Source organism: Varanus komodoensis, unplaced genomic scaffold, assembly GCF_004798865.1.
Source record: "Varanus komodoensis strain SLA01 unplaced genomic scaffold, ASM479886v1 scaffold28, whole genome shotgun sequence".
In the NCBI taxonomy this organism is placed as follows: Eukaryota; Metazoa; Chordata; class Lepidosauria; order Squamata; family Varanidae; genus Varanus; species Varanus komodoensis.
The window spans coordinates 2,053,388-2,168,433 of NW_025335727.1; the positions used below are offsets into that span (position 1 = coordinate 2,053,388).

General features: G+C 43.5%; 2 protein-coding genes across 2 annotated transcripts; one reads left to right on the plus strand and one right to left on the minus strand.

The window, feature by feature from the left end:
• Positions 1 to 16,998: 16,998 nt before the first annotated feature.
• MCF2L2 (MCF.2 cell line derived transforming sequence-like 2) lies at positions 16,999 to 54,208 on the plus strand. Its single transcript, XM_044434468.1, has 11 exons — positions 16,999 to 17,184; positions 20,976 to 21,066; positions 23,992 to 24,111; positions 33,312 to 33,428; positions 35,806 to 35,955; positions 40,641 to 40,765; positions 43,567 to 43,681; positions 44,885 to 45,004; positions 47,219 to 47,410; positions 48,031 to 48,222; positions 48,841 to 54,208. The coding sequence occupies exons 1-11, from the start codon at positions 17,057 to 17,059 to the stop codon at positions 49,078 to 49,080; spliced, it is 1,590 nt and encodes a 529-aa protein (XP_044290403.1). The 5' UTR covers positions 16,999 to 17,056; the 3' UTR covers positions 49,081 to 54,208.
• Positions 54,209 to 58,330: 4,122 nt separating this feature from the next.
• On the minus strand, positions 58,331 to 81,851 carry B3GNT5 (UDP-GlcNAc:betaGal beta-1,3-N-acetylglucosaminyltransferase 5). Its single transcript, XM_044434467.1, has 2 exons — positions 81,633 to 81,851; positions 58,331 to 61,709 (listed from the first exon to the last, which is right to left on the minus strand). Exon 2 carries the CDS (start codon positions 61,420 to 61,422, stop codon positions 60,283 to 60,285), a length of 1,140 nt encoding a protein of 379 aa, XP_044290402.1. The 5' UTR covers positions 61,423 to 61,709; positions 81,633 to 81,851; the 3' UTR covers positions 58,331 to 60,282.
• Between the last annotated feature and the right edge of the window lie 33,195 nt (positions 81,852 to 115,046).

Sequence of the window (115,046 nt, forward strand, 5' to 3'; positions counted from 1 at the left end):
TGGCTTCAAGATCTTACTGCCACTACCTAAGATGCAGGAGATAGTGTCAGCCTTACGGAATGTGTGTTGAGTAATTCAACCCAACACGAGCGCCTCTCTGCTTTATCCCAGCTCTTGCCTACCTAGCAATTCGAAAGCATGCAAATGTGAGTAGATAAATAGGTACCACTTCGGTGGGAGAGGTAACAGCATTCTGTGCACCTCATTGTTCAGCCATGGTGGCAACGTGGCCGCGGAAGCATCTCTGGACAATGCTGGCCCTTCAGCTTACAAACAGAGATGAGCACTGGCCCTGAAGCTGGGGAACCTTTACCTTTTGCTGCACCATACAGTAGGAAGGAGGGGTGGAGCTTGGTGAAGGGGGCATGGTCTTATGTGGAACCCCACAGGGCTAGATTGGAACCACCAGCAACCTGATTAGTTCCCGGGTCTGAGATTCTGTATTTCTGCCCTAAGGGAATACTTGGACTTTACTAAAAATTATTTTGGGAATGTTCTGAACAGAAAAGAGAAGAGGGCAGATTCTTCCTTCCCTGGTAAGGATGAAGTTTCCAGGGGGTTGTGTGTGAAAAGGACAGGGGACTGTCATACTGGGTGGGGTGCAGTCCTATTTGTGAAGCAGCTCAACGCCATGACTTTATAAATAGAGGCTCATAGATTATACTTTAAGTATGTATTAACACAAAGCAAGTGCATTTAGGGCAACTATAGAAAGAAATTAATACCATGGTATTAGTTGACAAGGGTTACAATAGGAAAAGAAAAGATAATGAATGATCAATACAGATTTCTGCCAGCAGAGATTACCCTCAGCTGGGAGGAAACCCACTGTCATTTTCCTTTTATTTTTATAATTTTATGTGATGAAAAGTGGTGTGATTGCATACTGCCCTCTGATTGGTCACTGTACTCTTTTAATCCCACCTCTTCATATTTGCTCATATTGGTGACATTTTGTTTTGGTTTCTACAGTCCTGTGTAATTTTTTTTAACATGTCCTTTGTGGCTTTGACCTGTCCAAAACATGAATGTTATTGAACAAGAATGTTTCATTTTAAGGTCAAGCTTCCTGCCAGAGATCCGTCAAAATCACACTTTGGTTCAGACAGCCATTTTAGCTGTGCCTGAACTTGTCACTGCTTAAACAATGCCTGCAATTGGAGCCCCTTTGTGTATTTTAGGGACTTTCTTCAAATCAGAATGGCTGCAAGAGGTAAACATTTATTTTTCACAGAAAACATTGCCAAATCAAACAGTGTTGGGAAAAACATTCCCAACAGTGTTTTTAGGAAACAGCTCCTTTGTCCTCAGCACAGCAGTTTCTAGGAATCAATTTCAAACACACACAATTTAATTCAATAAACAGAAGGTGATTGAGGTCTTACCTAATGGTGTATAAAGACCAGTTTCAAATGGCCTAGAAGTGTGGAGAGGGGATTTTCAAAAGCACACTAGGATTATTTCCATTATTTCCAGTGCTAATCCCCAATCCTTGCCCAGGAATCTCCTTTTGCAAAAGGCCTGTATTTCTGGATGGCTGTAGGAATACATTGGAAAGAGCTTTCCTTAAGAGACTGTCTGTCTCCCACAGCATGCAAGATCCCTTAATCATTCATTTTAAAGGGATTCTGTTCCAGAGCATTTTACAGGGATAAACATGAAGCAGTGGCAAATAACATGAAAGCAGCGTAGATAGTGGCAGCCAGAGGAAATAAGGCCCGATTAAAACAGCCTAGAAAGTCAGCGTGGGCAAATAAATGGCTAGGCAGATACATAATCCATAGGTGTAATTTGATTTGTAATCTGTGGTTCGGGGCCCTTCCCCATTTCATCTGTTCCTAACAGGCTCGAAGTACACCTGCCATAGAGATATGTTCTTTTCTACTTTCCTATGATGACACAGCTGGTAGTCTGAGTCGGGTTGTGATCTGTTGTGAGACCATCCACTGTACTTCCTCAGAATCCCTTCACCTCTTTCTGCAGCCTATGCAGAGCAGGTCAAATGTTAAATGGTTCTACTTGTATGTTGTTGTTGTTAGTCACGAAGTCGTGTCCGACCCATCGCGACCCTATGGACAACACTCCTCCAGGCCTTCCTGTCCTCCACCATCCCCCAGAGTCCACCTAAGGTCAAACCAACTGCCCCAGTGACTCCATCCAGCCACCTCATTCTCTGCCGCCCCCTTCTTCTTTTGCCATCCATTGTTCCCAGCATTAGACTCTTCTCCAGGGAGTCCTTCCTTCTCATTAGGTGGCTTTGGCTAAACTAAAACTTGGAATGATTGAAGCAAAGCATCAGTCTCAAAAGCCATTCCAGTTGTTTTCCATAAATAGGCCACTTAGATACAGATGCAAATGTACACTGCACCTTATCTTTTTATCTTTATTCCACAACATTATTTTGGTCAGGAAAAAAAGCTTCCGTATGAATGAATAATTGCTTTTAGAAGCAACTTCATATCAAATAAATGTACATGGGGAGACAAAACACAGGGATGCCATTAGTTCCTCTGCACAGCTGAATAAGTGCTAGTGATGCAATTTCTTCTTAAACATTTCCAGTGGTCAGGTTTTTGCTGTGTGCTGTTTGCTTTTTAATGATCATGGAAGCCCTCAGGCGATAGGCATGGAATTAGAATGGCCTTTGAGACAGATGAGTTCTACTTCAGCCATTCCAAGTTTTAGTTAGTCAAAGGCCCATAAAAGCAGAACACTTTTAATTGCCATCAGGCCTGCTTTGCACAGGCAGGAGAAAGAGGATGGAATTTTTCAGGTGGCATGCTGGACTGTACCAGCTGAGGCAGCAGGTGAGGGGTGTCATCTTTAAAAGCTTGCTTCACTTTGTAGAAACAAGTATCCTTCCAGCAAGCAACACACTAGAACAAGATAGAGAAATTACCCCTCCAAGTAGTTTCCCTGCCATGCTAGATTTCTCCTTTTGGGGAGTGTTTTTAATTAATTTTGGGGAGTGATGGAGAACAGGCTGGGGGAGGCTGCCATAAGAGGTTACAAGACAGAGATGGATGGGACCATTTTTCTGTTTCTTTCCAATACCCCTTTTCTTTCTCTGAAGAAACTCACACATCTTTCCTCTTTGTACTGTTAACTTGGAAACATAGAAACAGAGTGAGTCAGAAGGGGTCTTCTGGGCCATCTAGTCTGACCTCCGGCACCAGCCGGCTCCACTCACGACATGCCCACCATGTGCATGTCCAGCCTATCCTTGAACACCTGCACCGATGGGGCCTCAACCACCTCCCGGGGAAGCCCATTCCATACCCTCGGGGTCCTAACTGTGAGGAAGTACTTCCTGGCATCCAAATGGAACCTTGGCTCCCTGAGCTTTGTCCAGCCTTGATTTTGCACACAACACATAAAGCATATTAAGTGTTTACCTTGCAAAGTCACTTTCTGCACCCTGTCCCTGCATCTCTGTTAATTCCTTCACTTATTTTATTTATTTATTTATTTATTTATTTATTTATTTATTTATTTATTTCAACATTTCTATGCCGCCCCTTGCCGAAGCCTCAGGGCGGCTTACAACATCTAATAAAATACACAATACACAATACAATACACTTACTCTCTCCCTTCTTCTTTCTCCCAGTTTAGCAGTTTTCTAGGAGAAGGACAGTTCACTGCTGGCAGAGGTCTGAATCAAGGGGTGCTCCCAGGGTGGGGGGTTTGAAATTGGGCTGAAGGCCATGTGTAATTTGCTTAAGGACCGAAAACAGCTCCAGGGCTGCAGGCTCAGTCTGACACACAACAGGCAAGATGCACGTGAGAAGTCACGGATGTGTGTACACCTGTGCCACTTGTGTGTAAACAGTGTGTTCAGTGAAGAAGCAGAAGGAGTGCAAACTTCTGTCGAGTCACGTGTATTTATGCTTCACGTGGCGCTAGTAATGAGGAATCTACTACTAAATCAGACATGGGCTTTTTTGAGAAGCCATACTGAGTTGGCCAGCTGGAATAGTTTCCTGTCACAGGGAGTTTCCCTCTCAATCTATTTTCTTCTTCGTAGAGTTGCTCCATTTGGTTTCTTCCCAAGTCAAGCATTTCTCATTAGGGGCAGCTCTACATTGTGATGCCACAGTACTCTTCACACACCGTGATGTGCTTGTGCGATACTTCATCTTTTTTATGGTTTTTATATACTGCTCTGGTGTCCAATAATTTAACAATATTTTAAATATAGAAATATTGATAATAGCTTTATGGACTCTTAATGCACGGGATTTGTAGATAACTTGTTTACTTCAGTGTTCCAGTCATTAATAAAAATCTGCAAGCATTTTCATATCTACAGAATGCTTGGTCTACTAATAACAGGTATATTTCAACCTAGTGAGCATTTTAGACTTTGGTGAATTTTGTGGTCTGGGGGAGATTCTCAAAATGTGAAGGCCTGCTGTTGGATAAATAAAAAACTAAATGTAAAAAAAAAGTAGCTTAATATTCCTCTTGGCTACTTTTTATACCTTGTAGGAATTGTTGCCGTTGCATCAGTGTCAAACAGTCCTTTTTAACCAAAGGGCATGTGGCTTTGTGGAATTCTGTGAGTAGGTCAGAAACAGAGATTTTCCTTCTGAGGAAAGAGCACATGTAACCTAAAACTGAGGTGGAGGATATCAGCTGTCCTCCCCACTTTCCATGTGAAATGCATACAAGGAACCAAGGTTCAATTTGGATGCCAGAAAGCACTTCCTGACAGTCAGGACCTCGAGGGTGTGGAATGGGCTTCCACAGGAGATGGTTGAGGCCCTCTCAGTGAGGGTGTTCAAGGATAGGCTAGACATGCACATGGTGGGCATGTCGTGAGCAGAGCCAACTGGAGCCGGGGGTCAGACTAGATGGCCTGGGAGACCCCTTCTGACTCGCTCTGTGTCTGTGTTTCCATGTTAAAAGGTCTGCGGTGCAGTCCTAAGCTTGTTCTACTCAGAAGTACACCAGCTGTGCAAGTAAGTGTGCACAGGATTGCAACCCTGACCACTTGGAGTTTACTCTGAGGTTGCACTGCATTCTTTCCTCACGAAGTTAGAGGAAGCCTGGGTTGTAGACTCGCACTATCCATAAAGCACTCTGTGTAACCTTGGGCCAGCCATGCTCTCTCAGCCTAACCTACCTCACAAGAATGTTGTGAGCATGAAATGGCATGCAGGGGAGGGAAAAAAGCCATGTTTGCTGCTTTGAACCCTTTGGAGGAAAGACGAAGTGTAATAAATGGAAATAACTAAGAAAAACAGTCACTTACCCAGAAATAAAACAAAACTGAGTTAATGGTGCCCAATTTACCTTGACCTCTGTAACGCGCTCTACGTGGGGCTACCCTTGAAGACGGTCTGGATACTTCAGTTGGTTCACAATAGAGCTGCCAGGCTGCTGATGGGGACTGGGCGTTATGTTCACATGACTCCAGTCCTCCGTCAGCTTCACTGGCTCCCCATTGAAGTCCGGGCCCAATTCAAGGTGTTGGTGATGACCTATAAAGCCCTAAACGGCTTGGGTCCTGGCTACCTGAAGGAGCGCTTACGTCCATATATGCCCGCTCGCCCCTTGAGATCAGCAGGAGAGGCCCTTCTCCAGGAACCCTCCGTGAAGGAAATTAGGAGGGTAGGTACTTGGAGTAGGACCTTCTCTGCGGTGGCACCCAATCTATGGAATGCGCTCCCCAGAGAGGTCCGCCTGGCACCGTCGTTATTTGTTTTTTGGCGCCAGGCGAAGACCTTTTTATTCAAACATTTTAACTATTAATAGTATTTATTTATTTTATTCTTTGGCCAGAGCAACTTATTTTATATTGTTAACTTGTTTTATATTGTTAAGGTATAGTATTTTAATTGATTTAGTTGTGAGCCGCCCCGAGGCTTTGGCGAATGGGGCGGCATAGAAATTTTCTAAATAAAAATTAATTAATTTAAGTTGAGCCGTCTCTTTGCTCTTGAACTATGCACCTGTATTATAATTTGAAGCAAAAGATTTATTTTCTCAGGAAAACTCTCCCAATGCAAACCCTCTCATGGATTACATGAAGACACTCTAGAACTTGGGTGTGGATATCGCCTCCTACCATCTTCCAATCCCACCTCGTGATGCAGAAGCACTTGCTAACTTTGCTGCACGTGGCAGTGGAAAGGAAGCAGTTCTTGTCTGCAGAGCACTGGAAGAAAATCTCTGATTCGTCAAATGTAGCTGGGCATTCAGCTCCCATCAATTCCAGCCAGCATGGCCAATGGTGTTGGAATTGTAGTCCAACAAAATGCAGAGGGGTGCATAGTTTCCCAGCCCTGCTGTCAGGCTCACTGGCAGGAATGTCAGTGTGCGTGCGTGAACGCAAGAGTGTTTACTTCTTCCACCATTCGTTATTCAAAGCATGAGCGGTGGCTGAAATACAAGTTTTAATGCTATGAATTAGTTCAATATAAACAGAAAAGCCACTGTGCCCTCAGAAAATAAATAAATGTACAGCATCAATAGCTGTTGCATTTTGTCACAAGAACAATGGAGGGCTTTTAATATACATGCATTCATATTATAGTAAATGTTGTCTTGCTGTGCACGCTTAATAAAATATTATGTTGCTACAGGGTTTTGTTTACTTCGGTGGAAATGAGGATCTTTTGTTGTTATTTAAGGGATGACATTGAATTATAAGTTGAATTAGTGTAATTGTAAGCATTAAATTAGCTGGACCATAGAAATGGAAAACAAAAGAATGATGAAGTCTCCTGACTGGATATTAAAATAAAGCTTGTTCAGGAAGGACATGAGACGTTACTTCCTGAAGTGCTACTGCTGTGGTCAGTTCTTTTTAGAAGTGTCTCTTGCCGAGGGCCAAAGCGGAAGTTACTCTAGAGATTTCTGATCAAATCTCTGAACTCTTTTTTTCTACCACATTCTTAGGAGTTAAGTGCTGGTGGTTTTCTGGGTTTGCCTACATCACAGACTTAATCTGGAAAACAGTCCTGTTTCTTAAAGAATATTGAAAATGGTTGCTTTGTTAGGAAAAACGCTGACCTGGTAATTTTCAGCACCATAAGAAGAACCTCACTGGACTGGACATTTGGTCTGTCTAATGCATTTCTGGTGATAGCAACCGGATGTCACAAACAGCTGGAAAATATATCCCTGTTGTTCCCCAGAGTCTTGTATTCAGAAATATGCTGTCCCTGATCTTGGAGGTAGCCTACAGCCATCATGAGCATCAGGCTTTTCTTTAAGTTCCTTTTAAAATCGAGCTGGTAGCTGTCATTGCATCTTGCTGCAGGGAATTCCAAAACTGACCGATGCACTATTTCTTGTGAATCCTCCACCCTTTGGCTTCATTGGGTAACCCTGAGTTCTAGTATATTTGTAATATAAACATATTCTCTCCTGAATTAATCAAGAAACACTCTGGAGAGCCTCAGGTGAAAGTGAACCTCTCAGCCCCTCACAGAAAATGCTTGCATCTCTCTGAGAGGACTGTACCAGTTTCTCAAACATATTGCTACTAGGAGAACGGCAAAGACGAGGGATTATAGTGACATTGCGTGTTCCATAGTGTGTGAAGAATGGGGAGTTTGCAACAAGGATGGGGTCAGGTCTACCCCTATTTCACTCAAAAATACAGAATGCTGCTTTAAAAGATTGAAAAGCTGCTTTATGTTGCAGTCCAGATAGGCATCCTTAGTGGAGACCAAGACATTGGACATGAGACGCTCACAGCAAAGCCCTGGTAAGGCTTGGTCTATGAAAAGCCCATTTCTGCAAAACACAAAGACAATACATAAAGTAACAGGACTGGAGATGAGGCTTTTCTGTAAACAATATTCAGTGAGCATCTCAACTGCCAGAAAAGTCATATGACAAAGTGAGAACCGATGTGAAGGCAAAAAGGGCTCGGGATGTATGAGAATTTTCTTTGTGTGGCTGCACGATGGCAGACATCTGCAGAAGAATCACTCGGTTAACTGACTGGAGGTTTTGCTAATCTTCCTCCCTCCCTTTTCTTTCTCTCTCCCTTCTTGCGCAGATGAAATCATGCAACAGGAGATCCGACCTCTTGTTGCTGTGGATATCATAGAACAGCTCCACCGGCAGTTTGCTATCTTGTCAGGTAAGGATTTGGCTTTGCCGCGTCACGTCTTGCAGATTCAAACCCTTCCGTGCCTGTTCAGAAAGCAGAGGAAGCCTTCCTGTGGCTACGAAGCCAAAATCAGAGACTAGCCTTACTGTCTTGGCTGTCAGAGGCTCAGCCCCTTAAGGTTTAGGAACAGAGCCGGGAGCTCTGGAATGGCACCTATCTGAAGAAGAACCAAAGCTTCTCCTTCTAATGGATCTCCAGAACAGGGTTTTGCCCTGTGCGTTCAACATATCAGATGGGATCTGGAGTGTTGTGGGTGGTGTTACTTACACACACCAGGGCTTCTGAGGGCCTTGTGGTCATCTCTAGTCCCAGGATCTATCTTGCCAAGGTGCCCCAGAATACTGCGTGTGTCTCCTTGCAGGAGCATGTGGAAGAATTCACCCATAAAGGGGAAATTAGCTCAGTTCCCTGGTGAGGATAGACCATCTTGAAGTGTATATACAGACTTCTTGGGACCCCGGACATTTTCCTTACGGCCAAGATAGTGATTAATAGCAGAATTTGTTACTCCTGCACTGGGTTGGCACCAAGTTTGAGGATCTTGATGTGCCTCTCCGTCCCATTTCCTTTCTATTAAAAAGACAAGAACAGCAGAAGCGCTGCAAATGAAAAGCCGGCCAGGCTGCGGTGCCCTCCATGTTCTTTTCCCCAAACTGCTTCTGGGGCCCCCCATGGCAGAGAGGAAGACATTAAACAAGAAGCCTTCTCTGCCGTCACATTTTCTCTGTTAAGGATGAAGTGATATCACCTGGAGGAACATTCCATCTGGTTGGTCCTCACTTGTAAGGCAGAGTGGTACAGCCCAGACAGGTTTTCAGATTCCATGAAAATGATGTTTTAGAAGGAAGGTAAAACTCTACATCGTCTGGTCAAGTAGTGAGACTAGCATGGGTAAAGGGAAGGATATTTGAAGCAGTTGTTTCAGGGTTATCCTATCCCAGAGAAGTGCTTCTTCCCTCAGAGGTCCAGTGAAGAGATAACATTAGAGCTGAAATGAATTAGTTGCCCAAAGCACCCCTTATGGATTATTCTCCAAGTATTTTTGTCTGCGTTTGACAAACAGTGATATTTTATTTTCAGTAGTATTTTCCATAGAGCCTCCAATGTAACATGACTCCATTGTGGGCAAGTAAAGTGATGATCCCACCAGTGGGTCAACTGGGGACTGTCGTTTCAGTTTTCCACAAGGCCTCAGGCTGAGGTGACATTATGGACATTCTAGAAAATTTAAATGGTGTCCCCCTGCACTAATTGTGTGGGTGGGTGGGGTGTTAGTGTGCTGTTGCCGAAGGATAAACTTTCTGGGGAGGTCTTCAGGGGACATTTTGCAGGTGTTCCTGCCCCCCCCCAACTGCATTTGAAAGACGTCTTGATAGTTAACAATACAAAAGGACATTTGGCCACCCCAACAAAGTCTCTCCAACTATTTATTTATTTATTAAAGTTTTTCTGTGCCATCCTATACTAAAGTCTCTGGATGGTTTACTATGTTTGTTGTTCAAAAACCTTACTCTGTTTATATTCTGTTAACTATGTTGACTTCCCCCAAGGAATCCTGGGAATTGCAGTTTGGTAAGGGTGACATCAAGCCCCCTCCCCTGGTTTCCAGGGGAGAAAGAAATGATATTATTACACCATGGCATTTCTGTTCTACCTTTTATCCTCCTGTGAGGAACCCAGGGTGACTTACATAGCTCCATTTTATCCTAACAGCAACAACAACCCTGTGAGGTAGTTTGGGCTGAGAGTCTGTGACTGACCCAAAGTCACAGAAGTGCCCCAGGGTGCAAACAAACCTGCATGAGGAAGTCACATGATTATTCATATATAAAGTGCGTGTCTTATTTTAACATAAACATTTTAACATCAAAATAACATCCTCTGCCACTCAGCTCTGTGCTGTACTGCTTCTGGCACTTCTCCCAGCCTGATTCTAATACAGGAAGATAGTTCACTTGAGAAGCAAAGATGCCTGAAGCAACAGAACTGGGGACATAAAGGGCTGGTTCACATCTGGGGTAGGAAAGGGTTGTTCTGTTCTCAACTAACTCTCTCCAGCCTGGTTCATATGACACAGCAATCCCTGTTTGGCTGGATGTATTCATAACGGTCAGGAACATGCTGCGGCCCCTCCAGAGGTACATGACCCAGTCATGGGCAAATGAGGTCCAAGTGGGAAAGGGGGAATGGTGCATTGAGTCTTATACATAAGAACATAAGAAAAGCCTTGCTGGATCAGGCCCAAGGTCCATCCAGTCCAGCACTCTACACACATGGCGGCCAACCAGCTGCCCACAGGATCCCTCCAGCAGGATGGGCGCAAGACCTCCTCCTGCCCAAGCTCCTCAGCCTCTGGTAAAGGAGGTGGTATGTAGCCAGCAAGGCTAGTAGCCACAGATAGCCTCCTCTTCCATCAATCTGCCCAGTCCCCTTTAAACCCATCCAGATTAGCAGCCATCACTGCTTCCCATGGCAGTGATTTCCATAGTTCATTTATACCTTGTATGAAAAATTCCTTCCTCTTGTCTGTCTTAAACCTTTCCCCAGTTTCAAGGGATGGCCCCAGGTTTGAGTATTGTGGGAGGGAAAGAAAAATGTCTCACTCCATTTTCTCTACCTCATGCATTATTTTAAGCATTTACATGGCCCTTTTTGTTTAAAAAAACTCATTTATTTATTTAACACATTTGTATGCTGTCCTTCACTATCGTGTCTCAGGATGGCTTACGTGAATAAAAGCAAAACCATAAAACAATTGATAAAACAGAACAATACAATACAATTATCAAAAACAGAACAAATAAATCCAATCAAAACAAAATAAAACAAAAGCGACTGTAAAACGGTAAAAATACTAATTTTTAAAATAGTGGTTAAATAAAAAGGTTTTAACCTGCCACCAAAAAGAGTATAGCTTCGGTGCCAGGCAAACCTCACTGGGGAGCATGTTCCATATCTGGGCGCCACAGCAGAGAAGGCCCTGTTCCGAGTAGATAACCTTTTTACCTCCTTTAGGAAGGGTTCTTGAATCAGGGGCTCTCCCATAGGTCTTAAGGGGTGTGATGGCATAGAAGGAAGGAGACGTTCCTTCAGGTATCCTGGTCCCAAGCTGTTTAGGGTTTTATAGGTCAAAACCAGCACCTTGAATTGGGCCCAGACTTCAGCTGGAAGCCAGTGAAGTTGGTAGAGGACTGGCATTATATGAGAATAACGCCCGGTCCCCATCAGCAACCTGGCTGCTCTATTTCGTACCAGCTGAAGTATCCGGACTGTTTTCAAGGGCACCCCACATAGAGCGAGTTACAATAATTCAACCAGGAGGTTACCTAAGCATGAATCACTGTTGCTAGGCAGTGCTTGTCCAGGTAGGGATGCAGCTGATGGACCAGCCGAAGTGGTAGGAAAGCACTCCTTGCCACCGCCACCATCTGGAACTCCAGTGACAGCTCTGGGTCGAGGACTACTCCCAAGCTGCAGACTCTGTCCTTTAGAGGGAGTGCTACCCCGTCCAGGACAAGGTCAAAGTCACTTACCTGAAACCGCAGTCTGCCCACTAACAGGACTTCCGTCTTCTCTGGATTGAGGCTTAGTAAATTGGCCCTCATCCAGCCCATTACCTTGGCCAGACTGGTTCACTACAGCCACTGCCTCACCTGGAGTAGATGTAAATGAGAGGTAGAGCTGGATGTCATCAGCATATTGGTGACTCTGCAGCCCAAACCTCCTGATGACCTCTCCCAGCGGTTTCATGTAGATGTTAAAGAGCATGGGGGACAAAACAGAGCCCTGTGGAATCCCATGGCAAAGCTGCCATGGCGCAGAGCTATAGTCCCCCAGCACCACCTTCTGGAATCAGCTGGCCAGGTAGGAGCAGAACCACCGCCAGGCAGTGCCTCCTACTCCTAACCCGGCCAGCCCATCCAGAAGGATATCATGGAAGATGGTATTGAAAGCCGCTGAGAGGTCCTGGAGAACCAACAGGAATGCATCCCCCCCACCCCTTTCCCTGCATAGGTCATTGTACAGGGCAACCAAGGCAGATTCAGTACCATAACCAGGTCTGAAGCCGATAATCCGTTTCATCCAAGAGTGCTTGGAGTTTTCCTGTCACCACCCACTCTAACACCATGCCCAAAAAGGGAATGTCGGCCACCAGTCTAAAGTTGGTGGCCACCTCTGGGTCCAGAGATGCCTTCTTCAGGATAGACTGGATCCCCACTTCCTTCAAGGGGGCAGGGACCCGGCCCTCCCTCAGTGAGGCATTGACAACCTCCTGGACCCAGGGACCAATCCCATGACTGGCTTCTTTAAGTAGCCAAGAGGGGCAAGGGTCAAGAAGACAGGTGGTAGGATGTACCATCCCAAGCACCTTGTCCATATCATCAGGCCGCATTAACTGAAACTCATCCAATAATAATGGACCAGAGGGCACTCTGGACACTTCCCGTACTGGAGCCATATCAACTGTGGAGTCCAGATCATGGTGAATCTGAGCGATTTTTTCCTTAAAGTGCTGGGCAAAGCCATCACAGCAGGCTGCCGAAAGTGCAACCATATCATTTTCCCAGCCACAGTGTGTCAGGCCTCACTCTACTCGGAAGCGCTCTACTCGGAAAAGCTGAAAAATCCCAGTTGTTGTAGGGAAGAGCTGCCTGCTCCAGCTGTCTGATTGTTTTAGTTGAAAATGATGTGTCCACAGTAAGTTCTTTCATTTTTGCTTCTAGAGAACATTCCGGCTTGATTTGATCTAACACCCACTTGATCATCTTTCTGTTGGTCCAGGGTATTCACAAAGCTCTCCTCCAGCACCATGTTTTGAAAACTTCAATTTTCTTCCAGTCATCTTTCTTCACTGTGCAGCTTCCACGCCCATACATAATCTTCAGGAATACAACCTTGTGAATGATTTTGGCCTTGATCTTTAGTGAAACATCCTTGCATTTTATGATCTTTTCTAGTTCCTTCATTGCTGCCCTTTCAAAAAATTAATGCCCTTCCTGTTTTATCACCCTTTTTTGGTGATGCATTTTTTTTCTTTATTGGAGATGTGTGAGTGGTCAACAAAGCGGTACCAAATATTTCTGTTCTTTCTCCTTTCCTTCCTCTAAACTATCAAGTTGGTTGTTCCAAGGACAGCTGTAAGGAGCCAACATGGTTGTGCAGAAAAATGACCGAGACTTGGGATGTCTTAGCAATATCTATGTGTTGCTAAGCAAATGCAAAAGAAGCTGGGATATAGGGAGACAATATTAGACCTAATGCATGATGACCAGCTCCCAAGACAAACATTCACCATTACAGCCCCTGTTCCTGGAATTATATCTTGCCAACCAGAATCCTCCTAGTGACCCTCAGAACTAGTTCTGCTTTGTCTGTCTCTTTCTGGTCCGATTCCAGAGTTGCAAAATTTGTTTCAAATGACATTTGGGCAGAAGTGGCATGACAAACATTCCAACATTTGTGCCGCTGCCAGAAAAGGTTGCCGGTTTATTTTTTGCCAGTACTTCTGTTGCTGCATGACCTTTCTTAATTACTTCATCAACAAACATTAGCACACAAATATATAAATAGATTATTTCCCTAGATATTCCCAATAGTTTTCCTTTCTTGAGTTTCAGACATAAATGTTATCTGCTTTTACAGAGACTTTTCTCCACAAAATGAAGACTACATTTTCAAAGATAGAATTGTTCTGGCAAGTCCTTTTTACTAAAAGCCATTGGAGTTGCTATTTTAAATAAGCTGCTGTCAATCTCTGATCAAATCAAACATTTTTCTTTCTAAAAATCTGCTGTGCTTTAGGAACCTATTAAACAAAAGATGTGGCTGACTGCAGCTTTCTGACCGGTGAGAAATCTGCAGGAATTTGCATAATCCGAACACAATAAACACTGCAGCAAGCTTTATTTTAATTCATTTTCCCCTAAGATTGGCAGAGAATGGGGGGGGGGGGAGTTGATAGCCGTGTGATTTATTTCCTTAATGGGCATCCTTTTCCATTGGTTAAGTGGTAATAAAGAGAATGTTCTGGGAACCTTCTTCCTTCCGTGCATTTATCAAGTGCTTTGCCTTAGTCCTGGGTACTAATGCCAAGTAAAACTAGGTGGGCAGCACTCTTTTGGCCAAGTTGCCACAGGTATGTCATGAAGTCTGAGCTGTGCTAATACCACTAATGTGTGTTGCTATACATGCATGCCGCTGCCTGTATTTTCAGAGGCTCGTCTTGCTTCTGGGTGACTGAGGTGGAGAGGGTCCGAGTGGATGTAGTCACGGCTTCAGGGTAAAACTAAGCCAGCTCATCCTCCTACTGCTGTCCATATGTCCACAAGCCACCATTGCCCATGCTATAGGCTAGTTATGCGTGGCTTACGGTGATAGCCAGAGGCAAAGGATGACTCTGTGTGTGTGGGGGGGGGGGGTGAGAGGGAGAGAGAGAATTTCATCGAATGCACAAATACAGAAACCCAGTGCTAAACAAAAATTGCAAAAAGAAAAAAAAGTGTTCTGAGGAACCCAAAAGCTCACCTTCCGGCATTTTGAAAATTATTTTGTTTAACTAAGAAAGAAGGAGACAGCTATGACAGGACTCCATCTCCTCCAGCTCTCCAAGTGTTCCTTCAGGTCATAGCGTTGCCTGTCTTGTCCACAGGGTGTCACCCATCCCTTTCTCTCTGAAGGTATCAGAGAGAAAGGTGTCCCTGCCATGCAGTGTACACAGAATTGAGAATTGCTGTGAGTCAGGCCTGAGTTGACTCCATGAGAAGCATTAATATGTAGGAAATGGTGTCAAGCCATTACATTTATTGCCAAACAATAAAAACAAGAAGGTTAACATGAGGACATTAAACTACATGTACATCAGTTGAAAAGATGCATTTTTACATCTCTTCTAAAGCCAAGAGAGAAGAAGTCATTCCATCAATTAGGAGAGATACAAGAAAAAGTGCTTTTCTTTATGCCAGTGTAGGTAAAGTTGCCCTCAAGACAACCTCCCCTGCAGGTCTGAAAACATGAGCATGCTCACAGTGATGCACGTAGTCCTTTAGCTATTCAGGTCCTGAGCTTTTCAGTGTGCTGGGAGTGTGGCTTTTTTCTGTCTAAACAGGTATAGGATCGTGTCCTTAGGGCTTTGAAGGTTGAACAATGTGCTCATTTTTTTCTCTCGTCCTTTCAACCATCTCCCTCCCACATTCACTGGAGGAAGCCGGATGCTGGGGTGCTGTTTTCTGTGCAAAGAAGGTGACAGATGGAAGGAGCAGGGGGGAAAGAGAGGTTGGAAAAGCCACCACTGCTGCTTCTTCAATCCAACAGGCAGTTTAAAGGGATTGAGGGAATTTCCATTGCAGCTTGGCAGTCGGAGGCATGAATTACGTGATATCACATTTTCTGAATTGTCTGGTTTAATCCAGCAAAGGAGAAACCTCAGTGGCCTGTAGTTTGTTTCAGGCAGGTCGGGCAGGTAGTCATACGTGACGCAAGCAGAAGACAGCAACCTATGCTGTTTTTATGCCAAATATCTTATCCCCTGGGCCCCAAATTGCTTGCCAGGCTGACCTGGCCACTGACAACCAGGCCTGCTTCTGCCAGGGTTGTATCTCTGTATCCAGGTAGTGTTGAAATGCTCTCTGTCCAAGGGGCAGATTCCATTTTGAGGGCATTCCCGTGTGCAAGAGGGTTTCCTTCCAGTGGTGGGAAGCACTAAAGGCAAAACAGGTGGGGCTAAAAAAAAAGGATATTTTAGTGAGAGCCAGTGTAGTAGAGCAGTGGTTGAGGTGCCAGACTGAGTATGTGGGAGGCTTAGGTTCTACTCCGCACTCAGCCCTAAAGCCTGTGGGGTGGACTTGTGCCAGTCTCAGCCTAACCTACCTCACAGGGTTGTTGTGTGGATAAAATGGAACTATGTAAGCTACCTTGGGTTCCTTGCAAGAGGAAAAAAGGTGGAATTTAAATGCAATGTAATAATAATAATAGTTTAAAGCTCTTATTGCTAGTAACTATGGGCTTTTCTACTACACAAGGCTGCTAATAAGCACAGTGACTTTCAGTTTTGTCACAGCATGAACTGAGAGCCAAGCCCTATGCCGGGGTGGCCAGACTTGCTCAATGGAAGAGCCACCTGTGGTGAATGTCAGATGTTTGAGAGTTGCAAGCGGGTGCCTGCAGGTGGCAACAGCAGGCAGCAAGCAGCAGGCCCCAAAATAAACTCAAAGAGCCACATGCGGCTCCCGAGCCTCAGTTTGGCCTCCCCTGCTCTGCACAAACAACTCTTCCTTTTCTGCTTTTCCACTGCATAACCTCTAGGTGGAGCTGTGCTTTAGTGCAACAGCTCAAATACACATACAACAGCATTTCCCCACTGCTAATATAACACTGCAGTTTCTCCCTTCTTAAAAAAAGAAGGCGGGGGAATGGGGGATGGGACCATGTTATGAAAATAACAGAAACAATACTGGAGGTTTACAATCTTGTGTAAAGAGCCTGCAGTTTTGTCTAAACAACTTCGATGAAGAAATTTGAGTTCACAATACATTCTTCATGTGGAAAAGCTTTAAGTCTTAGGAGACACGTATCAATTTTGCAGAATGGGAGGAAAACAGCACACAGGCTAGGAAACCACCCCGTGATCTGCAGCTGAGGGTAAGAGACCAGGGTCTTCTAGGGAGACCTGGAGGGCCAGACTAGGACTCCAAGCCTGGGGTTCTGCACCCATGCTATGAAGCATCCTGGCTGAAATGGAGCTTAAGGGCAGGCCTAGCCCTGCACTAAGTAATATGCGGACAATTCCCCAGAATCCTATGTGGCTTTTCTACCAAAGTTCTATATTACAGATTTCTAAGAGCATAATAGCAACCCGAGGAAATAACTTTGGTAAGGAACATCTGTCTGCGGTGGTCCATGGCTTGGCTTTTGTCTGCTTAGAGCCAAATGCTTTTTGCAGGAGGAAGAGGCAAAGATGGAGCCCCGATCATCACTTTTCCTGAATATGCAGGTTTCAGTGAAATCCCTAACGAAGATTTTCTGAATGTCGTGACGTATTTAACTAGCATTCCCAGGTAAGTCGCAAATCTGTTACAATCTTTTCCAGCACTTTTGGGAATCACTAATTCTTTCAGGATGCCTGCCGATGGCCCGTTTCGCATTCAGTCTCCTCTTTCACATGCCCAATGGTGCGTGCAGGAAACTGTAATCTGCAGAGATCCTGGTCCTTGTCAGACACCTCACTTGATAGGGCTTATAACTTGTTGGGAATTATGTTTCTTTTGGGAGCTGGGTCCAAAATGGGGTGTTTTTAAAAAAATCTATTATGGATAGATTCTGTTCATCCTTTTGTGAAGGCAAATTGGTATATCTGAACAAAATTCAAACTGAAAATGAAATTTGTTTGTGAATCTCAGTCTAAGTTTGTACTTGTTTAGACTAGTGAGAAAAACAAGCACACATGAATTGTATTTCAGAAATAAGTACTTACGGGTCTTGTCTACATATTTGTATATTCACATCACTTACTACCAAACCTTTCTGGGCTGAATTTGTTGCTGACTAATGTGGGAGTCACATCTGTAATATTTACATCTATATTTAAGGGGATGCCTTGGGGGTTATTTAAGTTGCTGCTCCTTTGCCTTCTTTGAGACTATGGTGTGATATGCGATCTATTCTGATCTATCAAAGGACCTCTACAGTGTGTGGAACAGAAAGCTATGACCAAAACCAGCGTACTTTTCTCAAGATCTCCCCTGAAAAATGTAGAATATTTTCACCCTGAGTTGTGATAGCATCAGCATGATAAGACATGTTTAGAGTATGTTTATCAGTTGCAGTGGCAGACTTTACACAAATATCCCTCTGCGTCATGAGGAATGAATAATTGTGGATTTGTGTTGCTAGTGACTGTTGTAGTGACATATGTGTTAGCTGCTGGATTTCTGACACGGCAGAAGCACGTAATGCAGCTTTATGTGGTGTTCTGTTAAGAATATCTGTAATGAACAGTATTCTGTTTGAGAGGTTTTAATGTGCTTGCTGGTCCCTTTTTGAGCTAACATTCCCTGCTCTTCCAGCGTGCTTGGCAGATGATTGAGACTTACCTTGTGTCCTTTGCTTCCTCTGTGCCAAAATGTTTCTCACTGAAACCAGGCTTGTGTTGCTGACAATGAGAGACCCAAAGATAAGGGATCAGAAATAGCTGTCACCATGGGTTATGGCATGGCTTGTTTAAACCTTGCATGTGATTGGTTGCAGTTATATTTGGCATGTATTTCCTGCTTGCAGTAGCTCCCACAGTAGCTTCTCATGCCACAAGATTCAAAACACATTCAACTTGGTTTTGAACCCTTTGATGGAAAAAGCTGCTAGGGTGTGTGTTTGCATGATTATGAGAGGAAAATTGTTTCTTTACTTTAATCCCTGATTCTCAAATCTAGTGCTCCTAAAAGTAAATAAGTTCCAAGATATTCAGGGTTTCTATATGAGGGTTGGGGATCAGCATTTCTGCAAGAGATAGTCTTCTCCCATATACGCTCACTACAGTCTTAGTGGGTGGAGAAGCTGCCTTTGCCTCAATCTGAAGGATTCCATCTGGTAGCAAGAAGGCAGCTGGCCTTCTCTACAGAGGGACCCTCACCCCACAACAACTTCCTCTCTGTGATACGTCAGGCACTGACAACCATATGCTGTCAATGATGGCTGAAAATTAAGTTGCTTCCCATGGTTTTCCTAGTCATTCACTTTCCTAAGGGATGGAGCTAACTGGGTCAGCCAGACCCATAGCCCAGCCTACCTCACAGGGTTGTTATTGTGAGGATAAGATTGAAAGGCGGAGGAGGATTGACTAAGTTGTCTTGAATTCCTTGAAAAGAAAAAAAAATGCAGGCTATAAATATAATAAATAAGGGGCAGTCCTATGCATGCTGAGATGGAATAAAGGCCTACAGCTCCCATCATGTTGGCAGCCAGCAATATAGGTATTTTTTCTGTCTGAACATGCATATAAATGTTGTGATGCTTTTAAGTATGGATTGTTCTGTGATGTGTTGTGAATCACTTCTGGATTTTTCAAAAAAGGAAATGGGATGTACGTGTTCCTAAATAAATGGACCACGTGACATTATTCCCTGCTGAAAGCTTCTATTTTAGAATGTTCAATTGAAACTGTATTATTTGCTTACCTTTGCTTTCTGCCTAAAACTATACTTTTTAGTAAGATCTCAAGTAACTAAAGTAAGAGCTGGGGGCTCCTGGATTACCCATTCCCTCCTGAAATTCCAAGCATCATCTACCTTGAACACCAAACGATATGAATCTCTCTCGTTTAGCCTCTTAAGTGCAACTCTGAGTTCCTGGTTTTCTTACAAGAGTTCCAGTGATAGGGTGGGCAGCTGCAGGGGTGAGAGGCAGGGGACATTATCATAGAATAGTAGAGCCAGTGGGCCACGGTGTCCAATCCGCTGCTCACTGCAGGACACCAAGTTAAACCCTCCCTCTCCAGTGGCTGTCCAGTTGCATCTTGAATGCCTCTAGTTATGGAAGAGCTCACAACCTCCCGGGGAGCTTGGCTTCATTGCCGTACAGCGTAAAGATGGGATTCCTACAATCCGCCTTGAAATGGAAGGAAGATGGTTCTTCCTGTGGGTGATCAGACCTGATTTGCATGCTATATTACATACATAGCATATCACCAATCCTAACTTTTCACTTTACGGTGAGCATGTAGTCCTACTCTGGAGCCACCACTCCTGGGTGCAGGGATTAAACCTTCCCACTCAGCCATTTCCCATCCATACCTGGTCACTCACTTCCCAGCACTGAGGATCAAGACAAGAAAAAATCGGATTCCCTCCTGCACTGGGTCAATGGGGAACCCTCTGCCTGGTCCAAGCCATGCCCAGTGGGTTAAATCAGAACCTTGGATGCTTCTGGGAAGCTTTAAAAGGGGATTAGCCACATGCTGTGCAATTAATGTAGCATGTAGTTGTTGGGAGAGAGAAGGATGGCGGTCTTAGGCAATTGCTCTCATGGACTGCTGGCTGCCTCCAGGTAGTTCAGAATCAGAATGTGAAAATGTCTTTATCGGATGTTTCCTGCAATCCCATCTTTAGTTCAAGGGAGGTACTTCCATGCATCACCAGGAAGCTGCCTCCTGTAGGAACCCTTTCTTAGAAGCGCTGAGAATGGGAATCCGTGGGAAGTTCAACTTCCACGCACTCTTATTTATGTATGCTGGAAACAAACAGTGATTTCGTGCTGTACCACTGCCTGCCCACAGAATGCCATCCACATGGCTGATCAGGTCCAGGAACTGGCATCGGATCTGTTCAGTTCCGCAGTTGCTTTATATATGCATATCATATTCAAATGTGATAACCAGAGCTGTGACAGGTGTGTTGGGTGGACTGAGAAGGGAGGCACCGTCTGGAGGAATGAGATTGTGCAGAGAGGCCCAGTTCTTTTAATGAGTCCGTGAAATCTCTGTTTACCAGCAGGAAGCACAGAGAGGATGCCAATCTGTTCACATTGCCATAGTTTGGAGAATCTGCAGCAAAGCTGCTGATGCAATCTTGTAGATAAAATATTCATGTTTTGTGGAAGATGCTATACCTGATCCTGGGACGGCAGTGTGGGGCGGGGGGTGGGGGGGAGGAAGAAACACAGCGCAAGAAAATATTGTTTTGCCTCTCCCTGTTCATGTAGTTGGAGGTTTAGTTGATGCTCTTGCCTCTCTCCTGCTTGTTAATAACGAGTCTGGAGCGCGCCATGAGAGCTGTGATGTTTTTGGTGCAGCACTGCTGCTTGTAACGGGGCTGCTCCTGTGTAACCCCACATACCTGCTTTGGACATTTTGCAGTCTGGAGGCTGCCAGCATCGGATTCATCATCATCATAGACAGACGGCGGGACAAATGGAGTGCGGTCAAGGCTTCCCTCACCCGTATAGCCGTAAGTCCCTGCACCGTATTTAATTATCGCGCTGCCCTTTGTCTTCTGAAAATTGCCATTTGGATACGATGTATTGTGGAATTTTACCGAGGCTGGTGCTCTTTTGGTTCCTCTTGCGGTTGCGTTTCCTTCCCTGCCCTACGGATGACTACAGCCGTTGCATGCCGAGAAGCAAATGTTTCCAAGGCAAAGAAATATGGATAGATACCTGCCTTGTTTCCCCCTGAATGCGAATGAAACTGCTCCGGCGAAGCACAGAAAAGGGCATGCTTATTTTCGCAGGGGCACTGTGCAGACGGCTTTACAGTTCCAATCTTATGAAGAGCTGGGTGGTGTACTGACTAACAGGGTCAGCTAAGGACAGCTGCCCCCTCCCCATTCCCCAGCTCAAGCAAGCTTCTGTATTTCCGCCTCGTTTCTCCCTGGAAAGGCAAAATAGGAATGGTAACACTGACAGATCTTAACAGGCTGGTAAAACTCACCGAGGTCCAAACTAGAGATGAGACAGGAGGCACAGGGAGCCATCTCTCCAGAATTTTTTTTTAAAGAAGCCACAGGGGCCGCAGCTGGTGGGGCACTTACCTCCTTCCCTGGAAACAGAGTTCCCAGTTATCCCCCACAGACCCACTGCTGCTTTTCCACCCAGAGAGATCAGGTACATTTAATTTTAGGGAGGAAAAATTATTTATTTATTTATTTATTTATTTATTAAAACATTTTTATGCCGCCCCATTCACCGAAGCCTCGGGGCGGCTTACAACAATAAGTTAAAATAATTATAATATAAATCAAAAATATAAACATTAAATTAAAAATACAGTATAAAATAAGCCGCCCTGGCCAGATAAAATCCAATAATATTAACAGTTAAAATGCCGCTTGAATAAAAAGGTCTTCGCCTGGCGCCGAAAAACAAATAACGACAGCGCCAGGCGGACCTCTCTGGGGAGCGCGTTCCATAACTTTGGCGCCACCGCAGAGAAAGCCCTCCTCCGAGTCCCCACCCTCCTGATTTCTTTCACGGAGGGTTCCCGGAGAAGGGTCTCCCCCGCCGATCTCAAGGGGCGGCTGGGCATATATGGATGCAAGCGCTCCTTCATAGCCCAACCTGGCTGTTTTTACTGTGGAAGTGGCTGTGGAGAAGGGGCACTCCCTTCCGTCCCATGCCACGGCTCTAATCCAATCCGGAACCTGTCAGAGTAGCATGAAAATAAAAAATGAAAAGCATTGGAAGACACATCACGTATCTTCCGTCCTGCATCCTTGCTTTGGGTGCAGAAGGGCCTCTTTCCAATGCTTGGCACCTCTGGTTAACAGGGTCCTAATCCTGCATATCAGGACTTGGACTTTGCTAAGCAGCTGCTTAAGAGATTAGACAACCCTTTACTTTCTTAGGGTGCAATCCTGTGCATGTTTTGACAGCAAAAAGTCCTACAACTCCTGCAGCAGCATCCCTGTGGTACCCACTGTTTGGCCCTTTATTCCTACTCTGTGCTTTCTGGCCTTTAACCAGTTACTGATCCATACAAGGGCCTCGTCCTCTTATTCTGTGTCTCAGTTTTTGGTGGGTAACCTTGTCAAAAGCCTTTTGGAAGTCCAAGTAAACAAAGTCTATTAGATCACCCCATCCACATGTTTATTGATGTTCTCAGAGGATTTCCAGAGACTAGAGAAATAGGACTTAACTTCTGAAGGCCATGTTGATTTTTCAGCAGGGCTTTTCCATCTATATACTTAGAATTTTAAGTTTAATCATGCTTTCCGCCAATGTTCCTGCAACCTAACCAGCCTATAATTGGATCCTTTTAAAAATCAGTATATTGACTATTCTACAGTCATTAGATACAGAGGCTGATCTTAGGGACATATTACATATTTTTGTTAGTAGATCAGCAAATTTTAAATATCTTATGTAAATTTATATATTTAAGAACACTAGGATGGATGGTATTTGGGCTTGGTGATTTGTACCTTCCAATATATCAAAGCTGAGAAGTCATTTTTTACCAGTCTTTTGCTCACTTCTGTGTCAGTTCCAGGACTAGGATGACTTGGTACCAGTTGGTTTCCAATATTCCTATGTAAAGCAGTTTCATATATTCAGAAAATACGAGCAAGACACATTGCTAAGAAACATTAGGCATGCCTCTTTCTGGGCCTTCCTTCAACTGAAGATCTGAAGAAATTAATAAAGTCACAATACTTTACTGAATCAGTCTATCAAAATGAGAGGATGTCTGTCTGTTACTGATTTGACTCCAAGATCATGAGCCTTTAACACTTGAAACTTGGTTAGTGTTACAGGGATCTTAGAGGTGTCTGCATTGAGTTTGTTTAGTTTTCAAGTAATTAATTTTGGTTTTGTAGTAATTAATTTAAATATACCGGTGTATTTGGAGTCTGCAGTACCATCTTCACTCACTAGGTAACAGACATCCCTAATCAGGGCACCAATTTGTTAAAAAAACATTTTGAAGTTGGGAATTTGTAGTCCCAAGGGACAGAGTTATATGGCTGCCTCTTTCCCACTATGCTCCCCCCTCCCCCAACCCAGGGAATGGAGTAGATAAACCCTTCCTTTGGGAACCTATAAGACACTGTACCAGTTGATTTGGCTTCCCATAGGCAGGGGAGAAACACTGTCCAACTTTGACATCTATAAAAGTTTGTTTGAAGGCTTTATCAAACTAAGGGCTATTCCTTCCTGTGTGAAGCCAGATCCATTTGCTAGTTAAAATAAAAGTTCTCTTCTTCCTGGAGTCATGTGGACTAGTGACTTGGTTTACCTGAGTTTCAGGATTTTTTTCCTGGCTATCTGGAGTGTTCACAGATGCTTCATAGCAGCATGGCTTCAGGAGCACCACAGCCCTATCCTTAACCTCAGTGGTGTTTGTTTCTTATGTCCTCTGTTGTCATCTCTTCTAGGGAGCATTTCCGGGAAACTTGCAGTTGGTTTTTGTCCTGCGACCATCCCGGTTCATCCAAAGGGCAATCGCTGACATTGGCATCAAACTGTATCGCGATGACTTTAAAATGAAGGTACCGGTAAGCACTTTTTTACTGTTGGAACCTGTGTCTGTGTGCGTGCGTGCGTGCATATTTTCATTTTTTCAAGTGCCAGTGAACTTCTCTCCTCTCCTTCTCATCCCCTTTGAAATTGCACCTGTCAGAGCTAAGTCATTAATCAAGCAAAAATAAGATGCAATTGTTTTTCATTCATATGGAACTCAGTTGCAGAATTAAATGAAATCCTATGCAAGTTTAGAGAGAAAAAAGCCCTACAAGTGTAGAAAAACATGGATTTTTTCTGTCTGAACATGCATAGGGTTGCATTCTATGGCAGTGGAATCCTGCGCTTTAATTATATGCAGGATATGTGTTTGTGTGTGTGCCATATTTTTGAATATTCCCCTGCATGTAAAAACAAAACCCTAGCCCATCATTGGAAAAGATTAAATGTAGCCAGCCCCCTATTGTGTTAATTTTCTACAAGACGGCATTTTGATGTTGTTGTTAGTTGTGAAGTCATGTCCGACCCATCGCAACCCCATGGGCATCACTCCTCCCGGCCTTCCTGTCCTCCACCATCCCCCAGAGTCCACCCAAGCTCAAACCAACTGCCCCAGTGACTCCATCCAGCCACCCCATCCTCTGCCGTCCCTTCTTCTATCTATCTATCTATCTATCTATCTATCTATCTATCTATCCATCCATCCATCCATCCATCCATCCATCCATCTATCTTTCTAAACCTATGACGCCCCATTTGCAAAAAGCCTTGGGGCAGCTTACAACATTAATAAATAGACATAAATAAACAGTTATATAATTAGACTTAAAAAAATGGAAACATCTCGGCACATACATAAAAATCCAATAAATACAGTTCATAAATTAACAATTTAAACAACTTTTAAATAAAAAGGTCTTGGCCTGGCGCCGAAAAATAACGACGGCGCCAGGCAGACCTCTCTGGGGAGCACATTCCATAGGTGGGGCGCCACCACAGAGAAGGCCCTCCTCCGGGTACTCACTCTCCTAATATCTTTCACGGAGGGTTCCCGGAGAAGGGCCTCTGCTGCCGAACTTAAGGGGCAGGAGGGCATATATGGACGCAAGCATTCCTTTAGATAACCAGATCCCAAGCCGTTTAGGGCTTTATAGGTGATAACCAACACCTTGAATTGGGCCTGGACTTCAATGGGGAGCCAGTGAAGCTGACGGAGAACTGGGGTTATAGGAGAACAATGCCCAGTCCCTGTCAGCAACCTGGCAGCTCTATTCTGCACCAACTGAAGTATCCGGACTGTCTTCAAGGGTAGCCCCATGTAGAGTGCGTTACAGAAGTCTAATCGGGAAGTTACCAGTGCATGTGTCACTGTCGCCAGGCAATCGTTCTCCAGGTAGGGATGCAGCTGATGGATCAGATGAAGCTGAAGGAAAGCGCTCCTCGCCACCGCCGTCACCTGAGCTTCTAATGACAGCTCAGGGTCGAGGAGCACTCCCAAGCTGCGAACCTTGTCCCTAAGAGGGAGTGCAACCCCATTCAGGACAAGGTCCAGGTCCCCCACCCCGAAGCCCGAACCACCTACCAACAGGACCTCTGTCTTGTCTGGAATGAGTTTCAGTTTATTGGCACTCATCCAGCCCATTACCTCGGCCAGGCACCGGTTCAGTACAGCCACTGCCTCACCTGCATTGGTTGAAAATGAGAGGTAGAGCTGGGTATCATCAACGTACTGAAGATTCTGCAGCCCACATCTCCTAATGACCTCTCCCAGCGGTTTCATGTAGATGTTGAATAGCAAGAGGGACAAAATGGACCCCTGCAGAACTCCATGGCATAACTGCCATGGTGCAGAGCCATAGTCCCCCAGCACCACCTTCTGGAACCGGCCATTGAGATAGGAGCGGAACCACTGCAAAGCAGTGCCTCCAACTCCCAGTCCTGCTAGCCTATCCAGAAGGATACCATGGTCAATGGTATCAAAAGCCGCTGAGAGGTCCAGGAGAACCAACAGGGATGCAGGTCATCATAGAGGGCGACCAAGGCAGATTCAGTACCGTACCGGGCTCTGAAGCCGGACTGAAATGGGTCCAGATAATCTTTTGCCCTCAATTGTTCCCAGCATCAGGCTCTTCTCCAGGGAGTCCCTCCTTCTCATTAGGTGGCCAAAGTATTTGAGTTTCATCTTCAGTATCTGGCTCTCTAAAGAGCAGTCAGGGTTGATCTCCTCTAAGACTGACTGGTTTGATTGCCTTGCAGTCCAAGGGACTCTCGGGAGTCTTCTGCAGCACCAACAAGAAGGAAATACTTGGCAGTATCAAACACCAGCCCCTCTGTGTGAAATCCAGTCAGTTATAATGGGCTGCCTTCGACAGGCATTGTGATCACAGACCAGCCCATAACTGACCATTCATACTTTTATCCGTCCTGTTACGAGCTCCAGTTTCTGCTTAGTGGCTTTAGTGGCAGCAGCACAATCAGGAACGTTCTTGTTTCTTCACAACTTAAGGTAAGTCGGAGCAGGAAGCCCTTAGGAGCTGTGCCCCACTTACTTTCAGAAGGTCCCAAACCCCTCTGCAGCACCAGTTTTTTGCTACATGCTCAAGCAATTGACTTCTTGAAGGGTAGAGCTACTTAAGCAGGCCTTAGGAGGAAGCGGGGGATGCAATATACTCCTAGGATCCCTTTTAAAAAAGGAAAAGGACTCAAGGCAATTTACAAGAAAGCATATGCATTTAAAACAGCAACAACAATTATCAATTAAAACACAACCATTCTGCAGAACGAGTAAAACATCAGGGACAATGCATTAAATAGCATATGGTAAATCATCAAATGACTGGGAATATTGAAAAATCTGGCACAGTAAAGCCAACACAGTGGATGTCAGGTGGGCCTTGCTGGGGAGTGCATTCCATAATCAACCTCCACCAAGAAGGTCCTCTCCCTTGTTGCTCTCCTCTAAACCTCCCTCAGGGAACAGCTTCCCATGTTGATTGCAGGGTATGGGGAGAGTCACACTGGGAGCAGTGCCCTTTCAGGATTAATTAACTTCTTGGATTTTTGCCTGTTTTATTTATTTATTATTATTTATTTATTAAATTTCTAACCTGCCCTATTAGCCATATAGCTGCCTGGGCAGGTTACAGCAACAAAATACAAAATAGAATAAAATACAGATTAAAATACAATATAAAACAACAATTACAAATAAAAACATTAAAACTGATAGAATATATTTATCATGAGCACTCAGGAGTAAAGAATGCAAGGAGCTACCTTAAACTTGGTTGGACTTTACTAAGCAGTCAGAGTCTTGGGGAAAATAGAATGCGCAGGACTCTGAGGACAGTCATTGAGAAAAAGAAAACAGTGAAGAGCTTTCTACAAAGCAGATGTACACCTTGCCACCCATTTTTCATGAGCAAGAATCTCAGATGCCTTTGCTTGTCTTCCATAGCTTGTCCTTTGACAGCTGTCCCTGGCTGTCAAACTTTGGCAGAGATCACTGACTGTTAAACTGGAAATTGCAATTTCTGAAACAAAAACGTTTATCTGCCCGACACCCTGTGGGTTGTTGGGCCAACAACCAACCCACTGTGGCTTATTTCCAGATGGGACTGTGTGGTATCTGAATATGCCCACAGTGTGAGGTATTTAAGAACTCTTTGCTTATAAACATCATTTAAATTTTTTATTCATTTTCATTTTTATATACCACTCCATTCCCTTAGACTCTGGGTGGTTTAGAAGTGAATTAAAACCAACAACAATAAATCAGCAATGATAATAAATGCATATATTTCCACTGAGAGCCAGTGCGGTGTAGTGGTTAAGAGCATGGGACTGGGACTCAGACGATCTGGGTTCAAGTCCCCGCTCAGCCATGGAGCCAACTGGGTGACTTTGGGCCAGTCACAGACTCTCAGCCCAACCTACCTCACAGGGTTGTTGTTGTTGTGGGGATAAGATGGAGAAGGAGAATAATGTCAGCTGCCTTGAGCCCTTTGTAGGAAAAAGGCAGGATATTAATAAAAAATAAATAAATAAAATAAATTTCCCCCCACAATTGTATGTTATGGTTTATTGGCATATTTTTTAAAATGAAAAGCAGTCTGCGAGGCCGCAGTCAACGCTCTTCCTTCTTCCTGTTTGTCCACTGAAAATTGCTTGCCAGAAGCAGCTGTTACTGGAAAAAGGCGCATCGTGTTTGCATCTCATACCCTCCATCATAGTCTCTGAGGCCGCTTTTCATTTGAAAAGACAAACCACAGGGGACAGGATGGGTGCAGCTGAGCATGGTTGCTGTTATCCGAGCCTTCAAAAGACTGTTCATAAGAGGCTCTGGCAAGTCCCCTGGGAAGGGATGTTGGTGGATTTCAGCTCCCATCATCCCTCATAGTTAGCTGTGCTGACTGGGAATGATGGGAGATGTAATTCACCAGCATCTGGAGGGCCGTATGTTTCCTCCCCCACCCTCTGCGTAAAGGCAAAGGGTTTCTTCCCATGAAGGCCTTTCTATTCTGCCTTAAGAAAGGTCCAGATGATGCTGTCCTTTCCTCACATCCCTCCTTATCATCCCTTATCCTTAACCCACCCCTTCCAGTGCCTGCCAGTCATTATGTCTTCAGGCTGGGCTGCATTTAATTTCTATTGGTTTGTCTGTTTTTGACCCACAAATTCAGGTCTCACAGTCATGTGACCAACATTGCACAATCCCCAGTGACAAGAAAGGGTTCTATGCAGCCTTACGCAACTGGATGCCCTCCAGATGTTTGACTACAGTGCCTATCATGCACCAGTGGGTGATGCCAAGTGGGCCATGATGGGAGTTGCAACCCAATGCACCGGGAGGGCACTGGGCTGAGGAAGTAGTTGAACCGCATCAATGGAATGTCCTTACTGGGCAGTGGCAAAGAATTCACCCACTGGGAAGGCCAACAGCTTCAGGCAGGGCAGCTTGGCCAGAGGGCCTGTGGGGCCCCGCAGGACTGAATCATCCCCAAATGCCCCCTGATTTCTGGCATCAAGTAGTGCCAGTCGGAGGCTGTAGGCAACCTACAGGTAGCCCATCACAATCAGCTGTAGCACTGCGAAGTGGAAGGCACAAGAACCCAGTACATTTTCCTAGTATACTGCATGACCAAACAGAAATATGAAAAGGTCCTTCTTCTCATCCGAGCTTAGATGGTCTGAAGGTGCTAAGAATTCCCTGGTTAAAACTGAGATGAGGAACTTGGAATGCAAGAAAGAATGGGTTGGGCCCAAGACAGTACATTGCTTAGAGCAGCCTTATCTAAAGAGTGTTTAGCTATGATGATGTATAGCCTCCGGTAGGACAGGAAGAACAAGGGAAAGATCTGAGGAGGTCTTGCAACTTCATGGCAGGGACCATAATCCTCTCTTTCTTCCCAAAGCAAGGGACAAAACCATCCATAATTGTTGGTTAGGATATAAAAACAAATCGTATCAGCCTCAGAAAAGCAGGACATGTTGTGTGGGAGGTGGCTGGGTTTCAGATTACGTTTTGTTTAACCATCTGCCCAGTCTTAATTGTTTTTCTGCTTCAGTGGCAGGTTTACAGATTGGGACCCGTCAATCCTTTGCAGCCCTCTCTTAAATACTCTTATTCAGTGTTAGTTCCATCTGTCAAAACAACTCAGATTGTTTAATATCACTCCATGTGAAGTAAGAAATATGAAAGCCTGTTCTCTGTTGGAGGATCACCATGGGGACCCAGAAAGGCAGTGTGGTGTAGTGGGTAGAGTGCCGCATGTGGACTATGGAGGCCTGGGTTCAGACCCCCCTCTGCAGCGAATCTCACTGAGTAGACTTAAGCCTGTCTGTTGAAGAACCATATTCGATGTCAAATTAGGGGTGGGCAGACTTCAGGCATGTGGGGTCTGTTTTGCTCTTTATTAGAATTCTGATGTCTGTCAACCAGAGCTAGATGCAAAATGCTGGCCCCAGGAGAAGAGTTGATTATCTGCTGTAGCCTGTGGGAATGATATTGAGATTGATGGATATGGAAAGTTATCAGAGAACAGAAGATCCAGAGTAGCCCTCTAAATTAGTCACAGAGCAGCCTTATCTTAAGAGTGTTTAGCCCACATCAAAAGTGGCCATTTAGTACTCCTGTTTTACAAATGAGGAACCATGAGACTGAGAGATAAGCAACAAACACAAATCCAACCATGGCAAGGAGACTTTTTCCTTGCAATTTGATTAGCTCTTGTTAAAATTTTGAATATTATCGCAATTGCATTACATTTATATCCTGCCTTCCTTCTTCTTTGCAGTGAGGTACTTGCAAAATGTCAAATGCTATTTTAGGCTGCATTAATAGAAGTATCACTTCCAAATCACATGAAGTACTAGTTCCCCTTTACTCAGCACTGGCTAGGTCTCATCTGGAGTACTGTGTCCAGTTTTGGGCACCGCAGTTTAAGAAAGGTGCAGGCAAGCTGGAAAGAGTTCAGAGGAGGGCAACGGGGATGATCCAGGGTCTTGAAACAAAGCCCTGTGAGGAGAGATGGAAGGAACTGGGCATGTTTAGCCTGGAGAAGAGAAGACTCAATTGAGATATGATAGCACTCTACAAGTACTTGAAAAGCTGTCACAGAGAGGAAGGACAAGATCTCTTCTCAGTCATCCCAGAGTGCAGTGCATGGAATAACAGACTTAAGTTACAGGAAGCCGGATTCCAGCTAGATATCTGGAAAAACGTCCTGACCATCAGAGCAGCACAACAAAGGAACTGATGACCTAGGGAGGTTGTGGGTGCTCCCGCACTATGGAGGCATTCATGATGCAGCTGGGCAGTCCTCTGACAGAGATGGAGTCCTGCACTAGCAGGGGATTGGACCCAATGGCCTTTTTTGGCCTCTTCCAACTCTACTATCCTAAGACTCTTACAAGTACCCAAGGCAGCTTACAAGTTTCTCTGCATCTCTGTTTTGTCCACACAACCACAACCCTGCATAGTAGATTAGGCTGAGAGTGTGTGACTGGCCCAAAGTCACTCAATGAGCTTAATTGCCGAGTGAAGACTAGAATTCTAATTTCTATGCCTCACTGGGACTCAGGATCCCCCAAACCCATCCATGCATCCCATTCAGCCTTCTGCTCCCTGCATGCAGAACACACAGGAAGTTCCTCTTAGCAGGGTTTTTTTTTTTTTTTGCTTTTTACCGAAATTGGAGACTCTCCATTTGATCAAAGCAGTGGTCCTGATCGAGTGCTGCACAGAAATGTTTGGCTGCAACTCCTACGATCCCCAGGTTGATGGCAGCTGGAGTCCAAAACACCTGGAGATCTCCAAGTGGAGGAAGGCTGACATAGGGGATAAATTGTTTTTGTGGTCCAGGTGAGCAAAATTGCCCTTCTCAAGGTGCTTCCACCTGGGGGAAGAGAGCTGCTTGGTTTGCTTACCTCATTCCCTTCATGGAGAAGATTAGTGGGAGGGGCAATAAGAATCCTCTTAATTTCTGCTTCAGCCAAATTCAGAATCCAATCAACATTAAGGTAAGAACAAATCACACTGGGGCAAAACTTCATCCACCTCTAGTTTGCCTTGTTGTTTTTCAGTCTAACCTAACTCACAGAGTTGTGTTGATAAAACAGGGTTGCACAGGTAGGAGATACTCTGAGCAGCATAGAGCAAAGGGGAGATAGAAATGTCAGCAACTTGCTAAAGATTTTCTTCCCTCTGAATAAATTGTGTAAGCCAATACAATGTATCTTTGTTTTTTCATCTCCATTCACCTGCTTGGTTCATTTGTGCTAAAGCACCATACTTTAACTTGTTAAAGTTAAGAGCTTAGCAGTACTTTAGCATAAAATGCTTTCCCCGAATTGGGAGCAGATGAGCTCCTGATGGTTCTCCATTGCTTTCTACAGAAGCCTGGGTTTTCATAGATGTTTATTTGGGTTTTAATTGTTGTATCTCTCTGGGATTTTGGAAGAAGCAACTCTAGTTCTTTCACTTTGCTGTCCATGAAAGGAAAAATTAACTAGCTGGGCGGTAAGGGAAAATGGCACAGTGTGCTACTAAAACTGGGATTGTTTGTGTAACTTAAGAAGTTTATTTTAAAATTCATTTTAACATTGTTGCATTTATGTAATTCGTATTTAATTGTATTGTTTGTTTATACAGTGGTGTAAACTGCCTAGAGAGCTTTGGCTATGGAGTGGTATAGAAATGAAATGAGCAGATTTCATGAGCGGAGTTGGCTGGAGCCAGGGGTCAGACTAGATGGCCTAGGAGGTCCTTTCTGACTCACTTTTTCCTAAGTTTCTATGTGTCTATGAAATGAATGAATGAATGAACTGAATCCAGTATTTTAACATTTGCCAAGCTGGGCAGTTACTCCTGCAAGCAATGCTTTGAGCAACAGTGGAGCAGGAAAAGTGAAAAAGGAGAGGAAAATTACTTGTCAGGAATATCAGGGATATCTTGTGGTAGTGGAACAAATAACTGTGTTGGGAGAGAAACCCTCTGCAAATGATAACTTAATTTGCATCCCTTCGTATGCTGCAAATCCATCAGCTGAAGCATCTTATAAATTCATAGACGAGTAGGGCCAGAAGGGACCAAGGAGGCCATTGGTCCAATCCCCTGCTGGTACAGGATGCCAAGTCACACCATGCCACTCAAATGACCGTCCAGTTTCACCCTGAATGACTCTAGCGTGGGAGAGCCCATCTCCTCTCTTGGCAATTGGTTCCAATGTTGTGTTGCTCTGACACTGAGGAAGCTTTTCCTGGTGTCCAGCCTGAATCTGGTGTGCTACAGTTTAAGTTTGTTGATCTGAGGAAGTCTGTGTCCATCTTAGCTTAAAAGACTAACGTTCTAACTATTAGAATATCACACTACATCTGCAGAAATTGAAAACCTATTATAAAAATGGAATGCAAGCACAGTGTTGGGGCTGGGTTTTAAAAATCTATGGAATGCGCTCCCCAGAGAGGTCCGCCTGGCGCCGTCGTTACTTGTTTTTTGGCACCAGGCGAAGACCTTTTTATTCAAATGTTATTTTAATTGTTAATATTATTTATTCATTTTATTCTTTGGCCAGGGCAACTTAATTTATATGGTTAATTTATATTATTCTATCTTGAAGTTTATTTATGGTTGTGAGCCGCCCCGAGGCTTCGGCGAATGGGGTGGCATAGAAGTCTCCTAAATAAATAATAAATAAATAAAAATGTATCCACTGGTTTTGTTTTACTGATGCAGATCATCATGTTAAATTCGGTTTCTGACCTACATGGCTACATCGACAAAAGTCAGCTTACTCGGGAGTTAGGAGGAACCCTGGAATATGGACATAGTCAGTGGATACACCATCGAACTGTACGTAACATCTTCTGGATTGCTCCATTTCTTATCCAAAAGCCTGAAGTAGTGGAGTACCTGGTATAAAGAAGCAAGAGTAGTTTCTAAATAGTGCTGTGTTTTAATGGGGGTCAGAGCTAGTTCCATGTGTCCTGGATTCTCGAAAAAGAGGTTCTGGAATGCATGTGATGTTCACCACCACTTGGCTTTATGTGCCAAGTAGACCTGCTAAAATGGCTCTTGGAGGAAGAAGAGTTTTGGAGAGTTGTTTTGTGTGTTTTATATTTCAGGCTACTGTGGCAGCTTTTGTATCATTTCCTCCATCCTTAATGGCTGCATAGCCCATGCATTTGTAAAATTGTTGTTGTTGTTAGTCCCGAAGTCATGTCCGACCCATGGAGAACATTCCTCCAGGCCTTCCTGTCCTCCACCATCCCCCGGGGTCCACTTAAGCTCACACCAACTGCCCCAGTGACTCCATCCAGCCACCTCATCCTCTGTCGTCCCCTTCTTCTTTTGCCATCTAATGGCAGAAAGTGAAGAGGAACTTGTAAAATATTTAAATAAATAAACAAAAATCTCATCTTAAACCTCCAGTTTTCTTCCCTCCTTCAGAGAAAATGTATTCTGTGTAGGCTTCCCACTGGGACAATATTTATTCATGTCAGGGAAAAAAATGTGTTAAATTGGAGACACGAAGCTGGATTGTTGAATATATTGACGACCCTAATATGGTGTTGGTTGGATTATCCAGCACTACAGTCCTATGCACATTTTCCTGGGAATAAGCTTCATTGAGCACAGTGAACTGGTTTGCATATCATAGCAGTCAATCGTGGGTTATTTAGCCTTTGATTTGCTGGGATGTGTAACATCTGTGGGCCATTTCTAGTTTTCATAAGCAGCCTCTAATCAGGAGTTGTGTGACATGTGAACCTGAGCTGATAGGTTCTTTAGGGGCTAAATGCTGAGGTGACTCCCTGACCAGCCCATTCATCTGAGTTTATATATCGTACTCAGAAGATCTAATCAGGCTGACCAAAGGTTGTTAATACAGAAGCAGCTGTTGGAAAAATTATTTATTTATTTAAAACTTTTCTATACCGTCCCATAGTTAGATGTCTCGGGGCGGTTTACAACAAATTCTAAAAATAGAAATAAAAATAACAGCAATGGTAAAAGATGGTCCCTCCTTGGTTCTTATAAATGCAGGCTTTAAGAGAAAACTTGTGTTTATGTAGCTGTAGGGAAACTGTGTCTAGATAAGAGAGAACAAGAAGGAACCAGGTCAAGGATGAGTGTTTAACCTGCATCTTGAAAGAGTCATCCTTAGATAAGGTATGAATGGAGGAGGACAGTTCCCATCCTCAGGAAGGGAAGGAGCCTATGAGAAAGTTGCCAGAGGATGAGGTAAACTATAAAAGCATTGTTCTAATTTAGTACTGTGCCTTACACATGTAATAATGTGTTAACAGCCTTGCATGCCATATGCTTAATAAGTATTGCTGGTTTGCTTTTCTTCAATCTATTTTGGCCTGTTTCATGCAAGATCTAACCTAGCCTATGTGTGGTGCACATCCTAGCAAACTGTAGGATAACCAACTGAAGTTAGTTAACCCACCGTTTACCGCTGTGTCATGTGAACTGGCTTTAGTAGGACCTAATTCCATCTAAACGTTCATAGGATTGTCCTGTACATCCAGTAAGTGGACAAATAGCAATTGCTTGTATAACCAAATGCCACCCTTGGTTGCATAGCCAGAAGCATAGCTTCTGGATTGAGAGAGGTGTTACTACCACTCTATATGACTGGTGCGCCCGCAACTGGAGTATTGTGTTCAGTTTTGTGCCCCTCATTACAGGAAGGATATAGCCGGGTTAGAGTCAGTGCAGCATAGGACTGCAAGGTTGGTGGCCGGTTTGCAGGGGATGGGGTATGAGGCGAGACTGAGGGAACTGGGTCTCTTCAGCCTGGAGAAGAGGGGACTCGGAGGGGATCTGTTGGAGACATACAGGTATGTGAGGGGGTGTCACACGGAGGTGGGTAGAGACCTGTTCTCTGCTGCAGAGGAAGGCAGGACATGCTCCAACGGAGCCAAGCTCAGGGAACCAAGGTTCAATTTGGATGCCAGAAAGTATTTCCTGACATTTAGGACCCCGAGGGTATGGAATGGGCTTCCATGGGAGGTGGATGAGGCCCCATCAGTGAGGGTGTTCAAGGATAGGCTAGATATGCACATGGTAGGCATGTCATGAGCGGAGCCAACAGGAGCCGGGGGACAGACTAGATGGCCTGGGAGACCCCTTCTGACTCGCTCCGCTTCTATGTTTCTAACTTCTTTGCTCTATGGAATAATAGCTTTTGAAGGTCTTTTATATTACACTAATTTTCCAGGCCATTGAGAATTTTGCCATGACTGTGAAAACCACAGCACAGATGCTGCAGACCTTTGGAACAGACTTGGCAGAAACAGAACTTCCCAACGATGTGCCGTGTACGGAAGAGCTGCTTTCTTCCCACACGGAGCAGCACAAGAAGCTGAAGGTGAGCAATTCTGTCTCATTGAGCATGGAAGGCCACAGGTTTGCCATTTCCACACACACCCACAATTCATCACTAGATTCTTCTGGGGCAGAAGTCAAGAGTAATTCTTTATTGTGCTTCGTTTTGAGAACAGCTGAAAGATGCAGCAACATTTTCGGCATTGCTATGAAATATTTATTTGCTGTAAAAACTATCTGGAAAAACCAGGGCAAAATAACAAAACACTTCACTTGTTTTTCAGTTTAGTTTGTGCCTGAGTTCTTGAAATGATACGCAGCACTGCGCATGTTAGAGATCTGAGTTCTAGTCCCTGCTAAGTCATGGAGCTAACTGGGTGACTTTGGTCCTGTCACAGATTCTCAGCCCAAACTACCTCACAATGTTGTTGTTGTGAGGTAGGATTACGAGGCGGTGGAGAAGAATTATACAAGCCACCTTGATTTCCTTGTAAATTAAAAAGGGAGGCTATAAATAAATAAATACATAAATCTGTTGAAAAGGTGCTTGAGCTGTTAGTGCTGGCACAAAGCTTTCTGCCATAAAGCAAGCCTGCTGAAAAATAGGTAAAACACCTATTTTTGGATGCTGTTGAACATTCTTGGAATCTTCCCAAGAATGCTATTTCAGGTTTTGGTTTGTTGGTTGGACCAGGAGCAAAAACATTTTAGAGGAGAAGAACAAATTTCACAGTTACTTTACTGTTGCTGGCTGACCTGGACCCTCTGCTGCTGCACGAAGGCCATCTCTTGACCCATGCATTTGCTCTGTGAACGTGCTATTGGTGCTCATTTAGGCCACGGCGTTTTCCCGTTCTGCCTCTGTGCACATGCACCTGTAGTCAATGACCAGCCCTTTTTGATCAGCAGGGACCTGAACATCATGGGCCACCCCCTGCTCAGAATTCTCTGTTCCCTCTGAGCTATGGCCATCCTCGCCATAGCGGGGGGAATGGATTTTCTCAGCAATAATCATTCCCTGGTGTGATGCAAGGGATTTGGGGAGACTTGATTCTGAACAGTCATGGAGGATAAAAACTGGAGCGCTGATCTGGATTAACAATCTGGGGCCTTTCCTTTGGGTGACCACTATAAGGACTGTCATAACGGATGTGTGAGGAGTCCTTCTGGGGGTGGGAATCCGTCAGATTCCTTGGGCTCTGCTCCCTGGGCTCTTGTCCATTCCCAGGCCACTTATACATGAGCACAAGTTCCCGGTGACCACACCCAGAGCTCATGGGGCATTTGCCAGGAATCGAGTCCCATGCGTTGTGCAAGCCCCTCTCTCACATCAGAAAAAGCTGCTGTGTGAGGTATATGTGCGAGGGGCTTGCTAGGAAAGTGCCCCCTCCCTGACCACTGTGTGAGCATCCTTTTCCATGCTTTCCATTGCATCTGCAACTGCGGAAGAAAGTTGCCGGTACACATCCAAGGCTCTGAGAGCATTTGTGGACTTTCTCTTGGCTTGGCTTGGCTTGGCTTGGCTTGGCTTGGCTTGGCTTGGCTTGGCTTGGAAGACCAAGCACACGAGGAAGCTCACAAATGCTTGGAGGGGCAGATTCCAATAGGGCTTGTCCCAACCCTGTTTGATGCCCCACATCACGGTGTGTGCTTGGCTCTCCTGGGGCGAATGTTCACCACTTTTGCAGGACCATTCACCCCAGAATTTGGGGGGATATTTGGTAACTTGTAAGGTGATGAGGGCTGTTTTCCCTCTTGTTTTAATTGTGGGTGGGTGGGGAGCTTTGCCCTCTCACAAGAATACCCTCGGGAACATGGAAATGCCTTCGGGTGGCCACGTCAAAACCCTCTGCAGAGAATCCTCCCAATATGAAAGTGCAAGGATCCAGCAGCACTGGCAGAGGACGGTGCAAGTGGCAGTGAGCGGCAGGGGGCTCGGCTCTTAGGAAGTGCTGCTGTAGCCTGTAGCTTGACGGGAAAGTACTGAACCATCTCGACTGATTTCTTCTGTTCCTTAAGCCTACCTAACTCTTCAGCATCTGCCTTCATTTTCTTGGATTAAGTCCCTTCGTTCTCAGCAACCTTCCAGAAGCTCCTCCGAGTATTTTCAGATAGTTATTTCACCCGCCCATTGTTGCTCTTTTCAGCTGAGCATTATTAAAATTATGCAGTTGGTCACTGCCAACACTTTGATATTAAAAACAATTTGTTTCCTTGCATAGCCTTGTAAATCGTTGGAGGGAATATTTATGTATAAATGCCACATGACGCTAAGTTGTGGGAAGCCAGTAAAAGTCTTTCCAGGAAAATCACATTATGATTTTAAATATGTAGGGCAATTTTATGCTCCATTTATTACCAGTGTCACTCATAGAAAAGTTCACACTACAGACAAACCCTAAACTGCTTTGCAAAATACACAAGGAGAATGCCAGAAGTTCTAAAAGTTATGGTGATGGTCCAGTCCCGTGTTGCATTCCCTTCCATATGAGCTGCTTCAGAGATGAAATTTTCCTTTTTTTCTTTTAGCCCAGCATCATTTCCTGGCACTCCATGTATGGAGATGAAAAGATAGATAATCCATTCCCCTTTACAAATTTAAGGTATATTTTTAAAATATATGAAGTGCATTTGAACTATGCAGTTTGAATGGATCAGTTGGTTAGAGCGAGTCTCTTCTAGCCCAGCCATGTGCATGGTTAGGAAAAAGCCTTCCAGCAACCAGCATCCCCCAACCAGTCACATTGGCTGGGGAATGCTGGGAACTGTAGGACTTTTTTCTGTCTAATCTGCCTAGGATTGTACTCCTAAATAGACTAATAAGGTCCCTTAAATTCACCTTTCCTCCAACTTGCAGATGTGTTGGATTGCAAGTCCCATCATTCCCAGGTGATGTGATTCCCATAGATCTGTACAGAGAATGGAGTGGCAGTTCAACATCTCCAGTAGAACGAGGCTTGGGGAGGCTGCCCTAATTAATTAGACAAAAAATGCACTCTCTCTTCTTCCATGCCTGAAGGGATGCCTCTTTTCAGATCATGCCTGCCTGCAATGATCATCATTAAAAATATTGTCCTTGCTTCAGAAATATTGTTTATTCAACCCACACTCATAAGATGCATCTAGTTTTGAAACATTAACTGGACCGCAATCCTGCTGAAAACTGATCTTGTTAGCACGAGATGGTAGGTTTGCTCCTGCCTCAGGCACAATTCGGATTGTGTCAGAACGGGACTCAAACACACTATTAAGTGTTTCTGAAGGCTTTTTTGCCTGTGGTACTTATTGTGCAACTTCACTAGCTTCTGAAGTTCTCTATGTTATTAAGATGTTTCCTTTTAAGAGTACTTATTAGAATGTCCAATCTCACGGTAGATATTATAGATCAACTGCTGCAGTTCAAAGACATTCAGATACTTTTACTGGGTTCAGACACTAAAATAACTCGTTGAACTGTTGAAAGAATTGAAAGAATTATCCTGTTGTATGAACCCAGCCAAGAACACAAACCATGGTGAACAAGTCACAGTTCACAACCCCTACAGCAAGCCATGGGTTCTTTTTATGGGTTTGTGGTTAAACTAGGCATGGCTTGCTAGCAGAGCTGGGTTCTGACACATGATAGCCTAGCTTTCAAGGACAAGCCATGGTTCAAGCAACAACCAACATTCCACCCATACTCAACCTTTGAGTGTAGGTTATGTATTGTCTGATTCCAGTACTGTTTGGATAGGCAGCAGCTGGATCCATGATGAGGAGAGAAGAAATGGTAATGCCTGCTATAAGCACCCACCAAACAAATGTTTAAGGCAAATTATCTGCGAAAGATTAAGGTGGGCAACTATTAACCAGTCACTGGAAGATGGGACTGTCCCTAGTAATTGGAACAACTGGAAGTTGTGCTCCTTGCTTATTCCATAAAGCCCGCACGACCTGGCAGAATTCATAGGAGGTGGAGGGAGAGTGCAATTGCTGAGTGGCAGCTGGAAACTAGGAATCAAGACACCAACACCAGGAATACGACAGTGAATACAGTGCATTAGTTCACAGGAAAGGCACCAGACAGATCCACAAGTCTTTATAGTCCTTTCAGGTCTAGGGTGGCCATTTACACATGACCGCAAAAGAGGACCGAGATCTGAATAACAGTTGTACAGGCTAATTTATAGAGACACAATTTTAGTTGTATTTAATTATATTTACTGTTATTTCAGTAAAGACACAATCCTTCCTGCTCTAGTTGGGAAGGCTGTGATCAGGTGACCTCTGTACTTGCAGCTCTGTCTGCTCTTCCTCTGTAAGGTTCTTTTTCTTTAAATCAGGCATGAACTTGACAAGCCCTGATGTGGAGAACACAGTGATCCACTGGTAGCTCTTCAAATAGAGGACTGTCCTCTTTAAAGCAGGGTACATGGCCACTCTCCTCCTGGCCAGGGAGAGCTGAGGAATGGCATGTGTGGGTGGAAAGGAGGGACAGGTGCAATCTGCTACCCTACAGATGAGCTGGACTTCAAGTCCCATAGTTCCCAGGGAGAAGGATATGGGCTGTGCTTGCTGGAAGCCTTAACCCTCCTGACCTAGGTAATGCTTTGACTTGTGAATGGCCCATTCCAGAGGGGAGCAGGTAACCAGTCGCCCTTTGGTCTGGCTTCCATCGCTTCTGATGGTGCTACGATGCGTTCTGCTGCAACGAGTGCGCATTTATCTCCTCTTTCTCTCTCTCAACAGGATGAGCTGAGGCTCGCTGTGAAGCAGGGGGCCACGCTGCTGACTTGCATCCGGGAGCCGGTCACACGAAGTGCCACCAGCAAACTGAGCCCTGATGAGCTTGAAAATGTGGCGACTGTAGAAAGGTCAAGGCTGATTTTGCTGGCTAGAGAAGTGTGAACTTCAGTCTCAGTCTGGTTCATTATTTACATTGTGCATATTGTTGTTAGGTGGCATCAAGTTGTCTCTGATTTACGGTGACCCTATGCAAGAAGGCCCTCCAAAATCTCCTGCCCTTGGCTGCCCTCTCAGCTCTTGTAAACCCAGGACTGTGGCTTCCTTTATGGAGTCCACCCATCTCATATTTGGTCTTCCTTTTCTTCTTCTGCCTGCAACTTTCACTAGCAAGATGGTCTTCTCCAGGGAGTCTCACCTTCTCATGATGCGTCCAAAGTGCGACAGCTCCAGTTTCATCATTTTTGCTTCCAGGAAAAGTTCTGGCATGATTTGATCTAGGACCAGCTTTCTTGCCTTTCTCTCAGTCCAGGATATTTACAAAGCTCTCCTCCAGCACCTTGTTTGAAACACATCAATTTTCTTCCTGTTAGCTTCTTCACTATCCAGCTTTCTCACCCATACACAGTAACCAGCAGTAGAATAGTGTGGATAATCTTGGACTTGATCTCCACTGAAACATCCTTTCACGTGATGATTTTCCCCCTAGCTCCTTCATTGGTTCAATTATCAATTCAAATGGAGAACGCATTTAATAAATTAGAAGAAGACTGAAACTCAGAAGCAGCATTGTTTTAAGAGAGCAAGCAAGCTAGCTGGCTTAACACGCATCTAAAATTCACCATCACCTTTGTTCATTCACAGAGGTATACAGAGCATCTGGCCCTCATTGTCTTCCATGCATGATCTTCCTATATTTCCTTACCAATGCTTTGGTCTTTTTCCTTAATTCAGAAAATCTTCAGGAGCAAAAGAAGGAACTGCACAATGCCCACTGATTGCTAGCACTTCAAGCCCTCCATCTGGAAAAATCTTCCACACCGCCTCCACATGTTTTGAAGATCAGTTAGCACCCCTTTTTCTCTCTTGGATTCTTCTACATAATGTCTACATGTGGAATCAAAAACACCAGGGCAGAAAGAACAAAGAGCCCCTCACAAAGGGCTTCTTTTTCCACATTTAGAAGCGGGAGAAAGAGTTATCCCGACTCAGGAAGCAGCTTAAAAGCTAGACAAGACAGTGTAGCTGGCAGCTTTCACCCACATGTTCATCATTTCCTTACACACCATGGGAGCAGGGCGGGAGGAGAGAGAATCTGTTATTAGCATGGAACCATTCATACAGGGAAGGAATACACCACTGCCTTCCCCACTTTGCCTCACTGTGCTCTCCTGGCCCGAGCAATTTTCTTCAGGCCTAGCCGACCTCTCTGATTTGATCATCTTTGCCTCATGCTGTACGTGTATTTATGGGCCCGTTTACACGAGTGTTTTACCCCACTAGTGTAATGTCTGGCTTATTCACATGATATAATCCTGTTGCTGTTCAATGCTATTTCTCTCTCAGTATCATGTTTAAAAGGAAACTATACTTTCCTTTTAAAAATTTTGATGGAAATCTTGAGCAGGAAATCAGCAATCATTATTTCTGAGGCAGTTTCTCACTTCACCCCTATACAGCTGTGGAACTGTGAATACCACACGATTTATTTTTAAACATTCAATTCTGGGCAGAATAAGTCTGGCAACTGAAATAGTAGCATAACCTTTCAAGTCTCCCACAGTTGCACTATATTGTGTATATTACTGTGGCTTACGGCATTACTCACAGTAACTCATGTGGATTTTCCTGCAGGAACAACGGTGAGCATTGGGGTTTGACACTTGATCACATTATAACTTCTGAAGCCAGAAGGACAACCATAACACAAGAGAAGCAAGCGCTCCATAAAGCCAGAGTTGCAAATATTGCAACAGTGGTGCCCACACATGTCTGCCTGACATGTGGCAGAACACTCCGTGCCCGTATTGGCCTTATCAGCCACCTGCGGACACACTGTGGACAACTCACAACCCGTTAGATGTCAAGGTCCTCATCGAAAATGATCGACGGACATCATCACATTATAACAGCTATCTGGAAAGTCATCTGTGAGGGATGGTTTAACTTGGAGTCCTGCACTGAGCAGGGGTTGGACCCAGTGGCCTTCTTGACCCCATCCAAGTCTACTCGTCTATGATTCTATAAACACAGGAGCTATTCTGCCTTATTCACTCATGTGTGCCCACAGAGCAGCATTGCTTTTGGGTAAAAAAATAGATGAAAGGGGCTCTTCTGTAATTCCTCTTGCTGGTCTTTTAAATTTCCGTGCTTGGGAGGCTGCCTTTCACATTTTTATCTCCTAGGAATGTTTTGCAAAATGTACAAAACAGGAATGGCCAAAAAGTGTTCTGGGTGTGACTGCGTGGGTGCCTGACACATCACCACTGGGCGTCAGGGTTAATCTGTGTGCTCCAAGCCCCCTCTTTCGATGCACGCAGAGGGTCACATGTCCATGGCATGCTTGATTCCTGTATTGTGCAACTTTCTCTGCCCATTCGTGGGAGACCTTTCAGAATTCTTGGCACAGCTTTTCAGCAGAGGAGAGCTGCCTTCATACGACAATTGGCATGTGTTCCCAGGTTCTCTGAATGGAGATAGGAGGAAGAGGAAGCCTTTGACTGTTGCTTGCTCTTCCCCACTGACATTTTTGGTGGGAGAAGCTCATGTATGTGGCCAGGTAGTACAGTGCCTTGCTTAGTCTCTGTCCCTTTGAGGACTGTCCCTCTTCCTCAGTGGCAGAGATCAGTCCACTGGTTTGCTTTTGTGCTCTGAAATCAGGACAAGTCTATGCCTCTTTGGGTCAAATGCCATGCTCTGATTGCCTCAACAGGTTGCTAGCTCAGTTGGATGAAACGGAGAGAGCCTTTGACCAGTTCTGGTCCAAGCACCAGCTAAAATTAGAACAATGTTTGCAGCTCCGACACTTTGAGCAGGATTTCAGAGAGGTATCTTCATTTGTTTGTTCCTTACAATTTCTAACGCTTTGATTTTGAGTCCCAATGAAGTCTTCGTTGTTGACTGTAACTTCCATATATCTGTTGAGTGCAGTATGTCTTATTTAGAGAAAAAGAAATACAGAAGTAGGGAAGACAGAAATGGAATCCTAGGGTAACCAACTAGCTGTCAGCCAGTGAATCTCAAAGAACTTTGTTGCCGGTGGTGAAGAACACGGTGGTGCTTCCTCCAATTCCATGTAGAAAAAGGGCCGACTGGAGTGGCAATCGTATTTATTCAGCACTGGCTAGGGAACAGTGTTCCCCCACTTCACTTGAAAGGGTGGGCGGGCAGGCAGGCAGGCTAGCTTTGAGGAAGCCGGGCAGGCCGTGTGGCATACCGTGTTCTGCATTGTGCCGCCAGCAGAGCCAGCTTCACCGATTTGCCTAACAACAGGTGTGGTCCTCGTCCCAACAGAATCCCAGAAACGGGAAGCAACAAAATCGCAGAAATTGCTCAGTGCCAAATCTCTTAATCTCCAGAGTTCAGAGCAAAACCTCTTGTACAGGAGATTCAGCACTGGATGTTTCAGTGGAACTGCAGGTTATTTCAAATGCGATCAGACAAGCAGCACTGCTGTGGTATTTGTTTTATTCTATGCGTTTTATCATAAGCCATCCTGAGATACTAGTGGCAGATGGCGTAGAAAAGCTTTTAATAAATAAATAAAAATAAATAAGCAGGATTGCAATTCTCCATGGGCCTTTCTCCATTCTAAGTACTGGGAAATTTCATCCTTCAAAGCTGCTGTAACTTTCTTGGAAGATAAGATGGGGCAGTTCAGATTCAAGACCAACAGCCCAAGAAATCTAGGCATAGATGTAATTTTGAAATGCTTGGGAGAAGATTAAGCAACTTTAATAGAATAGAGCCAGTTATGCGTCCTTTAATACTGGGGGTTTTAGATAGACAGCTACCAAACAGAATCAGAACAGTTTCAGTGTACACTTGTCCTGATTTTGAACCAGACAATGTTTGAAAGAGCTCTTAAAACCTATCCTGTTCGCTGATGGACAGTTACCAAGAAGAGAAGAGGGGCAGAAGAATTTCCTTTGACTGTCTCTAAATAGCTTTGCTTATTAACTGGTAACAATCACAACATTTTAGGCCAGTCACTAATTTTTCCTATCTATTTATGCATGCTTTTCTTATAGGTAAAACTGGCACTGGACAATTTGATGGAAATACAGGCGGGTTTCACAGATATCGGAGACAGTGTCACCCGTGTGAAACACATTCTGAAGGAACGAAAGCAACTGGAAGAGAGAGGACAGGTTTGACTTTTATGGTGTTATAATGCTCTGATGATATAATGAAATGGTATTCTGAGCATGATTAATAATGTTCGTTGTTAGTTATTTATTGCAAGTGAGACCCTTGACAAAACATCGTAGTGTGAAGTGCTGCTACAAAATCCCAGCCATGTTATTCCTTCCCTGCCCTGTCCCTGCCATTTCCGTTTTGCTCAGTATCAGTTACCATTTCAGAGGCCATCAGCGTGAGTATGGTGTAGTAGTTACAGATGCTAGGATGGGACTCAGGAGGTCTGGGTTCTAGTCCCCACTCAGCCATGAAGCTCAGTGAATGACATTTGGGCAGCCACAGACTCCACCTATCCTACCTCACAGGGTTGTTGTTACTGTGAGAATAAAACTGAGAAGAGGAGGAGAATTATGGAAGCTGCCTTAAGCTGCTTGACAGGAAAAAATGGTATAGAAATATAATAAAATTATTTCATGGCCACTGACTGTTTTCAGTATCCCTCACTTTCTCCCCTGAAAAATGAAGTCTTTTGGATTCCCTGGAATCTGCTTTTCTGCTGTGCATGGGTTTGTCCACAGAAGCATTTATGCATCTTCCTGGAGAAAGGAAATAGCAGGAAAGGCCTTTGTGTCATGTTGCAGAGTTCCACAAGCAACGATAAGCCCTTGTTCCCAGGGAGCGTAGGTTTCATATTGTGAGAGAAGCAACAGAGGGGGCGGGGGCAAGGGGAAAGTGGCATGGATACCAAGAGGCGGTTGTGATCACAATTAGTTATACTTGGATTTCATTACAATGGGGGCAAACATTAAAGTATTTTGCTAAAAGTTCCTTGAAAAAAGTGGGGTTTGGGGTGACAGATTTGAAAGAAGTGATCCTACCCTATATATGTTTAGGAGGGAGTTCTAGTCATCAGCAGTGAATCATTTAGAGAGGAAAGGTGGCCTGTGACTGAGTGCAGTAAAGGAGACAGAGGGCTTTTCTACACGAGGTATCATTTATTTATTAGATTGATACCCTGCCTTTTTTTAAAGAACTCAAAAGTGGCTTACGTCATTCTCCTGCTGCTCGCAGTCTTATCCCCGCAACAGCAACCTTGGAGGTAGGTTGGGCTGAAAGTCTGTGACTGGCCCAAAGTCACCCAGTCAGCCCCATGGCTGAGCAGGGACTTGAACCCAGGTTGGTTGAGTCCCAGCCCCACGCTCTTCACCATGACACTGTATAGGCTCGTATGCGTTTAATATGAATTTGTGAATCATTGCTTTGGGACTCTTTGGACGATGCCACAATCCTCCAGTTTTGTTCCTGCTTTTCAGAGCACTTTTCCATATTTATTTATGATTTAGAACAGGGAAATTTATTAAAGTACGACAGGGACAAAATTACATTTGTTCTCCTGGTGTATATGCATTATGGTACAGCTACACCTAGAGGTTGTATAGTGGAAAAACGAGAAAGGAATTGCTCTTTGTGTATCCTTCTGATTGCAGTGCTGCAATGAAACAGAAAGTAAATACATTGATTAAGCAGCATTATTTGGAAAAGTTCATAGACAGGCAGTGACTGGAGATAAGGAGAGAAAGAGAAAATACTGCAGCCCATGGAGAGTACTGGGAGTGAAAACATGGAGGTTTTAGATTCTGAGATGTGCAGATGGCAATTTCTGGCGGAATCCAGAAATTGATCAAAGGAGTGGTGAAAATGGGTTGCCAACCGCTCTGGCTAATCTTGCCAACTGTTTAGCAGGTCCTCCTTCTAGTTCCTTTAACTGCAGCTTAATCTGCAATCATTAGACATGCAGTGATGCTTCTCTCCATGCAGCTGCATAAAGCTTTTCTGTTAATTTCTGTTAAGGCTGATTTCTGTTAAGGCATCGTGCAAAAGTTGACCAAGTCAGCAGAAAGTCAAGCCTTTACACAATACACTCTAATACATGCAGTGCACAGATGTGAGGACTTCACAGACCCACCATTCTCCTTGTCAGCTGCAGGGGCCAACTTGGAATGGAAGATGCTGACGCACCCCATGGGTCTGAGTTGTGGATTTCAGAAATGCTGAAGTGTGTTTGCCAAGCAAGCCAGTAGTCTACATTCATAAGAAATGGGGATGTTGCTTACAAGAACCAGTATCTCCAGGTTTCCGTGTGGACAACAAAGGGATTGCTTTTGTTCTTGGTGCATTCAGATTATATGTATCCTAACCCTTTCAAATGTTTTTGCTTTTTACAGGAACCTTTGGAAAAAGCCCAGTCATTAGCTCTTCATGGAGACCAGCTAATCCAAAACAACCATTATGCAATTGACTCCATTAGACCAAAGTGTGTTGAACTCAGGCGGATCTGTGATGACTTTGCCAATGAGACCAAGAAAAAATACGATATTTTAGGGAAGTCCCTAGAATTGCACAAACAATTAGATAAGGTAAGATGCATGAAACTGGTAAATATAGGATACATTAGTATTTGATAGCATTTGGTTAAAATTAGTGCAATAATGGGTCATGAAAACCTTTTTCCCATTCAGTGACCATTGGTTAGAGGGCTGCGTCAAGCAGCGCCACTGTGGTAGGGTGGCTTGAGTTCTGGACTGTGGACCTGGGAGATCTGGGTTCTAGTGCCCACTTGGCCATGACGCTCACTGAGTGACTCTGGACCAGTCGCAGACTCTCAGCCCAACCTACCTCTCCCCTTGCCTGAAGTCCACCAAACTTTGGGTTTCTCTACCTGCTCCTATTTTTACCATTTTCAGCATCAGGTCAAGACAGCTCACTGTATGGCGGCTAAAATCTCTTAGGTCATCCAGGACCCTGAGAGAATTATTCTGGTATTTCCTCTTACTGAGTCTTTTTATTGTATTTTACTGTTATTTTAAAAGCTATTTTAAATCAATTTTAGCTCTTTTAACATCTTATTTGTATCATATTTTACTGTTTTGTTTTTATACCTTGTTGTAAACTACACAGAGAGCTTCAGGTACAGGGTGGTATTGAAATGAATAAATAATAATTTTAATAGTTCACTTTCCCACCCACCCCTTTCAAGGCTAGTCAGTGGTGTGAAGCTGGAATCTACCTCTTAGCTTCTCAAGCTGTGGACAAATGCCAGACACAAGAGGGAGCTGAAACTGCACTTTGTGACATAGAGAGATTCCTGGAAACTGCGAAGGATCATCAACTGTTGAATGCCAAGGAGTTCTACAATCAGTTTGATATGATTCTCACCCCAGAAATAAAGGTAAGAATGTCAGAGCCCTTTGGGATCAGATGGAAAACCTATATTGGGAGTGTCAAACTTAAGAGCCACAGGCAAAATCTGACCAAATCCAGTCACTAGGGTTTGCCAGATAGCCTTACCCTCTTTCCTGATCATTGATCAGTTGTCCTGGCTTTTGTGCAGGTTTTCTAAAAGACTTAGTTACCAGGCGTAAGAGCTTCAAGCTAAAATATGCTGATATTTTTCACCCTGCGTCTTCTGTCTTCGGCATTTTCCTTCTTTATGTTTAGCCCCGCCAACCAATGGAATGTAACCCCTGAGAGCATCTCGAGAATTGAATTCAGCCCTTAACATTTTGACAAAGGTTTGACACACTATATAGTCCAGTGTTGTGTTTCTCACAGGGCTGCCCAGATGCCTCAGGAGAGCCCGCATGCATGACTGTTGCTCCCCACATATTGCCTCTAATCCTGGAGGTTGCATTTAGCCATCCTGACTAGTAGCAATTGATGGCCAATATAAATTGGGATAAGATGTAGCTGTTACTAGCTGTTAGCACTTCTGGAGGAAAATGTTGCATTCTGGAATTATACCTAGCCTCCTGCCAATGCATACTTTGCATCTGACTTCCTCTTCCAGAGCAATGCCCAAAGAGTTCTACAAAAACTGGAGGATGTGCAGGAAATGTTTGAGAAAAGGCAAGTGAGTCTGAAGAAGCTGTCAGCAAAACAGACCCGACCAGTGCAACCTGTTGCTCCACATCCCGAGTCATCACCAAAACGAGCATCACCTAAAAGCATTCGGCCTGCCACACTAGGTAAGGAAATCAGGTATTCCAGAACAGACAAGCTAATAAATAGCCACCCTGAGATATTGTGAAGGGTGGGATATAAAAGCTTTAAATAAATAAATAAAGGTCAGGATATCCACATTTGAATTTTTCTTCTTTATAAGATTCCCCAATAAGGGAACATTAAGATCCAAAACGTGTTGGACTACATTTTTCTTCTTGGTATACCCCTATTTTATTCCTCTCTGAGGTTGCATTTCCATTGCACTTCTTTCCATGTTAGTTACAAGGAGATGAGGGTCTGGAGTTCTGAATCCCAGCTTTGATGTTGGAGCACCATTTCCAAACTCAGACTATATGCAATACTATATGGTCCCTTAGATGTTGCCTGGCACACCCTTAGCATACTATTTGAACTGATATCCCAAGAATATGGGCATGATTTGAGTTATAGGCAGCCTGCTTAGTTTGCACTTCCACTACATTTTCTGCATATGCTGAAGCAATCTTACAACTCCTTTAGTAGTCAACTAATTCTGCAATGAACTACTTAGGCCGTGCACACAGTGATCCAGCTCAGGGGAATGAATTAGCCCCAGAAAGCTGTCGCATCAGCTTCTTTTTGAGTGGAAACACAGCTGGAGTCTGCTCAATCAATCTTTGTAAGTAATAAAGTCCTAATGCTACTTATATCCCATGTCTAAATAGTTGGATCCATCATAGCATCCTGCATAGTTTGTAGTATGTGAAAAAGCCCCCACTTAATGGATAACATCTGGTATGAAGAGGAAAGTTGAAAAAGCTGTGGAGGGATTAGCTGACTCAGGAAATGTGGCAGATGTGAATTCTATCGCTGTCTCTTGAGGAAACTGCTATGCTTTTCAGCCCTGAACATTTATTTAAAAAAACAGATTTGAGGAAAAACCTTCCTTTTCCCTTCCCCTATCTGTTTCCCTATTACAGGGCAGTTGTAAAGTATGACAGAGACAAGATAGGGAACTAAACTATTGGTAAGAGTTTGTCTTGCCAAAGATGCTTATGCAGTACAGGGTTTTAGGTGGAGAGTTATGTCAAAAGCATTTTTAAAAAGAAAGAATACGTCCTATTTCTTAGCCATTAGTGTTTATACCATATATCTAAAAGAATGCCCTTTGTGCAATAATTTTATTATGATTTCCACTGTCTTAATTAGCATAAATCAATATTTGGGGACAAAAGAGTGTTAATGTTCCTTAATAATGGGAATGTTTTTATTTAAAAATGGCCAGCCAAGTAGTAAAAAGATTAATTGAGCCCTTGATACATGGCCAATGGGTTGAGATTGAACTGTTGAGTCAAAATACATATTTTATGAGTGTTGAAAGCACCTTGTTTGCATTATCTCTGTAAATGTTAAAACAGCTGCTTGCAAGGGGTCCACATTATTAAAAAGAAGAAAGAAGCTTACAGTTTTCCTGTTTCTCTTGGTGGCTTTCAATGCCATTGTTTATATCCTCCTGAACTGACATGTGGCTGGACCTTGAGGTTGCTGTTTGCAGCGGTTCCTGTCTTTTCTGTTGGACTTTGTCTAGAATGTGGTGTTGGGGGATTACTATTTCACTTCTGCCGTCATTGGCTTCACGGGTTTTTTCCTCTCCTTTATAATCTAATATTTCTTGATGTATTACATTTCTATACCACTCAATAGCTGTAGTGTGTTACACATAGGATTTGTCCTACCCTTGTATGATGTGTGTTCCAACTCCACATCCCCTTGCCCTTGAGAGGCACTTTTCTTAGCAATGTCCCTTTAATATAGGAGTGCTTTCAGTTTTTTGTGAATGCTGTTTTCTGTGTTGCTACTGGCAGAGCAAAAACAAATATGCCGTCGGGGTTGTAGCAACCCCTTAGGTGTTGCTAGGCACCCCATAGATGTGTGCAACACACTGATTTAATCTGGTTGCACATGGCTGAAAACCACAGCAGTTGGCTATTAAGTTGATATTGATACGAAACTCATGATTCATAGTCTTGCCTGAGCCTCTGAAGGAGAGGTGCATCACTTAACAACGGAAGGAGTTTCCACAAGACAGGCTTCCAGTACTGAATTATTTCTGTCTCTTTCTAAAAGGAAGGTCAGATTCATTTTGTGTTTTGTTTTGATTTTTATATCGATAAAAATTTGTGGAAAACCTATCAACATAACCATCACTCAAGTCTGCAGTCTGACATCAGATGCTGCAGAAGAAGAAATTGACAATTTTTATGCAAGGAGAGGCGATTGATAACACATCAGAACAAGGCATGCTGATAATCATAGGTGGTTATTAAGGTCCATGAATCAGCCCACATTAGTGTCTTGCATTCTTGGCTGCAGCTAGTACTAGCCTGGGGCATCCCTAAGAGACAACTCTGATTCATTTGTTATTTACCTAAAAAAATTGTGCAGCCCCCACCTCTGCAAGTATTGTGGCACCCCTGTCCATGTGATTTCCAGTGGATTCTTCTACAAGCAATGAAATTTAGTCTATAGCACAATTAGGTGTTTTTGCCACTATCATAATGACATATCATAATGGTAAATATTCTTATTCGCAACAAGAGGTTCTCTGTTGTCCATTTTTTCTTTGGGACTAATCAAATCTTTGAGGCAGACAAATTTACATTTTGTCAGAGGAAGAGGAGCAGGGAGAAAAGGCAAGGGAAAAGACTCGTGTTTCACACAACTGCAGTGTATAACTGTGTACAGGGACACAGGTGACTAAGAAAAGTACAATACATACTTTTGTACATATGTATGTACATATGTATGTACATACATACATACAGGGACACAGGTGACTAAGAAAAGTACAATACATAAAAACAAAGGTGCTCATGCAGTTTTGATGGCCCTTGAGGGTGGAAAACTGGTAATTAAAACCTCCTTCACATTACTATCTGTGAGGAAGGTTTTAATGAAAGGCAGCTTGGATATATTCTTCTACATGTCATGCTTTTAACAAACATTGTTGTATTGCTGTGAAATGATGTTTGTACCTTACAACTGAAAACACGAGGCTTTGAATTCTAAACTGATCCTAAGAGGAGACACTTTCTACCTGCTTCTCCTTAATTGGGAACTCCATGCATCCGAAGGTTGGCAAGGGGATGCAGAGTGAAGCAGGAAGCAAGATAGCCTGTTTGGTGAACATGAATGCTGTTTTGTTTGTAAATGGAAAGTCGGAATCCAAGCCAGATGCTATATGGCTGTGTTTTCACCTTTTTTCACCGCAAGGGTAACAACAACTCGTTCATCATTCTACTCTCACAGTAACCACATTATTTCATCCATACACAGTGCAGTTATGTCTGGTGTAGCTACTTGGCATTGGGCATTAGTTTCATCCTTCCTGCTTTTCATTAAGGAGAATGAGGCACTCATGTTTGTATTAAATGAGGCATTGGCGATGAGGTATTTACTTAATTTAACTTGTCAAATTTTCTGCCATAAGATGGGGTGATGGCCATTGGCTTAGATTGTTTCACTAGGAGATTGAACATATTCATGGAGAATCTCCAGATTCAGAGGCAGAATACCTCTAAATATTGCTGGTCTTAACCTATAAAGCCCCACATGGCTTGGGACTGCAATACCTATCAGAGTGCCTCTCTCAATCTACCCAGACACTACTCTCAGTTTCTGGGGCCTTTCTCTGGGTGCCAACCCCTCAAGAGACTCAGAGGGTGGCAGCTAGTGGGTGGGCCTTTACAGTGGTGCTCCCCCCCCCCGCCAATCTTGGAAAAACCTTTCTGCTGTAGCCCACCTGGTGCCAAATTTGCCATCTTCTTGGTGCCTCTTTGTAAAGTCCTTTAAAGACCTCCCTGGACATTCAGGGGCCTGATAAAATTAGCCAAGTGCCTCTTACTCTTGGCCAGGTTTTTAAATTGTCTTTTAATGCTCTTTTATTTGTTTATTAAAAGCTTTTGTATGCCATCCTTTATATAAATATCTCAGCTTACAGCACATTTTAAAACAATTTAAAACATCTAATAACACCATCCACAGATTAAACCAGTGATACCAATATAAAACAATAAACAAACATCAGATAAATCAAATTAAATCAAAATAGAACAAAGCAAAAGTGACTGGAAAAATCATTAACACTATTATCTTTTAAAATGCTGCTTAAATAAAAAGGTTTTGACCTGGTGCCGAAAATAATATAGTTATTTTAAATTAATTTTTGACTCTCACTCTTTTAAGCTATTGGATTTTATTGTTCCTGTACACCACTCAGATAGCTTCATCTATGGGCAGTATAGAAATGAAATGATGATGATGATGAAGCAATCAATATGGGAAACATGTTGTCTTTTCACACTTTTTGTGGATTTTCCTTGGGCTGCAGGAATAGGTGAACCAATTTGCTTTGCTTCACAAGGCTCATTTTATGCGTGAGCATTTTTAAAGAAAAGTTTAGGAACAGCTTAGAGTAAGGAACTGTCTGTTTCAACAGTGAGGTAGTAGTTTCAGCAGCTAAATGAAAAGATGCCCATAATAATTAATGCATAATAAATAAATCATGGGCCAAAAAAGCACCCACAAGGGCAGTCTCAGCTATAGAAAGGACCTGTGCAAAACCTAAATTTGGCACTCGGATGGTGAAAACAAAGTCAGTCCTGTCCATGCAACTGCTACATGGACACACTTTTCATAGCAGTGTCCCTTTAATAAAGGAGTGCTTCCAGTTTTGGTGTTGCAAACCAAATCAAAACAAAACACAAAATGAATCTGGCCTTCCTTTTAGAAAGAGACAGAAATAATTAAGTACTGGAAGCCTGTCTTGCGCAAACTCCTTCCATTGTTAAGTGATGCACCTCTCCTTCAGAGGCTCAGGCAAGACTATGAATCATGAGTTTCGTATCAATATTAACTTAATAGCCAACTGCTGTGGTTTTCAGCCATGTGCAACCAGATTAAATCAGTGTGTTGCACACATCTATAGGGTGCCTAGCAACACCCAAAGGGTTGCTACAACCCCGACAGCGTATTTGTTTTTGCTCTGCCAGTAGCAACACAGAAAACAGCATTCATGGCTGCTTTGGGGTAACTGGGGGAGAGAGGAGGCTTTGACCTCCTCTGTGCCCCATTAGTCATGACCCAGTTGCTCCCTTACTGTTGCCTAATGGCAACAGTAAAATAGTGATCCAGGTTGATTGCTGTCTTGATGGTGTGGCTTTTTTGGCAGTGGTAGCAGGAGTACTGTAGGAGAGTTATCTGCTGCCTGTGAGTTGTCCTCCCCTGGCCTAAAAGGACCCCCCCCCCGCTTATGTCGCCTATTTAAAGTAAAAACAACAATACAGAAGAACAAAGCTACATGTTTAATGTAACTATGGAGTCTGGCCTTCAGTTTTGTAGTGCTGGGTTTTAGAACCCCATATAGGTTTTGCTCCAGTTAACAAACCCAGAATTATAGAAAATAGTGAACTCTGCAGAATAAATTTAGCTCAAACAAAATATAAGGGAATCACACATTATTTATTTAGGGTGAAGACTTTATCTTAACACAGAATGTATTTTTGTTTTAAAGCAAAGCCCTAGCTTCTATAGACCAGGGTTTTGAACACTTTACCTAATCCCGTATATTTCCATATCACATCTATTTATATATATAACCATCCAATACTATAAAAATATTTACTTAAATCTGCACAGCCACTAAAATAACTGAGCTCTTTGCTCTTGGGTCCTTGGTTTGTAGTGTTGCTTTTTCTGATTTTTTTGTGGGCCTGTTTATTTCAGCTACCAACAGGAGATCGGTAGAAATTTCCAGTCCTCCAAAATCCATCTCTGATGCAGACTTGTCAAAAAAGAAAAGTGTAAAGAAGACCAAAGGTGGAATTAAGGTAGGAAGCTTGTGTTGTTTATGTAAATACAGTCCCCGTTGGAGAAAACCAACATCTTTGTACAATATTATGTTTCTAGATGAGGAGTGGGGAATATTGTTGGGACTGGGGGTCAGGTATTGCATGCCATTAGGAGATGAGGCCCTGACTGCCATTATCCCCTGATGCCATTGGGTCCAATGTGGAAATGCTGGGTGGAGTTCTTCCACCTGACACCTTAGTCATGAAGGCTGTCTGGTTCCATAGGGTCTAAGTAACATAGAGCTTTTCTCAGATAAATAGATTTTACAGCAAAGGCTTATACTGTGGTTGAGGGTTACTTGATCCCTGGCCCTACTTGCTTTATTTTAAATGACACCATTTATCTGTCAGTATCATTTGCTCATCACAGTAAAGAAAGAGGTCTTTGAATTGACTCATATATTGAAAAAGTCTAGTCAGCTTCAGTATTCTAGATGTCAGGGTTTCTGTCTACGCCTCCTCTTCTATGTTGACTACTGTGCCCCATTCTTTCCTCCATACTTTCTTGCATTCAACAAGACATTTCCTCCCTCCCTTCGAATTCCTTTAGCAAATCATCTAAGACTTTACTGAAACTTAAGAGAACCAGTGTTTCTTCTAACTTAGCCAATGAGAGTAGCCATTTCCAGTTAAAAGAATCAAGTGATGGAAAATACTAATGGAGGTCAGCAGAAAGCACAGGGCTCAATGAATCAATAGTCTGTCTTGGCCTAAAGGAGCTCTGAGTTCACAGATAGTATTTTCTACCAGAATTCTTGTGTATGAACATTTAGTGTACACAAAGCAAATATGTTAATACTGTATATGATCAGTGTACATCATGATCTGCTATTGATTATGCATAAGAACTGCTGTTGAGTAAGACTTCTACAGTATATGAAAAGTCCTTCCAAGTTGCAGACAGTTTTGGATGCAAAGTGCATTGACAAGCCACACCTCCCAACTTTTGACTGCTAGCCTTAGGCAGAGCACTGCACCACAGAAAAATGAACCTTTAGTCAGACACCTTTTTGTTGTGTTTCTCAAAATTATCGTCCAGATTGAAGTTATGCATGAAGCAAGTCAGGGAGGTTCCAGCAGAATCTTAGTGATGAGTGAAAGCGAAGAAAATCTTTCCACCAGAAGAAGGTAAGAATGAATTCACTTTCGACTAGTAGAAATCACCGGCTATTTAAATAAAAATTAGAAAAAGTATGCATCCTAACTCAAGTTGCACTAAATACAGTCATCTCTCCATCACAGCTTAAAAGAGTTTTCTGGGCACAGCAAGTGTCACAAATGGACAATTGACCATTTAGAAGTGTTGTTCAGCATTATCAGAGATCAGTCCAAACAAGAAGCAAGGCTTTGTGGTACTAAGAGCTGGAATAAGGAGTTCTTCTAGCAGCCCTCATACTTAGGTTTATAAGCTAGAGCTTCCAGAGCCCCTTCCTGGACTGAGCTGCAGCACATCTATGGCTTCTGAAAGAATTCCTCCTGATGAGGAGGGCCCTACAAAGAATCATTTAGTCACGAGGAGCCTTTGTTTCTAGACAAGCACTCCTTATGGAGGTTGTTCAGGTTTGCTTTTTGAGATGCCAATGCTGATTTCCCCTTGTTTGTGGGGATGGGTTGGCAGCTTTCCTCCCTGAGAGTTCAGGCTCCTCCTACTTTTAAGGCATGGGCTGCTTGATGCTGTTTCTCTCTGGGAGTTCTAACTCTTTTGAAGCGGATTTCTCCATGATGGGTGTGATAGATGTGGAAGGGCTCTGCTTCCAGGAGGTACCTTCACCTGATCTTCAAGAATATTCCTCTGGTGTAGAAGTTGATCGTTGTTAGAAATGATTTTACATTTGAACTTTTAAGAACACGAATTTAATTCTTTTGGATGGACAGGTATCTGGACTCAGTGATTTGTCAGCTTTAAACTTCTCAAGAAGGTCTAGAATTTAATCTTGTTAAGACTGTTTGCATTAGTTCCTGGGACTTTCTTCCTGAAAATCTCAGTTGTGGCAGTGGTATCTGCCCCAAAGATAAACAAAAATAACCCATTCCACTTCTTTGCTATCTCTTTAGCCTCCTCTAAATCTAGTATCAAATGTTTCAACTGCCCCCTTAGCCATTTTCCTGTTTGAGGTATTCCTAGGTGTATATCACTAACAACAGCAAGGCAAACAAGTCTTCAAACACCTTTTTGCATCCTTTGTTTTCCTTCAAAAGAAGTTCTAAGATCTGTATTTGTATAACAGGGCTCTGGCATGACTCAGGATTTGGTGAAGGCTTAGAAAATCAGTACAAAGAAGGAACCCAAGCCATGAGCGCATACATACACACTTACAAATAGTTGGAGGTCACGTGCTGAGAGCAGATTAAAAAGAAGATATTACTTTGTATGACAGGCACACTCGTTGCAAATTTTTTTCAGCAGAGACATTGTGCAGGCTTTTGTGACATTTCAAGAGGTCATTTGTTCCAAATTAAGGGGACAAAACATGAGTGCAGACCCTTTGACAGGAATGTTGAATCACTTTCAGCCCAAGGACCAAATTCCATTTTGGAGAGGTTCTTGGGGATGTAGCAGTGGGCAGGACCAAAATTACCAGCATATTATAGTTTAAAGCTGAAACTGCTAGTAACTAAGCTTTAGGAGGTACATTTCAAACTTTCAGAATGGGGAAAAACTACACAGAAGCTGGAGAAAAGGACAATGGTTGGGGAAAAGAAGGGATTTTCTGCAATCCAACCTGTGAGGAACCTCAGAGGGCCAAACTGGCATATCTGGAAGATTAGGTTTCATCCAGGGGCCTATAATTTCACATACTTGCCCTATGGGAAACACTTTTAGCTCTTTCAATAAGTGACTGGCTCTAGGCATAACATCCTTTTTGTGTTGGTAAAAGTGTGAAATGACAGCATCTAATTGGGCCCCACCCATTTTTTGCTGGGCTTATGTCATCACCAATGGTTGCATGCTATTTAAATCAGGTGTCCTTCTTACATTCACTAGTACAAGGCAAAACACAGCTTTTACTCCTTACACCATTCTATTATTCAGTATGGCCCAGTACAAATTATACTTTTCTCCCCCAAAAGCATACAATTTCATATTAAATTCCATCTTACCTTACTGTCAGTACCTTTAAGGTATGGCCTTAAAAGGAGGAACATTGCTTTGTAGCAAAGTATTTCTGTGTTCTTGAGAGGACTTCCACATCACAGAGCGAATACAATTCAGTAGTGATTACTGTTAGTAACATAAATAAAGCAACTTCCCAATGTTTTTCAAGACTTCAAGCTCATGAAGTCAAAATGAAAATAATTTTTAAGAAAGATCTTCCACCCTATGGCAAGAAGCACAGTCTTATTTAATGGTTTTGGAAATGCTGTTCTTGATTAAACGAGGTATACTGTAAAACTTTCAATTTAATAGTAAATGATGTCATTATTCAGAAATGAGAGCTGGTCACATTTACAAAATACACAACATTGTTTATTGAAAACAGGCATTTTACAAAACATGTGGTACAGAGAAAAGAGTCAAGAATAAATAGTCATTTTGTTTAAAAAAATAAAATATCTGCAAACCAAACAGGTATAAACTAGTTTAACTAATAAACACTTCTGTACAGTAGTGTCAAAAACCAGACCCTAAAAAGTGACCATTCAGGCTGATGTAACTTTACTTGTGAAGGAAGAAAAGAAAGTGTGCAACGGTCCTATATCTGGAGTGTTAGCAAGCCTAAGAATTTTCAATTTAAAAAAAAATAAAAACAATGCTCAAAGCCCAAAAGCTTAAGAAATCATCTAGTTCCCTTTTCTTGGAAAATGAGTGTCTTCACGATACCTTTAAATTTTTAAACTTTATTCCCTATGCTAAATTAGTATGCAACCATCTGTGTACCTTTAAAACTAACTAATAAATACTTTACATGCAACAGACCTGCTGTAAAACACAAATAACCATTTCAAAGGGTCAACACAAGTTTATAGGTACTAACTAATTAAGCCCTAAATCTTACAAATTATATGCATTTGACTGGTGATGCAGATAGATCAAATGCCCAGTTTCAAGATCAGGATGACTCAAGCATTTTCTGACTATTATTGGAGTTCTTATAGGGAGTTGTCAGTGTGATGCTATTTTGAAATTGGTTAGAGTCATATAGATATCTTATCACCAATAAACCATACTGTTTACCCAACATTGTATCACCTGGGTTTTAAAGCTAAGCCTATAAGTGAGGATGGAAGTGGCCAAGTCCCCTTTCCACACATTATCACAAAAGGGTATTCTTAGAGCCACATGCTACATCACAAGTTATAAGCAAGCCAAAGAAACTATTCCAAACCACACCAGGAATAGAAGATGTAGTTATTTTGTTCATATTGGTAAGAGGATGGAATGAGAGAAACGTTTTTGTTGCAAGACGGTAAGCAGTAAAGTCATCCATGGTTTGCTTGAGCCGAAGTATATATCTGCATATCAAGCTGGCACAGAGTGAACATGTACACCATACATCTTTCTCTGTTAAGTGTTCTTCAGAATTGTGCAGACACAGATCAATTATACTCCCTAGAAGTGTTATTTCAGTAGTAGGTTTTTTAAATGTTTCTTCTCAATATTACCATGAATGGAAAGGGAGGTAAATTTATTTACAGCGAAAACCAGGTGGGACACTGAATAATTCACTGTGCTCTTTGTTTGAAGATGGACTGGGGCATTTGCACAAAAACAAGATTCAATGGTTTTGAAGTTCTATTGGTATAAGTTAATTTTACAAAATTCTCTAAGAGTTGAAGCTCATGTTTTCCATAAACATATTCCTGCTGAGTCAGGGTTCCTTTGAATAAGTGCTTTTAAAATCAAGGCTAGGACTGCTTATATCAGATCACAGTTTCTAGAGTTGTTTTTGAGTGATAGATATCGGGTCGTGGTGTAATGCATAACCATTCCATTCGTCAGATGTTGGATCAAAATGTGCTTGGAAGTGGGATTGTGGAGAAAGGGCAGAAGGAAAAAATGCTGCTTGGCTGGTACATCACTGCAAAAAAATTATTTGATCTGTCTAACCTTAGCCATGGCATTTCCAAATTTTACCACAACAGAAGATGTACATAGTCTTCAATCAGTTGGTTTTCTAAAATTCAACTCCATGGTTCAACATTTAGAGGTTTACAGCTTTTATGGTTTTTAGTAACATCTAGCCAATTCTTTAAAACATTTAGACACAAACTAATGGGAACAGATACAGCTATTGGAAACTTTGGCAAACCTATCAGAAGTAATTTGGAATATAGCCAAACTTTCACATTTTAAATTTTTATATAACATCTCATGTTCATTTTGTGTATTTCTAGAGAAAATATTTGAACTTTCTCATTCATTCTTGGCTCAGTAAGTCTGCTTTCACATTCAAGTATTAGGACAATGCAGCTGAACAGGGATATGTATCTTGATAGTATAGTCTACAAAGAAGCATAATGTTAACCATTCTGCAGTATATTCTACCCCAAATCCCAGAGGAAATGTTTTTGACTTTGGGATCTGTAGCTTGCTTCCAAAGATAGTGAAGATCTTCTACATGTCCATGAGAGGTCATCATTTTGTTGTAAATGCAAGGATGATAAGGAGCTTTACCTTCCCCAGAAAAAAACAGATGATACTGTGGTACAATTCCCATTTTGTTGGCACAGAGACCCATGAAAACATCATCTATATAAAGGCTTGAATTAAGAGTCTGTGAGGCTGCATATACTTTAGCTGCGACATCGCTTGATATTACATATGCAGCGCCAGCTGTATAATCAGGATAAGCAGGCCATGGATACATTTCATGGGGAACATAGTATTTACTTTTCTTATCTCTTACGGGAGGTGATCCACGATGGACACGCCCAATCCAAAGATTCTGAACTCCAACTTCTGATAGATTTTGTAGGTATGCAACCAGGTTTGGCATGTGGATAAAAATGTCATCGTCTGCTGACATAACGAACTTGGCATGGGGGCAGAACGTATTCACCCAGCTGAACTGCATGAGTAATTTGTGGGTAAGATTGTAAAATGTATCCAAGAAGTCTTGTTGAATCAAATCCCCATACAACTTATCTTCCATGTGAAGCATCCTTTGCATTTGGTCTCTTTGTGCATTGTCTCTTGGCTGCCCTAAAACAAATAGGGTCTTTATATTGGCCTTAAGATAATAACGAACATACTGTTCATTGCCCCATGTCTGCCGAATTGCATCTCTCCTGTGGCGGTTTTCAGGTGAAGTCTTCACAAACAGCAGAAGGAGAACATCTTGCCGCTGACATTTCTCCCTATGGTTGATCAAGTATTGATAGCCTGCTACCTTATTCAGGTTGTCCCTACTAACAGATAGACTTTCATTCACGAAAGAGTAGCTATTTATGAGGTATCTATACGAATAAGATTTCATGTGACTCACAATGCTACTGTCATCAAATGGTCCCCAAAAAATCATGAGACATAGTACAAAGCAAGTGGCAAATAGCTGCACAAATTGGCATTTCCTAACTCTTCTAGGATTAACATACATTCTGATACAGTATTTTAAGTCTAGTTCCAGTTAAGGATTGTTCAAGCAGAGTTCTTGTGAGACAGTTCACAATCTCTCCTTCAGAGGAAGTGTTCATGGTAGAGGCATCCTTCTCTCAGACAGTAGCTTTAATAAAATTTCCATACATTGACTTGTGCAAGTCATCTTGACTCAGAGGCTGTTTTGTTAGCAGAGAAGGAATGCATAAGAGTCTGGACAGCAGCACTTGTTGAATATACACTGTCCTCTGCTGCATCTTCAGCTGATCTAAATATCAACAGAATGATCTGCAAAATACAGGAAGTGAAAAACTTCAGCAAAGTTTAATTTCTCTTTAAGAACAGTTTCTAATCCCCTATAAGACCCCATCGAGCAGAATAAGAGAAGTATAATTACTCTAGACTTAAGAGATCAGGCTTAGAGCCAATTCATATGAAGTCAAGAGCCAAGTAGTTGCTACTTCCCCAGGGCTGAAACGTGTATGATTCTAGAAACATTTAAATAAGAACCACATTGTTAAGGCATATAACAAGGTTATTTTCCATACAGCATCACTAGAACACAGGATAGGGTTATTACTGCCAACAGCCTGCTCAACTAACATGCTAAGAATCTTGTCCAGAATTTTGTGCCCACAGTAGCCAACCAGATGCATATGGGAAGCTCAGAAGCAGGGCATGAGCTAGAACTGATACTCAGAAGCATACTGCCTTCACTATTACAGATAATATAAAATCATAATGACTAGACTGAGGAGACTGATAGCCTTATGAGAGCTACGTAGGAAGGAGTCATTAGGGTGTGCACATGAATGAGTGTTTTCTTACATCTTTCTGCAAACCACTGCTTTTCCTCTGCAGCCCATTCTGGCTAAATTTTAGTGGAAAACAAGTGAGGAAGTGTTAAGGACACATACCTCTGGCCTGCCACTTGGAACACCTACAGTTTTGTGGACACCTGGTTTCCAAGACAGTGCTTGGTTCAATTTGTTTGCCTCAGCTACACAGCCACCATTCTACTCACAGAAGTCGACTGGACTAGCAACAGAACTTGATTTCAACACTGGTGACAAGACAATGTCCACCACCACACAAGGGAAGCAGCATAATGTACGGGGTATAGAGCCAGCTGCAAGGCACATGTACCATACTCCCACCTGCTGTTCACTCAGACAAATGCTCCAAAGCAATGGAGCAGCGTTGGAGCAGCATGGTGCATGCACGATGTCTCCTGAAGCGCATGGCCTGGGCTGTCAGCCTGCTTGTTCAGGGATCTCTCACAACAGCACTATCTAAGACACACTGGAAGGAGGCGGCTAACTGAGACAGCCAACCAGCCCAGGCCGGCAAGCAAGCAAGCCCTGGTACTGCATGGTGAGGGGAAAAGATGGGACATGTGTCCAACATCTGCAACCCAAGGCCACTACCTCATCTGAATAAAGCAACCCAATGTTCTGCCTTAGCTCTTGCCTTCTGCTCATGCCATTTGCATTTCCATTAATGTTTTTCTAATGTGTTCTGGGAAGAAAGTCACCAATCATCTCCTCCTTCATGAAGCATCACTAACCAGGGTTGGGCAAAGTATTGGTCTTGGAGGATTAGTGTTCCCCCTTTGCTGACCAGTGTAAACTATATCCACAAAATCCATTAGTATTGCCATCTTAAAATGGGTATTGTGTTGTCTAGGCAATTAAAATTTTCTTGGTTAATGCCTTTTCCTGCTATTCACAGCCTTTCATATACAATGCTGCCTACATATAATTTGAGGGAAAGCTGAACTGCAAAGGTAGGAGGGAAGAACTGGTGCCCCTCCAGATGGTTAGACTGCATTGATTAGTCCAAGCTAACATGGTCAATGCTCAGGGAAGATGGAAACTGTAGTCCAGCAATGTATGGAAAGCCACCTCTTCCCCACTCCTGGCACAAGGAAATACATGATAGTATCAAATAGGTCTCTTCAAAACATGGTGCTCATTACAATAGTTGTTTTAGCTCTCATGCTAATATTTTCAAGTGTGCACCCATTGAAGGATCCATACTGAAATCCAAGTTTCAAAGAAAAAAGCTGAACTCAAAATGGTGTTTCCACGAAAAAAAATATAAAGGCAAGTGCCCTTTTTTCAAGCGGCAATAAAGTGTTCAAATGCCCTAATGCAATTCTGTACAAAGGCCCACTGTTTGAAATTAGTGTTGTTTTGTTGACCTGAAGTTTACAGAAACAACGTAGTTTGCAGTTACAGGACATCTATTTGTTAGAGAAAAGGCCTGTTTATAAACAAACATCCAGTAGCAGAAACAAACAGTCTGTACACAGCCTTTTTGCCTCAGGACGAAGCTCTGCATATTAGGAGGAGGCTGGTATGGACGCCGTGATGGAGAGGGACAGCAATGGGCACTTCCATTCACAACATGCTTGCTATTCTCCACTTGGCCCTGTGCTTGAAACACACAACAGAGCACAGGGGGCAGCTGCTGCTCTGTGACGGTGCCCACTCTACTGAATATAGTCTTACACTTAGGAAGGTTAGGGCCAAATCCTTGCCTTCCTATCCTAGGAGGGGCAAGAAGAGAATTGGATCTCACAGAAATGGCCTTCCCAAAATATCAAGGGCTCGCCAAGAAGGGCAATCCCTGCCTTTTGGGGAGCCCTGTTGAGAAATCAGGGATGCCTCAAAAGAAGATCGTGCGAGGCCCGGTTGTCTGAGGCCAAGAAGCCCAGCCTCTAAGTGTTGGGGGAGCCATGGTTTCCCTCAGCAGCTACGGCATGAAGAAAGCCCTTCTTCCCTGAGTGAGGAAGCTTCCCTCCACATTATAATGCCGGAATGGAGAGAAGTGTAAAAACAACCTTCCCTTTGTATATAAACACTCCCTCCGGACCGTTTGGTGTGAGAGGGAGGGAGGGCCAAGGGGAAACAGCTGCTCTTCGCCTCAGGCGATTTAATATGGCTGCTCACAGTGCGCCAGAACCCTCTGTGGCTTAGGTGCTAATAGGTACTAGAAGAGTGGGGATTTAGGATGAAGGCGAGGTAGGTATTTCTGCATGCTGCCTGTAGGTGATTCATGGGGCCCCAGTGGAGTGCAGTGAGTATCATCGGCCTGCTGTCTGAGGGTGCAACACGCTACCTCGGGGTGCAAAGAGGGCAGCCGTTACGATGATGATGATGATTTCCCTGCCTTTCAAATTTGGGGTGGCATGTGCCAGGTGAACCCGTTCATTTCAGTCCCCCTCAAACTGGGCAAGCTGACAGGACGAGGGGAAGGAGGACACCATGACACCTCAGAGCCAGTCAGATAGGAGAGATGAGGAAGAGTCCCCATCTGTCCTTCCCTGCCCTTTTTCCCTCTGAGGGAAGACTTGTTCCCTCCCCAGAGTCTCTCTTTTAAATATATAGCAATATGGCACTGCGCAGTGAGTACAGAAGTAATGGCTGAATTCATTTAGGACACAATCCTAGCCAGAAAAACGGTCTGCAAGGTACAGCATGTGGGCAATTCTGTAGGCTCCAGGCCCTTCTTCTGTGTGAACCTGCATAGGATCACACTTCTGCCCTTTGTCCCCAAAAGGGAGTGTTTGGTGTGAAACCAGAACCTATTTAAAGCTGCCCAATTAAAAAGGCTTAAGGAAAACCCCAAGCAAGACTGTAGTTTCCTTATCCACCCTCCATATCATCAGATGTGCTGACTTCTATTGCTACCAAATTTTAAAATAACTGCAATTAAAAATCACCGTGCTGCCCTTTGTGTGGTTTTGCCTTAACTACTCTTTCTCCCAGAAACATCACTTGCTGCTTATTTATTATGTTCACAACCCTAAGTGAGTTAGAAAAAAGGCCTACAACTCCCAGCATGCCCCAGGCAGCAAAGCAGAGATCTGTATGCTTTTTTTCAGTCTTGCATAGGATTGTGTCTTAAAAGCAATCATCTTTGAAATAATTGCACCATTGTTTGCATCTTGTTCACTACACTGCATTTTAAGGTTATTGGTATCATTATTGTTTGGACAGGAAGGCCTCAGCTACACTTGCACTCAAAGTGTCTTTTCTCTATAGGATTTTTTAAAGCCACCTTGATCCAGAAACTGCAGTTTTCACAATCAGGAACTATAAAAATACTCCCAAAACAACAAAAAGCAACTAAAGCAATATAACAGCAGAATCACCCCATGGGAATGTAACCAAGTCTTGTCAGTCAAGCCCAAAATAGCAGGTCAATATTAACACCAAATGCAGCAATTAAATTTTACCAAATAGTTTAAAAGTTTCTCTTTACCCACAGAGTTATTCCTTCTATCGCTCACTCCATCATGCAAGATTGTGAAAGGAAAGCAGCACAACCACCAAATCTCATGATTATCAGTTTGATTTTAACCAAAAGAAAATGGGGGAAAATCAGGGACACCCAGCATATATTCTGCATTCCACCAATCATTCTCATTTACAACCAATTGCATCACCAGCATCCCCTTGCATTAATTCTCCCATATCTATAAGCAGCCAGTAGAAAGTTGTGGCATACACCATCGTCCCTTACTAATAATGCCCCTTATTAACACGAAGAGGTTTTTTTGGTCCCAAAATGCTGGCAAAACAGCAGCCTGGCCACTATAGTCCCTGCTCCTCTACCCCAGTGTTCTTGTACCTGGAATTCACACTGAAATGTGGGTTTCAGCCACCAGATTGGGATTGCCAGGCACCACCAGGAATGCTTGCATATACTTCCTGGGACAGATTGCAACTTTTCTTCTATGCTCTTCCATTGCACAAATCCTTGCACAGTTTGTGCAAATTGCACAAATTTGTTGTACAAGTTGCACAAATTCTTCCAGCATCCAATATAACAAAGTCAGTTGCTAGAGAATGGGTACTTTTAACAGGCAATGCATGCACTAAAGTTATGCAGGTGTGCTGATGGGATTTGTTTGCATTCTAAATATAATTAGGGCAGAACGCAAACAGGGAACAGCTTTACAACTCTGACACACATAAGAGAAACCAACTCAAAGAATCTAGGTGATGCTTGTTTCTGTCCTTGTCCGAAGACATAGCTTTTTAAAAAGTGTCACCATTGCTTTTTTACCCTGGAGAAACAGGCAAATCTCATGGTTGTTGTTAGTTGCAAAGTCGCGTCCGACCCATCGTGACCCCATGGACAACACTCCTCCAGGCCTTCCTGTTCTCCACCATCCCCCGGAGTCCACCTAAGCTCACGCCGACTGCTTCAGTGACTCCATCTAACCACCTCATTCTCTGCCGTCCCCTTCTTTTGCCATCTATTGTTCCCAGCATTATTTATCTATCTATTTATTTATTAAAACATTTCTATGCTGCCCCATTCGCCAAAGCCTTGGGGCGGCTCACAACATAAAATTAAAATACAAGAAATAACAATATAAAATAAGTCGCCCTGGCCAGATAAAATAAGCAAATAATATGAACAATTAAAATGACGCTTAAATAAAAAGGTCTTCACCTGGCGCTGAAAAACAAATAACGACGGCGCCAGGCGGACCTCTCTGGGGAGCGCATTCCATAGATTGGGCGCCACCGCAGAGAAAGCCCTCCTCCAAGTACCTACCCTCCTAATTTCTTTCACGGAGGGTTCCCGGAGAAGGGCCTCTCCCGCAGATCTCAAGGGGCGGGCAGGCGTATATGGATGTAAGCTCTCCTTCAGGTTACCAGGACCCAAGCCGTTTAGGGCTTTATAGGTCATCACCAACACCTTGAATTGGGCCTGGACTTCAATGGGAAGCCAGTGAAGCCGACGGAGGACTGGAGTCATGTGAACATAATGCCCAGTCCCCGTCAGCAGCCTGGCAGCTCTATTTTGAACCAATTGAAGTATCCGGACCATCTTCAAGGGTAGCCCCACGTAGAGCGCATTACAGAAGTCAAGGCGGGAAAGTCACCAGCGCGTGTGCCACTGTCGCCAGGCAGTCGTACTCCAGGTAGAGGCGCAGCTGATGAATCAGCCGAAGCTGAAGGAAAGCGCTCCTCGCCGCCGCTGTCACCTGAGCTTCCAATGAAAGCTCTGGGTCGAGGAGCACTCCCAAGCTGCAGACCTTGTCCCTAAGAGGGAGTGCAACCCCATTCAGGACTAGGTTCAATTCACCCTCTCCGAAGCCCGATCCGCCAACCAACAGGACCTCCATCTTGTCTGGACTGAGCTTCAGTTTATTGGCCCTCATCCAGCCCATTACCTCGGCCAGGCACCGGTTCAGTACAGCCACTGCCTCACCTGGATTGGTGGAAAACGAGAGGTAGAGCTGGGTATCATCAGTGTACTGATGATTCCGCACCCCACACCTCCTGATGACCTCTCCCAGCGGTTTCATGTAGATGTTAAACAGCAAAGGGGACAAAATGGACCCCTGCGGCACTCCATGGCATAGCTGCCATGGTGCAGAGCCATAGTCCCCCCAGCATCACCTTCTGGAACCGGCCATTGAGATAGGAGCGGAACCACTGCAAAGCAGTGCCTCCGACCCCCAATCCCACTAGCCTATCCAGAAGGATACCATGGTCGATGGTATCGAAAGCTGCTGAGAGGTCCAGGAGAACCAACAGGGACACACTCCCCCTGTCCAACAGGGACACACTCCCCCAGGTCATCGTACAGGGCGACCAAGGCAGATTCAGTACCATACCCGGGTCTGAAGCCAGACTGAAATGGGTCTAGATAATCAGTTTCATCCAAGAGAGCTTGGAGTTGTCCCGCCACCACTCGCTCTAACACCTTGCCCAGAAACGGGATGTTGGCCACTGGTCTATAATTAGTGGCCATCTCTGGATCCAGTGACGCTTTCTTCAGGACCGGTCGGACTACCGCCTCCTTTAAAGGGGCAGGCACCCGACCCTCCCTCAGAGAAGCGTTAACCACTTCCAAGATCCAGATCCCAATCCCGTGCTTGGAATTATTTATTAACCAAGACGGGCAAGGGTCCAATAGGCAAGTGGTGGGACGTACTCGTCCAAGCACCTTGTCCACATCATCGGGCCGCAATAACTGAAATTCATCCAATAATTCTGGACCAGACGGCAGCATTGGTGTCTCCCCAGAAACCTCTGATTCACTAGTGGTGTCTAGCTCGTGACGAATCTGAGCGATTTTCTCCCTGAAATGCATGGCAAAGTCGTCACAGCGGGCCTTTGAGGGTGGAACCTGATCTTTTTTAGGACCTGGACGAACCAGGCCTTGCACCACTCAAAAAAGCTCCGCCAGACGGCATTCTGAGGAGGCAATGGAAGCGGAAAAAAACCTCTTTTTCGCCGCCCTCACCGGCACAGCATAGGCCCGATAGTGGGCTCTCAAGTGCGTTCGGTCAGATTCATCCCGTGATCTCCTCCACCTACGCTCTAGCCGTCTCCCAACCTGCTTCATCGCCCGCAATTCAGGTGTATACCAAGGGGAAGAGCGGGCTCTGCCCGGTGGGAGAGGACGCTTAGGAGTGATCGTGTCCACAGCCCTGGTCATCTCCCCGTTCCACAGTTCGACCAGAGCCTCGACAGGAGCACCAGTCTTGTCAGCCGGAAACTCCCCCAGGGCCTTCAGGAATCCATCCGGATCCATCCGGCTCCGGGGGCAGACCCACACAATCGGGACCGCACCCTTGCAGAGGGAGAGGTCGCTCTCAAGCACAAACCTCACCAGGAAGTGATCTGACCATGACAGGGGAGTCAAACATAAATTCCTCACCCTCAGACCACCCTCTTAGGCTCTTCTCCAGTCAGTCCTTCCTTCTCATTAAGTGGCCCAAGTATTTGAGTTTCATGGTAGATCTCATGGTAGAGTCTCAGTTGCACTTTTGTAGAACTGGACTGACTCAGCATAGTAAATTACTCAGAACTATTCTGGGAGAAGGGAGCTATGCAAATAAATACAGGAAATGTCCAGTCACAACTCGTATAGAAAAATGGGATATGTAGAAGTTATATAAGTGTCTCTCGCTAAAACACCTTGAGTAATGCAAGTTTATGGAGGGAGCAGGCACACACTAAATGGAGAAAAGGAAGATTATGTAAATCACCTGGGAGTTCTTCGAAGGAAAAAAAAGACTGTTGCTTGTTTTATATTGTTAAATATAAAACAAGCAACAGTCAGAATCCTTATCTACTCTCCTACCCCAAAGGCCCCTTTTCGTGTTACTTACAACAACATGCAATTTACTACAGCATGTCTCTCCCAACCCTGCCTGCTTAACAATACCAGGAAATCTGTGGTCATGTGTACCTCCCAGAAACAGCAGGCAACATAAAGTGCTCTTTATGAGCAATAGATGAGAGATTAAACTAGAAAGACATGAAGAAAAGTGGCTTATAATGACCATTTGTTGTTGACCAAAGTTGAACACTTAGCCTCATGATGGCTGGAACACTATTTAACACTATTTTACACAACAAGCAGATTCCATCCAGAGAAATCACTAGACCAAATTGAAGTGCTCAGCAACACTATCACAGCAGGGTCATATATACTTTAGGGCAACTAGAGTGATACTATCATTTTAAAAATATTATTTTTAGTGTGTGTTTTTTGTTTTATTTACTGTTTCTGCACCACAGCATTGTACAATACAGAATAATTCAATGCTCTCTTGTACTTAGAGATTGACTATAGCAGCGTCACCAACAAGTTTGGCCACCAGTGTATAATACAACAATTACAGCACTTGTGTTTGTGAGCAACTGACAAATAATCATTTTCTGCAGTTATTATTTTTCATACTTAAATGATAAGCTAGAAAAAAAGAGGAAACTGCTTTACCTTTGTTCTGAGTTTGAGAAAGTCCAAATGCCATATAAATTCAGATTTATGGTGAACAGTGCAGGAAGTTTGTCAGAGATCTAATAACAATTTTAAAGCATCATACAAGGTACAACTAGTTTGAACTGAATGCTGAGATACTCCAGCTGAAACACCAGCTTGTATCACCTCAGCCAGCGGAGTGCCATAGTCCAACATTTTCAGAAGGCACTAGCCTGGGGGAGGCTGAACTGGCATATCAAAAAATTGTGAGCTAGATCGCAAGTTTTCCAGAAATCTCCAAGAAGTATTTTAGTGAAAGGAAAGCAGGAAGGAAAAGACAGAGATTGAAGCTCTGAAGTTTGCAGATTGTAACGCACGAAATGTTGGTGGTTTTAAATGGATTTACTACACAGTCCTATATGTTTACTCACTAGTAAGTCCACAGTATTCTGTGGAGTTTACAGTAAGTATTTGTGGGCTTACCTGAGTGATCAGTACTCTACATAGTATTCTAAGGTGCATTGGGCAGTACGATACTGGCAATTTTATTTTCAGTTCCTTTCTAATTATACCTATCATGAAATTTGCCTTTTTCACTCGAGCCACACACTGGCTTCCACTTCATCTAAGCTGTCCATCAGAATCCCAAGTGACTTTCTTGGACAGTTAGCTCAGATCCCATATGTGTAATTGTAAAGTAGCTTTACCTACCAGCTGTGAGCTCCAACTATTGGGCAATATAATAACAACTCTCAACAGGTAAGCCCCTTTCCTGCCAGTTTAAGAACTTTCTCCCATGTGTCTAAATTCACTATTCTTCAAAATACACAAATGAGATATGTAGTTGCTGATTGGAATATTGTAGAGAAGGAAGAAAACACTAGAGTGTCTCCCATTTCCTCCCCCCACTTAAAATTGGGGGAGGTGGTCTGCTGGGGCTTCCTTGACAATACCCACTCCATTTCCTCTTATCTGCTGAAACAGTTAGTCCTACAACATAGCCTTGCATAAATATCTTAGCATTATCCACTCAGAATTTTCATCATCATCATACTGCATTTATATCCGAGGCAGCTTACATAGTTCTTCTCTATTTTTATTCTCACAACAATCCTGGAAGAGACGAAGTGTATATGCAGACAGGAGGGTGTACAAGTTGTTACTCATCAGTCTTCCCCAGCCTGGTGCCCTCCAGATGTTTTCAATTTCTATCACTGCCAGCCAGTAGGGCCAGACATCAAGAATGCTGGGAGTTATAACCCAATATTTGAAGAGCGCTGGTTTGGGGACATTGTTTTAACAGAAGAGGCTTACTGTCCTAGTGAAAGGGAAAATTCTGGTTTTATTTCTGATAGATAGATTATAACAGAGCAATCTTTATTAGGTTTGCAAGGTTTGCAGTTTGTGGCACCCAACAGAAGAAAAAAAAGCTGTACAAGCAGTTTGACAAACACAATTGAAACCAGCACTTTCTGTAGCGCATGTCAAGCTCTGTTATTTTGATTATATAAAATTACACAGCACACATCAAATGACTGAAAAAGTCAGCAACTGTCTACAACAGATACAAACTAGTAAGCTAAAAATACTAGAAAGAACTGCACAAACCACTGTCAAATTATTAGCTGATTGTTACTGTTATTCAGAAGGGGATAAACTGGAGGCAACAAGGTGGTATTGTTTCATTCCATCCATCACACTGATTGCCAGGATAATTATTAGCCTAATATATTTGACCTAAAGAACCCTATCCTCATATATTGGTCAGTAAGCCCCATAGAAGATTCTGGGGAGTGTTCCAGGGAGCACCTGGCATTCATGTGAGGGTAGTAGCCAAGCTTGTTGGATCTCAATATTGTTCCACATAGAAGAAAATGCACTGTAAAGAACACTTCTAATAAGAATCCTAGAATAAGTGTTCAAACACCCTTGTCTTTTGCTAAATCTTTGGACACATCCCATGTGTCTGCATCCTGTCTTTAAAAAAAGAAAGAAAATAGCACATGGCGATTCCATGTGCAATCACCATTAGAGAGTCCTCCATTTAAATGTATGACCTTTCAACCTTAAAACTGTGGTTTAATATAACCACACAGAAAAGCATAGGAATCACAAACAGTTGGCTATTCTTTCTCATTCTGTTTGAGCATGGAAACCCCAACCATGATCAGTTTCAGTAACTTTTATATGAGAACTCTTGAATTAATATTAACACTCTAGAGCAGGGGTGGGCAACCTGAAACACTCAAAGAGCCATTTGGACCCACAAAACCCTTTTGACATCTAAAATGAAGATAGCACTGCATATATCGTTTTTTTACCTAAAAAACAAACCAGAGTGGTAAACCAGTCTCGTCAGCAGTGAAAGCAGATGAATCTGCCCACGTACCATTAAACGTTCAAGTTTTCTTCTGAAACTTTTCTTTTCTTGGATTTATCCATGGTTGGCCTACCGGGGCTCGAAAAGCTCAGTAAACCGCGTGCCGGCGGGTGTCGCACATTGGCGGTTGCGATGCATATTTTGAGCGACAGGGAGCCGCAGCAGAGGGATGAAAGACCCACATGCAGCTCCAGAGCCGTGGGTTGCTGGCCCCTGCTCTAGAGCAAGGAGGGAAGACTGTCAAGCCCCGTGTTGCTGTAGAACTGCAGAGCCAATCACAACTGGCTGTGCTGGCTAGGTAATTTCCCACATGTTTGTATATATTTGGATGAAATTTGTAAAATTTAAAAAGGCATGTGCCCTGAGTATGACAAACATCACAGAAAAGTGGTGAAATGTATCTCCATTTCGGCAATTAACTCCTGCCCAGGTTGTATGGAATGGAATCCTTCCTGCATACACACCATATATGACTCATGTAGGAAATGCCATTCTCATTACTAAGAAACATCTGCAACTGCCAGCGCTCCCAATCAGTCATCCCATCCTGAAAGTAATGTACAGTAACTGTTCAGAACTACAGACTTAATCTTTTCTACCTGAAATTTGAAGCAGTAACCAGCTAGTGACTTTTACAATGAATACTAGTTAAAAGCTGGCATTCTTGAAGCTTCGGTAGTTCTAGTTTTATGTGGCTGTAACACAAAGCCTTCATTTACACCATAACTTGTGCTGCTCTGAAGAAAAGGTGTGTGCAGTACACCTTGAGAAATTTTAAAAATCCCAACATTTGGCATAGCCTGAATTATCCCATTTTTATATTCAGCAGTAACTCTGCTGGTAAACTAGGCAGAGGGTAGGTAAACTAAGAGATATACTCAGTGCATAGAACAAACTGAGAGGAATCAAATATGTAGTGGAGGGGGCTTTTGGCAGCAGGCTGTGCGCCTGGCCTAAACACATTTCTTCGAAAGTTGGATGCTTAAATACCTCCATGTGAGTAGAAAGCATGAAAGAGCAGGGCTGTCATAAAAGATCAGTATACACTTATGTTCTGTTTCAGTCCGCAAATGGGCACAATTCCTACAATAACAGCAGCTTATATAAGCCAATGTGGGTCACAGCAAATACATACACACAGCCATTTTGAATGTTTAACACCCCCCCCCCCCCAGCAGGGACTTGCCATGATTTGCCATGTAGGCTTAAACCCAGGCAGTAGGGCATGTTGGAGGGGGAAAACCCCCAGATAACCCATGCTTTGTTACAGGGAATTGTGGAAGTTGCCAACACATGGCTGCACATTTTGAACAAGTAAATCCTTGTCTTAAATTCCTTGTGCCTTCTTCAATGCCCTTCCACATTTCCCCCATGGAACAATTGGGAAGAGTCCTCAAAACAGTCCTCCCCTCCAGCCCTGTTTCCAAACCTTCAAAACAAGCCATCCCCACCTCACTTTTTCCAGGTCCTAACACATCTAGTTGTAATAACAGGGGAAAATGTATGCAAAGCATTTTGAATGTGCTGCACAAATGCCAGTATTTCCTTCACCTTCTCCTTCGCAGTACAGGCGTAGATCTCTGGATTTTATATATATATATATATATATATATATATATATATATATATATATATATATATAGGAGTGGCCACACCATTGCTTTTTTCAAGGCAGTATGGACCACTTAAATAATGATCCATTCACTCACTCCTACGTTCCATCTAAGCCACAAAGGACAAGCAAACATGTGGTCGGTCATATAGATACAAGCCTCTTGCTTGCATCTTCAGGCTCCAAAACTGTTCTGGATCCAACAAACAGGATAAGGTAATGTACCGGACACCTGGGAAAACATTATTAACAGCAGTCCTCGAATCAGAGTGAAATGTATCCTTGACTTGTCTTGCAAACTCATCACAGTTGTTCTCTGAGGATTCCAGTACAGGGTTAAATGCAATGGAAGTGGTAATATAAACCACCTTTGCACCATGCAGGTGGTGTAAGTATATGCAGAAATAAGGCCTACAATTTTGCTTATATAAACTTTGGGAATTACTTTCCTGGATCAGAGCAGAAGATCTATCTGGTCCGGATTCTGACTCTCAGTGCTGTCTAGGAAGAATACAAACGGCTGTCCACCACCTCTCTAGGACACCAGGCTGCAGGCCTCTTTGTCTTCATACTCTGCTTCTTCCATTTAATCCCAGAGAAGCAGAATAACACTGGGGGATGCAAATCTGTTTGAAGAAAATTTGAACCAACACCTTTTTCATCCACACTTTGTCCTAAGGAACTTGAAAGTGACATAAACAGTGTTGTCAAAGTTATAGAGTGAGCTCAAGTCCCATTGAGCTCAGATGAATATAAGGCTGCATCTTTGGAAAGTTAAAAATACTATTCCAGTGGTGTTTTCATTAACTGGGTAATTAATACTGAAAAAATAAGTATTTACAATGCAGGAATTGTAGAAACTAGTTTTTTAGCCAAGAGCAAATAAAATGTCATAACTCAAGACTATGACAGCCCTATAGAAAAGGTATTCATTTCTTCTTGTTAAGATGCTTTCAAATGGTTACTTGTAAGCACATACTACACTGAGTTTTGTCAGTGTGTGAGCTGCATTTTGACTAAAGTGAAATGGCATTTGCACCCTATCCATAACACATAGTGTACATTCTTTGTACAGGCTTTGTTTTGATTATGTTCTAATTACACACTATTGCTCTGATTGTAAGTGCACATTTTACATTTGCAGCCTGTGCAAATGAACTGTGCATGTATTACACAAGGATTCTGTGCAAGGCCAGCTTCTGTGTAGAACCCTTTGTGGTGAAAATGCATTCAAAGCATATGTTCCTCATCAAGGAGGAAGGAAGGAAGGAATAGCAAAGCGATGACACATGTAGCAGTGGCTATATTTGTGCTTTGGAACTCCATAAAATCATTTAGCACATTCCTTGCATTCTCTCAGTTCCTCTTGTTTTTCATCCGATTTCCAGTTACAGTTAGATAAAACCTATCTTACTCCACCTAAGTCTGGGAATATCATGACAGAATCAATGCTAAACTCAAAGAATGTGAGAAGTGGGTAGTTTCAAATGTTTTTAAACGCATGTGATCATACAAAGAGACCGCAAATGTGCATGCATGTATCCAGGAGGTACTGTCAATTTTAACTTGGAGTCTTCCACTAAGCAGGAGTTTGGATTCAGTTTCCTTATTGACCCCTTCCATCTCTACTAGTCTATGATTCTTTGACTGTAGGGTCTTCATTCTCTCTCAAAGCTTCTATGGATCTCCATTTCACTGCACACTTGAATAACGTCTTTTTGTAGTTTTGTGAGGAAGTGCATTTTTCACCTCAAGTCATTCTTTCCCAGTTAGCCCAAACAGTCGTCTTATGGTTGTTTTCTAGACATTTGTGTCTAGACCAGACAAATTTGTGTCTAAATCCAGACCAGAGGCTACTACTTCCACTGGACTGTGAAAGCACAAAACTAGATTTCATACTTTGTTAAATTAAAAAGGGTTCTATTATCTTTTCCAGATTACATCATGTATCATACATCATGCTCCCTGGATCATGCAGCATAACCTGAAAAATACATGTGCACACAACACAAAAACAAACTTTCCCAAAGGGCCCATAGCCTTAATTACCTCATTCTTCTTAAATATTCCTAAAGATTAACAAAGGCATAAACATGAACCTTTCAAACTAGATCAAGATCAAATAAATTATAAAATCATATCATTGAGATAATATTTGCTAATTAACCTAAGTATATAATTTTTCTAGATGTCTGTATTAATATAGACCTAGGTTTAGACCTTTTTATATGTTAAGGGTATACTTAAAATCTTCTTCGTGAATGACCCAAGTGATAGACCCATTCAATCATGACCCAAGTGATTCGCAATTTGACACTTTTTCTTTGGATACCTTCCAGGTCAACACTGCCAATTAGTTTTTAAAATTTACCCAGAAATAATTGTTAACCTGTTCCTGTCTCTTCCTTTAACACAATTACTACTTTTCAGTTATTTACATTTTTCAAATTGTTTCAATTTGTATTGTTTCACTTGTAAAAAGACAAGTTGGCAATTTCTCAGTAATCTGCCCAACAATTCCAGTGATGCTACCCTTAATGGCATAGAAGCCCTGCTTGGCCATTTCCAGGGAATGCACCACCTCTCCCAATCTGTGTTTTAATACTTGGGTCTGAAGATCTTCCCAAATCCCCTTTGCTTACTCAATAGGCAGAAAAGGACTGGAGCTGTCTTTGCCCTATCTCAGGGTCTCACTGCAATGGCACAGTGTAGGAGGGATGCTCCCCCACTGGGAAACCATTTTTCAAGTACGGAATATCTACATCTACTTCTTAAGATGAGATACTCTTATACTAAGGGGCCATTATGCTTCATAAAGCTTCATAAAACTATATGCACAAATACAAACTAAATAGTTATTCCCTCCCCCAGAAAATCTGTGAACTGTAGCATCTTTAGCAATTCTCAGCATTTTTTTCAGGGGTAAACCATGATAATTAAAGGATAAAGACCAACACATGTATAGTGAAGATAATACTAAGAGAATAATACACACAGCCACAGGTAATACCGAGAAGATACATGCTTAAAACCACCCACAGCTATAACATAATGATGAGTTTGGGGAAGCAAAGGGAGGATATCCTGTCGTACACAAGGGCACAGAAAAAACAGCCTTGGACTGAGGGAGTACTGTCAATTTTCTCAAAGAGGACCTCTGTTTTCTATTTAATTGACTAAGAAAGGCAACTTGCAATTGTAACCGATCATGCTAATACTGACTCAGCAACAGTTGTTATGAAAAAGGCAAATTCCAGACTGGGATCATTAAGAAAGAAATCCAAATTAAAACTATCAGTACCATAATACCTTTATACAAACCTGTGTTATAATCACACTTGGAATACAGTTTGCAGTTCCAGTAACTGCACCTCAGAAAGGTAATTTTGTACAGCTGAAAAAAGTGTGCAAGGAACAACCAAAGTAACTGAAAGGTGGAACAACAATACTGTAAAAGAGGGGCAAACAGAATTTGAAACTTTTTAGTTTAGAAAGAGAATGACTAAGGGAGCATGATAAAGGTATATACAATTATTCATGGTGTTGGTAAGAGAGCACTTTTCTCCCTCTGTCATACCAGAACCCAGGTGCATCCAGTGAAGCCAAGTAGTGGGAAATTCAGGACATGCTTCTTCACACTGTGCATGTTTAAACCAAGGAATTTGCTGCTACAAATTGGCCACTAACTGAGGCAAATTCATGGTAGATAATGCTATCATTGGCTACTAGCCATCTTGACTATATTCTCACAATGTTCTTCTGAGTATAATTTGCCAAACAACTTGAGTGGAACCACAGCCAGGTCCTGTTCGTGGGCTTCCCATAAGCATATGGTGGACCTTGGTGGGAACAAAAAGATAGGTCTTTGATCTAATTTAACAGGATTTTGCTTATCTCCTACATCTAGCATTACAGTAGACACACGAGGAGCAATACCAAATTTTCCATGCTCTCCCTGACGATTGCAAGGTTTAGCCATCAGACTTGCATTGCTCACTAGACAAACTAGGTAACAGTGATACACAGAATCTTCCACAGGAAACATCAGACAAGGGAGGAAAGAGGCACCTGACATTAGGCTGCAGCTATCAGTTCTTGTAACAGGAAGAATGCTATATATTCCACCCTATACAATAGATGGCTCTGCTGTGGTCTTTTATAAATGTAGGTGTTTAGACTTAGCCATTAGTTTCTTTTTATTGTTTGACTAAGGGTGCAATTATTATTATTTCAACTGCATTTATATACTGCTTTTCCTTTTGTGAGGAACCTAAGGCAGCTTCCATGGCTCCACCTTTATCCTCGAAACAACTCCCAGCATTCTGGAAGCTGTAGGGCTTTCTTCTGTCTAAGCATGTATATGATTGTGTCCTTAATGTATTGGCACAAGAGCCAATTAAAAGCAGTGTCAAGAGTATAAGGATAGGATCTTAATTTTTATTTTAGTAAGTCAGAGACAGAAAGAAGTAGCTGTTGCAGAAATGCAAGCAGATAGAGGGACCCTGAAGGCAGATGGAGAAAAAGGAAAGAAGGATGAATAACTGAAGCCTAGAGATTGTACCAGAAAGAAACATCAAAGCTATCTTGGTCAACAGCAGAAAATGAACCGGAAGGGAGGAACACAGGCCAGGACCAGGGCAGAAGACCTCAATCACATGATCCCTCCCTTTTCTGGACAACCAAGCACATCAGCTGTCACATGAATGCCTCCTCACACTGAAAGATGGATTTTATGCAAAAGAACTGAAAATGGAAATACTAGTGTCTTAGAAATGATCTAGCCAAGATTGCATTTGAATTCCTATTTTCTTTCAGTCCAAGGTTGGACTGAAAGGTGATCACCAAATCACAGTAGTAGGGATTTATAGGTAGCCATAATTGCTTTGCCAAAAAGAAGGAAAGGGCTGCATTCTCCAGCTAGCTACCAATATCAATCTTTCTTCTTCTTTTTGGGTTTATATCAGTTATGTGTAAGTATTTGGGCTTATATCAGACCAAGTCCTTCCTTGAAGAAGGTATTTACGCAGAAGTCATTTTATATACAGTCCTTCCTTGAAGAAGGTATTTACGCAAAAGCCATTTTATATACAGTCCTTCCTTGAAGAAGGTATTTATGCAGAAGCCATTTTATATACAGTATTATTGACTTTGGCAACGTTGATACAAGACGTTTTCCTGTATTATGAAGACCAACCTCTGAACTTTTTCCCTGGAAATGCTTTGGGAATTTCTGCATGGCAAGCATATGCTTGCATTAGTTCCCTATGCCAAGCTTCCTGGAAGGGCCATAGCAATCCCTCCTTGAAAAGTATCTGAGATACTCTGTCATACCATCAGTCCCTTCACTGACAGAACAACAGTCAATTTCCACCTTCACCCATAAGGCTATAAATCACTTGTTGATTTTGTCAATGGAAAATTTATTTGAGGGACTTTAATTTTTTGCACAAGCTCCCCATCTTTCCCTCTGCCAGTATCTTGAGCATTTCATTTAGAATAATAGTGTTCTATTGTCTTTAGGTGGAGCAGGCAAACAATTCCCTTTAGGGGCACCTTTCCCCATGAAAATTAAGAAAATTTAAGCACATTTTCATAACTTGTGAAATCTCTCGACATTTTTAAGCTCCAAGTGAGCCTCTGTTAGTTCTTCACGGTTGGCAAAGGCCTGGGACTACCTGAAGCATCCCATGACTCCCTAAGAGGTAATTTTCTCAACCATCCAGGAGAATAATTTTAGAATCAAATGGGTCCTCTAGACAATTTACTTTTAATTACCAGTTTGGAGCATGCAAAAGAAACAAAGCCCCACACTAATTGAAACATCACTTGTGTAAACAGCTAGGAAGACAGACGCTCCCCATCAGCTGCTGCAACTGGAACCCAGCTGCCGCTGCGTTTCACCTAATTACAGAGAAGAGCGTTAAAACTCAGGTTACGTGTTACGGTCCGTGCGCTCAGAAACAGCGCGCAGAGAAGTTGTTTGTCCGCGGCTGCAAAATCTCACACGTACAACCCACTCCATTCCTCCCCGTCAAGATGAGCCTGGTGCAACTTCAGTGACCTTAGTCATCCTTTCCTCGCGGGGAACCAGCCTAGAAATACACAGCACAACCGAAATCGGCCGTGCGATCCGTTCGGGATTTCACCCGTAGGGGGCAGCAGACACCGAGCCTACCCGGCAAATTCCATGCGAGGAAAGCGACGAAAGAACGCCCCTTCACCCAAACCAGAATAGCAGCAAATAGAAACTCTTCCCTCCACAAGCCCGGTCGCTTTTCCCGTGCGTGGGGGAAGGAAAAGACCTACAGAGGCTCAACACGGTGAGCAAGCTCCATTGAGTCATGGGACTTTTCCCCGCGTACTCACGTGTAAGCATTGTCTCGTGAAGAGATCTAACCTAAACAGCCCGGGAGTGGGCTGAACATACTCCTTGGAAACTACCCCCACATTACAGTTTTGGCGGGTGGCGGCGCCATAGGTGGTCGGACAACCCTAAAGAAATCCCCGTTTCGAAGAAAGAAGGGGCGGGGGTTGAAGGAAAGAGCCATAAGCGGGGAGCTCATTCTATAAGAAACATTTATCACCCGTCACCATGGGAAAACCGCTCACTCAGTCCATTTGGAGGAGGGAATTCCATTGTTCCTCGCTTCTTGCTCAGCTAATGTTGCAATTTAGTTAACAGCAAGCAGCGCAAAGCTGGATCTGCTAGTTCTGCCGGCTGAGAAGAAACGCTCACAAAGGAAGAGGGAGGGTAGGAGGCAGTTTGCAAAGCGGAGTGATGGAAGATCTCTCTTTCGTATGTATTTACGCCAATATATTTCGAGCTTTGGGGCTAGAAGTTTCCATGTCGTTTAAGAACAAAAAGAAAGATGAGGGACACCAGAAAGACCATTCTGTGCTTTTTTATCCAGAAGTAAGTTCTGATTAAACTACTTCCGAAGAACTGCACATAGAAATACAGCCTTTTAAGAAAAAGTCGTCCTAAGAGATCCTAGCAGCTAGGAAAAGCAAATCAGAAAGAGAAAACAACCAGTTATTTCGAATCTCTATTTTTTTACTGTTACAAAGAGTCAATTGCCACACCTACTTTGAAGAGTTTCAAGTTTATTTTAGCGAGTTACCTAAAGCGAAGGAAGCCCAAACGAAGCAATAAAAACGGGAGCTGGCTGAAAAAGCGTGAAAGTAGCAATTCTAAAGATTAGCAACCGTTCCGAATGATTCAGCCTGGCGGATGCCCCCGCTCCCCTAAGCCTTTCTCCCGAATTGGGGCAGGCGGGGGAAGCACTGGAAAGCTTTCGGAAAAAAGATGGCTACTAAGAGTTTCCTCGCTTTAGCACTGGCCACTTCTGTAAGATTTCAGTAAAAGCCCTCCCTCTCCATCTGCCTCCAACATCCCCCAACGAAAAGCATTTTGCCCAATCAACTATTTAAAAATAGTTATACACACACGTAAAATATGCGTGCATGCCTCGCTTACCGAGCAAGGGCCCAAGCGACCGTCGGCCGGCAAAACGCGGTATCAGTTTTCCCCGGTTGCTTTCATGTCCGAGTCAAAAGCAGCTCAGGAGACAGAATGAATCCGTGCGAAAGCTCCTCTCCACCGGGCGCCCCACTCGCTACTGTGCTTCATTCAGTCTTAGGCAGCCCAGGCGGAACGGAGGGCCCAGCTGATTGGCCGGAGTAGAGCGCCTCTTTGGCAACCGAGTTAAGTCAGACGCCGCCTTTGCACTTCGCTGCACGTTACACTCAGAAAGCCCAGTTTGGTGCACGCGGAATGCACTCGACTGCTGACTCGGACGGACCCACTTTTAAAAGCGTGCCACCAGGTCGCGTTCTTTCCAGCGGTGTCACTGTTTACCAGTAACATCATCCACTTACCGTCTTTATCCCAGTTACATCACTTGAAGCTGGGGAGTGCTCCCTCCGCCTTAAGATCATGCCTATTACTCATGGCGGCTGGGATTGCTCCCATCTCGAGGGCCAGGCTGGGGGAGCGCTGCTGGAGACTTCAAATCTCAGTGGATAGATTTCAACTGTGTCACATACTCGAAAGTATGAGCCAGTACCTTCAGTCATTGGTTGCAGCTGCTGCGGTATGTTTTGAACTGTCATAAATCTATTTGAGGATTTTCTTTCCTGGCTTTGCAACAGGCAGAAGATAGTTTGTTGTAGGGTAAATGAATACACAGCCAACAATTATTCCAGGAAGGGTCATAGCTCGGTGGGAGATCACATGCTTTGTTAGCAAAAGGTTTTGTCCTTAGTTCCACAGACAAATTGCAGACCTCTGCTAGCAGGACTAGACCAGCAGACAGCTGGTTCCCCTCCTCTGGTGTAATCCATACTCAACAGTTGGGTATGGGTTGTGTTAGACCATGCATTAACAAGCCATGGTTCAATGTCATTTGAAACCAGCACTGCTAACAAGCATGGCTTATTAACCATGAACTGCCTGCTGAAGAGAACCATGGTTTGTTGTTGGGTTATGAACTATGGCTTGTTTCCCATGGTTTGTGTGGAGCGCCAAAGGAATCTTTCCAAGCTGACAGATTGAGCATTAAAATAGCAAGTGCAGTTCAATAAAAGCAAGGGTAGAGTGATGCATGCTGGGGCAAAAAAAAAAAAATCCCAAGTAGATGCTAATGGGATCTGACCTTAACCATGACTGAGCAAGAAAGGGATCTTGGGGTAATAGTGGACAGCTCAATGAAAACGTTGGCCCAGTGCGTAGCAGCTGTGAAGAAGGCACACTTCAGATAGGATGACTGCATGCACCAGTTGCGGAGGAGCTTGGGCAGGAGGAGCTCTTGCACCCATCCTGCTTGGGGGATCCCATGTGCAGTTGGTTGGCCACTGTGTATGGACTGCTGTGTATGGACCTTTGGTCTTATCCAGCATGGCTTTTCTTAAGTTTTGAAGAAGATGATGATGCTTGTTTCAACAATAGCTTTCAGCACATTCAATCTTATGCTCAACCCGAGTGGGGGGTTTGTGTCTTTGAACCCAGCCAGTAAGTTCTGAGCTTAGTGAGCAATGATCTGAGTTTGAGTAGGACAGCTTCTTCTGCTTCAGTAGAGTAGAGCTAGCAGAAATAGGTAATGTGGGGAGAGGACAGTGAAGCATACTTTAACAATGGGAAGTTCAAAATAATTCTGCGACAGAATGTGTGGAAGGACTATGGACTCTCTTCAGTTCTGGTAGCTCTAACATGTGTTAGTGCCAAATACTTTTATTCTGACTGTATTACCTGAGGGTCATGGGATGTTTGTGAATAAATAAGGTAGATCCCACAAGCGATAAATGCGTCACATAATAAATGCATTGCCCAGCTGTGAATCCTGAAAGCATGGCAGCAGCTTCTTCTGAGATGCTTCACTGTCCCATCATCCCCCTATTATTTGGGGTGCAATTCTTCACCTGTTTAAATTAAACAGGCAGTAACTCCCAATATTTCCTGCCAGCATGGCATGGGGTCTAGTCACCCCCACAAATCCCTTTGGGGTTTTAATCCTATCCACATTTACTCTGAAGCAATTCTCTTTACATTTCATGGGGGTTGCTGCTTAGTAAATGTTTTTATGGTTGCTGCTATAAGGAGCTTTCACATATAGTGCAAGCACTGCCCTTTAAACTCTACCCAATTATCTACAGCTCAACAGCTAAATTGGCACATTATGCTGTTACCTCATGCCATTTAGACTCCAATATTTCCATGGACTAAAGAAGGTTGCTCAAGTAAGTTTAGAAACATTTGTGTTGCCATTTAATGTAAGTTTGCCATGTTTTGACATAATGTAGTCTACACTACACTACTCTCCACATTTAAAAAGCACAGTTAAAACCTATGTTGGCTAAAATGTGTATTCAATTTTAGTTTCTTTTTAAAAGCCCACATTAGTACATTCCCACATTGTAATAAATAGCATGAAACAGGGATGTTAATATGCAGTCCAGTCCACAGTAAGTTTATTCAGAATAAGTTCTGATGAGTTCAGTTGAGTTTACTTCCAAGTTAGGAGACATTTGAGACAAGTCTTCTTGGGAATAAATTCCAGTGCTATCTGTGGACCTTCTTTATAAACATGCTTGTGTTTGCAGCTGTTTATGTACACCTATCAGTATAACTCAGAAGTGTGTTGTATCCAGTGCCTGGAGTAGGGATGGGAAATTAATCTTTCTTAGGCATAAGCTGACCGAAAAGGTATTTCCTACTCATTACTGCATTAATCCTCAACTATAAAAATGAACACAGAATTTAATAATGCATTTTAGAATAATAATGCATTTTGCTTTCTCTCAAAATACAGAATAATTCGATATATTATGATATGTCAAGAACTGCATCACAGTATTCAATGACATGAACATAGATAAGTTCAGATCAGCACATTGGTCTAAGACAGGGGTCCTCAAACTTTTTGAATGGGGGCCAGCTGACAAACGCCAGTGGTGGGCACAGACCACCAAGGCGGTGCTGGCAGGGGCGCATGTATGAGCACGCAAGGCGAAACGAGGCCGGGGGCTTGTCTCTGAGTCCAAAATGATCTCCCCACGAGCAAGCTGCCACCGGGCGCGTGCACGGCGAGGTGCCGACTTGCTCACAAGGAGATCACTTTCTCCAAGCGAGTCCAAAACGACCTCCACATGAGCAAGCTGGGCACCTTGCCATGAGGGGATGAAGAGGAAAATGATCTGATTGTCCAAACATAGCAAGAAAGAAAATAAGCCGTGAGCATAAACAGTTAATAAACAGTTCAAGAGGCCTTAAGTGCCAGAATATAATTTGCACAGGGCTGGAGAAAGATGCTGTGGTGAGGTATTTTGATGCAAATGCCAGAAGCCTCTGAGTCAAAACAGGTGTGGTGCAGTTCCTGGTTTTAAAGGAGAAGCTAGAGATAGTGGGCATTATGGAATCTTGCCAGAATGGAAAGAACCAATGGGATATGGTCATCTCTGGATATAAACTCTGTGGGAAAGGCAGGGCAGGACGTGCGGGAGGCGGCGGTGTTCTGTACATCAAAGAGGGCATTGGGGCCAGCAAATTTGACAATCTAAAAGGCACAGGATCCTCAACAGAAACACTGGGGGTAACAATACCTGGCTCCGGAACGAATTCAGTCTTGTGGCTATGCTTTCTTCCCCCAGCCCAGAATGCTTACGCTGATCTTCAGATGAAGAATGAAATCAGAGAGACCTCAAGCAAAGGCCATGCTGTAATAATGGGTGACTTCAGCCACCCTCACATTGACTAGACAAATTAATGATCCAGTTCTGACAAAGAACCTAAATTTCTCAGTGTTGTACATTATGGTGCCTGAGAACACTGACCAGAAGGGTTTTAATTCTAGGTGGGGTTGCCCAGGACTCCGCCTAGAATTACAGTGTGAAATGTAAACAGCAACAGCAAATATTGATCTGATTGGAAACAGTAGCTACAAGGCTATCAGATTTAATATATTTCTTTATTTTATTTATTTATTTGGACAACTTGTATGCCACCCCATTTGCATAAGCCTTGGGGCAGCTTCCAATACATAAATAAATATATTTCATACAAAATACATAAAATACTGGAGACATCCTGGCCACAAATCTAAAATCAAGAAATAAACTCAACAATTAAAATAGCGTTTAAATAAAAAGGTCTTGGCCTGGGGCTGGAAAACAAATAACAACGGCACCAGGTGGACCTCTCTGGGGAGCGCATTCCATAAGTTGGGCGCCACTGCAGAGAAGGCCCTCCTCCGGGTACTTACCCTCCTAATATCTTTCACGGAGGGCTCCCGGAGAAGGGCCTCTCCCGCAGATCTCAAGGGGCGGGAGGGCACATATGGACGCAGGCGCTCCTTTAGGTAACCAGGTCCTAAGCCGTTAAGGGCTTTGTAGGTTTTTGTATACATTTTATACAAATGTATAATGTAAAATGTAGGGTTTTTTATACATTTAGGTCAATACAGTTACATATGATTTCAAAATAGGAAATTTATCTAAATTGAGGAAACTGGAAAAAAGGAAGTTGAAAAATAGAATCAAGATGGTCAACTCCTGTCAAAATGCCCAGAGGTTGCTCAAGACCGCAGTAACAGACACTCAGATAGTATGTATGCCACATGATAGGAATGGTAGCACAAAGTGCAAGAGGCAATATCAAGGAAGCTGTTAGAGAGAACAGATGGAATCCAAAAGATATAGAGCAGGGGTCTCAACCTCAACTGACCTGGGGGCCGCTGGAAGTAGAGTCTGGCTGAGGCTGGGCCGCGTCAAGGATTCCACCCCCGCAGTGGTGGTGGGCCGCTCATCCCGCGTCGCTCCCGGAGGCTGGCCGGGTGCCGCCGGCACTCTGAAGGCCGCAGGGCCCCTCCCTGGATCCCTGCCCGTCCCGGCGCGCAGCTTTGAGGGAACATTGCACCCAGGGTGACGACTCACGCAGGTGCGTGTGAGAAAAACGCGCGGGCCGCACTATCACTAAACTTTGATATCAAGTGCGGGCCACAAAATATCGTCCCACGGGCCGCAATTGGCCCGTGGGCCACGAGTTTGAGACCCCTGATATAGAGGGACAAGCTCTACTGAAAAAGGATCAACATGGCTTCCACAAAGGTCAGTCCTGAGTTCTTTGTGGCTGGATTGGTTTACCATGACAAGCAACCCTGCATGGTTTCCATGGTGTGTAGTTTTTTGCCTGGATGTGCCTGGCAGAGATGATCAAGTAGTTCCTAGGTAAGCTTGTTTTCTACCTTCCCTGCTCAGTCCTTTCACTGTTGGCACATATTATATCAGCCACTGTGCCTGAAATTTAATCTCATGCTGGAGAAGCTCCTGCAGCTGCTGCTTTTTCCAGGGGACTGTGTGGTAGCTGCATACCAGGATCATGGGAACCATGAGGCTGGGCTTGACAACCATGATGAAGCCTGGAAACAAAGAAGAAACAAACTGCTGCGTATTATTATGGTTTCAAAAATCCAAGCTGAAATACCACAATGGGTTTAGGTGACACAACAGACCTCCTGCATGAGAATCCACCATGTTGTGTAACTCTTCCCTGAGGGAGTCAGTCAGAGTCCTTTGAAAGTGCAGATTGTCATGACTTGGTAGACATTCTTTACATGGACTTTGAAAAGGCTGTGGCGAAGACACTCATCAAATATTCCAGAGCAAACCTAGCAATCATGCAGTAAGAGGGGATGTCTTCTTATGGATCAGTAACTGGTTAAAGATTCAAAAACAAACAGTAGAAGTAAAGGGTAATTTCTCTCAAGGAAGGGTTCTGTGGGGTTCTGTATTAGAACCACTGATTTTTTACTTAGTCATAAATGATCCAGAATTAGGAGTGAGCAGTAAAGCAGCCAGGTTTGCTGGTGCCACCAGACTATCTAGGGAGGCTAAATCCAAAAGGGATTGCATGGTGCTCCAAAGGGATCTCTCTAAGCCAGGAGAATCAAAATGGCAAATGCCATTCAGTGGAAGCAAGTGTAATATAATGCATGTTGGGGCAAAACATCACAACTTCAAGTATAAGCTGATGTGATCTGAGCTTGCAGTGAATGTGCAAGAAAGTGCAGTAACAATGAAAATGTCAGCACAATGTAAATGTCAGCGTAGTGCACAGCTGCAGTGAAAAGGACAATGTCACTGTTAGGTGCAATTAGGAAAGGAATTGAAAATAAAACTGGCAAGATTATATTCCCTGTATACAAATATTTGTTGCCACTACAGTTAGATAATTGTGTACTGTTCTGATTGCCACACCTAAAAAGGGACACAGTTGAGTTTGGAAAGTTGCAGAAAAGAGCAACCAGAGGTTGCTGAAGGGATTGGAACAGCTTCTTTATGAGAAACAGTTGTAACAGTCAGTGGCAGTTTAGCTTAGGAAAAAAGGAGATATGATAGAAGTGTATAAAATTCTGCAAGGTGTGGAGCAGAAGACATCTTTCTCCGTTTCCCATATTATTAGAACTCATGAAGCTGATTGGTGGGAGATTCAGGACAAATAAAAGAAGTCCTTCATGACAAACATATGAAATTCACTGCCCCAGAAAGTAGTGATGGCCACCAGTTTGGATGGCTTTAAGAGAGGATTGGAGAAGAAAGCTATCAATAGCTTGGGTCCTGGTTACCTGAAGGAGCGCTTACATCCATATATGCCCAGCCGCCCCTTGAGATCTGCGGGAGAGGCCCTTCTCCGGGAACCCTCCGTGAAAGAAATTAGGAGGGTAGGTACTCAGAGGAGGGCTTTCTCTGCGGTGGCGCCCAATCTATGGAATGCGCTCCCCCGAGAGGTCTGCCTGGCACCGTCGTTATTTGTTTTTCGGCGCCAGGCAAAGACCTTTTTATTTAAGCGTCATTTTAATTGTTAACAATATTTGCTTATTTATCTGGCCAGGGCGACTTCTTTTATATTGTTATTTATTTTATATTGTGAATTTTATATTGTTATTTTTGTATTTTATTGTATTTTATTTTGTGTTGTGAGCCGCCCCGAGGCTTCGGCAAGGGGCGGAATAGAAATGTTTTAATAAATAAATAAATAAATAAATAGCTGCCCATCCTGATGGCTGTGTAGTGCTTCTGAAATCGAGGACCGTATGCCTCTGTACAGCATTGCTGAGGAGCTTGGGCAGGATGAATGCAGCTTGCGCCACTCATCCTGCTTGAGGCATCCTGTGGGCATCTGGTTTGCCACTATTTGGTGGACTGGACTGGATGGGCCAATGGTCTGCTCCAGCATAGCTTTTCTTATGTTCTTTTTCATGTTCTTATGGAGATCCGGCTTGTATTCCCCACTTGCCTGTGAAAGTAGGTGACTTTGGGTCCATCACTAACTCTCAGCCTAACCTATCTCACAGGGTGCTAAGCCTACAGGACAAAGGGAAAAAGCACTTCGTTCTAAAGTTTCTCTGCATGTATCTTGAAAGAACCTTGTCTCCTAGGAACACCTCTATTTGAAAAAAAGGGATGTATGAACAGTCATTTGGACAACATCAGAAAAAAAACCTTAGGTAGAAAGATTCAAGGGGGCAGCAGGGGGTGAAGCCCATGGAGAGAGCCCCTCCCCAGGGTTATCCAGGGTGATTGGATGGAACAGAGGTCCTCAGGGCCCCTGTACCTGCATTTTAGCAAGTGCCAGTGGGTGGCAAGGTGGTGGGATAGGTGGCCTCTGGGAGGTTTGGAGCCCTGAATCTTTCACCTGGAGCTCTGACTCCCCAGATCATCCCTTTTTTGTGGAGAGAAAATAAAGAGGAGGAGGTCCATGCAAGTGGCCTTGGGTTCTTTTCAAGAGGGGGATCTAAATACCGCTGTGTTAATAATAATAGCTGCTTAGTCAGATGAAGGAAGCATTATCCTCATTTGGCAGATATTTACCTAGTTATATGCACATACAGAGTCAAGTATAATGGAAAACATGCAAACAGCAGTGCCACAAAAGCTGTGAAATGTGAGAAGAGCACTCTGTGAAATGTCTAAGCAAATGTCTTATCATCTATAAAAGAAGAACATTAACCAATAGCATAATTATTAGATAACTTTAAAAAAAATCTACCTATCAGCTGAAGATAACACGTCCAATCTTGTTTGGACAGACAGCTCCTAACATTTTCATCCAGCCATGCTGGGAGTTGAGGGTGGAAGGGAGAGTGTCTGTCAAAACATGCATAGGAGCACATCCTTAATGTATCTGATGAAATGGGTTCACATTGATGAAAGAGAATGTGGTTAAGACGTCAAAACTAGACCCTATTCAACCTATAAAGGAACACAAGTGTCTTATAATTCTATGTATAATTTGGATGTTAAAGGGAATTTTTTCTTCTACTTGTTAGCACAAGATCAATAGGTCAAAAGTTCAGGCAGTTGCAAGACTGAAGAAAGGCGTTCCATTACAAATCAGGAGTTTTGGCTCTTTGGAGCAGAAAAATCTGCTCTGAGAGAACGGTAGCAAGCATCTTTAGCAAGATGCAGAGGCATCTGCAGGAATGTTTGCAAGGAAGTTAGCAGAAGAAAGACAGGGCGATGCTGAGCCCTCATTTTTTGTCAGGTACAAGATCACAAGCTAAGTTTTGCACATACAATGCCCAGGCAAAAAAGGCTGTTTGTAGGATGGGATTGGGCAACTCGTGGCCTTCCATTCGCTTCGGCCAACATCTCCAATCACCTCATCAGCATAGTCAGGGGTGAGGGATGACTGTAGTTGTAGGCCATCTGGAAGGGTACTAGTTGCTTACCCCTTTTGTAGAGGAAGGCTAAAGTAGAAAAAAGACTGGAAGGAAACAAGAGTCAGAAAAAGAGGTTTGGAAGAATCTGAAAAGCTGAGCTATCTGATATATTTACCTTGCTTTTTTGCTCTAGTGTGTGTGCATGTATGTGTTGCTGTAACCATGCCAACACTAGTAATGCCAACCATGCCAACATTTTCCTAGTAATATTTATTCAGTAAAATAAAATACTGGGTTTTTTTTAAATTAGTTTTTAATTTTAAAATTTGGAATAAAACATTTTTAAAAACTAAACTTTGTGGTCTCTTTTATGCTGGGTTATCTACTGATTTATTAAAAGCCAGTCCCTGTACTACCCAAAATAGGTACAAGAGACCCAAAGGATGTTAAAGCTGGTAGAGGTAATTGTGGAAAATAAAGAGTCCCTCCCGGCAGCAGAAGACGTGAGAAGGGCACGCGTGTGTGTGCAAGTCTTTGCCTGGACCACACATGTTGATGGTGTGCCTGGATAGCCAGGGCAGTGCCAGTTCCAGCTTTCGAGGGCCCTTGTGCAAGACACCCTCAAGGGCCCCCTCCCTCGGGGAGTCTGCCTCGTCACTGCCACCGCCAGGAATGTGTGTCATCCTCTTTCCCAGAAGGCCAGTGAGCAAGTGGACAAGCAACATCTGCCACTTCTCTCCACCATTAGCATTGTCTGGGCCAGACTAAGACGCAAGAGAGCAAGCAAGTTGCAGCGGTGAAGAAGAGAAACAAGTCCAGGGGACTGTTGTCTGTAGGCCCCTGCCAGGTTGGGTCCCTGGGCAAATGCCCAGCTATGCCTACGCTTGACACGTGCCCTGGCTTGGAGGTAGTGACAGTGCAAAACGTCTCACTGCCAGAAGCAGGAAGACACACACCGCCACTCCCTGCACTTCTGTCGCTACTGCTCCCCACCTGCCTCCGATGACACCCAGCTCCAGAATGAGTCCCTCCAGAGAACTGATTGAACCCTGAGAGCAAGCCGCCAGGCCCAGCCACCCATTTCTTTCTCCGTGAGCCCACCCCCAAGCAAGAGCTCGGAGCATAGCTGCTCCGGGAAGGATGCCTCTGGCGGGCTTTTCAGAGCTCAAGTTGGGGCAAGTCTAAAGTGCCATTTTGATAGCTTTGCTGCTGTTGTGTTTGCTGCAGTAGAGAAGAGGGGCTGGGCCAGTGTTGGCCCACGGGGGCCCTTCTAGTGTCAGGATGTGGTCTTCCACCCTTTCTGAGCAAGCCGTACATCTCGCCTCATGTGGGGGCGGGGGTACCTGCTTTCAGCCAGAGCTGCTCAGCAATGCAACATGGTGTGGTGGGGGGTTACTCAGCATGGCCCTGGGCCTGCTTGTGTACCTAAGAATTTTTAATAGCATCTGAATTAGGCTCGGCTACCTTTACAGAACGTGTCCCAATGACACGCTTCATCTCCTTGCTACGGCAGGTCTCACTCATTATTTTCCCTGTATATTTTGATATCTCTGCTACCTGAAGTATAACGAATCTGCACAGTTCTGGGAAGTAAGCCTTGTATAGGGAAGAATTAGGGTCTTCAAATTTCTGCAGGCTTAGTAGCTTTTGCTGTGCCACTCTCACCAGGCTGCCAGCCAACTAGAGATGGTTGGCCCTGCCCTGCAGCAAGGCGAGGTGACTGCTCCTGCGTCTTTAACAGCAAGGGGAGTTGCAGAAATGAGCAGCAAAGCTTCCCTTAACAGGGAGGTGAGCGTTATCACTTGCTAATGCCTGCAGATCAAAGACACAGGGGCAGATAATAAAAGTTGAAACGGCCTACCTCTTCTAGTACTTGCAGGAGAGTCTCTGCCTGCTGCAACACAGCCTTAACTGAGACAAGTAGGGCTTGTCTGAGTAAACATGAGCAAGACTGTATTGCCACTGAGAGAAACCTTGTGATTCTTTATGGCCCACACTGCCTTGTGATGTATGGAGTAAGATATCGGTTCACCATATTAATGTCGGCACTTGCTAATGCTACCAAACACATAAGCTGATGCTCATGGGCAAAGCTCATTCAAATCTTTTAAAAGTAAGGTATTTGCATGTGGGTGTTGCTCAATTGTAACGTATTTCCCTTCACAAATTTCCTAGCAAATTGATTTCCTCTTTTGATAGGTTTTGATCTGCTGTGTTTCTGTGTTTTCGTTGTAAGTGCCTCATAACAGAGTGAAGAGCATTACTAAATTTGGGTATGTTTCTTGTTAACTTCCACCTTCAAGAGAAATTAACACCCACAACACTCTGCAACTTGAGATGTTTTCATACATGCAAATATATAGTTGACAGCTTCGTTACTGAACCCCATGCCGTTTTTCAACATTACTGCAAGACTGCACTGAATAATTTTCCAGAGTTTCCATGTTCTCGGCAACTTAGAAATCCCCAATGCTCTGTTTAAAGCAGGAGTTCCTAACTTGGGATGCAACAAAGAAGAAGGCCAAAATAGGCACATTGCTATGTTTTTCACCAAAAATTATCCCAATAATAAAGATTCTTTATTATTTTGTTTGCATTTGGATTTAGTTCTCTCTTGTCAATCAAGAAGAAATCTAGGAATTGCCTGAATCCATAGGCAGACTTGCAGATCACAATCAGCAAAGAAAGATCCATGTTTTGAATGAGAAGCAGGAACAAAGAGGTCTTTGAATTTTATGTCCACATATTTTTTGGATTGCTCAATTTATATTAGAATTTTATGTATTGAGTTACAGGTTGTCGGTTTGTTTGGTTGGTTGGTTGGTTTTGGTTTTTTTTTTAGTTCAATTTGTTCACCTACGGTATTGTATGTGGCTCAATTTGTGTTTCAAAAATTAGTAATTTGACTTCATCTACAAATGTGATATTACTTTTGTAGGGGGTATGAACATAAATCCACATTTCCTGGGATCCACTGGTTTAGAATCAAAGGAAGGAAAACACCCTTGCAAAATCTTCTTGTTTGTTGACTGCTAGAAGGATGATTTGCTTGTTTTCTGTATAATAGCAGAATAGCTATTACAAGAGTTCTAAAGAGGTTGTATATCAGACAATCCTAATCAGTATTTGACCTTCAAGAAATGAGGTTGAACTGAAAACAAGATTGAAACATCTTGATGTAAGAATTTCCCCTTGAGGTTTGAATTGCTGGCTTAGTGCCAATTTACAGTACCATCCAATACATGTCTTTTAGAAATAAATTCAACTGAGATCAATAGTGCTTACTGCCAGGTAAGTGGGCATAGGATTGCAGCCTTAGCTATCTCTGGAATTGCCACAGGCAGAGGATTTATGACTTAAGGCAGCTGTGCACTGGCAGAACCAATTGCCAGCCAATATTTTAAAAGAATCCAGGACCAGAACTCAACGACCTATGGAATAATTATACCAATTATAGAATCCATATATCATATTTTTAGTTATAGAGTAACTATTACACTGTGCACCTTTTAATCTATGTACTTATTGATCTATAGTCATAAATAGAATGAATGTTCAGCGAATTAATTGGTTAGATCCTTGCCTTCCTGCTTTTCCCATCTGCATTTTCTCTGGATTGTTGTCTTTAGACCAGCGGTCCTCCAACTTTTTCAACAGGGGGCCAGTTGAAAGGCTGCGGTGACCATCGTGGGCCGGTGAGGTGGGCGTGCCTGGGGGCACGGGCTGGTGAGGTGCTGTCGGGCGCGCTTGGCAGTGGCTCACTCACTCGGAGATCTCTCGGTGAGTCCAAAACCATCTCTGAGCGAGCGAGCAAGCCACCACCTCCCCACCCATGCTGCGAGGCAGCGGCGAGCCTGCACGTGTTGGAGGCAGGCGGCGGCAGCTTGCTTGCTTGCTTGGAGACCATCTCCGAGTGAGCAAGTCACTGCCTCCCTGCCCACGCAGCAAGTGAACGTGCAGGCAGCGGCACGGGCCGGATGGATGGCCATGGCGGGCCGGATCCGTCCCACGGGCTGTTCTTTGAGGACCCATGCTTTAGACCTTTAGCAGAGGGAGAAGAGAGAGGTTGCCGGAACAATTTTAGGATACCTCATATTCTGTGCTCTCCAGTCTCCTCCCCTCCCTACCAAAAAAAAGTCCCCTTTCACCCCTCCTTTGCTTTCCCTTCCTTGGAGAGCAGCTGGTGTGGCTCATCTTTCATGCGCGCAGAAGCAGGCACCATCTTCATCAAGTACATAAAATGAAGAGATAGGGAAACTATGATGGCTTTGAGGGCTTTGGTTCTTTCCGCAGTAGCTGAGAGGGGTGCAGGGTGGGGAGGGCTGGAGAGTCAGTTTCCAGTTCTGGAGCTGGGTTGCTGTCAATGACCTCAGAGTTCAGAATCCAGTGCCCTGTGGTGCCCAGAGCTGGGCCCTTTACTGTATCTGTGGAATGTGGTCTGAGTGGCAAGATAGCCTTGTAAGACTATCAAGCAGTCCTTTGTTTGTGGGAATCCCACAGAGAGATTAGGATTTTAACAGGAGGCCTTGCACTGCCCCAGATAGCTGTGGAATGTTTGTTTGCATGCAGGCAGAAGGATCTAGGGCCACTAATTAAGTAGTCTACAGACCAACTTTAGGCAATTGTGCACGTGTTAGTGCACACCCCGTGCGTGTTTGTGTGTGTGTGAGGGGGAGAGAGAGAGAAATAGAGCAAGCAATCCTAAGTGTTCTTGACAATAATTCCTAATGAACATAGTGAGTAATGTTACATAGCACTGAGCTGAAAAAGCCTAGTTGTTTCAGATTAACCAGGCATGTCCCAAGTGGATGATCACATATCTCAGGTAGAAATTGGGCATCTCTTCTGCTACTGTTGGGTAGTCACATAAAAAAATACTCTAATCTCAATGATGCAATAATCAACAATGATTATTGGGAAACAAAAGTTAAGTATATCTTTAGTGTACCTCTCTCTTTCACCTATTCCAAAATCTTTTCAACCAAAAGTAAAAAGCTTTGGAATAAGATAAGGCTGAGACCTCAACATATGTAGTAGTTGAAATGAGCAACTACATATTGCTTTCCATTGCTGCTTCTACTGACATTTAGCATTTGTATTGTGCTTTCAAGTGAACAGAGTAATTCATAGAGATCTCTCTGTTAACAACACTGGGCATATGCCCCATTTTACTGAGGACAATCCTCCATTTGGAGGCTTCCTCTGTTTGAAGGTCTTTCCAATCCATATTTGGCTTAAAGATGAAGAACCACACAGAGGGAGAGAATTGGGGCCTAAAAGTTGGCTCTATCAGTAGCACCTGGAGAGAAGCTGAGTATACACACAAGTCACTCCTGTCTTCCCACTAAAGCGAAATGGATTGCATTGCTATCTAAACCATAGTAGTTATTTTTGTATTTGCCCCTGTGGATAGCATATGCACATTTTCTGCAGATCCATGGACCCTTTCGGCAATGCAAAACTGGCCAGCCTAGTTCTGTTCCTTATAACAAACTTGTAAGTTAAGTCAGCATTAAGATCCCCCATATTAGTGCTGAAAGAGTGTCACTTTCTTAAGGCTATCTTGTAAGTTCAGGGCAGATTTTCAAACCTGTACTTTTCCCAATTCATAGCTGAGCCCCAAAAATATTATATGAAAAAGCAGTACTTCAAGAAAAGCTGTAGGCTTTAAAAATAATTATGTGGGAAGACCTAGAGGCAGGCAGCTGCACTGGTGCCTGTACTAAATTTAGAGAGTAATAGAGAGTAATCTTTTGGTTATGACACTTTGATTGTTGGAGATGAAACCAATACTGGTCCAGGGTTACTGGGGAACACTGGGGACAGAACTAGTAAAAGATGCTTGTTCAAAGGCAGGATGACAATTAAATCAGGTTGGAGCTTGCAGAATCTGAGGGGTCATAAATTGAGAGGGTTGTTTGTGGGTTATGTTCAGTGTAAGAGGAGTAGAATAACCCAAGAATGCAAAACTCCCGTTCCTTTTACAATGGTTATTTATTTAACTGATTTCAGTTACAGCAATGAGTTTAAGATAGCCTCATCAATGTGCAGAGCTGGCCTAAGACATTTGTTAATCAAGGTTCTACCTTTCCACCAAAAATGGCCATCAAGGTGACTTTTGCTGCTAAAGTCAAAGAACAGGAGGATGGCTGCTCCCATTCCTTGTGCAAAAGCTGACCAGACTGGCAGTTGCGTCTTTCCACGGCACCAACAGTTGAACAATGTTAACCAGTCCGCCAGAAGCTAGATTTGGAGGTGCAGGACAGGATGTGTGGCAAAGAGCTCTCTCTTCCAATATCTTCTTGCTACCTGAGTTGGCTGCCCCATCCTGCCTAATTGTAGGACTAGCCCCATCTTTGTGGACCTGGTCCAAGCAGAAAGTGACAACTCTGTGTCCCCAAGTGCTTATACTTTAGAATTCAACACAAGTGAGATGAGAGGAAAGGGAGGGACACGGAAGCAAAGCTAGACATTGCACAGGGATGTGTGCATTGCAGTTATGTGCACTTAGTCTTGGCTGCAGATAGTTACTGGAACTAGGGAGTGATTTCAAAAGCTTCATTGAATAGATCGTTTTTGAGAGAGGGAGATAGCAATCTGCAGGTGTTCTGGAAGGAAATTCCACGTATGAAAGGCGGCGAAGAAGAAAGGACAGAGTTGTCCGAGGGTTTTGTTAAATGGCACAATTTTGTGCTATGTATGGTATTAGGACTTGTTTTCTTTAGTCTCAAATAATGGTGACCCTTTACATCTTATGAGACTTGTTCTCATGTTGGTATGGCTGTTTTGATTTCAGGGTCGCTATTGTTGTCTGTGAAAATAGCAAGTGATGCTTCTCTTGAGTAAGCATGTGCAGGTTGCATGGCCTGTGTTTGTGTATTTTTAGCAGTATTCATATTCCCACACCTCTCCATATTATCAGACCGGGTTTTTCCATACAGTATCAATGCAGCAGGCACTTAGCGTGTAGCAAATGGATACGAGATGAATTTACGGAGTTCCAGTTACTTTGCACAGGAGCTGGGTCCCAGACGTGCACCTGTGGATGCGACAAAGCCCACAAAGCCAAGCTAAGGGTTCCACCCATCCATATTTCCCCTCTGCAAAGAAATGAAGTGTGCCTCATTCACCTCTATGGGTCGGGCAGATACCCTGCCAAGGAACTGTGAGCCAAGCCATTCTCTGGTGCAGAGTGTGCTTCGCCACCCGTCCAAGTGATCTTCCGCAGAGGGGCTTTTCTCATCTCTGTTCAAGTGAATGACATATTTTCCAGTTTACTTCAATAGGGAAGAAAGCTTTTGAAAAACAGCTGCAGGAGACAAGAGCCCACCCCTTGGGGCAACAAGATCCCTGTTTTAGGGCAACAGAGTTGGCTTTTCTCCCATTCCGCCCTATTTTCAGGGTAAGGTAGCTTCTCTTCAACCCATGCAGATGAATGGATGGGGAGAGAGAGAAGACACAGAGCCAGATAGAGAAAGCTGGGAGAGAGAGAAGCCAGAATGAAAGGAAAGGTGCGCAGATGTGATTGCTCCGTCTGCTACCCAGGAGTCAGTCTGTGATGGTGCCCAGGGCACCTTTTTCAGATTGTAATTGTACCCACAGAACTAACTCTGTTGGAACATTTATGGTTTTTAACTGGTTTCAGAAGTTGTAACAGGATACAACTTGCTTAGAACACAACTCTTATCAATTATAAATTGACCATAAGTAAATTTCATATGCAAGCATACAGCCATCTATTGAGTAAAGTACCTGGAACAGAATATTTCTTTTCAAAGGAAAATCAGAGTGGCTTTATATACACCAACATTTTATTTAAAAGCATATAAAGGCTTTATATGCAACTGATTTAAAAATGCACTCTGTGGGGGTGGAAACAATAGTAGCATTCAAACCTGAGCTGTGCCTTTTCAGAGGTATTAAATTCATTCTATAGTAATTATTTCAATAGGTAAGTACCTTATATTGAAGAAAACACAAAGCAACATGGTTGCCATAAAAGGGCTGATGGGAAGTTTGGTGTGATAATAGGAAATGCTTGATTTTTAACTGCTTGCTTTCATTCTCAAAGAGGAATGAACTAAGAAAATAAATAAAATAACTCCTTCCCTGAAATTTCCACCTCATCCCCAGTTTGCAAACAGCTCACAAAGGTACAGTTAAAACATATTGAAAACAGAACAAAACCATGCCAAAATGGCCATAGAATTGGTCCATTGGGATATTGGTAAGAGTATTTGCATTGGGACAGACCACATCTGCTATATATTCCAAGAAGGCAGAAATCAGTTGGGCTAGCTTGAACAGGATGGGAAACCTTTCCATCACCGAAATATCCAAATAAAAGAGAGAAATCGTTTTCCACTGTTTTGTTTGCACTGTGCTGGCTGCTGTTAAAATAGGTAACACCCAGTTTTTCTTGATGATATATTTTTACTTTATTGTCAGCCGTTTTAAATAGACATGACATTGGTTTTATGAACCTGTGTTTTAAGAATCCTACTGCCTTGAATCAATTTATAATTCCAGAAATCAGAAACTTTTCCAGTGATATGTCATATTCTTTTTTTCTTTAATGTGTTTGCATATTATAAAAATACAAATACATCTTGGTAAATGTTTTAAGTCCAGTAACGTTTTGCAAGAATAGTATGTGTGTGTATATGTATATGTATATGTATATGTATATGTATATGTATATGTATATGTATATGTGTGTGTGTGTGTGTGTGTGTGTGAGAGAGAGAGAGAGAGAGAGAGAGAGAGAGAGAGAGAGAGAGAGAGAGATAAGTAACATAATTAACACTTCTACATAATGCCACAGTGTCTTGCATGAGTATTTTGTTTTGTTATGATCTGGAATTGAAATAGATATATGATTTGATGTGCACAAGATAGTCAAAACTATGAAGGTGTGAAATATTTTTATACTGCCATAAAAATTTAGTAAACTGACAAATTATGGAAAAACCAAAAGTGTTTGTGTTAATATTTTCTGCCAAGCACTATCTCCTTCCCTTCTTCCCTCTCTTTGTGTATACAAATACATAGTTGTTGTTGTTAGTCGTGAAGTCATGTCCAACCCATTGCAACCTCATGGACAACATTCCTCCAGGCTCTCCTGTCCTCCACCATCCCCTGGAGTCCACTCAAGCTCACACCAGCTGCTTCAGTGTCTCCATCTAACCACCTCATTCTCTGCCGTCCCCTTCTTCTTTTCCCATCTATTGGTCCCAGCATTAGACTCTTCTCCAGGGAGTCCTTCCTTCTCATTAGGTGGCCTAAGTATTTGAGCTTCATCTTCAGTATCTGGCCTTCCAAAGAGCAGTCAGGGTTGATCTCCTCTAGGACTGACCGGTTTGATCGCCTTGTGGTCCAAGGGACTCACAGGAGTCTCCTCCAGCACCACAATTCAAAGGCCTCAATTCTTTGGCGCTCAGCCTTCCTTATGGTCCAACTTTCACAGCCATACATTGCAACTGGGAAAACCATAGCCTTGACTATACGCACTTGTATTGGCAGGGTGATGTCTCTGCTTTTTAGTATGCTGTCTAGATTTGCCATAGCTTTCCTCCCCAGGAGCAAGTGTCTTTTAATTTCTTGGCTGGAGTCCTTGTCTGCGGTGATCTTGGAGCCCAGGAAAATAAAATCCGTCACTACCTCTATTTCTTCCCCATCTATTTTCCAGGAAGTGATAGGACCGGATGCCATGATCTTAGTTTTCTTAATGTTGAGTTTCAAGCCAACTTTTGCACTCTCCTGCTTCACCCGCATCAAGAGGCTCTTTAGTTCCTCTTCACTTTCTGCCATGAGAGTGGTATCATCTGCATATCTGAGGTTGTTGATATTTCTCCCGGCAATCTTAATTCCAACTGGTGATTGATCTAGCCCCGCCTTTCTCATAATGTGCTCTGCATATAATTTAAACAGGCAGGGTGACAATATACAGCCTTGCCAAACTCCTTTCTCAATTTTGAATCAATCAGTGGTTCTGTGTCCAGTTCTCACTGTTGCTTCTTGACCCGCATATAGATTTCTCAAGAAACAAATAAGATGGTCTGGTGCTCCCATCTCTTTAAGAACTTGCTACAGTTTGTTGTGATCCACACAATCAAAGGCTTTAGCATAGTCAATGAAGCAGAAGTGGATGTTTTTCTGAAACTCCCTACCTTTCTCCCTACCTTTCTCCCTACCTTTCTCCCTGATCCAGCGTATGTTGGCAATTTGATCTCTAGTTCCTCTCCCTCTTTGAAATCCTACCTGTACTTCTGGTAGTTCTCGGTCCACATACTGCTGGAGCCCAGCTTGCAGGATTTTGAGCATAACTTTGCTAGCATGTGAAATGAGTGCAATGGTGCGGTAGTTTGAACATTCTTTGGCATTGCCCTTCTTTGGGATCGGAATGTAAACTGAGCTTTTCCAATCTTGTGGCCACTGTTGAGTTTTGCAAGTTTGCTGGCATATTTTGTGTAGCACTTTTACTGAATCACCTTTTAAGATTTTGAATAGCTCAGCTGGAATACTGTCACCTCCATTAGCTTTGTTGTTGCTCAGTCTTCCTAAGGCTCATTTATCTTCACATTCCATGATGTTTGGCTCAAGGTCAGTGACCATCGCATCATGGTTATCAGGAACATTAAGCTCTTTCTTGTATAGTTCTTCTGTGTAATCTTGCCACCTCTTCTTAATCTCTTCTGCCTCTGTTAGGTCCCTGCCATTTTGGTCCTTTATCATGCCCATCTTTGCATGAAATGTTCCCTTGATATCTCCAATTTTCTTGAAGAGATCTCTGGTCCTCCCTATTCTATTGTTTTCTTCTATTTCTTTGCACTGTTCATTTAAGAAGGCATTCTTGTCTCTTCTAGCTATTCTCTGGAATTCTATATTCACTTGGGTATATCTTTCTTTCTCCCTTGCCTTTCACTTCCCTTCTTTCCTCAGCTATTTGTAAAGCTTCCCCAGACAGCCATTTTGCTTTCTTGCATTTCTTTTTCTTTGGGATGGTTTTAGTTGCTACCCTCTTGTACAATGTTGCGAGCCTCCATCCATAGTTCTTCAGGCACTCTGTCTATCAAATCTAATTCCTTAAATCTATTTGTCACCTCTACTGTATATTCATCAGGGATATGATTTAGGTCATACCTGAGTGACCTAGTGCTTTCCCCTACTTTCTTCAATGTAAGCCTGAATTTTGCAACAAGAGGTTCGTGATCTGAGCCACAGTCAGCTCCTAGTCTAGTTTTTACTGACTGTATACAGCTTCTCCCTCTTTGGCTGCAGAGCACGTAGCCACTCTGATTTCTGTGTTGACCGTCTGGTGATGTCCATGTGTAGAGTCGTCTCTTGGGTTGTTGGAAAAGAGCGTTTGCTATCACCATCATATTCTCTTGACAAAATTCTACCAGCCTGTGCCCTGCTTCATTTTGTACTTCAAGGCCAAACTTACCTGTTATTCTGATTATCGTTTGACTTCCTACTTTAGCATTCCAATCCCCCATGATGATAAGGACATCATTTTTTGGTGTTAAGTCTAGAAGGTATTGCAGGCCTTCATAGAACCGGTCAACTTCAGCCTCTTCAGCACCAGTGGTTGGGGCATAGACTTGGACTACTGTGATGTTGAATGGTTTGCCTTGGATTCAAACTGAGATCATTCTGTCATTTTGGAGATTGTATCCCAGTACTGCTTTTCCTACTCTTTTGTTGACTATGACTTCCTACTCCATTTCTTCTGAGGGATTCTTTCCCGCAGTAGTATACCTGATGGTCTTCTGAATTAAATTCACCCATTCCTGTCCATTTTAGTTCACTGATTCCTAAGATGTCGATATTCAGTCTTGACATCTCTTGTTTGACCACATTCAACTTGCCTTGATTCATAGATCTTACATTCCAGGTTCCTATGGAGTTCCTTTGCAGCATCGGACTCTCCTTTCACCACCAGATACATTCACAACTGGGTGTCCTTTCGGCTTTGACCCAGTCGCTTCATTCTTTCTGGCGCTACTAGTACTAGCCCTCTGCTATTCCCCAGTAGCATATTGGACACCTTCCGACCTGAGGGACTCATCTTCTGGCATCATATCTTTTTGCTTTTTGGTACTGTCCGTGTCCATCTTGGGTGGTCCTGCACGGCATAGCTCATAGCTTCATTGAGCTACACAAGCCCCTTTGCCACGACAAGGCAGTGATCCATGAAGGAGATACAGATACATACTCACATGCATACATTTAATCCTATTTTAACTATACATCTAATCTTTCACACTCACCATTCCTTAATTTGTTTTATCCAAATTTGTTTTACCAATGCCCAACCTGCATTTTGCCTCATATGTTGTAAAGGCTCTTAAGTTATTAAAAAAAATTCTTGCTTCTCCCGATCTCTTGTACCCGGTGTACTCTCACCTGTGGGGCTGTGTGGAGTTGCTCTGTAAGCACATTCAGCGGAACATTCAGCCTGGCACACACCTTTGTACGGATCATGTGGAGATCCACTGGGTACCAAGCGTACAGGGATGCTTCAGGCAGGTCTTCCATGTCTCCATATCCCCCTTCCCCCTTTAGCCCTTTACACAAGCAGCAAACACCTGTGCAGGGCGGGGGGGGGGGGGTTTAAACCACTTTCAGCCTGAGAGCAAAATTCCATGTCAGATAAGCAATCAGTGTTTACATTCCAGTGGTGGAAGGGAAAAAACACACATATGAAAAAAGTGTGGTTGTGCTCAAAGCTTTTTGTGCTAGCACACTAAGCCTTAAGTGAAATGCTTCAGTCTTTTAAAAGGGGGAGGGGGACTACAGAATAGCAGGAAACCGCCAAAAGGTTGGTGGTTCTGGGAAAGAGGATGGGAGTGAAGTAGAGGAAGGGCTGAGACCACATGGCAGAAGACCGCTGTGCGACCAGATTTGGTCACCTGGCATGAAATTTTGCAGTCCTGTTGCTGAGTTCCTCACTATAAGAGGTAAGAGGCCAGATGGTCCTAACTTTTATATGCATGTTGCTTTAGTATCTGTTATGAAGATTGTGATCAGCGAGCCTTTCATATTTGCATCCAACATGGATCCTCAAATTGAGGATTGTATTGAGATCCCTACTCCAGGCTGGGTTCTATCCTAGCATGAGAAAAGAAACAGATATGAGTGCAGATCCTGGAAAAAGCAAGTTTGTTCTTCTCTTTGTGTGCTGTGTGGGTGGGGGAGTGATTTTTCAATTGTGACAAAGTTTATGTTCTTGTAACTTAATCATTGATTAAGTTCATTAATTAAAGTTCATCATTGAACCGAGAGGTGTATTCAAGAACTACTGTCAGAAATCTAAGCAATAACTCCTCCTTCCTCCTTCCAATTGACATAAATCAAAATTTCCCTTCATCTCAGATATAGCCACAAATACATGTACTATTAGGGACCTGAGGGCCAATTCCACCAAGGTAGAGCCCCCAAATAGTAGCATCTGTACCTTTAAAAAGAAAAGCAAAGAATTTCCTGTTGGTTTCCTAAAAGGATCCTAATCAATGTCGTTATTTGATTGTAAAAATATAGAGGGGGGCAGAGAAGGTTCAGGAGGTCTCCCTAGCCCTCCCCGCCCCCCTTGGCCTAATTTCAGGCAGTGTTGTCTTTTGCATGAGAGCTCAGCTTCATGGTAGGGCACCAAAGCTGGACCACCGATTAGACAACATTGGCTAGCTGCCCCGGCTGACTTGGTATGTCATGAAAGGGCAGCAAATTGCTGGTTATTTCATTTGTTATTGCTGCATTTGTACGTCTAAAGAGCAGCATTTGGGGGATTCTCTGTCTCATGTGCCAGAGCTGGGGCATGGGGTGGGGTGGGGTGGGGTGGGGTGGGGTGGGGCACCACTTGCAGCTGCCTCAACAGCAGAATGTCTTCATCCAGCCTGCAGCACAGGTGCTTTGCCTTCTACCTGCAGTATCTTCAAGATAAGGCAGGTGTGACTGAGGCTAAGGCAGTTCCAAGTGCCTTAAGATTTGGAGTGCCTTGCAGGATATCTATTCATAAACATGCTCTTTGAGTGTGGGGTGAAGGGCAAACACTGAGATAAGTCTGGGCTAGTTTGTGATCCAGAGGCAAATTCATTATCTTTTGATACTCCACCAGGCAATAGTTGCCTACTTTAAACTAGCTGTTAAAGTCAGGCATGTGTTCCCCGTTTTCCAACTGCTTTTCTAACTTTATTACCTCCCCCACCCCTCTCTTCAGCACACACACACAGAGTCTATCCTGCAGGCATGAAGCCCAGCAGCAAAATATCTTAGGCTCAGCTTTTAACTACCGCAATGTTATGATGTCATTTGTTGCATTTTAAAATACATTTTATTTATCTATTAAACCATTTTGTTATGTTTAGTGACTTAACATGTTCCTAGCTTCCACAAAAGTTTGCTACTTTTACTGGAGAAAGGGGGCATATTGATCTGAGAAACAATTATCTCTCACATTTATATCCCACCCTTCCTCTAGAATGTGGAACATGGGGACTGCCTCTTTTTTCTCCTTACCATCACCCTGTGATAGGGTGGAGCTGCAACCTGATAAGATCTGCCTTGAAACCAGAATGACCCACAAGGACAAGAGAGTTCAAAGGTGTGAGGGATCTTTTCCTGAAAAGGGGTTGATTTGGAGAATTGGCATGTCCTCTGATGCTCATTTTTCCCCTTGCTTTTGTTCCCATCCAAGTGCACATTGCGTACTTTGTCCCAAACTAGGTGCCAAAGAAAATGCGGCAGTGTGCTTCCCTCTCTATTCGTTAAGGGACAAGGGTTTATAACAGTGGTGGCGAACCTATGGCACGCGTGCCACAGCGGGCATGCAGAGCCCTCGCTGTCGGCACACGAGTCAAGTCACCCCAGCATTGCCCCAGCAGCCGAGCATTGGATAACAGCCTACATAGGGGCCATGCCCATGCTCGGAAAGGAGGAGCGGCACCAGGAAATGACGTCAGAAGACACAACTCAACCGTAACTCATCCGAGCTTTTACATGGTTGGGCAGGATATATATATATTTGCTTGGACGGACCGTGAGTTGTTTTTTTCTAAACCAAAACCAAAGTTTTCAGGGTTTATTGTAGTGTTGGCCCTTTGCGATAAATAAGTGGATTTTGGGTTGCAGTTTGGGCACTCGGTCTCTAACAGTTCACCATCGCAGCGTTGGAATCCTTGCATGATTTTGACGGTTCAAAAGTGTTTAGAATGGGCAGAAATGCTGAGCTGTGCAGAAAAAGCTACTCAAGAAAGCTTTTTCAAAATCACATTATTTTCAGTGGAACATTAACCCTATATTAGGGTTAGGGGTGTGCACTAGGGTAGGGTTAGGGTTAGAAAAATGAGGTGTCCTGGCATGATTTAGATGGTTGGAATGCGTTTGGAATGGGCAGAAATGATGAGCTGTGCAGAAAAAGCTGCTCAGGAAGAGTTTTACAAAACCGCCCATTTTAATGGTAGTTTACTCCTATATTAGGGTTAGGAGTGTGCACTAGGGTAGGGTTAGGGTTGGAAAAGTGAGGTGTCCTGGCTTGATTTAGATGGTTGGAATGCGTTTGGAATGGGCAGAAATGATGAGCTGCAGAAAAAGCTACTCAAGGATGGGTTTTTCAAAATCGCTTTATTTTCAGGGGAACTTTACCCCTATATTAGTGTTAGGGGTGTGCACTAGGGTAGGGTTAGGGTTGGAAAAACGAGGTGTCATGGCATTATTTTGCTGGCCTGAATGTGTTTAGAATGGGCAGAAATGCTGAGCTGTGCAGAAAAAGCTTCTTAAGATGGCTTTTTCAAAATCGCATTATTTTCAGTGGAACTTTAACCCTATATTAGGGTTAGGGGTGTGTGCCAGGGCAGGGTTAGGTTGGAAAAATGAGGTTTCCTGACATGCTTTTGATGGCTGGAATGTGTTCAGAATAGGCAGAAATGATGAGCTGTTCAGAAAAAGCTACTCCAAGATGGTTTTTTTCAAAATTGCCTTATTTTCAATATTATTTTACCCGTATATTAGGGTTAGGGGTGTGCACCAAGGAAGGGTTAGGGTTAGAAAAGCGAGGTGTCCTAGCATGATTTTGATGGTTGGAATGTGTTTTGAATGGGCAGAAATGCTGAGCTTTGGCAAAAAAGCTGCTCAAGGAAGGCTTTTTCCAAAATCGCATTATTTTCAATGGTACTTATACATATTAGGGTTAGGGGTGTGTACCAGGGTTGGCTAAGGCTAGTGGTGACAAACCGCATGCTGCAGTGGGCAGACAGAGCCCTCTCTGTCGTTAAGCAAGCCACGTCGCGCCAGCATTGCCCCAAGAGTCGAGCGTTGGATCACAGTGCATGTAGGGGCCATGCGCATGCTCAGAAAGGAGTAGCGGTGCCAGGCAATGACATCATGAGCCCCGACTCAGTAACTGTGACTCGTCTTCGGTTTTGCATGGCCAGTCAGTATACGGCCCAGGATACGTATGTATGTATGTATGTGTGCATATATATTTGCTTGACTGGCTGTGTGGTGTTTTTTCTAAACTAAAGCCTCAGTTTTCAGGTTTTATTGTAGTGTTGGCACTTCGTGATAAATAAGTGGGTTTTGGGTTGTCGTTTGGGCACTTGGGGTATAAAATGTTCGCCATCACTGGTTTATAACATTGTTGACAGTGACCTGTTAAACCACAGGGTTCCTTTGAAAAGGAGGTTTTGATTGGGAACTGGGTCATTTTGGACTCGGCCGCAGATTATCCATCAAACCCCCTTTTTCCTTAAAAAGAGCAAGTGATGTTTTTCACTTTAAAAAAACCCCAATATTTTCAGCTTCTACAGCACCTAAACTATCTAGGCAGTTTTCAGGAAGCTTAGGGTGAAAGGTGTACCCCAGTGGGAATTATGGGGGCGGCTAGAAAAGGATTAGAATCATGCTGAAAAAAAGAGTGCGCTTCCCCCACAAACCTTTGTTGCCTCTGCAGATCACGTCTGCCTTTGAGAAGCCAAGGCACCAAAAAGCCCCCGCCTTCTCAGCCAAGAGCCCTCACACCTTTAGTTATCTTCCTGGATCCCTTCTGTGAGCTGCCTTGAGGGGCCAAGGGGGGAGAGATGGGTCTGGGGCTCATCCGGGACAATTTCCAGGGTGAATACCCAGTGTGTCCTGCATTTCCACTCCTGTATGCTGTCCCCACTGAGGCTTCCATCCCGGCAGTTCCACAACTGTGCTAACCATGCTTTCCTGCAGTGCTTTATTGGAAGAGCATTATGTGCACACAAATGTGCACACAAACAGAACTGGAGCAGTGCTGTGCAGCCAGAGGCAATCCCCACCGAGCTGCTGCTAGGGTACTTCGTAGCTGCCAAAAAGCAGACCACAAAAGCCAGCTTTCGCAATCTCCTGCTGCAAAACCACATTTCAGACAAAGCCCGTGTGAGCCTGAAACAGCTCACGTTGGTGCTGGGGAGTCTGCAAAGCCAGTCTCAGCTTCCTCCACAGACCACGTTGAGGGTTTGCTCACACTGTCATGCGTCAGGAGGCTGATGACGGAACCATCGAGGACAGTTCACCACTCTTGCCATGAGGGCTTGCTATCCAGTTCTCCATATCAACATGGGGTTGGTCGTCTGGGTTTTGAAGCCGTAGAATGAGGTATGGATTACTGGAGTGGCTTGTTGCTGGCACACAAATTACCCTGGGAAAATTGGTGCAGGTTGTGGTTAGCCAGTGTAAGACTGTATGTAAAGCATATTCATATTGTAGCTTACTCTTGATTCTCTACTAGTGGGATATTCCTGATTTTTTACCTTTTGTGTAAATTGGTGTCAAGAACCATAACAATTGTTGACGTTCTTTCGTAAAATTTTTAGAATGCATGTGGCTTCAAAAATAAATGTTTGAATAAAAGCAGTTTACCGAATAAACCTCCTCCTACTTTTTTGGCTCTTTCCCCACATGCAGAATTTTTAGGCTGGCTACAGGCCTGTCTGGAACATTTTGTTGCTTCAGAAGGTAGGGAGTTGGTCACCCTTTGTATGGCAAATGCCTGCATTTTGTGTGTGGCGTTTTGTGCCAACAGGAGACCACAGCTGGGGGACTGAGCTACGGGGACAAATCCTTGCCTGGAACTCTGCCCCTCCACTGGTGAATGGAGCAATGCTCCAACACAGGAGAAAACAGCTTCCCAAGTTTTCTTCCCAAACAGCCTCCCAAGGATAGGCTGGCAAGAGACCTCTAGTGACACTGACAGGAACGCCAGTCCCATCTGGCTGGATATGCTCCCTCCGTCATCTTGCTTCATCCAGCACAAAACGCCAGCGGGGAACTCAACATCACTAGAGTCAGAATTTATGAAGCTCTGTTGCTCACAATCACTGACATCACTTTCTTAGTCAGTAGTGGAATTATTGAAGGAATCCACAATCTACACCAGTTATACAAGAGCTGCTGCAGACAATTCAATAACAAATCTAAAACCAGTAATGTCCACGCTGCCCTACTAGTAAATAATAGAAAAAAACTTCTGACAAAAAATGAGATATTGTACGGTAAATCAAACACACAGCGGACTAAGTAGCCTTTGAAGAATAAACTTCATACACGAAGGTAATGCTGTTCAAATATCCACTGATCCTAAAAAAAATGTGTCTGATCAACTAACAGATAACTGATCCATGGAAAGCTTCCTGATAATCACAGGCACATTCCCCATCACTTCCCCATGGGCTTCATTAAAATGGGCTTCATTTGCCATTTGAAAACACACACTGACCTGTGATTAACAGCTCTCACCTGCGCCAGAGGAGGGGGCGGAGCAGGGTGCGCCGAGTGCATGCCGGCCAGGTGGTGCCACGTGGGACTGGCAGCATGCCAGCGGTGGTCTTCTGGGCGGCACGGCGGTGGTGGCAGGTCTTCCCAGGCAGTGGGGGTGAGCAATCCCTGGGCGGTGGGGGTGAGCAGCCCATCACTCCGTGCGGCCGGCAGGTTGGCTCCTCCTCCTCCGTACCTCTCCCCCTGAGCGGCACAGCTCTCACCTGCGCCGGGGGTTGGGCAGAGCAGGGTGCGCCGAGCACGTGCCGGCCAGGTGGTGCCACGTGGTGCAGGCAGCCGGCAGCGTGCTGGCGATGTCTTCTGGGCGGCCCGGCGGCGGCAGCAGCAGCAGGTCTTCCCGGGCAGTGGGGGTGAGCAGTCCATCTCTCCGTGCTCTCCGTGTAGCGGTGGGTTAAAGGCCGCGGCTCCTCCTCCTCCACATGCCTCCCCCTGAGTGGCACACCTCTCACCTGTGCTGGAGGGGGGAGTGGAGCAGGGCACTCTGAGCACGTGTCGGCCAGGTGCTGCCACATGGTGCAGGCGGCCATCAGTGTCCAGGGCGTCGGGCACACACACATTCGCTCTAAAAGACGCTCGGACATTTCCCCTTTTGAGGGGGGGAAAAGTGCGTCTTATAGAGCGAAACATACGGTATATAAAAATTGAGCGAATTGATACACATTTGTTTAATTTAGTCCTACCACAAAGATGGATCTGTATTCTAAATATCCATACATTACATAGTTAGAGTTTCAGATTTTAATATGTAGAATTCAGGATACTTTGTTGATTGGTAGCGATTTTAGAGACAACCAAGGTGATTTCAGGGGGCTGTCTCTGGATGCTTTCAGCCTTCTATGGCCCCGATTCATATAAGCAGCGATATGCTCACTGGGATTCATCAGTCCATTCTTTTCTGCGCATTGGGCCATGCTGTGCTCATGCAATGCAGTTTTGGCACTTTGTGGCAAAGGCTTTCCCCAAAGCAGAAAACAAGAGGGAAGCCCTTGTGCACTGGAAGCTCCATGTATGTGTAGGAATTGCACAGAGCTTTGAATCATGCTTGATATTGTTTCTGCCTACTCTTCCATGCTACATGGCACATTTTCATGAATAAGCTTTGTAAAATAGGCACAGTTTGTGTCATTTGCAGGACTTATTCTGTGGCTGCGATCCAAAGAATAATGCAGTTTAGTTCTGTTATGTCTAAAGGAGCTTTGGGATTGTAGTTCTGGGACAGCAATGCTTCATACCACAATCACAAGTCAATTGCTATAGAAACCAAGAAGCTTTTTGTCATACGGGATAAGAGTTTGCTATTTCAAGTTTGTATGGAGCCAAAAATAACACTGGGCATACCCAAGGTATTCCATGCATCTTATGTTGCTCTTTTGTCCCCAGCCTAAGTGTGGAATTGAGCTTTATTTCTGGCTGTTTCCCACTCTGATCGCTGTTTCTTGGTCTGCCTGCATATTTTGATAATCATTAAAATATTATTATCATGGGAGCTCCCATGATAAAGGAAAAAAAATCTATATGCAATAAATAGCAGAGCTTCTTAGTAGCAGCCCAGAAGCAATCTCGAAGAGACTTTTTATGACATTTTGTACACTTCTGTGGACTAACAAATGGAAGTTCCAGTTTGCACAGCAGCCTAATAGAATCGATCAGTCCTTCCTGTTTTTCTTGTTCTCCTTCAATGTAATTGCAGTACAGAGTTTTGTTTTTGTGTTTGTGCATGTATGTATAGGGGTGTGTGCGTGCATATCATTACATGCATTATAGCATTTAGTAAGTTAATGGTTGGGGGAAAAACAGGGTGAACTCATCAAAAGCCAGAGGGGCTGTTGATATGCTGTTGTCTGCAGACTGTCGCAGGAATATTAATACTTTCCAGAAGACTGTAACCGCCCAGTGGGCCTATTCTGGGGGATACAGTTTTCCATGGAGCCTGTTCCTATGTGGTTTAGGGCTTTGTGTGCCGAGAGCAATGCTTTAAGCCCAGCTCAGCAGGACAGTGGCGGCCCATGTAGCTCTTTCAGCGCAAGCGTTCTGTGCCCATGGCAAGCCACCCTGCTCGCTCCAGCATTCCATATTAACTGCATCTTCCAAGCCCGACTCAAGGACAGCCCCACATACCGCAGTCCCTTTCCTGAGGTTAGCAGTGTGTGGATTGTGGTGGTGGTTGAGGTATCCCTGTCCAGGAACCAGGGAGGCTGATGCACCAGCGAAGTCACACTTGAGCTTCTGAAGACAATGAAGAATCTGGGGGACCTCCCAGATGGCTCCCCCATTCCTTCATGGGGAGTGCAGAGCTATCCAGAGCAAATGCCCTGCCTAAGTCCTGGGCTTGCAAACACTTTCCCAGAGAGCAAATTCTGCCATGGTCCCTAGCAAATGCCTATATTTCAGGGTTTAAGGAATTCCTGGCCCTGTGCCTCAGAGTTCTGCAAGGGACACTTTTGTGCTGGTACGAATTCTCTTCAAATACTTTAAAAGCTTTAAAAGAAGCGTGGTAAACACTGAAATGGAGCTGACCTATGAAGCGATCAGTTTATTAAAGGTATATTTTGTATGTAAGGGAATATTCTTTACTTTGATGTTTTCAAAGAATATGTGTTTAAGGTCTTAAGAGGTTTATATAGGTATATCCCCTATTTTATTATTTTTTATAAGTATGTTATATAAACCAAACCATTTTAGACCTTTTTTGGTATTTAGCTTACACAGAAAAGCCGGCTACCTATCTGTTTTTGCACTGATTTGTTAATAGTAACTAAAACATAAAATTTAAAATAAATGGTTCAAAAAAGAAGCATGGTTGCGTATTTCTCTCTTGGTCCAGGGGGATTTGAATAAAATTCACTTAGTAACATAGTATATGTTATGGGAAGAAGTGTGGGCACTGCTGTCTTCCTGGGAATCTGCCATGTTTAAAAGTGTGACGTAACTTCATCACATTAGTGTTTCCTTAAGTGGGAGCTACATGCACATTCAGTTGCTATCATCTTGGCATCACATTGTGACTTGTTTTAACTACATGATATAAGAGTGAATGAATGGAGACAAGTGTACTATCAGCACCTTGCTGTAATGCAGGGCTTATGCTGAATTCAAAGAAACATTTCAAGCATTTACAACCACTTTTTTGGCCTGCCATGAGAGTTAATTGGTAAACTAATTGGAAGAAGCGTAATGGCTGCTATTGTGGTATATTTGCAGACTCTTTTTTATTGTTTCCAGCAGTTAGTCTGTTGTAGAAAAAATAATGAGTTTCATTGAATCTTTAACACATTTATTCAAGTGTATGTTTTTATGCAATATAGCCTAGTTCATCAAAGGCACATTAGTGGAAGCATCAGGCATATATTGACAGCACGTATGGTGTGTATGGAAGGGTGGAATTGTAAACACTGTGATCACAAGGAAATTTGGTGTGGAAAGTACTGACAGTGACAATCATTCAGATTTTTTATTGTTTTTAAATCATATCATTAAAAATACTGTGTTTTTATTGTGTCACGATCCTTTTCAGGAACTGTTATAAATCACCCAGTAAGATTTGGCTCTTGGGCAGTGGTATTGGTACTGGTAAGATTAGGATTACATTGCATTTGTATCCTGCTTTTTTCCCTCTTATGAGGAATTCAATATGGCATACGTAGTTCCACTTTATCTTCACAACAACCCTGTGAGGTAGGTTGGCCTGAGAGACTGTGATTGGCAATTCATAGTTCATACTGCTACTAGATAAACCACTTCACATGTTTGCTGTTAATCCTTTATCCTGATTCAAGGAAGTACAACACTGGGAGAAAACATCAGCCTTCTAGAACATTCTGTCAGGGGCCTTCAGGCGGCCATTGTGGAGCGAAGAACCTTAAAAAGGAGATAAAAGTGAGAGTTTGCAATGCAATGCAATGTGAATACCGTAAAAACCAAACAATGTAAAGTGAATCTAAAATTTAAAATAGCTAAAAACATATAGTGAAAAAGACAGCAAAGGGAAAGAACCACTTGGATAAGCCCCTCAGGCAGCCAAAGAGATCTTTAAAGGCCTCGCATAAAAGGCTGTCTTACCTGGTGCCAGAAAGATGGCAAATTTGGCGCCAGGCAGGCAGCAGCAGGGAGGTTGTTCCAAAGGTGCAGTGCCACCACGAAGAAGGCCCTACCCCTGAGCATCCCACAGGGTTGGCACGCAGAGGAAGGCCCCAGAGGTTCAATCTGGCTGCCACATTTGTACTGTGTTTCTATTGCTGTTTCATGTTGGACTGTAAGATGATGGAAGGCCTTGGAAAGGTGAGGGTCAATATGTTAGGAGTATGAAATGATTTTTGCAGTCACCTTTTGTTCCTGTAACCAGTGATGGCATGGTTATCAGCAGCTGAACATGATCCTTTGTCACACTTGGTGCTGAGTTACACTAATTTGCACCTCCCATTCAGGACAGAGAAAACCCCCAGCTGTGCACCAAGCTAACACAATGGGGTGATGGCAGATGCTCTCCTTGTCTGGGACATCTCAGATGTCCCTCAGCCAGGACACCAGCTCTGTGTTACCCTGGCATATTTATGCAACTGCAGCCCTTCCTGCTATGGAAGTTCACATGATTCCAACTGGAAACACGATCCTAATCCAGTTCCCCAGGAACGGCTGCTGAACTGAATCTGTGGCATGTCCATCAACAGCATGCCTTCATGCACAGCCGGGAAGTCTGACCCATCAGAAGTGGAGCATAGAATTGGAAGACTTATATAGACACTGTATGTGATGCCATGCAGGAAGAAATTCTGCATGAGTTAGTGTCATTTGCCTCTACGGATCAGGTTCAACAAGTTCTTAACTTGAGTTGCTGCCGTTTCACTTCCATCTTGATTTATGAAACTGTTGGAACAGTTTTCCCAGACAGTCAGAGATTAATGTCTTCATCTTCTAGGCGCTAGGCAAGAAGGCTCTGGATTTTTACATTGTAGGTTTGCCCTTAGTGTGCTGGAATGGCTGTTTCTAATGTTTTACATTGGATTTTCTATGCTGTTTGCAGTTTTTTTAAAAAAATGTGTACTGTTTGCAGTCATTTATCATGTAATCTGCTCAAATAATTTTTCCTTATTAGGTGGATTCAAAGGATTACAAGTAAATAATCCATGATGTATAAGCACTGAAGGCATTGGGCTGGAGGCTGTTAAAAGATTGCTGAACCCAGTGTCCCTTCAAATCATCAGTTAAACACATCTTTGGCAAGATTTGCTGCTCTAAGACCCCAAGAAAGTGGCATGTGCCCTCTTTTTAATGCCAGGGTGGTTCTTAATTTTTTTCCTGGCTTCATTCTTTCCACCATATTTTAACACAAGAAAAAGCTTCACTCATGACATTTCTGTAGGTCTGGCTGCTGTTAAGATGCACAGATGCAATGACGGTAATGAAGGGGGCCTGATCCAGAACAGAATGTGGTGGCCACCCTACCTGCCTACTCGGAATTGTGTAGCAGCACCTTTGTTAAAATCCCATAGAACAAGTGTCCCGGTTTTCCTCCCTCAGGTGTTTGGAGCGTGTGCAGGCTTAACCATCCTACAAAATGGAGCTAGTAATACTTGCCTTGGCATGACTGTTGCAAGGCTTAATTAAATGCTTGTGTTATAAAAAATTATCATTATTATTATTATTATTATTTGCATTACACCTCTCACGCATATAGAATGTGTCTAAACAGTCAGATCAGATCTGATTAAAAACTGCTGCAGCTGCTTTGAACTTCCGAGCCTGGGCTTGCAACGGAAGCATCCATGCTGAAGGGAGGAATGAGCAGACAGCATAGCACAGGTAGAAAGCATTGTGTGTTTTGTCAAATGCACCATGCGTCTGTCAAATGTTTATCCTTCCAAACCACCCAACAAAACCAAAAAGACTTCTTTTGGATGTTTCCACGCTCCTCTTTACCATTCCTTGTGGTGCTGGTGGGAGAC

Coding starts and splice junctions, on each gene's coding strand:
- B3GNT5 (XM_044434467.1), bottom strand. CDS start 61,422: ATGTATGTTAATCCTAGAAGAGTTAGGAAATGCCAATTTGTGCAGCTA.
- MCF2L2 (XM_044434468.1), top strand. CDS start 17,057: ATGCTTTTTGCAGGAGGAAGAGGCAAAGATGGAGCCCCGATCATCACT. Junction 17,185..20,975: donor TATTTAACTAGCATTCCCAG/GTAAGTCGCAAA, acceptor GACATTTTGCAG/TCTGGAGGCTGCCAGCATCG. Junction 33,429..35,805: donor AGTGGATACACCATCGAACT/GTACGTAACATC, acceptor CTAATTTTCCAG/GCCATTGAGAATTTTGCCAT.